Raw genomic sequence first — 102,500 nt, forward strand, 5'->3', positions numbered from 1 at the left:
CCAGGAGGGAAGGAAGAAGGTAAAAGATCTTAAGCAGGGTGGAGGGAGAGGGATAGGGCTTGACTGAGAGCACCTGATGGGGGGGAAGGAGGGAGAGCTTGAGCGGGAGCATTTGATAGGAGGGAGGAAAGAAAGTAGGGGGTGCATTACGCTAAGAGAGAGAGTGACCCACCACTACACAAAAGCAGGCCATTGTATAACCATCTCATCACCAGGACATAGTTTTGCGTCAGTCACTCACTCACCGTATTCTCACTGATGTCCTGCCATGAAAACTTTTTTAAAACGCCTGAATAAATTAAATGACTGCCTCCAAACCCGCAAAACAACAAAAAGAAAGAAAAAGAAATATAAAAAAGAAAAAATCCCCAGGCATCTATCATTTACCTACCTTTGTGAAACTTAATAATTCCGAGGGGCAACTACAATAATGATCAGAAAATGGTTACTGTACTGTCTGAGAAAAATTACATCACTTCTTCAGCAACAGAAGGTTATGTTCTACAACCGCACAGATCAGTTTCCCTTCAGGACCCATAGAACACAGTCTGAACATACAGGTATCGTATAACAAACATGAGTTCGTAAATAACATAGGAGAACATCGGATTTAACGAACTTTCGGATATAACGTCACACTTTTCCCCCAATTTGTTTGTTATATAGAGGTTTTATAGCAGAACTTCCCGCCCATGTGATGTATCTGCAAACAGGCTGCCACAACACAAACACACACACTTACCTTAATTTTGAGTATAGTAGCCATCATCCCGCAGTCAACGCTGACAAATACGAACCGCCTCTGAGTATCGTCAAAGAGGAAGGCGCGGGAGTAGAGTCTCATGTGAATTCCAGCGTTGATCTGGGCAGGGTTTGCGTAGCCCATCTGAAGGAGAGACGGTACTAAATATTATACAGTATTCTTAACTCACTACATTCACTTTAACCCGGCCTAAAACTACGATCCATCCATCTCATGCCGATGCCTGTGTTGATCTGAGCAGGGTTTGCGTGGCCTATCTGAAGGAGAGAATATTAAATGACTGGAGATATTACACTACTTCAATACAATGGAGTCTTTTTCTCGAGTGTAGGTGTTAGATAGGGACGCCTTCACGAGGTGGCACCGACATAATCAGGCAGTGGAGCTGGCTAGTTGTATATATAGATGGATGGATGGATGGATTTATGGATGCATGATGGATGGATGGATCTATGTGTGCTTCCCGTTTTTACTAATTTTTCTTTTTCTTTCATTTCAGTGTACAAGAATCAACATCCACGGGTGTTGAAGTTTCCCCACTGGTGAGTATTTACTGCATAATGACAGCCGTGTTCTGGGTGACACAGGACGTTTTGTGGCACATCTTCCTTGGCGATTTATTCTGATTGTTCCAAATGATCCCGTTTGCTGTATTTAAGGACGCGGAAGTGGAATGAGGAAAATAAATCACTAAGGAAGAGGTGTTACCATTCTCCAAAGCCACTAAGAATACGATTATGACGATGCTGCGTGAATGAATGGTGGTGTATGTATTTATATATGGTACTTTCTTCTTCGTCTTCCCCAAAGAAGGTATGTTTTTGGTTCGTTTCGTTTGTCTGTCTGTCTGTCCATTAGCAACAATATGGAAAACAAGCTATTGAGTGGAACTGCACCAAATTTCGAATTATGACAGAAGATGCATCAGTTATTTACGCGTACGCCGGGATGAAAAGGTGAAAAAGGGCAAGAGGTGCCTCCTTTGACGAGGCATGTTCTGTCGGAGTGATATTGTTTTATGTGTAGATGTTGCATGACGCCTTGAGAGTGCACTTTTAGGAAGCAGTTCTTGAGTCTGCACTGTTATATTTACACTCTAGTAAAAGTAGAATCGACCTATTTAAGCTCTAATGACGCTGGGGTATGCTGCAGTTTTAAGTCTGATATATGGTACAACGTCATGAGTAATTCCAGATGATTCTGGGACAGCGACGTAGCCAGAGGGGTGGCCAAGGTGACAGGGGTGGTTGGGGTAGCAGGGGTGACACTGACCTGCCCTGAAATATACCTGGCCACACCAAATTCTTGAGGGAATATTCCTGGACACACTTAAATACTTCTCCCTTGGCCACCCCATCATTAGGCTTCGTCACCCCTTGGCCACCCCATTTTTAAAACCCTAGGTACTCCCAACCTTTAAGAAATACTAGTGTCCCCTGAATTCAGAGGATATTCTAGTTTTCTCTCTCTGTGTTGCCATTTTCTATGAGGTGTGGCATAAGAAGAACTGTGGAAGACGGCAAAGTTATTCGTTTACGATAATCGAACTTCAGTAGTTAACTTACGCAACAACCAGACGATTTTATTTAGCTAAAGGATATTTTGGCACTGAGAGAGAGTACAAACCCTCTTGATGTATTAAGTGCTAAACAAAGCAATTTCAACGGGAAAGTCATGGAGAAGACTAGTGACGTAGGTATGGGGAGGGGGACCTTTGCCTCTCCACTTGTACACCCACCCACCGCAAAGAACTAACTTAGCCCCAGTGTCCCCTCCTATTGTGACGACCTGGATACGCCACTGGAGAAGGAACACACCCATCCCCTTCAGTTAGGTCAGTCTAGATGTGTATATCCGGACGCCTTACTCCTCTACGGGATGGCCACTAAGGAATCCGGTAAGACAATGACAAAACACTTTAAAACCGTGAATGATTATGGACAGTAACTTTGTTGACCTAAACTGACATCTCGTTTGTGATATAAGCGATGTTTACCTACCATATTGACCCCAGCGGCAGGTCCAGTGACGTCATAGATGCCCACACCGAGGGTATAGAGTGAGGGGTCAGGTCGTGGGTCAGGCACGGCACCCAACACACCACCCAACACCACACCCAACACTACCACACTCCACCTCATCCTGGAAAAAATAAACACACCATAAGAAAACATCAAACCCACAAACACCCAAAGTCATCACACCACTTCATCCTGGGAAAAAAATTGATTAAGAGACTGAGGCACAACCATATAAGTTTCAGTAGTATATTAATGAAAGTATTATATCTATGTTCTCCACCTCTCATATACAGATCCACACATTCATATTCATAGCACACCCAACACATACACCACCACACCCAACACCGCCACACACCCCAAATCCTACGAAAAATGAAAAAAACAAGGTGAATTAAAAGACTGTTATATAAGCACTCATCACACCCACCAACGCACCTACCGCTCCCAACAATACCACAAAAAGCAATCTTATACACAGGGTGAAAATTATGACCAGAAGTGATAAAATAAAGTCTACGGGTCGACAACGCCAGATTTCATACGCGCGCACACACACACACACACACACACACACACACACACACACACACACACACACACACACACACACACACACACACACACACACTTCCTACAACCTTGTCCTCACGTCTCACACATTTTTGGACAATTACCACCTTGATACAAATCTCCCCCACTCCACCTCTTCACTCCAGTTCCTCTCCCCCTTCACCTCCTCTCCCTCACGTCAGCCCTTCTCCCTCACTCCACCTCCTCTCCATCTCTCCACCTCCTCTCCCTCATCCCATCCCTCTTCCACACAGCCCTCCCCCACCCCTCCCAAAATCCTCCCTCACCTTCCTTCCTTATCCCTTCCCCCCATCTTTCACCCCCCCTCTCCTCACAACCCCATCCCCCAACTTCTACACCTACTCCCCATCCCCCATCTACACTTCCTCCCCATCCCCCATCTCCCCAGTGACGGCTGTGGGATTGCTGTGCTTGTTTTTGTGGCTGAATGCAGGTGAACACAGCATTGTGGGATCGTGAAGGTTGAAGCAGTGACGCAAGGAGTTGTATCATTGTGGTAGTGTCCTAGAATGCGTGGAAAATATGGGTCAAACTGTGGGGAATGTTGTGTGTGTGTGTGTGTGTGTGTGTGTGTGTGTGTGTGTGTGTGTGTGTGTGTGTGTGTGTGTGTGTGTGTGTGTGTGTGTGTGTGTGTGTCACTTTCTTACTATTTTTAAGATGACTGGCAACTTCTCTCTTACAGTTTTTTCTTTTTTTAACTGCAAGGTCAAGACGAGAAAAAGTCAGTTGCCGTATCATATTCCTAACCTTGATTTTATGTCATGAATTTAGTCTTTACCTACATTAGTATCCATCCATACATCCATCCATTCAGACCTCCCTCCATCCATGCATCCATCCATTCACACCTCCCTCCACCCATACATCCATCCATTCATATCTCTCTCAATCCCTCCATCCATCTCTTCATCCATCCATCCATTCCTCTATCCATCCTTCCCTTTCCTCCTTCCATCCATCCAATCCTTTGTACCCTTTCAGCTCGGTTTATGGCCAGGTGTTGTCAGACTGAAGGACTGATCTGGCTAGTGACCAAGGAGATTCATTTCTACCTCATATGATAATGGTGGTGGTAATGATGTTGGCGTTCTATTTTATGGCTGCAAAACTGAGGCAAAAGAGAATACGATGAATAAACAATAGACCAGATGTATTGTTAGTGTTCACCGTAGGAGTTTTCATTCATTTAAAAACAAAGTGAATAAACTCGAAGACAAGCTGAGGGACGTTTGTATAACCAGGCAGCTCCACCGCCCGGTCATATGGGTGCCACCAGGTGAAGGCATCCCTCCCCAACACCTCAGCGTCGGTGTGAGTTGGTTAGTGATGAAATAGACGTAGCCACGGCCTTGGGATTGGTCATATCTGGTGTTAATATTTTTCGTGAGTACTCGCTGGCCGTGACCCTCTCTCTGTACTGTTAGTGTCAGCATCTTGCGTACAACTGGCCTACCGCACACCACACCACACTACCGCATCACACCACACCACACCACACTACCAAACCACACCACACTACACTAGCGCACCAAACATCTCACATACTACTGGCCTACTCAACACCGCACCACACAAGCATACCAGACAACACACACACCACCACACCTCACTTTACAATATACTTCACTGCCCTCCAATACACCACACCACACTAACTTAATCTTTACCACACTGAGCCACACACCACACTTCACTTACCGGTACTTTTGTCTCTGCCACACAACTAAGTTCGCATTCCCACACTGTCTCATCACACACTAACAATTCTTCTTCTCTGTCGCGCTCCCCTCCACCTCGCATCACACTCACAATCACACTTGGTTTCACTTCTGTCACACGTCCTTCACTCTTACACCACATTACCAAACTCACTTTCATCTCTGCCACACTCCCTCACGCCACACTAACACAGGCACTCTCATCTCTGCCACAGTATCACACTCACTCTCATCTCTGCCACACTACCACACTCACTCATCTCTGCCACACTCACTCATAAGACACTACGGTACCACACTCACTCTCATCTCTGCCACACTCCCTCACAGCACACTACCGCGCTCACTCTCATCTCTGTCACATTCCCCTATACCTCACAACACACTACCACACTCACTCCCATCCCTGCCACACTCCCTCTACCTCACAGCACACTACCAAACTCACTCTCACCTCTGCCACACTCCCTCATAACACAGTACCACACTCACTCTCATCCTTACCAAACCCCCTCTACGTTACAGCACACTACCACACTCACTCTCATCCGCCACACTCCCTCACACCACACTATCATCCTCTATAATCCACCAAACTACAATCCTCCCTTCCTAACCTAGGCTATTCGTAAGAATTCAGCATTTTTTAAAAGACAGCACAGGATCATTAAAGTACTTCCCGTTAACCTTTACTACCGTAGAATTAAAAAGGCAGGATTTGCGGATATTTTGCGAGGCTTGTAAATTGTGCCCCCTGTTGACCATGACCCGACCTAGCGCCACTAACCCCATTCACGGTCACCTGTCCACCTCGCCACTCCGCAACTGACTCACTCCTGTCCCCACACACTTCCTGGTGGCACTGTCTTGAGTGTTTATGGCTTACACACACTACACCTGGTTTGTTTACATCTGGGAGACCTTGGCCATCCGTGCACGTTGAATATTAAGTCGGTGGGCTGCGTGAATTTTGATGAGCCTTCGTTATGCTGCAGCAATAAGTCTCCTTGGTTACTAGTCAAATTAGCCCTCCAGTCTGGCTACACTTGGTTTGTTTTCATCTGAGGGAGCTGGACCACTTATACAAGCTGAATATAAGTCATGGTTTGCATGAAATTCGACAAGCCTTCGTTCTAGGGAGGAAATGAGTCTCCTTGGTTACTAGTCAAATCGGCCATCCAGTCTGACTACACCAGGCCATCAACTGGGCTGAGAGGAGTTAGGAATCTGTGCCTCTTCCTTAACGCTTTATTTTGCTTATTGCACCTTACTGTCCTCTTCTGTATTACGTAAATCCTTCCAATATCGCCATAGCCTGCGTAAGTACCGTACAAAAGGCTATTAACCACCCATATCCGCAAATAAATCGCTAAGGAAGAGGTGTTAGGGAGCTTCCTTAACCGACGAGAATACGGACCAGTCTTTCACACTAACTTGACCAAGATTTTCGTCACTTAGCTCTTTCTTCTAACTCAGTGACAGAAGAAAATACTATGGCCCTACATGTGTTCTGCTGCGCTTCTTCGTGACTAGCATCATATTCTACTATTAATCTAACGTTACAACTCAGCATTCAAGACGGAGAGAAGGCAATTTTAGGCCAAGTTACAAAAAAAAAATGAGCATAGCAGAGATTCTAAATTAGCCTACGTAAAACTGATTGTTACTTGATTAACAGGAAGATATCATCATGGAAAAAAGCTTAATCAGTAATTCTGTGTCTCGCTGTGCTGCCCTTCACCTCGGCTCTCTCTCTCTCTCTCTCTCTCTCTCTCTCTCTCTCTCTCTCTCTCTCTCTCTCTCACGACTGGTCCCCCACATAGCACTATTATAGTCTCACATTTTGCACACTTCCTCATAGTCCTCATCAGTCTCTCTCTCTCTCTCTCTCTCTCTCTCTCTCTCTCTCTCTCTCTCTCTCACACACACACACACACACACACACACAGTCCCTTTAGTACGCCCCTCATCCATGAAAAAACTGGAACCCAATTTATCTTCTTTCCACCTCCTCCTCCTCCTCCTCCTCCTCCCCTTCTTCTTCCTCCTCCTCCTCTTCCTCCTCCTCCACCTCCTCCATGACGCAGCAAAGCCCACTCTAAGCCGCCAACGTCCCCTTCTTTCACCCTTTTCTTAGCACTCTCATTTTTTTACTCGTTTTCCATTTTCTCTAACTCGCTTTCCATTTTCTCTCTTTCATTTTCTCTAACCCACTCTCCACTTTCTCTAATTCTCTCTCATTTTCTCTAGTTCACTCTCCATTTCCCTCACTCACTTTCCATACTATCCACTCCTTCCTTACACACTCTCACCACACTTTCATTCCTTCTCACTGCTTAATATCGCTTCCCCTTCTTCCCTGTAGTGGTTAGACAAGTGGCCCGCAGTCGAAAAGAACCCGAGATCGAACTTACGCTATGGCAGGGAGAGTTTAATTATTAGAATTGCGTTTAGACAGATTTTACTGATGTTTTTACGTGACTTACTGATATGTCGTAAAAATACACCTGTTCTAAATTTACCCCAAGCATGTATTAAATGTGGACGGTGGGTACTGGTGCTGAAATGGTGACATGTGAGGATGAAGAAACACACACACACACACACACACACACACACACACACACACACACACACACACAAATACCTCCTATATAGCGACACATTTCTCTCTCTCTCTCTCTCTCTCTCTCTCTCTCACACACACACACACACACACACACACACACACACACACACACACACACACACACACACACACACGGTACTCACTGCGCGCCCTCCGTGTACCGTAGCCAAAAGAACAGTGAAGTGGGTACATTTACGTCCTCACTGCCTCACTGCCCTTACGCTGGTGGGTGGGATGGGGAGGGGGTGAGAGGAGGGGGCAGGGAGACAGGGGGATGGATTGGAGAGGAATAGGGGGTGAGTGGGGGAAGAGGGAACATAGTTGAAGAGAGAGAGAGAGAGAGAGAGAGAGAGAGAGAGAGAGAGAGAGAGAAATATGTATGAATATATGTATAAATGTGTGTGTGTGTGTGTGTGTGTGTGTGTGTGTGTGTGTGTGTGTGTGTGTGTGTGTGTGTGTGTGTGTGTGTGTGTGTGTGTGCATAAGATAACCCCTAATGACGGTGGGAAACAAAACACCTTCCCATTCTTATCTTCAAAACAACAACACCCTTCAGTACGAGTGAGCTTTCGTTTTTAAGTATTCCTTCATCCTATACACTATTATATTTATCCTACATTTATTTTTTTATTAGTAAAGGAGTTGATGAAGGATATATTTAATTCCTCATTTTGGCACAGGCTCCTCTCTCGTAAAATACAAAATAATGTCTAATAAGGGCAAGACTGTATTCATTTTACTCTCCCTTGGCCTAAAATTGCCCTCCCTCCATCCTGAATGCTGTGCTCTGCCAATATATTACCACTAGGATATGGCTAGTCACGAAGAAGTGTTATGAGAAGGAATTAGAGCATTAGTTTAATCTTATTCTGCCACTGAGCTATGTGAATTATGCCGCAGGACAGAAATCTGGGCCAAGTTAATGGACTACAGTAAGAGAGTAATATAGTTCTGAAAATGGGGTAACTTTAGCAATTTCTCTTTAGATTTTTACGCGTTTCTGATGCAATTTAAAAGAATTATTAACTCCAACGGTACATTAATATTCCTAGCATCCACCACCTCGCCACCCACCCTCTCCCTCTCTACTATATGGCACTCAGTGTTTACCTTTCCGTCACTCCATCGTTCCATTTTTTCATCCATATCAGGTACTTTTCCCATTTCATATTCCTTGTAAATCACCATTTCAACCCTCTCTCTCTCTCTCTCTCTCTCTCTCTCTCTCTCTCTCTCTCTCTCTCGTATTTGTTTCCGCGCCAGCAATAGGCCTAAATTCCTCAAACTTTCCTTCTTCCCACACTTTCCACCAGCGTCCCCTTCATCTTATGTCGACACAGAGGAGTCCCCCCTTCCATACGCCTTCTCAATACCGTTTTCTTTTTCTCTCTTTTTTTTTTTTTAATTCACCTCTTATTTAACCATTTCATGCCAATTACGTGTTTTTAATGCAATCTTGCTACCCAACTCTCTCTCTCTCTCTCTCTCTGGTAAAAGATTTCCTAACAAGAACTGATCTTTTTTTCTCATGTTCCTGTTTCTAGTTCTCTCCCACCCAGTGCAAGCAGGAAAAGAGGTGGTGGTGGTGGTGATGATGATGATGATGATGATGATGATGATGATGATGATGATGATGATGATGAGACGTGACGATGACGATGATACTGTAGGTTGGGATGATGATGATGATAATGTGGGTTGAGATAATAATAATGATGATGATGATGATGTACGTTAAGATGAGGAGAAGGAGGAGGATTATGACGAAGAAAATGATGATGATAATGATGAAGCTAGGTCAGGATGATGATGATGATGATGATGACGATGATAATGAAGTGTCCTGAGATACGCAAGAGCGCATCACCTGTGTGTTTCCCAGGCAATGGCAAGGTCGATTACAAGTTAACACACAGCCTTCCCCTTTGCTACTGGAGGGAGGGGAAGGGAGGGGGCTATACTGAAAAATAAATCGTTCATATCTAGCAAAAATAAAACATAAAAAACACGCCATGGGATTCAATTTGTAAAGCAGAGGCTGAGTGATGTTTGTTTTCTCCCAGCCAGATTAAAAGCGTCCATAGCAAGCAATAAAAAACAAAAGCCACAATAAAGCAGAAGGAATGTCAAAATAAAACAAAAAACACGTCACAATAAAGCAGAAAACACGTCACAATAAGGCAGAACACACGTCACGATAAAGCAGAAAAACAGCACAATAACGCAGAAAGAATACGTCACATTAAAACAGAAAGAACGTCACAATAAAACAAAAAAACACGGCAAAATAAAGCAGAAAGAACACGTCACAATAAAACAGAAAAAATAAACACGGCACAATAAAACGGAAAAAACACAGGTCATCGGTTTCGAAAGGGTTAATTTGGAGGTCTGTTTCCCCTACCCGGCATCAAATCGTCTGGAGGGAGCAAGAATAATATTACAGAAAAAATCGTAATGGAGAGACTGAGGGGTTGTCATGAATAAAATCTACACACACACACACACACACACACACACACACACACACACACACTACCAAAGGGATTACGTACAAGATGAGAGACGCTTATATCCCCCAATCACAAAAAATCGTAAGGAGACAGACAGCTTGAGATAAAAATATATATAACGGGACTCAAGGGGTTAAGATTGAGGATGGCAGGTGTTAATTCCCAAGGTGTGTTAAGGATGGGATATCAGTGACCGAGGGAAGGTGGTTTATGGTTAGGGAGTCGTTTTGGTGAGGCCTGTTACGATTTCCTGTTTGTACTTTTAGAGCTGTTTACGTTTTAGAGGTCGGACACACACACACACACACACACACACACACACACACACACACACACACACACACACACACACACATAACCACCCCCCCACACACACATGCACCCTCCCAAAACACACACACCCCCACCACCCCCACCTCACACACAAAAACAACCCCCTCCACACACACACGTATGGGAGAGTAGGGAACGTGATGCACTACACACAGGTAAGCGAAGTCACTGAGGCCTATCCATTATCAACATATAAGCTCCCACTCACACCGTTATGCCAACAATACGGTGCTTCAATGTCACCGTTCCTTAAAGTTCACTGGAGTCTAACCCTTCTGGGGCCATCGACGTACTGATCTCCAAATTTAATGGACGGATACAGCGAGAAACAGTAGCTACCTGATATAAGAAACAATATTAGCAGTAACAGTAGTAGCAGTAATAGTAGTAGTAGCAGTAGTAGTTACTGCCCCAGGCTCATCTGAATGTGAAACTAGTTGAAGCTGCCTCTCTCCTGCAGTCTGCCATCCTTCATTCAGGGGATAGGAAGGGAGTTGAGGGACGTTCGTGTAACCGGGCAGGTCCACTGGCCGGTTATATCAGTGTCACCCCGTGAATGCGTCCGTCTGTGGCACCATAACAAACAAAATACCGAAAGTGGTGTGGATACGAACGTGTTAAAATTAAACATTAATAGTGGCGTGGATATGAACGCAGTCAAATGCCGAAAATGGCGCAGATACGAATGTGTTGTTGTGGAGATGTATCAGCAAGGGAGGGGGGGGGGGGTGAAGGGCTGGCTGGACAAGGACACACTATAAATGACCTCTACTTTGTTTAATCGTTGTTATTCGTGCATTTTCCTTTACTGTTTTGACTCATTAGATCTCTTATGCTTTATATTCTTTATGTGGATGCATAAACATTAGTCTTTGATATTATGCTAAGTAAGTATAATAGCCTGTCAAGGCCCAGACGAGGCGCCTTCCAAGGTAAGGCAAGTGCGGAGTCCACACGGAAGTAAAACTTCTTATTTCCCGGCTTGTGCGTAGTATATTTAGGTTTCTGTTTATTTTAGAGGGAATTTAAGCATCAGGGCCCTCAAATCCAGCTAACACAGGGAAACTGATGAAACAGCAGTAGATTGCCTATGTAGCATTATGTAGTACCGGTAGCCAGCTAAATGTGTACTATTGTGTAGTATATGTGTAGTATAAATAGTACGGTATCTGTTCTGTACGCGTGTGGGAATTTAAGCATAATGCCACTGAAACTTGGGTAACTTATGTAAACTGATAAAACAGTACCAGGTATGTGGTGCAGTGGCGTGTGATGGTTCCTATCCGCGTGGGAAAACACATGCTAGTGACAGGGGACGCTGACTGTTATATAATTATTAGACTCTTAGGCGGTATTCTAAATGTTCTGGGGATTCCGTGTACATTCCGTAACACCTCTTCCTTTGCTATTTACTCTCCACATTACAACTCAGTATCCATTTGTATGCTACTTATGCAAAACCATATTACTGAAGGAGTGCTGTTAGTGAGGTGAATGAGGTGTGCAGGGATACCAAAAACATCCTATTGCTGCTGCTGCTGTTGTTGTTGTTGTTGTTGTTGGTGGTGGTGGTGGTGGGGGTGGGGGTGGTGTGGACCTAGACTCACCCCTACCCTTCTGCAGTCCACCATCCTCCTTTCGGGGGATGGGGATGGGGTTGAGGGACGTTTACACAACCAGGCAGTGGATCCACCTTCTTAAACTGATGCCACCACGTGAAGGCATCCCACTCCTGCACCAAAACGTCCCACTGCATTACCTACCAACGCACAAACGGTAGGGGTAACCAACCAAGAGAGAGAAGCAAAATCAAGCAACATAAAATAACATCAAGCCACATCAAGTAACATCAAGCAATATATAGTAACATCAGGCGACATAAAGTAACATGAAGCCACATAAAGTAACATCGAGTAACATCAAACAACATTAAAACAACATCACCTCAATACCACCACATTTTGCATCAGTAAAATACGAAAGAATACTTAGGTGTAATGTGCAGAGTAAGTCGGTATGGAAAGTGTGTTACAACATCTCTTGAGGCACTTTGAATAGACTCCTTAGGTAATGATAAAGGACGACAGACATACAGATAGTTAGACAGACAGGGAGACAGATAGATAAAAAGACATAGATACCGTAGATTGATAGATCGATTCGGATAAAGATAAATAGACACAGCTAGACATTCACAGCCAGACACAGACAGATAGAGAGATATATAATGTCAACTTAAATCAGAAATAACTCACACAATGCCAACCTCATGATTTCTCGATAATTTATAAGATGAGTGTAGTTTTAATGCCATTGTTTGCGGCTTCATGTCCGAATATTTTCCTGTGCAACTCGTGGACGTGTTTTAGTACCCCCTTCCTTACTCATTAACACTCTCCTTCGTTACTAAACTTCATTCATGTTTAACTGAGCAGAATTTCGTCCATTTCCATTTCATATTCACTTGGTGGCAGAATAAGACAATACTACAGCTCGACATTCCTTCCATAGCACTTCTTCGTGACTAGCACCACATTCTAGGGTTAATCTCTTATTACAGCCCAATATTCACGGTGGGCAGACGGCAATTTTACTCAAAGTGCACACAGAGGAGTCAAATCAACCCCTCATTCTCACTACACTTGGTCATATGAAAGGGGTTAAGGAGCTTTGCCAGATTAAAACAAACAGACTAAACAGCATCACTGATTATGAAAGTGGCCATATTTTACCTTTAGGCTTGTTGGGTAGAGGCAAGAAGGGACCGTACGGCAGACTGGACTGAATGGCAAGAATGGCAATGGTGTAACTGACTGTCTGGCTCGCGGGACCTTACACACACCCTCCACACACACACACACACACACACACACACACACACACACACACACACACACACACACACACACTCACTCACTCACTCACTCCCCGCTCACAGGACGGAAATCCTTCTTCCCCTGAACTCTCCCAAACGTATAAGTTATTCCTAGATAAGTGACCAGTGTTTTCTGATGCACATATCCTTCGTATTTATTATCTTCCTTCAGCAACCTCACACACCCACACTCCTCGCACACTACGGGGAAAGAACACACCTTTTCGTTTTCACAGTCGCCTTCCTTCTTCACTCAGGCTGCCCAATCCTCTCAAAAGTATCAGATATTCCTCGATAAGCGACCACTGTAATGTGACTCATACATTCCAGGTTTTACTTATTCTTTTCATTGACAAGCCTCACACATCCACACCCCCAGGGGAAGAGAACACACCTTTTCGTTTTCACAATCATCCCCCAGCTTCATTCAGGCTGTCCAATCCTCAGTTATTCCTAGATATGCGCCCATTGTAATGTGACTCATACATTCCAGTTTCTATTTTTTCTTTTCCCTGACTAGCCTCACACACCCCCACCCCCTACTCACCACACGGGAACTGTTGCAACCTTGAACACTGCAATCCTCACAAACGTAGCAATTATTCCTAGAGAAACGACCACTGTCTTCTGATTCACATATTCTCTGTATTAATTCTTTAGCCTCGTATATACCTGTATTTTTCTCTCGTGTATTTTCCGTTCTTAATCTTATCTTTTGTCAACTTCACCTCACTCACACTCCCTCCTTCCTTTCAACTTTCCAGTCCTCACAAACGTACCATATATTCCCAGGTAAGCGACCCATTTAATCTGATTCATATATTCTCTGTATTAATTCGTACATAAATTTTTAAAAACATGACAGTCAGTTTCTTTGCCTCTTCATGGTGCAAGTCATGGCTGTGATGTCACTTGTTATTTACTTTCATGAATTTCGTCTTTATTTTATAGCACTGTTAAGAGAACCACGCGTTTGTTAATTTATCTGATTTCTTAAGATTATATAAACACTACTTTCCTGTTTTGTATTCTGAACACACACACACACACGCGCACACACACACACACACACACACACACACACACACACACACACACACACGTTCTATACATCCCGTGACATTTCAGAAACCGTATAAAAAATTTTCCCTCCTGTAAGTTATTCAGGATTGCCATACATACAAAACTACGCACATAAAAAATTCAGACACACAAAAATAAATATAAAAATACACAAAAACATCGCATTGTTCCACTTGAGCATTAATGCGTTACCATATCGATATTTTTATTGTTAACTGTACGGAGTGGGATACGAGGCTGCCTAATATATCACCTTTTCTGTTTGTCACTTTTTTCTGCTGGTTGATATTCCTAAGCTGAGAGGCGTGGTATGTTTTTCTGACGACACACTCTTTTTAGTAGTAGTAGTAGTAGTAGTAGTATTGCAGCCGCTACTACTACTACTAGAATTATGTGTGATGCGGAAGGGAGGAAAATGACGAACGTGCCCTAAGTGAGAAGCAGAGGCAGTGAAACAATATGTGAACTTCTGTCCTCAGATATACGTGACAATTCAAGGACAGGAACGTATACCGTCCCGCTGCCATTGTTGTTATGAGTCAGAGATGCGTAATTAGTGACATCCAGCTTGTCCTTTTGTCAGAGCACCGTATCACAGTAAATATCAGGAAACACACACACACACACACACACACACACACACACACACACACACACACACACACACACACACATTGGGCAGTATTCTAGGCGGCAAGGTAGGCTTCGCAGCATCTCTTCCTTTGCCATTTATTTTCCCCACAACATTTTAAGATTCTCGTGTGTCATATCCTTTTCATATTGACATAGCCTAGTCTGTATAAGTTACATACGAATTTAGACAGACAGACAGATAGACCAGACTGGTGCAACACACATACGCCAAAAAATCGCTAATGAGGGGGTGCTATGAAATTTCCAAAGCCACTCAGAATACGATCCATTATCCTGTTCAACAACACATGACGAAGAGAATCCTACACGTGGTAGCGCTGCAAACCCTGGGTGATGCAGCTGCGGTGTCCACCCGTGAATCCAACTTCCTTGTACAGTATTTCCCCGTGACTCGCCGTGGGAAGGCCGCTGGTTCAACCCCTGTGTGGCTCTGGCTACCATCAGAGGGCGCCAGATCCCTACACGGTGTAGCCTATGTACTGTGTAGGAGGGCCACACAAGTAGTTGCTTACGGTACCTATGGTCCACAGGTCTGCTCGGCCAGATGGACCGTGGTTAAGCAACAACAACAACTACAACAACAACAACACGACACTTCCCACTATCACAAAACACGGCGAAGAAATTTTTGAAGCGATAAGCAATACATTCTTGTTGCGTGATAAAGCCAACTCACAACTTTTTTCCGTTCTACAAATACACAGGGTAGGTACAAAATTTATCCTCTTCTACAGAGTAACAAGTCACCTGGAACGCAAAACACTTCCCATCACCACACGCAGTGTGGTGTGAGTAGAAGCGATAGGCAAAGCTTTCTCGCTGCGTGATTTAGCCTAAACTGTGACTATTTTCTGTTGCACAAGAAAAGATATATCACAGTTTGTTTTTGTGGCGTGTTATTGCATATTCGTTGCTTGCACTGCGGGCGAAAAACTGCACTCACTATAGCCTTTTCTGTTCTTTACGTGGCACAGATCAATATTTCTTTCACACACACACACACACACACACACACACACACACACACACACACACACACACACACACACACACACACACGGGCTGTATTCTTCGTGGCACAGGAGACTTGGTAACACCTCTTCCTTACCGATTTATTCTCATAGTACACCCAGTCCGCCTCTTTTACGCTACTGATACCATCTAAACATAGACTGCAGTTTCCATCACTAACACACAGTACAAGATGATACTGAGGTGTAATATTCAGAATAAATCGGAAAGGGACAGGAGTTACGGGGACTTCAAGGCAACATAAAACACGATCCTTTATCCCGTCGTTCCCGGTGCATGTCGCGGTCGTAAATCACCGTTTCCTGTAGCACAATTTTCCGGGCTACCATCAGCTTGCCCTTCACTTCCGTCTCATTCCTCACTTGAATATTTACCAAGGACTTACGATTTGTTTTTGTTTTTTTTCAGCAGCAGGAGGACACATCTATGAATGCTGTTGTGCTTTTATAATACCGTGTTTTGTTGTTTTGTTCTTCGGTCCTGGTGTGATACACATGTTTCACCTGTCTTCACTGATGATCGGTGTTACGGTTTTTGGTACGGTATGATTTCAGAGATGGAAAGATCACGTATGAATAGCGTTGACTGCTGTGATTTAGGACTCTGAGGGGAGTATCACTGTAGAAATGCTGCTGCAAAGGAGTCTGTGATACTGCAGAGCGAGACTTTAGTGTTGCAGAAGGAACATCTGATGTTGCAAAGGGAGCCTATGATGTTGCAGAGGAAGGCTGTGGTGTTGCACAGCGAGGGTACGATGCTGCAGAGGGGAGGATCCTGGCAGAGAGCGGCCTGTGTTATGGGTCATAACCAAAGTGGATCTGGTGATTTCATAACATCTCGTCCTTCACGATCCATGTGGCACACTGCACCTCATTTTCTTGCACTTCACTGATTCAAATCATGGTGACACGCAAAGGCGGAATCCTTCCGAGAACCCAACCTCCACACTCTTCTCCGCTCCTCGCAGTGTCTACTGTAAGAGGCGCTGTCTGCACCAAGGGAACATCGGTTCACCGTACGGGATGACTGCTTACCTGCAGTTGATGGGTCTGTTCGCCCAGACAGACCGGGCTTACTTAACAGCACGGAAAATAACATACAACAGAATGTCAATGAGCACTGGGGCAAAAACAAATCGGTACGGAAGAGGTGCTAGGAAACCTCGCACCTAGAATACTTTCCAGTGAGTAGCGGGGGGCCAGCGTTGCGGAGAGAGAGGCAGGGAGTGGTGAGATCACACGATGATGATGGTGCACTACTCAATGTTTGGACGAGCAAGTGAAGGGAGGGAGAGAGAGCAGTGACGATGGAATCCCCCTTTCCCTACACCATGTCGCGTAAACACTGTATTAATCACTTCACTACAATGATCCAACTATAGTCTTCTCTCTCTCTCTCTCTCTCTCTCTCTCTCTCTCTCTCTCTCTCTCTCTCGTTCACTACCGGTACTTCACTACTTTTAATAACAACTGCATAGTCAGGCTTGATGGCCAGGAAATGGAGTATGTGAGTGTTTCTACATATATACAAGCTATGTGAAGAGTTAGGATGGAGGTTTAAAGGATGAGTGAATAAAAGGGTACACCAGGGAAGAAAGGTTGTTGGTTCACCGACAGTACGGTAGTAGTAAGAAATAAGGAAGTAGGCACAGACGCAAAAAAGTCGTTGCATGACAGTGCTGCCCACTCTAACGTACGGAGGTGAAGCTTAGATCTTGTTGGAGGGACATAAGAGGGCAGTGGAAATGAGTTGTATGAAAGGATAATGTGGCGTTACGTAAAGAGACAGACAGGCAAATGAGGAAGTCCTGAAGCGTTGCGGTGTTGATGTGAATGTACAATACGAGAAAGGAGAAATACTCTGAGATTGTTTGGACATGTGGAGAGGACGGAAATTGAGAGACAAGGTGTATATACAAGTGAGGCTGAAGGGGAGACCGAGGATGAGATGGATTGATGACGTGCATGGTATATGAGGGAGGGGGGTGTAAGTTGGACACGGCAGTGAGATGGCACAGAACAGCGTGACACGAGCCGATTTGTTTGCGACCACCCCTTACGGGATTAAGGCGTTTGGCGATATATATAGATAAGTCTGTCATGACAATCCTCTACAGACAGACTTCTTAAGAGAACTCACTTTATTCCGCGCCTGAGGATGATCTGAAAAGCGTGTTGGCACATTACAGAAGGGGAGAGAATATTTCAAGCCAAGACTGATTCTTAGATCCTCGTTAAGATCTGTTCCCAGCTGCCTTGCAAGTCAGTGTTGTGAGCACAGGCGTACATGCCTTGAAAAAATCTTAAGTCTGCATACATGTCTTGAAAAACATCTTGAGTCTGCATACATGCCTTGAAACTACTGTAATTTTGAATGTGAACGTACGGTCACCTGGGAAAAACTCTGAGACAGGGTTTCTGGTATTACAGATCCTAATTTTTCGCACTGACTCTTCAGATCCCTTGTCTTTTGATTAGTTTTCTTTGGCCAGGACAATTTTGCAGACTTCGCTTATTTTAAAGGATAATTAAAGGACAACTAGGGACAGTGTGTAAAAAATAAGGACAAATAAGAGATTAGCAAACATCATAAACCAAGAACAACATTAAGAAGGGGAGCAGTTAGCCTACAAAGGTTATGCCCTCACTACTTTTACTATTACCGGTGCCACTACTACTACGACTATTACTACTACTCTACTACTATTACAACTGTTTCTGCTGCTGCTGCTGCTGCTTCTACTACTACTAGATATTTAAAGGACCTTTAAAAGACCTTTCACCTCTCTGGGGAATATTTTCTACCCACTAAAACTTATATCAAGTCATTTAAAATCACTGTGTTATGTGATGCATTCTATCAAGAAATAGTTATCAGTCTGGTTGCCGATAAAAAATATATACCGTATATACCGGTATACAAACACAGCAGCTGCAGCATAACTGGCATTTAACTAGGAAGAGGCAACTGGCAACCGCGTCGCATGTAAACAAAGCTGCAGCAGACGCCCCCATCACGACGGCCACCAGTGAGATATTTCCTACAATTAACTCATACAGGATCCAAGACAACACAGTATTAATTTTTCTAGAAAACGTCAGGCTATGTTGCTCAACTCAGTAAGTCATGACAGACTGAGGAGGTTAACACTGTCGCCATTAACTCCCTTCTGATCGGGACAACTCTAGATAAAGCTGATGTTTCAGCATCCTCCACTACTACAGGGCTGGCAAAACCAGCCACATTACTTAAAGGAGAGTGTTGTATGAGGTGACATTGCCCACAGTTCTCCACAAACTGGATGTGATCCAGAACATTGCCCTCGGTATCACCACTGGGACAATGTGTTTCTCTCCTATAACCTTGCATGCTAAAGAGGGCCTGCTTCCTCTCCAAGGACTATGCCATTGCCAGGATTGCCTCATACTATGAAGTGATATCCCTCCCTATGCCTCATCCTCTTCCCTGCTTTCATCAATCCCTGGGTGTTGCCTCCACCTGCCCACACTGGCCCCAGAAGACCCTATTTTCTGTATGATCCTTGTGCCATTTCCAGAACCTCTCCCTACCTGCTCCCTGACCCTTCATCACTCCTGCTTTGCCTTGTGTTTATCTGTCTCCTCCACCCTTCCTCCACTGTACACAAGGTCCTTTCATAACTTCGACAAGATAGCCATACAGTATAGGCTACTTCCAGGGCTGCACCAATGGATATCATGTCAGCTCCCCACCCTCCACCTCAGTGGCCATATAATGCAAAAACATGATTGTGTGCCAGACACAGCAGATCAATCTTCTTCATTCAGATATCTCCAGTAACTACTTGCTATCCACCAAACCTTCTAGTCAGTAGTCACTCTCTCATTCTGCCTGGCATCCCAGCCACCGAGACACTTGTGGTGTATATCATCCTGTCCCTCTTTTAGTCCTTCCTCTGTGGTGACTGGACAGTGCCCTTCCAGTGGGTTCCTGCACATTCCAGGGTAAAAGACAAGACATCACTGATACTGATACAAAGATAGTATACACCTCAGCAGTCCTAGATGCACACACATTAGCATCACACATCAAATGGAACTTTATCTCCCAAACATACCACAATCAGTAGGACTCCTCTCTCAGCCTCCTACTCCCAGACACTGTCAGACAGACTCCTTCCACCACCTTTAGGCCTAATCAACATACAGAGCTACTGACTTCTTCTGACCAAACTCTGCATTGGACACATACTTCAACATTCTCACTTATATGAAGTAAGCCTCTCCTCTGACCCCTACTGTCCTTGGTGCTAGGCTACTGACAAGACTATCACTGACTTCCTTTCACACCAAATGACTATTTGTACCAGGCCTCTGGCTGTGAGAATCACTTCTTTCACTGTTCTGACTTTACTCTCTGGACAAGAATGTGACCCCCCTGAATGGTCAACTAGTTTGCACCTAGTAGGTCTCTTCCTGAGGAGCTTCGGTCCAATGCTGTGAACTAAACATAAGTTCAATGGCAGGATGAAGATGGTTGTGTTACTGTCCTTGCCCTTAATCACCACAAGAACATGAACAAGTATTCTTCAGTTCTATCCACAAACATTAGTACCGGTACTGTTTGAAAATGACTGATAGGCACTGCACAACACAAACCTACTGGGACTGAATCTACCAGAGAAAATCACGATCTTCAATCCCGGCCTGGGCTCGGATCCACAGGACAGATTTAGTTCTGACAGCACTCCCTAGAATGTTACACTTTCCTTACTACTAACATTACTCACTAGTCGATGGTGAGATTTTCAGCACTTCAGTATGATGACAACTTTTTAGACTAGAATGTCTTGTTAATATATGGGAGACCTCTTGTAGTGAAGATAAGCTACCCCTTCATGGCTTATTTTTCCACTTTACTCTAGCTACATAAATTATTTGGTTCAACCCAGAAAAGACCTCATACTGAAAGGGTCAATGAAGGCTGTACCAGTATCTGACCCCTCCAGTTTGAAGTCTGTCCTGATATAATTGAATCATCTTAAGACACCATGAATAACACACCACATAAGTTACCCGATGGATAGGACTGAATGTGTTGTGATGAGGAGGGGAAGAATGAGTGGTTTCGGCATGTGGAGAGGATGGAAGATGACAGCTGGGTGCTCAGGGTGAAAGGCATGAATGCTGAAGGTAGTGGTGCAAAAAGCAGACTGCAGAAGATCTGGGACAAGGTCACAGAGTGTGACCTTAGAGATAGGGGACTGAACAGAGAGGCTGCTAGCGATCAAGAAGCATGGAAAGCCGCCATTAGGTGACCAAGACCAACATACGGAAGCACATTGGAGCCATTATAAACATCACGAATTGAAATGACTAGAAGGAGTTAAGGCAGGCTGATTTTTAGATGTTTGACTCCTTGAACCCGGGTGCTGTACTGTTTCATTAGCTACTCTTTCTATGACCAAATGATATTATTCAACTAAAGGAAAGGCTTCTCGTATTAAAGGGTTTAATGTGGCTATGCCCCTAGCCATTGCACTTGAAAAATATAGGGTGATCTGTAAATAGTGCCCATGTGAAGTTCCTGTGGTATCATATGTGTTGTAGGGATGGCTCATCCTGGCAGTGTGGACATGGGAGCAGAAAATGAATAAATGTTGCAGGGTAGATACTGACAACACTGACTGAGGTGTCCCCACAACACACAAAAATGCACCTGGGAGAGTGAAAAGAAGCATTAGATATGGGCAACATAACCTAAGCTGAATAAAAAAAAAAAAAAAATCCCCAGGACTCAGTGAGTTACCATAATAATGCAGGTTAAAGGAAACTTGTCATAATTCATTTGGTTACAATAAAATGGTAATGGAATTGTACCACAATTACCATTCTCCATGTTTACAGATCATGGCAAGGCTGTGGTTGCGGTTGTTGTTGTTGGTGGGTGCGGTGATGGTGAATGCGGTGCCAGGGAAAGGAGAGGTGTTCACTGCAATGTCAGACATGAGCCGCCTCCTTGCTACAGAGGGTGAGATGATCAGGGCCATTGAGACCTTCATCTCAGCACAGGAGGAGAAGTTGGAGAAGCTCAAAAGGTAGGCATGAAAAACTAACTCCTCTCTGTGTCCCACACATATGCTAGAACTGTATAGCCTACTCTCTTCTGTACAGAACTGGTGAGGTTTTAATTATGCTGAATAATGAGAGATTCCAAAGTGACTATGACACTGTTATAGCTACATACTGTATTCCCATAGCTACCACTTACAACAAAAATGAACAAAGGCAAATTACTGTTCTTAAGTCATTTCTGAGGAATAAATGTCCTCATCAAACTATCTATCTATTGACAGACACCTTAATCCTGTAAGGGGTGGCCACAAACAAACTGCCTCCAAGTTGCCCGGTCCCCTGCCATTTCACTCTCCTGCTCCCAGCTCATATCCCCCTTCTCATATACATCTCCGCTCCATCCCTCCATCTCATCCTTGGCCTCCCCCTCCCTCTCCCCCACTCCATCACAATCACATACACTGTCCTCATTAGTCTCTTGCTTTTCATTCTCTCCACACGGCCAGACCACCTCAATGTATTTCTCGTAACATTTTCTGTCACATCCACATCCACACCACAGTGCTCCTGCACCTCCTCAATTGTCACTCTGTCTCTCCATGTACCATATATAACTCTACATGCTTTAGTCATGCAATGCTGTGTGGAATTAATGAAAGGAGGCTGTCGATACCAATGGAGGGCAAGAACAGGTACCGTACTACACAGTACTAGTGTAGATAATGTATATACACTAATAAAGGCCCTTACTTAAGCTTAATGGGCACTACACTGCAAATTACTGTATTTTTCAAACTATAACAAAAAAAACACATCCCTTTTTTTTTCTTTCTTTCTTTCTTTTTTTTTTTTTTTACATCACTCTCACTCCACACAGTTAACAAATGATGGTGGTAGGGTGAGGGACTGGGAAGGAAGGGCTGGTAGTGCCAGGCAATGTGGTGAAGGCAGAACCAGGTGTAGGAGATCTGAATTATGTGCATGCAGATACCGGTACTGTATTAACCAAATGGACGCCTGGTTTTCTTGTGGTTTAAGGCACTCCATCTGGTGTGGCTCACTAGACCTCCTGTCCAGTAGGCAGTCAGGTTTATTGGTCACAAAATGTCACCTGGGTGAAATGACTGTTTGGTCACTCTTGTCTTAAATGTCAGAAACGAGTAAACTAACCTCAGGCCCCTAAGAGGGAGAAAGACTGGATGACAGATTGATAGATATCTCTACCTATGCTGTCTAACAGAGACTTGTATGAGATGGAGCGAGTTCATGATGCAGCGGCTCAGTCACCTGAAGCCTTCCTAGCCAACCCCATCAATGCCTACCTACTGGTGAAAAGGCTAACTGTGGACTGGGCAGACCTTCAAAATGTTATGACTGACAACACCATAGGTAAAGGTGAGTTACTGCAATAAACACATAACATTATCCTTCCAAATGTGCCATGTTGTGTAAGTCATTACTGGTACTTTTTTTTTTTTTTTTTTTTTTTTTTTTTTTTAGTACCGGTAGTTTAGCTTAGTGCAATGAGTGATAGCAGTGAACACAGTAACACCATCCTTCCCTTCCTAAAGAAACTGGTTGTGTCATATGTTTTTGCCATCTTGAACCAGATGATCCCAGATGATTATTAAGAGTATGAAGTATGGTAATGAAAATGAATACCACTTTCACACAGCCATGCTGAACAACCTAACAAACATGGCTGAGATGCTGCGATGGCCCGATGAAGAAGACCTGAATGGTGCAGCGGTGGCTCTCATGCGACTCCAGGACACATACAACCTAGACACTGCCCAGTTGGCACGTGGACAAATCATGGGCAAGATACATGCATATAGGGAACTTACAGGTACCGCAGGACACCAATGTGTATAGCCTACCATTATTTTTCTGACCTGATGAAAATCCTAACCCCTTTCTGCTAAGCACTGTACAGTACATGGTTATGTGTAGTCTGACCAGAGGGATACTGGTAATTTTATCATGAAGAATTTTTCTTCCAACTTGATGAGATCCCTAACCACTTTCAGCCAAGTTGATGGTTGTGTAGTCAGACTGAAGAGTTACGGTAATTTGACTGTGGCACATTTTTCTAACCTGACAAACATTCCTATCCCCTGTCTGTTTAGCCTAGTTGATGGCCATGCTTAGGCAGATTGGTGGGTCAATTTAACTAGTGACTGACCACAGAGATTCATTCTTGCCTCATAATCAAGGTTCTTCATATTTCATGCAACCTTAGTTAAATATTCAAGTTTTAGGAATGACCCAATACTGCCAGGTATAAACAAACCAACTGTAAAAACTAAGAAGACAGTCCAGTCAGCTAACTAAGATTCATTCATTTTCATGCAATAGGAATTGAATATTTTGCTCTGGTGTTACAGCTGCAGATTGCTTTGAACTGGGTCGTCAGAGCTACAACTCAGGAGACCACTACCACACAATGTTGTGGATGAACGAAGCTCTCAAGCGACATGAGATGGAAATCAACAAGACCGTGGCGTATGGTGACATCCTGGAATACCTGGCTTTCTCAACATACATGCAGGGCAATATCAGACAGGCACTCAAGCTGACTGATGAACTGCTTGTGGAGAGGCCTGATCACCAGAGAGCCCAGGGCAATAAGGCATACTACCTACAGGCACTTAATGAACAGCAAGCTATGAAAATGGGGGATGATGGTGATGACCTAGATGTGGATGCTGTGCAGAAGGTAAGCTTGCCAATTTTCATAGGTATGATCTAACATTGAGCCAATGGTTTCCTGTATCTCAGGAAACCATTTACTATGCTGGGTGGTAATGATAAAACCAAATGACACCTGGTGACTTAGTGGGTTAAGGTGCCCCAACCAGATGGAGCCTGTATGGGTAGCATCTGAGGGGAGATTAGCTCACATAATGCCACTCAGGCAAATGAAGTTCGTCAACAACGCCTTAATTGCTTCATGCCTAGCCCTGGTCCCCGACGCCCAGTTTATACATGGCAAAATGAGGCTGATGATGATGATGATAATATGACATGGGAATGGCACTTGGTACTGTACTATTTTTAAATATTTTTAATTTAATGGCCATCCAGACTAAAAAAAAAAAAAGGACCAGTACGGTACCATATATAAATATTTACTTGCATTAAGTCAAGCACTGTGTTTTCAGGGTTATACAGTGACCGAGAATATCAATGCCAATGATGGGTGGCACAGAGAGCGTCGGTCATATGAACGTCTGTGTCGTGGTGAAGGTGGGATCTCACCTGAGGCCGCCAGTAAACTGCACTGCTATTATCAGGTAAAGTAAGCACTGGGTATTTTATTAGTTCTGTCTGCTGAGAGGTGGTCTTGCTGTCCCTGTGGACACAGGTTCAAAATTTAACTGGAACAGGGGGCACTTTAAAGGATGTGTATTTTAAGACAGACTTTACTGATCTACCACAAGACCCACCATTACGTGTAAAAGCACTCCAACTAATACCAATACACAATCCTGTATAAGACAGCCCTAGCAAGTACTGTAATCAGCAAGGGTGGTGGGTATTAGCATCTAGGGGTGTACCGGTACATTGATTTTCTAACCTTAAATGTTCTGGATGGTGATAGCCTAGCCTCAGGCCCCAACCCCACAAAGAGAGTGGCATGGAATTGGCTTTTTTTATTTACCGGTATCATTTTTTTCTTTGTTTTCCTTTTTGTCATTATTTTTTCTTGCTTTCTGGACCCTACCCTTGCACAGGATGACGATGACAATGACGACAACTATGACAGTGACGATGATGATGATGACAATGACGATGATGTATTTTTGTTTATACATCTAGCTATAATAAAAGAATCAAACTTTGCAGCATGGTCCAAGTGATTTCCTTCGCATTGGACCAGTGAAGACAGAATTGGCACACATCCATCCAACACTATACATCTACCATGATGTGCTCAGTGATCAGGAAATTGCTGTTATCAAAGAACTAGCCACACCAATGGTAAGATTATATAGCTACCTGGTACTGTATAAACCTCATCTCACAATCTCCTCACTTTTCCTTGTTTAGTTTCTATTTTATCTTTTTCTCTGGACTCTTCTTTTTTGGTTCCTCTCAGTTTTCTTGTGGTTCTGTTTATTTTTCTTCCCATTTTCTTTAATGCCTTCCCTCTCGTACTGTGTTTTTTTCCTTCACTGATATTCAGTAGATATACTTTATCTTGCTCTTATATATATTTATCAAGGTGTTAGAATTATTGAATTTCGTTTGTCCTTTTAGAACCCTGACAAGTGGTCTCAAAATGTGTAAATTTACTGCATTTCCAACATATATGATAATGCTTTGTAAAACTAGTTTAGCTAACTTATACTTTCAAGTCACTAGAATCAGTTTGCTTGCATATGTCACTTGTTTATTATTATTCGCCAATCAGATATAAACTGTATTTTCTGATAACCAGATAGTTTTAATTAGCCAGAAAGAATCCCTACCACCCCAGGATTTAAAACATTTGACAATTGGTGCAACACTTGGATCTTTTACGTGACACACGGTAGTGGTAGCCCTGTTTCACTCCCACTCATACTTCAGAATTATCTTACGTTTACCGTTTCTCTAACATATACACACTACCGGTACTTCTCACACATAGCCTACGTACATTATTTTCTTCTTTAGTTTAGGAGAGCAACAGTGCAGAACTACAAGACCGGAGAACTGGAAACCGCTTCATATCGCATCAGCAAATCATCGTGGTTGAAAGCCGAGGATTCTGAGACTGTTGCAAGAGTTAATGAACGAGTTGGATCGATCACAGGTGCAGTAATGTTTACGTATAGTACAGTACAAACTCCCAGATCCAAAAACCCAATACACGAAATCCTCCACTTTTTAATACAGTACATACTGTATATCACATCTGGTCCTTTCCAAACAATAGGGGAGTCGTGATATCAGCTGTCCCCTCACAGTCAGTGCTTAATTGAAGACAACTTTATTTTCTATGGACATGTACCGTATAAAAACACTGTACTATGGGATATAACTACTACAAGCTGCTTCACTGTATTTACTATTAATGGTACTGTATATTTTTTATTATTTTCTCATTATGTAACGGTACTATTGTGATTCTACATTCCAAAATTGATACTACATTTCAAAATTTTCTGTTTTCCCTAAGCCTCTGGACCCAAGCTTTTGGATTTGAGTGGTTGTATGATAATGATATATTTGAGATACACTTTACTGGCTATTTTTTACTGATTAAGGAGAGTGAAAAATGGTTAGCTCGATAAAAAAGTTACTGGTGATGTATAGATGAAGGAGAGAGAGAACAGAGTTTGAAAGATAATGGTGATGATGATATGAGAGAGAATAGAGTTTGAAAGATAATGGTGATGATGATGATGATATAATGTTGAAGATAAATGAACTGAAGTTAGTACCATATGCTAAAAAAATAAGATAGGTCCTACTGATAATTAACCTGATCAAAACTAGTGAAACAGAAGTAGGCAAGTGAGATGCTGCTGCTGCCACTGCTGAGTATGATTATTATGATGATGATGATGATGTGCTGTGTTGTAGGTCTGACTATGGACACAGCAGAGGAGTTACAGGTTGCCAACTATGGGCTCGGAGGACACTACGAGCCTCACTTTGACTTTGCTCGGGTAAGTACTCCACCAGTTATTTCAAAACAGTGTCACAGCTGAATTCCTTATATCTGGTGGCTTATTATTTAGCTCACTCTTGCAATTACCTGATGACTTTATTTAGCTGCAGGAAGATTTTTTTATACTTCTAGTGCTTGAAAAGTCTCTATTGAGGTAAATCCAATCGTCTAGTGGCAGCAAGATTATAGTTTTTTTTTTTTTTTTTGTTAATTTTTGCTTTTACCACTGAGTATTAAATGGCTTACAGAAGACCTTATGGGTAAAACAGTTCAGTATTTTATATTACTATACTCACTACAGTACAATGACATACTTACTAGAACCAGATGTTTTAAAATTATGCGATCCCTAGTGTAGTGAAGCGGTTTAAATACCCAGTAGTGTTACGCTGAGGAAGACACAGATGCTTGTATAGATAAGGAAGATTACCGTATAAAGATACTGGTACAAGTTAGGATATTATGGACCTTTTTTATATTCTTGAGTAGAGTTATTTTAGCATACTCTGATAAGTTATGCTAGAGTAGCATAGTATTAAACCCCTATAACTTGCAAGAGATAATGTGGAACAGAACTTATGTTAATGTTGGCTAGATCTGATCCACAAGTGTTTAAATCTAAGAATGGTTTGGGGATTTACATAATACCACTTTTGGTCACTCCTGCTTTAAATACCAGTATGTGGAATGAATAATGTACTGCTGGACCCATTCACTCCTGATGAGATTTTTTTTTTTTTTTTTTTTTTTTTTTTTTTTTTATGCGAGGAAGAAGGAACCAAAGGCCATGAGCCCGCAGTAACAGTTCCCTCCAAGAGAAAAACAAAATACAATAGAGAGCCAAATTCAAGATCCGATCATTTTGAGATGCCTGGACACACTGCGTTTGAAAGACTGGAGATCATAGGCAGGAGGAAATACAGACAGAGGGAGACAGTTCCAGAGCTGACCTGTTGCATGAATGAAAGAATGGGAGTAACGGTTAACTCTTGCATTAGAGAGTTGGACAGAAAAGGGATGAGAGTTTGCTGCCAGACGGGTGCTACGCGCCCGTCGTAGAGGTGGAGAACCGAATGATATGGTATACATATATAGCATAATAAATACTGGTATAAAATAACCATTACTCGTAATTTACAGGTTACTGAGTCATTTCATTTTCATCTTCATAATACAGTAAGTTTACATTCCATATGTTAACAGATATTCATTACCCACAGCTACACTGTCTCCCGCATAACTATTTCATGTAGCTACAGCCATGGGTCAGTTGTTCCATATATAATGCTCTCCTGTCTGATGGAGGCCTGACTGGAAAGATGATTTTTTTTTTTTTTTTTTACCCAGGTTTGTATCAAAATTAAACTTCAGGAGATAATTTTTGTTAATGAAATCATGTCCAGACGCCAATGTAATACCGGGTATCTATATATTTTTTATGATGCAATTTGTTTTTACCGTTCAACTTCGGAAAGTTATTTGGTGATGCAAAACCCATCATAGCGCATGAAGGGGTTAATATGTTCTCTTTCTCATACATATCTGCCTTGCAAATAGGGGATTACACTGTATTAGTAACCATTTTTTATTATCTAACCCCATCCTCAGGTGGGAAAATAGAGGTTGTGATGATAATGATGATATGAACATTTTTTTTTTTTTTTAATAATCACCCAGTGTTTTCTTCCCACAATGATATTAACACTTGCCATTTCACAGCGAGAAGAGAAAGATGCCTTTAAGTCGTTAGGCACAGGAAACAGAATTGCAACTTTCCTGTTTTATGTGAGTAGGCCTAATCCAGTATTTCTATTCCAGCTTCTGCTCCTTAGTTTCTCCTGGTTTACGCTTGGCAGTTTATGGTACACCGTACTAATGTAGTTTGTCGGAAATATGGAAAAATATATACTGTACAATATAAACTGTGTACGATATATGCCAACTCATTTAATGGTCATATTCTAAAAGGCATTGGAGATTTCAGAACACCTGTTCTTTAGCGATATATTTTGCCCATTACACCTTAGGCTCATCTGTATGTTACTGAAGCTCACTGGGTCAGTGTTAAAATGATACAAAGAACATAGAAAAAGAATGTAATGGTGTAATTTGCAAAGTTGTTCACTAGCGACGAGGCACTATGAAGCCTCTTAAGCTACCTAGAATATGACCCATAATTTCACAGTGCCTTGAATTGTTTAAATGGAACAGATTATAACACTGTATCAAAGTTATACATTGTCTGTGTATGGTATCTACCTATTGCCTGATTCAGTACACATAGTAACTGCAAAAGGGTTGATGTTTATTTGTCAGTAGCATTCAAAATTTATGCTTTCCATATTTCCTGTAAGACTAACACAGCAGTTGTTATAACTATTAATGCATTTTTTGCCTTAACTCTTGTATACAGGCCTTCATTTAGCAAAGTGACTACACAAGATAAACTGCAGAGTGTAGGTATAAACTTACAAATGACAGTGAGTGGCAGAGTTGACTGCGGGTTGTATTACTGGGCCCGTATTCTTGTCGGTTGATTAAGTTCCCTAATCCCTTTTCCTATGAGATTTGTTTGTTACACCATACTGTCCTATTCTCTGTTACATAAATCATTCTAATATTGCCATACTCTGCATAAATGACATACAAAAGGATATTAACCCATCATATTCCAAAATAAAAAGCTGAGGAAAAGGGGTTTGCGAGCTTCCTTAACTCATGTGAATACCTGCCAGTACAGGTGAAAACATGCTTGCTCAAACCATGTGATCAATGAGAGGAAACAAAGCACAGAGATAGCACAGTGTTAATAATGGAGAAGGGTCTGAAAGATGAGAGATACCGGTATGTGTGAGGATTGCATAACCTGGAGGCATTCATGTCACAGCCATCCCCTGTTTGGGGATTCTCAGGATGGAGCAAGGCATTGGACATGATGATGATGACAGTGATGATGACAAGAACAATGATGAGGATGAGGATGACAAGCCTTTGATATCACTCGGTGCTTAATTTCCTCTTGTCAGTCATGTGTTTTAGGCAAGTGCATGTGCACCCGAAGACAAGTAGGTTAAATGACACTATGTGCAAATAACCCTGGCCTATAACAAGGACCTTTAGTAGCCTACATGACAGAATGTGTGCAAATGACCCAGACCGAAAACAAAGACTTTACCATACCTAATGTGACAAATTGTGTGCAGATAACCCCGACACATAACATTTTATGTAGTGTGACAAGTTGTGTGCAAATAACCTTGGCTCATGTCAGCCTTTCTCTAGTGTATGTGACAAATTGTGCACAAATAACCCTGACATATAACATACACCTTTAATAGAATATGTGACTGTGCAAATAACTGCAAAGCAATGGCCGCTGAAGCCATAACACAAGCTAACTGACAGCTCTGACTCGGGACCATGACATTGCATGTTTCAGGAGGAGGAAACTACTCCTCAGCTTGATCTTGGTCCATGGGGCAATCGCATGTCAACATTCTTATTTTATGTGAGTAGACTGTTAAGTCTTTTATTCTGTAACACTGCTTTATAGATCATTTATTGCATGTTTTATCTCAGTATAGTTTATACATGCTTTTCTTTTATTTTCCTTACATCATATTTCATTTGTTCATTCATATTGTTCAGGTAGAGAAATATTAACTGGGCCCAAGCAAAAGAGGTAGAATTGCTGTTGTTACTGTTGATTTGGCCTCAGGTTCATATGGATGTCAACCCAGTGCACTGCAGGCTGAAGTTGCCCTTTACTTGCAGTCCACCATCCTCTTTTCAAGGAACAGGGATGGAGCCTGCACAACTAGGCAGCAGAACTGCCTGGTAACTGTTATATCAGTACCAGATACAGCATGCATTATGATTTGTAATATAATGTATATACCTGTAGGTATTTCTGACTCGTAACCAGTAGTTTTGAACAGTCCCAGTAACTCCTTAAGTATTACAGATTTGTTCTTATAACTTTATAAGTTCACTTTACTCATTTTACTCTAACTTGGCCTAAAATTACTTTCACCCTCTTGAATGCTGCGTTGTAATAATAGATTAACATTAAAGTATGATGCTAGCCATGAGGAAGTGCAATGGAATGGATGTACAGTTGTAGCATCATCTTTTTCTACTACTGAGCTACATAAAATAGACAGCAAAAGAATGAAAATCTGGGTCAAGCTAAGATGATAACAGTACAGTATAATTATATACAGTAGCTATTTTGTACAGGTAATGCTATAGCTACAGGCAGTACAGTAAGCCCTTGCCTTTCGTGAGTTATATTACACAGACACCCACGGGATATGAATTTCCATCAAAAAGGAAAAAAAAAAAATCCTACAGCCATGTTACGGTACGTACTGTTAGGCCTAAAATCCTCTACAGTACCGGTACCCCACAACATGACCAGACATAAGAATCTACTTGATTAACATGTGCGCTGAAATGGTCTGGCATGAATCTTAGAGTTCAACACGAAGAGAGATGATGGCATACTGCACGGGCAATGGTTGTTAAATTGAAGATATGGTGTGTACACATACTGAACAAGAAATTATTTTACAAATTATAACCAAACAGGAAACAAATTTTTTAAAAAAGACAGGGCTACTTTTCTTTTTTTAAACAGAAGTTTGTGCTGCATTGACATTAGGCTGCCAGGATGGTATATATATAGGCCTATATATATATATATACACATGTGTATATATATATATATATATATATATATATATATATATATATATATATATATATATATATATTTATATATATATACTGTAGCTACTGTATTTTAATCACTCTGCACTATTTATTGTGGTGGTGTCAGATGAGTGATGTTGAAGCTGGTGGTGCAACAGTGTTCCCGCACATCAACGTTGCACTGTGGCCCAAAAAGGGAGCCGCAGCGTTTTGGCACAACCTGCACCCCAACGGTGAAGGTGATGTTCAAACCCGCCATGCAGCCTGCCCAGTCCTCGTTGGAACCAAATGGGGTGAGAATTTAGGAGATTGGACAGAGTAAAAGAGAAAATGCATGAGATCAGATAGAAACTAGCAGCAAAAAAAAAGCATGAGACTGGATAGAAAGTAGCTAACTGGAAAAAAGTAAAAGATCCGATAGAAATTAACAAAAAGGTACAGTACAAGATCAGATACGGAGCAATAGGAAAAAAGTACAAGATAGGATAGAAAGTAACAGAAAAAAGGCACGACATCAGATAGAAAGTATAATGAAAAAAGTACAAGACTGAACAGAAAGTAATGGGAAAAAAAAGTACAAGATTGGACAGAATGTAACAGGGAAGAAGTATGAGACTGGGCAGAAAGTAACAGTGAAAAGTAAAACTATGAGACTGGACAGAAAGTAAAAGAAAAGAAGTATGAGATCAGATGGAGAGTAAGAGGAGGGAAGTAGTGGGGGAAAAAAAAGTAAATAATTATGGCAGGTATGAAAAAAAATACAGTACAGGTACTGTTATATTATCTGCTGACATTACTGTGATTCCTGTTACTTTGTATGGTAAATGGTGCTTTTCTCTTAATTCTTTATTTCTGATGCCTTTTTCTGTTTTATTATTTTATTATTACAGTCCTACTTACAACTAGGCATAAGCTCTATCCACTTTATCTCTTCCTTGATCAGAACATTTTTGTACTAGGTATTCTTTTCTTACTAATGCCAGACCATTTTATTCAACCAAGAGTGAGTCATATATGCCTTAGTGTTATTCTTTCACCATAAACCATTTCATGGTCAGGAAAACTCTATTAGCTAATTGACTTCAGCTACCACCAATTATAATTCTTTGTATCCTTCCAGTTATGAAGATACAGAATGGGCAAAATGCTGCTGTAGGTTTATTAGATTTTCTTCTCTTTAAAATGATGTAGTACTAGGCTTCATGAAAAAATGTGTGTGCATGCGTGCGTGCGTGCATAATACCATAATTACGTACTGTATTTTTATTTTACAGTGTCCAACAAGTGGATCCACGAGCAAGGCCAGGAGTTCCGGCGACCCTGTAGTTTAGACCCCAATGCATTATAATAATTAAAGTGGTAATTATGTGTATCTACTAGTGTGAGAGGCTGGAGCTGGCAGGCATACAGAATATAAGCCCTTCAGGCTGATGATGCACTTCTTATTTTATTTTTGTCACCTCCAGATGATTATATTCACCTTAATGATGGATTTTTAAAGCAGAAAGGATCATATAAGCTGTCAATACATGTAGTTCTTTTTTTACTTGTCCTAGCTACCTCCACATGATTTTGTCCACAAAAGGATAGTTTTTCTAACTGGAGGAGTTAAATACAGCCTTCACTAAACCCCAGGCTACCAGGTGAATCTCCTAGCCATATACCAGTACTGAAAAAAAATCTCTGAAAGTGGAATCATTTCAGACTTTTTTCCCCCCCACTTAAGGATGGGGCAAAGTAGGATTCAGAAAGCAAGGAAAAACATAATAGATGGATAACTAAATTACTGTAATAGTATACCATCTGAAGGTGGCAAGAATAAAAATAAGAATGACATCATCGGATTGAAGGGGTTAAGAGAGGTGTGGGAGTGTGATGCAGAAAAACTTGAGTCAGGCACAAAATTGTAGCCCTGAATCCCACATTGCCCTCTCTGGAGTGTAGGGGCCTGAGGTTACACTATCGTAGTCCGCAACATTAATGGGTAAGAGACTGACCTATAGCTACCTGCAGTAGCACGTAACATGGGAGAAAATCCTCTGGCCACTTCTTTAACCTGTTCACCTTAACTAGGCATAAAATCTCCGTCTCTCCATCTTAGTGACATAACATGGGCTTAACTCTAAAATATGATGCTAGTCAAAAAGAAGTGCTATGGAAAGTATGTACAGTACTGTACAGTGGTGCCATAGTATTATCTTATTCTGCAACACTGACAGGAAATAAGATATACAGTACATGTAAACCCTCATTATATCAAACTAATATGGGGGGAAAGGCTGACAATATGACTGACAGTATGATATTGCTGATGTTCACTTGGGTAACTATAATGACTCCAGATTTTATTAATACTACGTAAATCTTGTTCAATAAATGCCCAATGGACTTGAATGTGTTTACAGTTACGTATCAGTTCTGTGTGGGATTTTTTTTTTTTTTATTACCGTATTATATTTTTTAATGCAAGGTAGAAAGAACCAAAGGCTAGAAGCCCATATGACTGTTCCCTCTAAGATGAAGAAACAAAAAAAAAAAGAAAGAAAGAAAGAAAGCCATATTGAAGGTCATTCATTTTGAGATGTCTGGACAATAATTTCAATCAATAACAAACAACAGAAAAGGAAAAAAAATTACTCTCCCTTTTGTTTAGTTTGGTAACTGCATCACCTCAATAAATCAACCTTTTATTCGATACATTGAAAGTTGCTTAGTGGGCTCAGAGAGGTCGTAAGTTCAGGTTAACCAGGTCTGATATAGTGACGGTTTACTGTAAAGGAGTGAAAATCTCCGCCAAGTTAAAGTGAATGAACAACGGGTGGTCCAGTGGGTTAAAGCACTTCAGGTATAGCTAGCCTACATGGCCTTTATGGCTATAAGTCTTGGGGTGGTGTGGGTGTACTGCTCATATAAAGTTGCTCAGGAAGAAAAATGGTCACACTTGCCATAATTTCTGAAGAGTAAGCTAGCCCCTGGCCCTTACAGTCCTGATGGAGCAATAAAGAACTGGATAGTTACAGTATGCCATTATTACATTGCAGAACAGATCAGTACCATGGATTTGGTAGATTTCTGACACTGTGCTGATGAAACATTATAATATGGTAGCATGTGGAAGTAATAATTCTTACTTCATGTAAAAATGTCATTATTGGTTCAGTATTATGGATCTCACTCATCAACGCTTCTGGTTTTTGTTAGGAAAAGATTTTTTGCATTTCTTAGCTCAATGTTTACTGTTTGTTTTATAGAAATGGTAACCAACTCTGTGTAGCAACTGAAAATGTTAAATCTGCCATGTCTAATAGTTAATTCTAACTGCTGTATATTCAGTCTGATAATCCCTGGATACATGAGTTACAGGTATATTTATTTGCTTAGAATATATACAACAGCACTGTGCTATGTACAAGCTGCAGATAGATCCAGGAATTACCATTGTTGTCAAGTACTTTACACTGTGAAGGTTACATATGAGAGCTGGCTTCTCTTGGTGCCTTGAAGATTTGGTAATTTATTTTCTAGGGTGACCTTTAAGTACAGTACCAGTAACTCTATGCTGAGTGAAAAGGCAAATGGTTTCTTGTACCCCACATATCTACTGTGTTGGATATTGGATAGTAATCATGTAATGACGAGGATACCTGGTGGTCCAGGAGGATGAGGTGCTTCAGCTGGATGTGATCTATAAGAGCTTAAATCCGAGGGGTGGTTTGAGTTTACTGCTCACATAATGCCACTTAGGGATTTGCATCAGGTCACTCTCACCCTGGACTAAGTAGCCTAGCCCTGGGCACCTGTACTCCTGATGGAACAATAAAGGACTGGATGAAAGCCAGATAGAATGCAGCCGTCCCTCGAGATATGCATGCTCGAGATACAGTAGCCATCCTTATCCGTAGCTTTGGTATTCACAGCTTCGAGTATTCACAGTCAGCCATCATTATTAATGGCTTTGATATTCGCAGCTTTGAGTGTTCATGGACGACACTCAGCCAACCTTATTCGTGGCTTTGGTTTTCACAATGCTGAGTATTCATGGATTAGCAAACCATCACAAAATACATTAGTTTAACCCCTTCACTCCAATGATGTTCTGTTTTATTCTTGCTCACCTCTGATGATTCTGTTCAGTTTAGGATAGCCATGTAGAACTGGAGGGGGTAGAGACAGCCTTCATTAACTTCTTTTGTACTAATAACCTACACAAGATAAGCAAAATGCCTGGTAGGGCTGCAGGAGGGAGACTGAAAAACACTTGGGATGAGGTCATACAATGTGACCTCAGGGACAAGGGAGTGAATGGAGGGGCTGCTAAAAATCAAACAGCATGGAAAGCTGCCATTAGGCAACCAAGGCGAACGTATGCAAGCATGTTGGGGCCTTAACAAAATGAAACATCATCAAATTGAATAGTTAATATGTAATTTGGGATGATTTAACAACCTGTAGCTATTACCAAGCAGCTCAAAATACAAGGACATTTTAAATAAGTAGAATTTAGTGTCAGATGATCTTTTTGGAACTGCAAATGGCTTTTAGGCAATCACACAGTTACATTATGAGTGCAGGGGCTTTTTTTTTTTTTTTTTCTGTGAGTGGGTGGGGTGGACAAAAAATGCAGTGTTCATGGATTTCTCAAAATCATGTCCCCAAACCTTTGTGAATATGGAAGGCCAAATGCCTTTTCCTGATACACATTCTATTCAACTGTGATCCACATTCAAACATGGTGCTATCCCCATGTAGCCTACACAGACTGAGCTTGGCAGAAAAATTCTAAGACGTAGTGGGTGTCATGGTAGTTGTGGTGTTCAAGGTGATGGTAGTTTATGCTGTGGTAGTGACAGAAGTGGTTGTAGTGGTAGTGATGGTAACTGTAACAGTCACAGCTGTAGAAGTGGTAGTGATGGTAGTTACCATACAGTAGTGATAGTGATGATAGGTGTACCAGTCATAGTGACAGTTGCTGTCACTACAGTATTTGCTTTAACACTATTTAGTGTAATGTAATTGTACTTGTCTTTCATCTGGTTTAGGGTGTGGTGCCTCTCTGTATTAAGGTAGGCTATGTCTTTAGAAAGCACAGAATGCATATCAGTAGGCAAGCTGGGACTGTATATGGTTTTTTGTGGGAAAGTGGGGGTCAGGTTCATGATTAACATATAGGCCTAAGCTTCGTTATCCGTGATAAAGATGAGAAAGACACGGTTTGTAGATATAGGGCATGCCAGGTTAACCAATTCACACTGGTGGTGTACTTTTCATTATATTCTTGCTGATACTAGACTATTAGGCTATTCAAAACTTTTTAACAGGGGAGGTTAGACATGACTTCATTCCCACTTCAGTACTGTGGCACACTCTTAAGCACAATGGAATTATCCGAATACAACAAGAACTAAACAGAAAAAGCCATTGGACTGAAAAGATTAATGTATTACCTGCGTATATCGGGGGACTACTGTAGATAAACAGCATATGACCTTACACACACAAATACAGCTATGGTAGAGTAGTTGTTATACCCTGTGCATGTAGAATACAGTAGGCTATGTAACTTATAGTGTAGGCCTATTTGGATGTCTGCAATTGTGGTCAGTGTTACATATGGAGGGTGGGCTGTATATTGCACCCTCTTGACTTGCCTGGAGGTTTTTGGAATGGCTCAGTTTGCTGGTGTGGTGAGTGCAGACATTATTAATCAACCATGCAAGCAGTGGATGTATAAAAGCGGACACTACAAAGCAGGAAAAGGGCCATGAAAGCAGGAAAATGATGCAGGGGAGGTACTGACAACATACTATAAAGCATGAAAAGGATCAGACACTGTCAAGCATATGGGATGGAGAAAATGATGCAAGATAGACACTAAAAAAGCAGACAATTTAAAACAAGATAAGGGTTATGGAAAGAAGAAAATGATGCCTGTTAGCCATTAAAACCTTACTGCTGATTAAGCCATATCTGTAAGTCATGAGAATTCTCCAGCTACATCAAAGGGTGTGTAATATATGATCCATCCCATATATACAGTTTCCAAGTTTCATTATGGCTTTTTCTAAATGGCAAATCCACATGGATATAACATTATTAAAACTATTACAGTATGTGTGTTCTTTCACTTCCCAAACTAGGCAATCATTGATCATGCAGTCCTTGTTTGTAAGATGGGATATGAAATAGTTTTTGTTGTTGGGGTCCCAGGCTCATCCGAAATGTGAACCTGGTTGACTTGAGGTTTAAGCTGCCCTTCCCCTACAGTCCACTATCCTCCTTTCAGGGGATAGGGAATTAGCTGAGGGACATTTGTAAAACCTGACAGTGGAACCACCTGGTGTGGCATCACATAAAGTCTTCAGCACCATGTACAAAAATACAGTACAGTACCGTACTATAGCTTTTCACATACAAATGGTTCTATAACCTGGGAAAGCTGACAAACCGGGTTTACTAGATATATAAGACCAGTGCCGCATACACTCTGCTATGGCTCACCTCCCCACCTACCTATTTTCCCCCCTCCATACAAAGTGTGTTAGGGATGTAACGCTGTATGGCAGTAAGACCTACGCAGTAAAGGAAGAGGATACCATATTCATAGGCTCAAATGTGCAAAAATGACAATGCTTAGATGGATGTGTAATGCGTCCTTGAATACAAGGCCTGGGGGGGCTAAGGCTGTGAATGAAGAGCTGAGAGGATGGAACTTGAATGCACTGGGGTTGTGACAAGGAGAGGTAGACTGAGATGGTTTGGGCATGCTGAGAGAATGAGGATGACAGTTGGGTGCAGAAGGTGAGAAATGTGAACATTGGAGTAGGACTGCGAGGCAGAACAAAAAAAAAAGATCTGGGATGAGGCCAAAGAGTGTGATCTCTGGGATAACACACTGAGTAGGGAGGCTGCCTGAGATAAAGCAATGGGGAGAGCCGCCATTAGGTGACCAAGGCTGACACATGCAGGTACATTGGAACCTTTATCTACAATACGATCTGTTCTTCCCTCAAGGAACGATTTGCCACTACAGACTTTTGTCTCTTCATGGAGCTGTTTTAATGCCATGTACCTACTTTCTCCTTAGGATCTATTATCCCTCATGAACCTGTCTTTTCCCTCCAAGGACCTATTTTCAATCTTGGACACTTTCTTAATGGACCAACTTTTCCCATGGAGAAACACCAAATCCCAGTATGAACCTACATTCTCTCACACCTAGCCTATTTCTCCCATGGAACTATATGCATCCAATAAATGTATACTTCCACTTGGGCCCATTTCCCCATGAACTTATTTGCCAACATGGACTTATTTAAATCACGACACTACAGCATTTACTTCAAGGACCTAATCCCCAATGGATTATTTTCCCACATCCACCCACCCAACCACCAATTTGCCAAGCCTACCCACAGTAACCCATTCACCCATTAATTTCAGTCTGTAACACACACACACACACACACACACACACACACACACACACACACAATAATTACCTAAAAAATACAGGAATATCAGAATTTCCTCTCTCTCTCTCTCTCTCTCTCTCTCTCTCTCTCTCTCTGTCACACACACACACACACACACACACACAGATTTAGTGGCACTGAAAAGCACATTTTAACAATCGGGATAGCCTACTTTGACTTCTTAACGTGTACTTGCTCTTGTCCTGTAGTGCTATCCATCCTGCCAAATGTTGCACCGTTTACTACTACAGACAATAAATGTACAAAATATACCTTACTAACTCCTCATATTCAGCACCTATAACATCTAATCATACAAACCAAAAACACTGGTTAAAAAAGGAAAAGAACACGGCAAAAAAAGAGAGGCTGTAATGTAAATGCAGATCATAATGTCTACCAAAAACTACTGCGGTGTACTTACCATCAGTTGGGTGCTTCTTGGCCTTCCTTGACGCCTTGGGGACTCCTTGGAGCTTCATCAGACAGGTGGGAAACGAATCACTGCTGTTCCAGAGCATCTGAGGAGGCTCGCCATCTTCTCCATGTCTCCTCCATTGCTGTGTTAATCTTGGACAGGGAGCTGGGGTCGCACGTCCTCTTTATGATCAACTCTCTATCCGGCTGAGGTTAAGGGAACGGCACAGATATGACTGGTCGGCTTCAATGACGTTATTCATACGTCCCTTAACTCCTTATCCCCCACAAAGGTGATGGTGGGTTGCAAGAGGTAGTGAACTTCAGCCTGTCGTCCAATGGGTTCATTTTTCTGATGAACCTGGGGCCACATGAACAATCACAAACTGGCTGTGTGGCATGGGGCTCCGTCCTGCATAAAAACTCAGAGAGAAACCCTATCTATAGCCAGACGCCACAAACAATCGCCTGCATATCGCCTGCACATAGCCTACCAGTAAGCATTTTCCCCACTTGTCCCCTTAAAAATAGATTCATCACTCCACAGCACACTAGAAGAATTACCCTTACTTCACACACTACATATCACTGCAAAATTGACTCAGTGTTTCCCTGGATAGCGCTTGACGCTGGCTTTTCACTCCTACAGCTCCGATACCCAAGCCGCAACCTCCCGCTGGCTTTCACGGCCATGTTTCCAGACACTTGGCTATTTTCTGTCACTCCCGTGCTTTTACTGCTGGTTTAGCACTCATATTTCCCTCTATCCCTGTATGAGTCCGTGCGGAGGCCTTAAACAAATAGGCGTCTCTGCTTGGGTATTTTCACACCACCGGCATTTTGAAATATCTTCGCAAAGTTGGGCACTGAACGTGCACACAACAATTTTCGTTTCTGATGCCCAGCTTGATGTTGTCCAGTGGCGTGGGCAATTATATCAGGTGTAAGAGCCTTTCTCTTAAGCACGATAAGTCCACAATGCTCCAGAAAGCTATACAAACTACGGGAGAAGGAGCACCGCAGAGAACGCAATATCCCACCTCCTTGTCCATGCCGTTGCTGATTGGTTCGACGCGTCCAGCGTCCTCACCATCTTCAGCGTGCCCAAGTCATGTGACCATCAGGCTGCAAAACGCGGCCCGGTAAAATTAAAATCTTTTTTCACTGCAGCCTTTCTCCATTTCATTGCATTTATTCGTGACTACGTTTGTCCTTTTGCAGCTAACTTGCCGTAGCTCAGTGGCAGTATGAGTGTATGGCTCAGCTTCCTTTTCATAGCATTTGTTCGTGACTGGCGTCATATTCTAGTGTTAATCACTTGATACTGCATTGCGTTCAAGGTGGAGAGATGTAAGTTTTGCGCCTGTATTTCTCTGATCTTAACGTGGCCCATTCTTTTTTTTTTTTCCTTTGGCAGTTAATTTCACGTAGTACAGTGACAGAATAAGACAATACTACTGCTCTCTATCCTTTTTGTAGCACTGCTTCCTGACAGGCACCATGTTCTAAAGTTAATCTATTGTTACATCTGAACGCTGATAATAGAAACGGTAATTTCAGGTCAAGCTGGAATAAAAAGAGTATAGCAATTGTAGGTAACAGTATTTCGCTTCAGTGTGGATGGATATAACTAAGGGTATGTCTTCCTTCCAGTTTGAAAAGTTCCCTAAGCTAAGTAGTAGTAGTTGTAGTTGTAGATGTTATATTAGCAGTTGTGGTGATGGTAGTAGTAGTAGTAGTAGTAGTTGTTGTTGTAGCAGTGGTGGTGGTGGTGGTGGTAGCAGTGGTTGTAGTAGCAGTAGCAGCTCCAAGTTCATCTGGATGTGAGCCCGGTGAACTACAGGCTCAAACTGTCCTTCTCTTACAGATCACCATCCTCCTTTTGGGGGATAGGGAGGGAGTTGAGGGACGTTTGTATAACTGGGCAGTGGAGCCGCCCAGTTACATTGGTGCCATCACGTGAAGGCGTCAGAATGATATATAACAACAGTTTCACATACCAGTATGTTATTACACCCGCGCACACGAAGAGAGAATGGGGTAATGTGTGGTATGACAGGTTTGGTGTGGCAGGTGTGGTGTGACAGGTGTGGTGTGACAGGTATAGTGGGAGAGGTGTGGTGTGGCAGGTATAGTGGGAGAGTGTGGTATGACAGGTGTGGTGTGGCAGGTATAGTGTGATAGGTGTGGTGTGGCAGGTATAGTGGGAGAGGTGTGGTGTGGCAGGTATAGTGGGAGAGTGTGGTATGACAGGTGTGGTGTGGCAGGTATAGTGTGACAGGTGTGGTGTGGCAGGTATAGTGTGACAGGTGTGGTGTGGCAGGTATAGTGTGACAGGTGTGGTGTGGCAGGTATAGTGGGAGAGTGTGGTATGACAGGTGTGGTGTGGCAGGTATAGTGTGACAGGTGTGGTGTGGCAGGTATAGTGTGACAGGTGTGGTGTGGCAGGTATAGTGGGAGAGGTGTGGTGTGGCAGGTATAGTGGGAGAGTGTGGTATGACAGGTGTGGTGTGACAGGTATAGTGTGACAGGTGTGGTGTGGCAGGTATAGTGTGACAGGTGTGGTGTGACAGGTATAGTGTGACAGGTGTGGTGTGACAGGTATAGTGGGAGAGTGTGGTGTGACAGGTATAGTGTGACAGGTGTGGTGTGACAGGTATAGTGTGACAGGTGTGGTATGGCAGGTATAGTGTGACAGGTGTGGTGTGGCAGGTATAGTGTGACAGGTGTGGTGTGACAGGTATAGTGTGACAGGTGTGGTGTGGCAGGTATAGTGTGACAGGTGTGGTGTGACAGGTATAGTGTGACAGGTGTGGTGTGGCAGGTATAGTGTGACAGGTGTGGTGTGGCAGGTATAGTGTGACAGGTGTGGTGTGACAGGTATAGTGTGACAGGTGTGGTGTGGCAGGTATAGTGTGACAGGTGTGGTGTGGCAGGTATAGTGGGAGAGGTGTGGTGTGGCAGGTATAGTGGGAGAGTGTGGTATGACAGGTGTGGTGTGGCAGGTATAGTGGGAGAGGTGTGGTGTGGCAGGTATAGTGGGAGAGTGTGGTATGACAGGTGTGGTGTGACAGGTATGATATGACAGATATGGCTTGACAGATCTGGGCTGACAGGTGTGGTGTGACAAGTGTGGTTGGACAGGTGCGATGCGACAAGCGTGGTATGACAGGTGTGGTCGGACAGATGTGTTGTGGCAGATGTGGTGGGACAGGTGTGGTGGGACAACAGGCGTGTTGTGACAGGTGTGTTGTGACAGGTGTGGTGGGACAACAGGTGTGTTGTGAGAGGTGTGGTGGGACAACAGGTGTGTTGTGACAGGTGTGGTGGGACAACAGGTGTGTTGTGACAGGTGTGGTGGGACAACAGGCGTGTTGTGACAGGTGTGGTGGGACAACAGGTGTGGTGGGACAACAGGCGTGTTGTGACAGGTGTGGTGGGACAACAGGCGTGTTGTTACAGGTGTGGTGGGACAACAGGTGTGGTGTGACAGGTGTGGTGACAGGTGTGGTGTGACAGGTGTAGTGGGAACGATATTAAGTCTGTTATTATTGGTGTTATAATCATCACTGCGTTATTCGTTATTGTTTTTATTATCTTGTGATATTTTTGTCATTTCTCCTGTGACCACGAATCGGTTAGTTGTTTTGTTAAATAATGTTATAAGGCAGTGTTGTTATTGACATTTATTTTGTTATTGTCGTTATTATTGTGTTACTTGTTATTTTTGTTATATTGGGGAGTTATTTTTATCATTTCTTCTACGGTCCCAAGTCAGTTAGTTGCTTCCATAAATAATGCCATCAAGTTGGCTGCTATTACTGTGTCATTCATCGCCTTCATTCAGTTCGCTGCCCCTACGTCATCGTGACGTCATACACGCCCACATCGTTGTCATGGCAGCGGCTGAGATCAATAGTGCCAGAGTTTGTCAGTATTGTCCCATTTTCCTTATATTTTCGATACGCCATCATAATCATCATCATTATCTGTGAAATTATAGTGTGAGAGAGACACATTATATAGTTTTCCCCTCTTTTACTTAATTTACAGATGATTTCTCGAAAACTGCGCGTGCGTGTTTGCATATTGTCTTCCTTTCCCGTATATAATAAATCTCCTTTGTTATATCCATCATTATCTCTGAAAGCTTGTTGAAAGGTGAAGTAGATTATATAGTTTACCAATATACTTTTCCCATCATGCAGATGATATTTGAAAACTGCGCGTGCGTGAGTGAATGTGTGTGTGAGTGTGGTGGAGTGTTGGGTCGTGCAATAACTAGCCTCTGCTCTCCACAAGCTGTCAGGTATGCTACTGTAGTCCTCTCCAGCCTTTCTAACTCCAGTTCTAACTCCGTACACATCAGAGCCGAATTTCAAGCCCTCAGAACCACATTACAGTGGCAAAACGTGAGAGGAAGTGAGAGTAAAAAGGAAGAGGTGGGAGGGTGCGTTTTTTTGCAACTGTTCTAGGGGGACTGTTAACTCCAATGATATTATTTCTACTTCATACGGATTTTTAGGTTTAATTACTAACTAGATTCAATAAGTGTGGCTCTGAATAAAGACGCATTACATTGAGATACCTGTTTGATTTTGTGTTATCGTGTTTGCTAAAGGTAATCTCTGTCTCCCCAGCATCTTTCCCTCTAGTACCATATGCTAATGACTCCGAGCCATATTTTTTTCATTCCTTTCAGATCTGTGGGATTAATTAGTGACTATATTAATCAACATTAGCTCTAAATAAAGCCGATTTGAACTGTAACACCCCTTTTGTCTCTGCGTTACCATGTTTGCTATCTCTTCTCGCCTCTTCCCGCTCTTCCATATGTTAGTGCAGCCGTCCTCGCTCTCGCCCTAGTGCCTCTTATCAACATTCCTCTCTTTGGCTACATATATTTAAGATTTCAATTTCCCTGTGTGCAGTTGACGAAATACGGGAGTTTATTGCACAGATGTTGCAATAATTTTCATTACCTGTGTCATTTTATCGACCTGTATGTAAATCTATGACATATTTAGGTATCTTTTTGGTCTGCATATCTCTCGTCTGATGTATGGATTAAGATTTGAATTTTTGTGTGTTATGGGTGTAGATACGGGAGTTTATTGAATCGATGAAGTATTGATATTCTTAAATGGTCCTTTTATTGGCCATCTTTACACAGAAATAATGTTCACGTAACTCTTGAGGTTATTTAAGATTTCAGTATTTATCTCCAAGACTTCACTCGTGTCATTGTTTTACCTATACCTCAATGAATGGATCCCCCCCCCCCTCTCTCTCTCTCTCTCTCTCTCTCTCTCTCTCTCTCTCTCTCAAATAAATGTATGAAAAGTGTAAATATTCATGTTTTCCCTTCACACAGAGCTAAAAATGATGACATGGGCAGCTGTGGTGGTGGTGGTGGCGGTGGTTGGAAGGGGTATGTCTTCATTAATTCCAGCGGTAAGTATTATTAGTTTTTAATGTTTTTATGTGAGGCAGACACCATAGATACTACCATGAACCTTACACACACACACACACACACACACACACACACACACACACACACACACCTGCATTATGAAGGAGAACTGACTCATACATGAATTTCTTCTTATACACACACACACACACACACACACACACACACACACACACACACACACACACACACACACACACACACACACACACACACACACACACACACACACACACACACACACACACTCACAGCAGTGCTGAAAACACTTGTGTGATGTTTGAAATACATAAGTTCCCAAAAAAAAGTGTGTGTGTGTGTGTGTGTGTGTGTGTGTGTGTGTGTGTGTACGTATCCATGTATGTATTCCTTTCCTGACCCATCCCAAACTTGCACACAGAACGACACCAACCAATTTGAATGGAAGCACCACAACAATGACGACCTGGAGGCTGAACTTCGCCGTGTGGTCGATAGGTGTGGTGAGGTAGCCCGCCTGTACGCCCTTAGTGAGCCCTCCGTCAGGAATGTGCCTCTCTGGGTGCTGGAGATGTCTGATAACCCGGGACAACATGAAATGCGTAAGTCAACCGTGCCTTCGTTGACGAGGGAATTCTCTTTAGTGGGTGGTAATTTAAGATTTTATTTCTTTCTTTTTCTTTTTTCGTTTTTCTTTTTTTTCTACTGTGGTGACTCAATACGAATTATGTATTTTGAGTGACGGAATCTTGAACACTGTTTTTATTCGACGAAAGGAAGTATCCCCCGAGCCTGGAGCAATGGGCCGCTACATCTCTCACCATCACGCTACCCTGGTGCAGACTCGAAATGTCAACCCTACGGTCGTGATGAGCGAGCACTACCACTGAGCTATTCTGGCCCCCTTTTATTCGACAGCAACTGAGAGATTAAGATTCTTTTTTAAATAACACAATATCTTAGAAATTATTTGCATTTTAATTAACTGTTCTGCATATTATCTTCTTCGTAACTGAGAGTAACTGAAATTCATCCCTTTTAATACAGTACCTTATGATCACAATACATAATTATGCCACGATACGTAATACCCTATTCTGTGATCTTATCCTCTGCAGTGGAGCCGGAATTTAAATACGTAGCGAACATGCACGGGAACGAGGTAGTAGGGCGGGAGCTGCTGCTGGGCCTTGCTGATCATCTGTGTGAGGGATGGCGTAAGGGTGACCAAGACATCCACAACCTATTGACATCCACCAGAATACACCTCCTGCCATCCATGAACCCTGATGGATGGCAACTGGCTACTGATACCGTAAGTGGAGTCTCTGTCTGTCTCTTCATGTATTTATCTATCTGCCTTTCTCCCTCTGTCTATCTATGTATCTATCTGTTTATCGTACAACCTCCCACCACCTCCCAGGATACACTCAGAACGTTTGACCTCGTACCCTTGAAAATATAGCAACAAAAACACAGAGGTTGAAAGTCCTACGAAGTCTCCCATGCCACCAAGACCCCTGCCCTTCATCCTACCCCATTTCTCCTCAGGGTGGACGCGCATACCTGACGGGCCGTATGAACAACAACAGCGTGGACCTGAACCGGGACTTCCCTGACCTGGACCGCATCATGTACAGCAACGAGGCCAGGCACGTACAACACAACAACCACCTCATGGAACAGCTCAGGCAGTTTAATCACCAGGTAAGAGGGGTTTAATTAGTCACCAGGTAGTTTAGTCACCAAGTAAGAGGGGTTTAATTAGTCACCAGATAGTTCAGTCACCAGGTAAGAGGGGTTTAATTAGTCACCAGGTAGTTGAGTCACCAGGTATACTAATTTAACCAGGTTTAATTATTTAGTTTACCTGTAGCACCTGTATGATTCTCTCCCTTATATCAGATGTTACACGTCACCAGCTCAACACCTCTCTCTGCGTAACACATGCCTGGATGCTATCTATTCCTTTAGGTCACGTCCACACCAAATGCTTGCTGGCGCGGACGGGTGCTAACGGAAGTTTGGCATCACTATAATCCATACAAGTGGACCCACTGGAAGCGTGCGGGTGCGGACGGTACCACTAAAAGTTATAGTGATTGATAACTCCCTCCCTCACACGCATACATTTGGTCTGGACGGGTCCTTAGACAGTGAAAGAGGAAACATATAAGAATTTCGTTCCTTTCTACAGCCCCAGCCAGAGACGTTGGCAATAATGAAGTGGATAATGAACACCCCCTTCGTGTTGTCTGCCAACTTCCACGGTGGGGACCTCGTTGCCAACTACCCCTACGACTCATCTCGCTCCGGCGCCTATCACGAGTATGCACACAGCCCAGACGACGAGACGTTCAGGTAAACTGGGTGGCTGGAAGTGTCTGGAGTGTCAAAATAAACCAATTAACAAATAATCTACGTGGAAATAGTTCAAGAAAGCTTCAAAATAAAATCATAAATAAATTACCTACGTTCATGTAAAATTTCATTCGTTTATTCAGTTATCTGTTTATTAATTGACTTGGTGCTGGAGAGGGACGCTTCATGTGGTGGCACTGGTATAGGAGGTACACAAACGTCCCTCTACTCCTTCCTGATCCCCTTGAAGCGAGGAGGATAGCTTGCAGGTGGAGGACAACTCTAGCCTGCAGTCCACTGAGTTCACGTTCACATGAGCCTCGGATTGCAGTTACTACTAATCTCTATATTTTTTCTTCCATTCATTCACATTGCAAGTACTACATATTTAAGAACTCTTTATCTCCCAGACATCTTGCAAGGGTATACGCCAGCAACCACCCACGTATGTCTGACCCCACTCGACCTCCCTGTGTTCCTGGAGACTACTCCTTTGGCCACGACGGCGGGGTGACCAACGGAGCGGCCTGGTATAGTGTGGAGGGAGGTGGGTTGCGTCAAATTAACTTAGGTTTGTTTTAAGTTAGCAAATGTGCCTCAATACCAAAACATTAATGAAGGATTCTGAGGTTTCCCCGCGATAAATGAGCAGTGTTATCTTTAAATACGTGACCAAACATCCATCTTTTCGAGCCAGGGTTTCCCTGCTAGATATGACTACGTTTCCTCCCTTTATGTGCTCATATTTGCAACGGTATTTTGGGGGACAGAAGGCATAACACAGGTATTGGAACGTGTGTACGCCTTTCCCTTTCTAGATTTTAGAATACTGTTATCTGCTACTTAGAAATTAACAAAACAAATCGGTACTCTAACTTCCCTTCTCTCATTCGTTCCTTCATCTATGCAAAATTTCAAATATCTTTCGTTTTAACACCCAGTAGGTAACGCTGGTGAGCTCTGACAAATATTTACTCACTTTCTCTTTTTCTCTCTGTCTCTCTCACACTCTATCTCACTTTCTGTCGCCCCCAGGCATGCAGGACTTCAATTACCTGTCTTCTAATGCCCTGGAGGTGACGCTGGAGGTGGGCTGTGACAAATACCCTCCTGCGTCTGCTCTGCCTAAGGAGTGGAAAGACAACAAGGAGGCCATGATGGAGTATTTGTGGCAGGTGAGGAAGTGTGTGCGTGTGTGTGTGTGTGTGTGTGTGTGTGTGTGTGTGTGTGTGTGTGTGTGTGTGTGTATCAATCTATCTAAACCATCATACAGTGAACATTTATTCATTTGCCCTCAAAATTATTGATATAAATGAGTGTGATTGTCTGAAGGTGGCTTTCCCTGTATGTATGTATGTATGTATGTACGTACGGTATGTATGTACGTATATATGTATTATAACTCGTAGTCTTCCTTAAGTATACTAGCCTTGCAGTATTATACGTCCACTACTATTTTCTGCATTAATCAGGACCTTAATCTTACCTGTATAACGAATGGTGTCTGGTGTTAAGGTGCATACAGGTGTTTTATATTACAGGTGCCTACAGGTGTTTTAATTTACAGGTGCATACAGGTGTTTTATTTTACAGGTGCATACAGGTGTTTTATTTTACAGGTGCATACAGGTGTTTTATTTTACAGGTGCATACAGATGTTTTATTTTACAGGTGCATACAGGTGTTTTATTTTACAGGTGCCTATAGGTGTTTTATTTTACAGGTGCATACAGGTGTTTTATTTTACAGGTGCCTACAGGTGTTTTATTTTACAGGTGCATACAGGTGTTTTATTTTACAGGTGCATACAGATGTTTTATTTTACAGGTGCATACAGATGTTTTATTTTACAGGTGCCTATAGGTGTTTTATTTTACAGGTGCCTATAGGTGTTTTATTTTACAGGTGCCTATAGGTGTTTTATTTTACAGGTGCCTATAGGTGTTTTATTTTACAGGTGCATACAGGTGTTTTATTTTACAGGTGCATACAGATGTTTTATTTTACAGGTGCCTACAGGTGTTTTATTTTACAGGTGCCTACAGGTGTTTTATTTTACAGGTGCCTACAGGTGCTTTAATTTACAGGTGCATACAGGTGTGAAGGGCGTGGTGCGGGACTCTCTCACAGGACAGGGCATCCCGGGGGCCACCATCCACGTCAAGAATGTCACCCGCATCAACGATACCCATGTTAGAGACGACCACCTCAACCATGACGTCACTTCAGGTGGGTATACGTCACTGCCTCAACCATGACGTCACTTCCGGTTAGTATACGTCACTTCCGGTTAGAATACGTCACTGCTTCAATCACAACGTCACTTCAGGTTAGCATACGTCACAGTAGAGCGTTTTTTCCAACGTGACTAAGATCTCTAACCATTTTCAGGCAACCAAGACGTAGAGTTCAAATTTATACGAAATCCAGTTCCGTCAGATGATAGCAGGCTCAGTCCTAGCAGGCCACAATGCTTCCAGGTAGAGGTGTGCTGTTCTAGTGGGTTTAGGCGCTCTGACCTCTTGATGATGATGATGATGATGATGATGATGACGATGATAAATAATAATAGTAGCAGTAGTAGTAGTTGTAGTAGCAGTAATAGTAGTAGTATACTAGTAGTAGCAGTAATAGTAGTAGTAATAGAAGTAGTAATAGCAGTAATAGTAGTAATAATAGCAGTAATAGTAGTAGTAGTAGCAGTAGTAGTAGTAGTAGTGAGAGTAGTAGTAGTAGTAGTAGCAGTAATAGTAGTAGTAGTAGCAGTAATGGTAGTAGTGGTAGTAGCAGTAGTAGTAGTAACGACGACGATGATAATGATGAGGATGATCATGACGACGACGATAGTGATGATGCTATTGTTGCAGTTCGCGATGGTGACTACTGGAGGCTACTGACGCCGGGGGACTACGAGATAACGACTACAGCAGAGGGCTACCTACCTCTCACACACACCGTCACCGTCACCAACCCCAGCCACTCAGAAGCCATTAGGAGAGACTTTGATCTTGCCCAAGCGCCCACACCAGCAGAACTACAGCAGAAAGCCATGGTGAGAGAGAGAGAGAGAGAGAGAGAGAGAGAGAGAGAGAGAGAGAGAGAGAGAGGGAGGGAGGGAGGGAAGAGGAGGGAGGTAGAGAGGAGGGAAGGGGAAGGGAGAGAGGGATTTAGGACGGTAAAAATTAAGGAAGAAGAAAAAAGTGAGTAGAGAAAAAGAGAAGGAAGAGAGAGAGAGAGAGAGAGAGAGAGAGAGAGAGAGAGAGAGAGAGAGAGAGAGAGAGAGAGAAAGGAGAAATAAAAAAAACAAATCTTAGTTAATGAGAAAGTCAAGTGTGTGTGTGTGTGTGTGTGTGTGTGTGTGTGTGTGTGTGTGTGTGTGTGTGTGTGTGTGTGACTAATAAAACAGGCCTTTATCTACTCACTATCTTTTTTATCTACTAATTACCCCACCATCTTAAAACTTAATTGCTCCGAGATTCTTTCTTAATTAAAAAGGGTATAATTAGTCTGTCTAATTACTGATGATGCTCGCTACTGTGTGTGTGTGTGTGTGTGTGTGTGTGTGTGTGTGTGTGTGTGTGTGAGAGAGAGAGAGAGAGGATGGAGGGATGGAGGGAGGGAGGGAGAGGGAGATGATGAAGAAGGAAGCAAAACTGAATAAAAACGAAGCAGAGGTGAAAAAGAGAGGGGGAGAGAGAGAGAAAAGCAGGGAGGTAGGGAAGAGGGAACGGAGGAAAGGAGAGAGAGGAGGGAGGGAGGGAAAATAGAGGGAAGGGAGGGAGAGAGGGAGGGAGGGAGGTGACAGGGAGTTCTCGACGTGTGTGGTCCAGGGGCAGCAACGTGGGTGGCCTGACTCCTCCCACCTGCTCGGACCACACACATCGGCTCTTACATTAGTCTAGTAGGGGAGGTCGGGCCATAGAACTACCCTCAAACACCCTAACTTTCCCCTAACTAATCCTTCTAACATCACCATCACTCCTTTAAGAATTTCTAGTCCTTACCATAACCTCAGAAACGGCGGGGGAGGAAGGTAAGTTTGAGTTGATGGATGGATGGTACAAGTGTCCTCCCCCTTCCGTTTGTGCCGAAAATGGACTCGCCCGTCATGTTCCCCAATGACGTCACATGTCAACAAAGATTCATTCATGGCGGACCGAGTGTTGCAGGGAGCCACAGGGATGCTCGCGTTGTGCTAATGTGTGCCCGGGTGAGATGTGACGAGCGAAAGGCAGTGGAGATTATCCCTGAGATTGAATTATCACGATTGTGGCCTCTTAGTACCTCCCCTTTAGCGATTAACTCTTGCACATTGGTCTTTAATATTCCTGAGTTATGTCCTCTTCACTTGCGATTTATTTTTGCACAATACGCTTCATTATTCTGGCGATTGTTAACCTTTTCCTCAGCGATTTATTTTTGCACGTTATGCCTTGATATTCTCGTAGTGGTTGTGGCTTCGCAGCATCTCTCCTTCAGCGATTTATTTTGGCACATAACGCCTTAATATTCTCGAGTTCTGGTTGTTCAAGCCTCGTTAACACCTCTTCTTTCGCGATTTATTTTGCATACTACACCTTAACATTCTCGTGAACGTTGTAATATTGACTCATTTTACGTAGGTCCGTATTCTCGTCAGTTGAGGAAGCTCCCTAACACCATTTCCTAAGCGATTCATTTTGCTTATTACGCCCTACTGCCCTATCCTCTGTTACATAAGTCTAACATCACCATACTCTGCACAAGCAATTATGGGCTCGTAGCATATTCCCCGCAGCTATTTAATTTGTCTCTTACACATCAACATTTTCTCTAATTCATCGTTTTATTATCGACAGTTTGCATCAATAACACACGAAAGGATATTGAGGGATAACAGAATAAATCGCTAAGATAAAGGTGTTACGACATCAAACCACTTAGAATACGACCCAAAAAGTGCGCCAAAATAATCATACACGGTGACATTATTCTTTTACGTAATATTTGGATGTGGAGATCTACGCTGTTCACTTTATATATACTCCTTTCACTCTAACTTGGCCTAATAGTGCCATCTTGTGAATGCTGAGCTGTAAGAACATATTAGCGCCAGACTATGATGCTCGTCACGAAGAAGTGCTATAGAAAGGATGTAGAGCAGCAGCAACGTCTGGCTGCCACTGAGCTACATGAAATAAGTTGCAGATGGATGAAATTCTGGACCAACTGAGAGTGAGAAGAGTATAGGCGTAAAATTGCCATCTCCATCTTGAATACTGGGCAATAAGAAGAAGTTGACACTGGAACTGCCCCTAGTCACGAAGAAGTGCTGTGGAAAAGATGTGAGCCGTAGATTAACGCAAGAATGTGGTGCAAGTCATGAGGAAGTGCTGTGGAAAGGATGAAGAGCTGTAGATTAACACTAGAATGTGCTGCTAGTCATGAAGAAGTGCCGTGGAAAGGATGCAGAACCGTAGTACATGAATTACGTGAAATAAGCTGCAAAAAGACGCAAATCTGGATCATGTTAAGATGGAAGAACTATGGCGATATTTCCTTCATATTCAACGGTCCTACGAATAAATTTTTCATGCACACACACACACACACACACACACACACACACACACACACACACACTCAAAAATCACAAGTTCAGCCGATATTTGGGACACGGTAGCATATTCGAAAATGCTGCTAGTTTGGTTCCTTCTTCCTGGCATTAAAAAATAAAAAGAAAACATCGTGAGGTTAGAAATCAGATTGAAAATATAACTACTAATAAAGATATATATGCATAAATAAATAAACAGTTAAATAAAGTGCTGAATATACTGGTAGAACTATATAATTTATTTTTATCGCCGAATTACTGCGAGAAAGATAAATATCACGGGCGAGTCCATTTACATCTCTGGTGGGGGAGGGGGGTTTGGCATCTGGCACTCTTCCCCCATATACTTGACTATTATCAGCCTCTGCACGCCAATGACGCAATTCATATATTATTCTTGCTATCACCAGACGATTTTATTCAGCTTTGGAGAGGCTTTTCGAACTGGAGGGGTTAGATACAGCCTTAATTAATCCCTTCGCTACAAGAGGTCTCCCCCGAAAGCTGAATGAAATCGTCCAGAGGTAGCCAGAGTAATAGCAATGAAACGCGTCGTCGGAGTGAAGAGCTTAGTTCCTTCGTGGCTACAGATGTATATGGATATTTTATGCAGCCTAACACAATGACAATGGGATTGTGTGTGTGTGTGTGTGTGTGTGTGTGTGTAGGTTGTGTTTGCGTGTGGTGTGTGTATGTGCGTGTGTGTGTGTGTGTGTGTGTGTGTGTGTGTGTGTGTGTCTAGGTTGTGTTTGCGTGTGGTGTGTGTATGTGCGTGTGTGTGTGTGTGTGTGTGTGTTTGCGTGTGTGTGTGAAGTAGTCTAGCTCCGGCCCCCTACACTCTATGTTTGTGTGAAGTAGTCTAGCCCCGGCCCCCTACGCTTTGTGTGTGAAAAGTCTAGCCCCGGCCCCCTACGCTCTGTGTGTGTGTGTGTGTGTGTGTGTGTGTGTGTGTGTGTGTGTGTGTGTGAAATAGTCTAGCCCCGGCCCCCTACGCTCTTGTTGGGCAATAAACGAATGGGTAAATAAACGCTGGAGTATGTGGCAACACTCTATGTAACGCTGGAATATGTGTATGTATCGTTGGTGAACAAATAAGCGTGGCTGAAATCCAATGAATGATATTCAAAATAGTAAACACAAGCACGTGGTTAAAATTCAAATGGATGATATTTAAATTCGTAAACAAAACATCGCGGTTGACACCCAGATGAATGACAATTAAAATAGTAAACAGAAGCACGTGTTTAAATCTCAAAAGAATGAAATTTAACTTTGTAAACAAAAGCACGTGGTCCAAACTCAGATGGATGAAATTTAAAATAGTAAACAGAAGCACGTGATTCAGACACAGACGAATGACATTTAAGGGAGCGTCGTGACCGATTTAAAAGACTTTTGAATGAGATTAAATCGTAAGTTTGAATTACTTTAAAAGCTTGCTGGGTAAGTTAAAAGACGTTTGAATGAGTACTATGCTATTTAATATTGTATATAAACAAAACACACGTGGTTTGGAGTGACGCGTATGGATGAAAGTTAAAACGTGCAGGTTTCGCAGCACTTCCTCCTTAGCGATTTATTTTGTGCGTGGGAGGGAGGAAGGGAGAGAGGGAGGGAGAGGGAGAGGAAGGGATGGAGGGACAGAAGGGAAAAGGGGATTGGTAGAGGAAAGGGGAGGGAGGGGAGGTAGAGGGGAACGGGAGAGGGTGGGATAGATAGTGATAGGGGGATGAAGAGAGAAAGGAGTGATGATGATAGGGGAATGGGAAGGAAGAATGAGACGAAAGAAAAGGGAGAGGAGGAGAGGGGGAGAGGAGAAGGGAGAAAAAGGGAGGGAAGGAGAAGGGGAGAGGAGGGGGGAGAAATGGGGAGGGGAGGGAAGTAGTGAAGGGAAGAGGTGGGAGAGGAGGGTAGGGGAGTGAAGGAGAGGGGAAGTAAATTAGTCTAGTCAACAGATAGTCAAGATTTCCCCTCGGAACCTGCATCTCTCTCTCTCTCTCTCTCTCTCTCTCTCTCTCTCTCTCTCTCTCCCTTTCCTTTTTCTTACCCTTTTCCTTCCCTCCTCTCTCCTTCCTTTTTGTTCCCAGTCTATTTCTCTCTCCCTCCCCATTTTCTCTTCCCTCCACTCTACCCCCTTACCTCCCTTCCCCCTCCATTTTCCTCCTACCCCCCTGTCTCTCCCCATTCTCTCTCCTTCCCTCCACCCATCCCTCACCCCCCTCCCTCCATCCCTCCTTTCTCTCCCTGTTCCCTCCCTTCTTTCCCTGTTCCCTCCCTTCTCTTCGTGTCCTCCCTCCCCTCCCCCTACCCCGTGTGTGTGTGTGTGTGTGTGTGTGTGTGTGTGTGTGTGTGTGTGTGTGTGTGTGTGGTTGCTTCGTGGTGGTCTTTAACTACTGGGGTGGTCCATATGGGTGGTCGTAGTGATGGTAGTACAGTAGTAGTGGGTGGTCGTAGAAGTGACCTGGGTGGTCGCATTTGTGGTGTGGGTGGTCGTAGAAGCAGTTGTATGAATGATGGTTAGGTAGCGATGGTGTGGGTGGTAGTGTGGTAGATGGTAGTTATAAAGGCAGTGTTGGTGTATGTAGTAATGGTGGCTGTGTCTTATATGCATAGCCCCAGAGTTTTAAATAAATCTCGGTAGATCAAAGATGCGAGGCTCATAAGAAGCCACGAACACAAGCAAAACAAAACAAAACATTCCACTTTTACGAAAACAACCTTTGATTATTAACTAGAAACTATTATTGTCTTCGAATTTTTGGAATAACCTTATCGTGTGTCATTATATGTTTTCATGCATCAAAAGTCAAATTCAAAGGCCTAAATCAGTTCTTCCTGTCTTGTACTGTGATAAGCGTTCCCATCAGCATAACATGACTCCGAAAGACAGTAGCATATAACTCTTTGATCTGAGCCATTAATACCAGCACTATCAACTCTCTTTTATCAAAAAACGATGAAAATTTTGGTGACTGGCAGTGAAAGACTCAGGCATCCAATAATGTGCCTTATATGAATGGTAATACATTTTATAAGTACAGTACTCCAGTTTCTTCTATCAAACGTTACGATGACGAGTAAGAGGCTGGAGTAGATATTTGCTAGATTCGATCACTTATATATGTGTGGTCCTCAGAGAGCTGGTCTCTATGTATCACCTAAATATGCTTTAAGTGAAGTTCTAATATTTCTACTTATGATTAAATGTTCACGTTTTCTCATGCGTTTGGTAACTTAACGTGGAGGAGAGCTGCAGAGGCGACGTACCGACAGTGTAGCTTGACGCGTGTGGTTGTGCGTTGCTTAAATATTACTTGCTAAGAAATTGCGGTTTACCATCATTTGATTAGACAACTGGTCATCATACGTGCTTCATTGAGTCCGGTGGTCGTCAGGTGAACCAGGTGAGGTATATATATATTTTTTAACCTTTGTTCACAGAATTATGAACTTTTGAACACACCCCTGTTTTACTTGAGAAATATTTCACCTATTTCATTCACACTTTTAACCTAGAGGAGAATAACTGTCCTTTCACATTTCATTTCCCGTACCTTAGTGGCGGAATAAGACAGTACTACCGCACTTCGTTACTAGCACCATATTCAAATGTTAATTCCTTGGCTCGTATTCTCGTCGGCCAAGGAAGCACCCAAACACCTCTTCCTTAGCAACTTATTTTTGGATGTGGCTGGTTATTATCCTTTTGTACAGTATTTATGCAGGGTATGGCGATGTTGGAAGGGTTTATGAAATACTGAGGAGGACAGTAAGGTGTAATAAACAGAATTAATCGCTCAGGAAAAGATGTTTGGGAGAATACGGGCCTTTCTTATGGCTCCGCATTCACGATGGAAGGATGCCGAATTTACGCCAGTTTGATGTGAAAGGAGTATATGCAGAAATTGCCAGAAATCCTACACTCTCATCGTCATCCTTCCAGCACATTAAAATCTTCATCTACGACAGAATATTAATGGAAATTTATGAATAACATGAAGAGGACGGAAATTGGTCTCCCCCCCTGTGTGTGTGTGTGTGTGTGTGTGTGTGTGTGTGTGTGTGTGTGTGTAGGACGGAAATGGGTCTCTCCCCCCTGTGTGTGTGTGTGTGTGTGTGTGTGTGTGTGTGTGAAAGCCTTGAGTATGAGAGCTACGTGTTTGGCTGTGACGTGTGTTTGCCAATATCGATATACAGTGTTGTGTTTTGTGTGTGTTCTTGTGTATGCTAATTTCTTTTTCCTCTCTCTCTCTCTCTCTCTCTCTCAGCCTGGTAGTTGGGGATGGAAGTAGTCAGTGTCATAGTGGTAATGGATTAATTCCGGGGATGAGGGGGAGGTTTGTGGAGAGGGGGGATAGTGTTTTTGGTGGGTGTGGTCTGCAGGGGGCGATGAAAAGGTGATATTTCTGGCGCTGGATGGTCTGGGGGTCTAAGCTATGGAGGAAGGTCTGATGGGAGGTCTAAGGGAGGTATAGGTCTGGCTGGTCTTTGGGTCTAGATGGGAAGGATGGGTCTATGTGTGGTTGGCGTGGTGTTGGGTGGTCTGGGGGGGTCTAAGCTATGGAGGGTAGGTCTGATGGGTGGTCTGTAAGGGGGGCCTTGAGAAAGGGGGGATCTGTAGGGGTCTGTGGTAGAAGGTGGTGGTCTATATGGGGGGTAGGCGTTGTGCTGGGTGGTCTGAGGGGTCTTGTGTGTGTGTGTGTGTGTGTGCGTGTGTGTGTGTGTGCGTGTGTGTGTGTGCGTGTGGTGTATGGGTGGTGAGGGGGAATCAAAGGGGGAGGGGCAGATCTGATGGTGTGTGGTCTATGGGGGCTGGGGAGGGAGGGGTGGGTAGGCCTGATGGTGGTGGGTCTACAGGGGTGGTCTGGGCTATGGGAGAGGGGTAGGTCTGGAGGTGGGTGGTCTGTGGTGTGGTCTATGGGGTGGACTTCGGAACGACTACCGATTTTACTCACGATAGGGAAGTTTGTCCATAAGTTTATTCAAGATGGAAATAACTTGGAAATGAACAGTACTCTCTTCACCATAACTTGGCCCAGATTTTCCTCAATTTGTGTCTCTCACGTAGGTCAGTAGCAGAAAAAGATAATGCCACGGCCTTACATCCTTTTTTCATAGTACTTCGTGATTAGCATCGTGTCAAGGCTAATCTATTGGCTCTTGTAGGCCAAGTTTGAATGAAAGAAGTATAGGTGTTTATATATATATGTAGCCCGTATGAACCCTTTAGATTTCAAGTGTCTCCTTTAAACAGGAAATAAAGTTCATTAAAAATTAAGTACGGTATGAGAGAGAGAGAGAGAGAGAGAGAGAGAGAATTAAACATAGTGCCGCAATTTTGTCGTTAAGAATAAATGTCACTTAAGATACTCCCGTGATGAATGAGCGGGGTGGGATGGGTGGGTGGGGGGGGTAGGCCTGTAAGTGGGTGGTCCAAGTATCGTTGTGGGCGGGCTGGGAGGCATGTGGGTGGGCGCCGTGGGTGGTGGGGCATATTAAGAGAATTTCGGTGACTGGGTGGGTGGTAGGAGACTGTGGTAGGTGACAGAGTAGGGTAGGGTGGAGGGGCAGAGGGGTGGGCAGTAGGGATGAACACACACACACACACACTAACCAGCTTTGATGTGGGATGGAGTGACAACTAAGATACCAAATTAGAGATTACCTCTCTCTCTCCCTCTCTCTCTCTCTCTCTCTCTCTCTCTCTCTCTCTCACACACACACACACACACACACACAAACCAGCTTTCATGTGGGATGGAGTGACAAGTGACAACTATGATACCAAATTAGACATTACCTCTCTCTCTCTCTCTCTCTCTCTGCAAAAAACTGCATAAGAAGAAAGGTGATAAAGACGTAAGGAAATTCAGATTCCCAAACAGAGCAATTGATCAATGGAATGCACTACCGAATGAAATAGTGTGTGCCAAAACAATTCATAAATTTAAGGATAAGTACGATAAATACTGTTTAAGACACGGGACAGTACGAGCTTGACTCATTCCTGTAAAGATACAATTAGGTAAGAACAATTAGGTAAGAACACACACACACACATGGATCTTTGCCAGGTTGAAATAAACACCATATAGGATGCAGGAAAAGTTAACTGAGCTTGAAGCCGTTAGGAACCATTACCAAATTAAAACAAATGTACTATAATTTTAACTTATTGCAGGAAGAGGCTGGTGTGGGGGCGGCAGGAGGGGTTGCAACAAGAGGCGGTGACATGACGGACGATTACCAGTACCCGCAGAATGATGACGTCTCGCCCATTGATAGTATTCCCCTGGAGGAGGCCCTGCTGGGGAGACTCAGGGGCCTGGGCAGGTTTAGGTACTAGGCTTGGTGTATCTCAGAGCCAATGATGCAGTACAGTAAGTCCTTGTAAGTTGACCATTTTTGACATTTGCTTTTTCATTATCTATCCATCTATTGCCAGATGCCATAATCCCGTAAGGGGTGGCCATTTGACTCGTAGTTATTTGTTTTTTTCATTATTATTATTATTATTATTGCCAGTACAGTATTATTGCTAAGGTCCATATTATATTATAGAAAAGTGGCCTACCTTTTATTCATCGTTTTTGCTAAGACTTTTACGTTTTTTATTACATTTACTATTATTGTCACAGTACTCTATAGAAAAATTGCCCTTCTTTTGTTTTTTTTTTTACTTATTATGTCTGCAGTAAAATACAGAAAAATTGCCCAATACAGTATTTTCTATGACATTCATTTTTGTTATCATGCCGGCAGTGATAGGCAGAAAAAATGCCCATTACTTTTTTACTGCTATATTTTAATCTGACTTGCTAGCTATTCCCAGTTTATAGTATACCAGTTGCAATGAAAACTTACTGTAGTGCAGTATAATTTGACTTTTTTTGGATTATAACCTGAGGCTGCAAATAACCAGCTATCCATCTTCTTATGCCTGAGTTTGATTTTATTAAGCCCAAGAAACCAAGTGCACATCAAGTGATAAAAATTTTCGTGATTAATGTTCTGGCCCAGAATAAAGTACTTCGTGTGCACTCTAGCTTAGGGCAGTTTGTTCTATTCAATTTACTTCAATTGTTGGAACTTATAAGACTTTTTATTCTGAATTCATAGAAAGACACTGCAACCATAGGATTGTGTCCTCTTTAATTAAGGCACAGATTATCTGAAAAATTCCATTGGCAAATTTAAATCTGATTTGACTAGTCCTCAGTTTACATTATGAATTGCAGGGAAATAATTAAGAGATTATGGAAGACATCTATGACTTGCATCGAGGACTTTCAGTACTGTATCCCTGTACCTTCCCTCAAAGATTTTTCCCCTCTCTCTTCAGTATGTATATATTATCCAGTCTCTTTCATATTGTTACAGTAGTTCTCCCCTCATCCTGAGAGCTTGTGTTGACGTATCTGGATTTTCCTTTTTAAGTCTCTGACCTACAGTTTTCTACTCATGAGGATATATATTAGTCTGGTGGTAATATAATGCCCCTGTAGTTTGTTCATGACATCATTTTTATCCACTCTGTTCAGCATATTATTTTCATCCCTAGATCCTGTTTTGATCCATCCAGACTTTCTTTTGAACTCTGCATCAAAGTTTTCAACTCCCAGGGCTGTGTTAAGTCACATGGTAGCACTGTATGGTGTGCCAGTAGTTTTTTCCCTGTCTTCCTTGCCCAAACTTCAAAGTTTATCTGTATTATTTCATCAGTGCCTCTCCTTAATATCGTGCAACTCTGTATTATCATTGTCAGGTTACTCCCTGCTTCTTACCTCATATCCATCTCTGGTTTCCCTTGATTAGCTAATGAGGTTATTCTCAGCCTTCCATAACACTTATTTCAGTATTCCCCTAATCCTGCATGTAGATAAGCCCTCCCCCTGTCTTCACAACATTGTAACATTCCTACCTCATTGTTCCTGTTTCATTTCCATCTCTAATTTCCTTCCATCATCTATTTAGGGTAACCTTTGTGAGCAGTGCTCCTCCTTCTCTGTGTGGTGCAGTTTCCCTTACCTTCATTTTCACATTTCTCCCTGCTTCCTGCCTCATTTCCATCTCTAGTTTCCTTCACATAGTGAAGCTCTTGATTTTCCCTCACTCCCGGTCCACTCTCCCTGCTCCTGCTGAAGGCACCTACTCAACTCCCTCCTGCTCACCCAGTATCTGACTGTTATCAGGCAGTCAGCTCCAGCTCACAGTATTCTACAAGATGTTAGAAACATATATGTGCAGTAGAAAACACTACATGTTACACTGCCACACCTCAGCCACACTCCATAGCTATACCTCACACAAAGACACCCCACTGCCACATGTTCCACTTCCTACTGCACAGAGACTATTTTAGCATTGTACTTTTAGGACCTGATGTAGCTCACTACACAAATCCTCAGGTCATAGCCAGTTTCCTCATAATAAGACAGAATTAACAGGTATGTAATTTCATAAATGTTTAATAATACTGTGTATCATGTTCCCATTGCATACTGAAACTGCAAAAATATTATCATGCAAAGTAAAAAAAAGATGTACTGTATGTAAGAAAAGAGAGTTGGCCAACAGTGGTGTAAGATAACCATGATGTCCTTGGAACACCTTAATGAAAAACATAAGACCTGAGGAAATGTTAACAGCATTTTTATTTGTTATTCTCAAGGTTGGGGAAGATGGTCAAAAACGTATATCTGAAGTTGTATCATCATGTTCAGAGACACTGCTAACATCAGCGTACACTATGTTGTGTTGTTTAATAGCATTCCTTCCTTCAAATCAAGTACATAGCCAGGGGGATGGCTGGGGTGGCATCAACTACCCCCAGAATGTGCACAGTTACTCCAAATTTCCAGAATACCTTGTACCCTCATGAAGAGGTCATCTTGGGATGCCCCTTAATTAGGCTTGCCACCCCATGTTTTTTTAAATTCTAGCTATGTCCCTTTTAATTCTGGGTGTGTCCCTAATTCACAGCCCCTTCTTTACATAGTTATCATCAACTTGAACTTATATATGTGATATGTACTTCTTATCTTTCTGTCGCTCCAGTTTTCTACATCAGTAGTGTACTGTACTATCTTTGTTCTTGTCCCTCCAAGTGTCATGTCAGCTTTGTTCCAGTCAGATAAGTAGTTTCTGTAATTTTATGTGATAAGTATAGCATTTGAGAATGAAAAGACTTAAGATGGAGTTGGTAACAAGACATAATAAACTTTCATGTAAATTGATACTTTAGATTTTATGCAGAAAACTTTTAATTGTGGTGATAATATGGTAACTGTCTAGTAATGTAGCTACTGTAAGTCAGTTATACACTCAGTTCATGGCTACATATTATTTATATACAACTATGTAAGCATTCCTCTGTAAAAACTTGTATCAGCAATGTATAAATAAGGACCACGATACACTGACAAACTTACGACCAATGCTGTGTCATAACTGCAATCTATTTTTCCAGGAAGAATAATGACAATGCAGCATACAGTATTGCCATGTTTCTCGTTCATCCTGCAAATATTGCTCACAAAGGAAACTAAAATCTAATGTAATTTTGCTTTGCAGGAGGGATGTGGAAAGGGAAAACATGATCTGCCTCTGTTTCTAGTTCTTGCTGCAATAATAAATCTAAGTTATGATAGAGAATTGATCATAAATATGTTCAGGAATTCCACTGAAGGTTCACAAACATAAAACGGCACAAATGACTTAAACGCACATCTATCGTGTTCCAACCATGACCAGCAGATATTTGTACTGTACATAATATTTTGAATCACACATGATTAACCCAACCCTTCAATCCAATGACATATTTTTTTAGGCTTGCTATCTCCAGACCATTTTTTTTTTTTTTTTTTTTTTTTTTTTTTTTTTTTTTACTGGAGAGGTAAAATAAATCATCAAATACACTTCACTGCAAGAGGTCTCCCCCAAGGTGAATAAAACTGTCTGGAGGTAGCACGAATAAACTTAAATAAGCCGTCAGATCCGGTAGGTAAATTCTGAGATACAATGGTTACGTTTTCTGTGCTTTCCATCAAGAATATTATTACCTGGCACTAAATCATATAACTACACAATACAGTAATTTAGATATGTTTTAAAGGGAAATATACACCATTAGGGATATAATCAATGCAGGATATATTCATCACAGAAAAAATATCATGTATATCTTTTCCTGTTCAAAAATAATAATTGAGATTTCTGATGGGAAGCTCAGTTTTCAATTATGCCAGCAGAAGCTGAGAGTAAATACTGGTAGTTCATCAGGAATACTGGAAACTTCCTGGATAAACATATATATAGTGTATTTAACTTGAGCTCGGTTTACGTTTGTGGAGCAGGTATCACTAACTCATACAGTACATGTTTTGAACCATGAAATACTGTTAAACTAGTACACCATCATCTCACAGGTTTTTGAAATGTTAACTTGCCTCATCCTTAGGTGGGAAAAGAGGTTGGAATGATGACAATGCTTTTAAGCTATTCTTACCAAAGTTCAGTTAGAAAAAGAAATCTTCCTAAAATTTATAAAAAGGTCTTCAGTGTTTTACCTTCTTATTGCCTGATACTGGAGCCTGTTAGTGGTGGGCGGGGCAACAGAAACTTGAGGCACTTTTGTCCCTACTCAGTAACAACTTCATAATTAACACTCATACTTTAGTGACTTCATAACAACACAATTTTACCGTAACTGACATATTTGGTAGCTGTGTTTTGCAGGAATCTTTAGTCTGTGGCTGGAACTCTTCTGCTCTTGGACAATAATTATCAGTCACAGTTAGCATATCGTCTTGATAGTTATTACCTACAGTACAGTCAACAGAAGAAGGATTATTTACCATATACTGTATAGTAGTCATACCATCCATACCTCACCTGACCCTGTATTACCCCATCAGAAGTATACAGGCCCATTGGTTCTATATAATTGAGCCTTAATGATATTTCAGTACTGTATTCCTCTGTATATTTTGGTTGATCACAGTTTAGGTTAACTGATAATATAATTTTACCTTATATAATTGTAACTTAATGTGGCTGAATAGAATAGACTAAATGTTTATTGAAATAGTGAATACTGGGCAGCCTCTCAAAATTCTTCTCCCTGGGCTGAATATCATGAAGTAAGGACACTTTTTTTGTTGACTGTATATAGCATCTCTTCCCCATCCCCCATAGTCACCCTCTCCTCCACACACCAGCCCTCCCTCAGTATGTAGTATAATTAAAATATAACCCAAAGTACAGTAGTATACATATTGTATATCTTTTAAAACTATATGTTACAGATGGATATATTCTGTATCTTTTTGCCTTACAGTTTCATGAAAAAAGTGAGGTGATTATATAACCTGTAACACACAAACACAAGAACACAACCAGACCAAGTACAGCACATAATTATATTTTCTTTAAGCATACTGTACAAAACAAACAGGCATAAGGCAAGAGGAAGTAAGGTGGAGAGACCTTCCTTCCTCTACTAAAAAGACTGAAAACCTAAGCGTGTAAAACTTGTCCTGTGTAATAGACACGAACATATGTCTACTTATACCAGCAAGAGTATTATAATGCAACAAATATAACCTTTTTTACAGCATAACAGCAAAATACCCATCTATTCAAGGTATTTAATTATTACAACACCTGACCCCTTTGATATGATGATGTCATTTTAAATTTTTCTTGTTATACAGTATTCAGATGTTTTTAGTCCATTCAGGGAGAACTTCTAGCTATGAAGGGGTAAAATAGGGTTTATATTCAACCCTTCCAGCTCAAAAAGTCTCTCCTGATCTGAGTAAAACCATCTGAAAGTTAATAGAATGAAGAAAAAGAAGTCACTGGACAGAAAGGGTTAAGTACCTTATATAGAAATAGTACGATGACAGAAATGAAGATCAGCACAGCACAGTGAGAATTACAACACAGGCCTGTTAAGTTTTCTGAGATACTGGGGTATATGGATTATTATATATATATTATATATAAATACGTATATATATGAATACTGTATGTAAAATTAATGCAATATATTCAAGCCACAGCAAGGCTGAGTTTATGTAAGATAGAATATATATGAATAAATCGGCTATAAAATTATCGTTATATAATAAATGTACAAAATTCTAAAGCCAGATACTTTCATTGACCTAATATGAATGTTTAACTTCCACTCTTATCGTATTCATCTTGGTAAGAACTTAGTAAATGAAGTGATTGATTATGCAGGTATTTCCTAATTAGCTTGTGGCTCATTAGCGAACTGAAGATGACAGATGATGGTGGTAGATCATACACCTTGCTACGACAATGGACAGTCCTTCAACATCACCTCAACAAATAATCTCAGGCAGCACCTGACTGAATCACAGTTTCCTGCAGTTCCCAGGGTTTATGTTTGCAAGGGCCTGGGGTTGCAGCTACTACCACTGCCCACCCTGACATGACTCGAGTATGACAGCAGTGTGGACTAACGTATATTAGCATTTACTGTACGTTTAAATTTTAGAGACTACTGACTATGATCATGTATATGTAAGCTGTTTCACTTGATGTTAGATTCCCATATGTTGCAATCTTGAGCCGTTTCCCTGTTCAGTCCTCTATCTCAGAGTTTTCCATGCAGGACCTCACCCCACATCTTCCACAGTCTGCTTTTATATATTCTTTCCACACCATAACCTTGCATGGTCATTCCTGTGGTTAAACATTTGAGGTGTAGGAGTTCATGGTTAGGTTACCATAGTCATGAAGAGACCAGAGTGGAAGAAGGTATTTTGACAAGAGCAGCCCTCCCTGACTCTCCCGACATCATACATTGCAGATACTTTCCACAGAGGAGGTAATGATTACAGCTGTTTCTGTATTACCCCCTTCATCCTCGTGAAAGCAGGGCTACCATCATGGAGTACAATCATCGGGCATTTTGCATTCACAGTCATCAAGGATGTCAGTTAATTTCACACAATCTATGCTCCAACAGTTTTTTGACTGAGTGTCCCTACTCTTGCCCAAATTCGGAAAGGGAAGAAAGCAAGAAGAGAAGTATCAAATGGTGTATAAATAAATAAAAGCAAGGAAAATAGGCAAGGAGAGGAAAGCGAGAGGTAAAACAAAGAAATGAGAAAAGAAAGAAACAGATGGAAGGAAAGAAATTAAGTAAAATAGTGTAACAGGATGACAAAAGAAGACAAAGGGAGAAAATACAGTAGAGGAAGCATAGCATTCTGTTTCTCTCTACGTACTGCACTGTACCAAGAAATTTTTTCTATCTATCTATTGTCAGACGCCTTAATCCCGTAAGGGGTGGCCACAAACAAATCGCCTCCATGTCACCCTATACCCCGCCATTTCACTGCCCTGGTCCCAGCTCACACATCCCCCTCTCTCATATATAGAAATTTTTTAAGGTGGCTATTTCTTTGTAAAACATGCCAGGAGAAGAAACTATCAATTTATAAAAAAAAAAAATTCTTTAATTGTAGATAAACTGTACATGTTTTTTTTTTTGGTATAATATACACAGTGCACAATCAGTTTTCCTTTTATTCTCTAACCTCCTAAACTCGTCCATCCAGTTGGATGTAACAGCAAAACTATTAAAAAAAAAAAAATCTTTAGAAATACTGCACTTTAAGTGTTGTAAAGGTATAAAAATCATGATAATCTCTCAATCTAAAGTTAAAATGTTTACAAAAGTACTGTACATAAATGATATAATGCTAGCTACCAAAATATCTAACTAGATTATGTGTATTTAAAAAGATGTATCATGATTCAGTTAGGGACATAATGTAATATATTGATTTAAAATATAGTGTACAATATTTTCTTAGTAAAAAGTCTCTTTGGGAATGCTCAAATCTTTCACATTAACTGGAGTGTGATATGGCCATACAGTGAGTTGCACTGTCTGAATTCTGCAAATGCCCTGGACAGGATAGGTAGCTTACTGGCACAACAATCATCCCTCGCTATTTGCAGTTTTGCTATTTCCAGTTTCCATTATTTGTGGGTTAAAAATCCATCTGAAAATAGTTCTACGGTGTATTCTGGGATTATTTAACATGTGTTGTTAAATCATCTGAAAATACACTTTAAACAAGTATATTATAACACCTGGTGATGTTTGGGGCACTACAGTAAAAAAAAATTTTTTGGCAATCATATACAGTGGTTAAGTTACAACTAAAAACGTCTTTTTAGAGAGATTTTAATTATCAGTGAAAATTTACAATTGTGGGGCTCTGAGTTCCCTAACCTACATGGATGGTGAGAGATGCCTGTACACTCCAACAGATCTTTTAAATTACTATACAGTACAGGTACTGCCCTACACAGTACAACAATCTACCTAAGCGCGCTCTTTATGTATACATGAAATATGGTTCACTAATGTGCTTTTCTGGGTGGCTCGGTATGGGCAGTGTGGACACGCATATGGTTTCTCTCCTGTGTGAGTGCGAATATGCGACTTCAAGTTCCCCTTCTGAGAAAATGCTGCTGGGCAGTATGGACATGCAAACGGCTTCTCACCTGTGATAAAAAAGTTTATTCTTAATACTTAATGATCATGGGGCCACGATAACAAATTTTCACTCAATTTTTCTGATCCTGGAACCACAACAACAACAAGAAATTCTACTCTCAGTTTTCATGATCTTCAGGCCACAGCAACAACAATAAAAACAATATTTACTAACAAGTTTCATGATCCTGGGGTCACAAGAACAACAAGAATATAACAGGTCTTCTAAAAATCTAATATCAGTATGGACAGTGTGAACATGCAAATAGTTACTCACCTGTATGAATGCGTATGTGTTTGGACAGGCCTATTTTGTGCGAGGTTGAGTATTTACAATATGGACAATGGTGGATTTTGCCACCACGTCCCCGCCCACCCGGCCTCCAGATGCTTCTAACTGGCACTACCTGTGGGAAAAAAGATTCTTGGGCATAAGCTCATCTATACATGAGCCCAGTGGACTGCAGGCTGAAGCCACCCTTCTGCTATCCACAAGTTTCATTTCAGGGGAGAAGCTGAGGGACATTTGTGTAACTGAGCAGCAAAGCTACCTGGTTATAGCAGTGCCACCATGCGAATGCTTCCCTTGATAGGGTTGGTGAAGAGGATATATGCAGTCGAGCCTGCAGATGGTGGAAGGCATGGCAGTCAAAGAAGGAGGATGGATATGATATAACAAAAAGAAGTGTGTAAGAAAGTGAGGTATGGAAGCTGATGACTATAGGTAACTGATGTGTGATTTTAAGTTTAAATTATGTGTTCCAGCTACTGTTAATACTACAGCACCAAGATGGGACATTATATTTTAAATAAAAAAACATGTTAATTCAGAATTACCTCACAAGAAATTAGCAAACGCTACCATTCATTTTGAAACCATCACTTGGATAAGATAACCACCTGGGTTAGGATACTATTTTTGCCATTGTAGTTTCAAAGGAAGGACGGTAATTTTAAGTGCTGCTCTATCAGTTAGCTGTAGCTGTTCCATGTAAGTTATTTGTGTCTTGGGCTGATCCCAGTGTAAACAGACTGCTGTTACTGGGATTCAGTTTGTTGTAATTAGTTTCAGTATTCTTCCATAAGCCCAGATGCATGCCATCTTTGCTGTTGCCACCATGTTTTAGTTCATAAACTTCCTTTAATTACAGAAATGCAGAGGGCTGGCAGTAATAAAGCTGCCATCACACAATGCATGAGAGATAGTGGGCAGTAAAGTAACTCACCACAAGAACAAGGACTACTGGGCTACAGAGAATGGAAATACTAGTCTAAGGTGAGTCTGACACAGAAAACAGAAACAAAAGCTAGTACAAGATGCCCCAAGGCTGCAAATAATCAAGATGCATAACATCAAACAGTAGCAAGCAATATTCAGTGCTGTATTAAATTATGAATATGCACAATACCAATAATTAGCAACTTTATGTGTACTGTAGTATCCTGTTAATAAATGTTAATAATTTCACCACAGTCGAAAAAGAACATTACATCCTTTTTTCTCTCCAGCCTAGTTCATGTTCATCAATTATCAAGTGGGGCATTTATCCCCATATTCCCTTCCTAACTGTAATTCTAGTTAGAAATACAAATAACCCCCATGTGTAGGTTGAATACTCACCAGTATTTATATTTGCCAAACACCCATTTTGAGTCTTACTTTTCACACAGCTCATAGCCTTAATGACTGCAATGTGGGATTTCTCCTTAGCTGAATAAAACCACTTGGCACTAAACAACATACCATACAATACAGTACAAGGTGATCCATTAATATCATTCCACTAGAAGCTCACCTAATATTATTGTATGTATTATGAGGACGGCTCAATCTGCTGGTTTGGACATGGGTATGGCACTGGGAGTAGGAAATGAATAACTGATGCAAGGTAGACTTTGATAATGCTGACTGAACTGTACCCACAAAACGAAAAATTGCCAGAGTGGAAGAGAAGCATCTATGGACCACTCTATATAATGGTTATCTTACTGGAGGGGCTAATGAAGACTATCCTTAACCTCCCTCAGCATGAGAAGTCCTTACTAAACTGGTAAAAATTATATTACTACCAGAATTTTTAAAAACATAATGAAAAAAGAAAGGAAAATCAATCATGTATTTCTTCTTTGTGGTAGTTTCTTGAGATGCCATCAGTCACAGTTTGTATTCTGCATAGTCACTGCAACATCACCGAGATTATTATAGGACTGATGGTTGTATTCCATGTGGCTTTGGATATAATGTACCACCTCTTCCTTGGTAATAAAATTTGCACATTACACCTCAATTTCCTCTTTACTGTTACTGAAACTGTGCCAAACCTTCCCATACTTCCATGCACCTCATTGTGGGAAGGAACCGAGTTTGACTCTGGTGAGATGCTGTCTACCAAAGGGGGCACCATATTCCTACATGGTGTATATGCTACACTGTGCCTGTGGTGGATGAGTCTGCTTAGCCAGACCATGGTTAAGCAACAACAGGAACATCAATGTCAATAATAAAGTGCAATAAAAACAAGAGAAGGTTGAGGTGAAATATGCAAAATAAACTGTAAAGGTGCTATGAAGCCTTGTTTGCCACTTTGAATACAGAGTTGCAAGCACAGTAAGCTCCCTTTATTCCAAACACTCAGTATCCAACCAAACACAAGAATAGTCTACCCATCTATTGCCAGATGCCTTAATTATGTAAGGGGAGTTCATCAACAAACTGCCTCCATTTCACTCTATCCTCTACCATTTGGCTGCCCTCTCTCCAACTAACACCCCTCCACCTCATAAATCTCTCCATACTCTTCCATCCCATCCTGGGTCTCCCCCTCCATCTCACTCACATACACTCTTCTAGTCAAGCTCTCATTCTCCATCCTCTCCACAAGGCAAAACCACATCAAAGTATTTCTCTTAACACTTTGAATCATTCACATCAGCACCACAACTACATTAATAAGGTTTAATAATAAAACTCTAGTGAAAAACTGTTATATTTTCCAAGTAACAGAAGGAAACAGGTATGCAACTGTATAAAACAAACATACTTGGATCAATAAAAAAATAAATCTAGGAGATTCTCATGCCTCCTAACTGGAGACAAGCATTCATAATGAAGCACATGTCACTCAGATCTATACTGTATATATATATTATCATTTGTTGTTTTGAGTGAATAATGGAATATCTTTAATCTATTCTTTCCTATTTGAACATTACAGTACAGTACAGCGAAGGCTCATGTCTGATTTTAGGACATCCTTAGCCTGTCTTTGTCCATTTGAACATTCAAGTATTGTGCAATGGAGGGGTATGTCACATTCAGTGTCCAGGCTATTAGCTACTGTGTCTTGATGTCACAGAATGATGAACTGTGCCTGTCTTATGTAACTCCAGCTAATAGCACCAAATGGCCCTGATATAGGAATGATTATCCAGCCCTGTTCATGATCTCAGTGGGTCAGGTAATAACTTTTTTTTTTTTTTTTACTCAAACATTGAAACTAGTACATAATTATATGTACTGTATAAGGATCCTCACACTGTGTTACCTGGTAATCAAACAATTATGACAAAAAACAATGCTCTGAGAATAAGGACTATACAAAGACCATAAATATAGGTCACTTGCACTGAGAAACATGAGTACCCAGTACTTATAACCATGGACCACATTAACATAAAAGGCACACAATTCATCACTTCAGCACAGGAATTTTTCCATCCTTGAAACTCTTATGTTACACCACCTCCCACCATGAAGAAACAAAAACAAACTTCCCAATACAGCACAGAGAGACTGAACATCATCCTTTCTCTTCTGTCCTACACTACATTTACTGATAACAAAGAAATTGCCACCAAAGCCTTCTGAAACCATCAGCCAAACAGCATCCTTGACAAACCACTTACCAGGCATTCATCTCATCCCAGAGGGACATGAATGCACACAGTCAGATAATGGTGTTATTATCCCCCTTCTCTGCTTCAATGCCAACACACACTACAGCTTACAGCTCGCAAACAATCCACTATATTCTCACTGTAACGCATCCCCGCACACCACAACACACTCACCTTATGCACCTCCCTCTCACACCACACACAATCCTTGAATATAACCTACACAAGATATCTCTAGGGATGCCTGATTTCCTGCAGTCCACAGGGTCCATACCCAGATCCTAAACAACAACTTCTGTACAATGTCCTTATTTGATTACAGTTAAGCCGAACATTTAGGCTGTATTATCTATCTATCTATTGCCAGACGCCTCAATCCCGTTTGGGGTGGCCACAAACAAATCGCCTCCAAGTCGCCCTGTCCCCCGCCATTTCACTGCCCTGCTCCCAACTCACACCCCCATCTCTCATATACCTCTCCACCCCATCCCTCCATGAAATGAAACATATTGTACTGAAACACTAAAAATTCTATCCAATTCACTAGGAACTTCAAAAATGCTGGACAACAGAAGAAACATAAAATGGCTTAAGCTGAAACAGAAATAAGACAAAATTGCTTAAGATAAGATTATGATCCTGTTCTCCTAATTAATCTTCAAACTCTCAAAGGGAATCTGTGATATCAATAGTCTGTCAGTCCATTTGATATTTCTCACAAAATCAAGTCTCTCTGACCATTTCCAAAATTCATGTAACTGAGAAAACTGGAAACTGAGATAGACAGACAGACAGATGAATGGAGGGTAAACAGTTATACACATTCAGAACTCTTTAATCAGACACGAGGACCTGTTCTGTACCTGTACTATACTTAATACTGTCTATACACATTTGATATGCTCTGTTCTTGAAGGGATTAGCAGATTAAGCATAACAGATTGTCTTATCAACGGAAGTGGTGGGCAGTATATAAATCAACAAATACTCGTACAGCACCACATTTATCTACATACATGACTGTTGCTGTTTAGAGTTTTGGGTAAATCATTTAACTGTTCATCGTTTTAGATATATCATTTAACTGTTTATAGTTTTAGATATGTCTTAGGGTCATATTAAAAGTGGTTTGGGGGATTCCTCAACATCTCTTCCGTGGTGATTTATTTTGCATATTACACCTCAATCTTCTTAGTTGGTCTGTTTTCATTTGATGAAGACCCCTGACCCCTCTCAGCTCGGTTGATGGCCAAGTGTAGTCAGATGGGAAGATGTATCCCGCTAGTAACCATGGAGATTCAATCCTACCTAATAACTAAAACTCAATGAAGTTTATGCAACCACAACTTAGTATTCACCTTAATAGCCTGGTTCTGTCAAATGAAAACAAACCAAGGGTAGTAAGTTACTGGTAATTTGTTGATATTAAAAACAATATAAATATCATGCAAGACAATGTTAAGGTGTAATAGGCAACATAAATAACTGACATAACAATGGTATGATGTCTCCTATGCCACCTACAATATGTCTGTTTGCCCATCAGTCAAAAGGCATCATTTTCATTATATTCCTGCTAACATAACACAATTTTCTTCAGCTTACAAAAGATTTAAGGCGGGGGTTAGCTAAAGTCTTCATTAACCCCATTAAAAAAAAAAAATAAAAAAAATAAATAAATAACTCACCTGGCCTGAGCAAAACAGAGAGGGGGTGGCAATAATGAAATGAAAATGACACCATTGGACTGAGGTGTTTAAAAGGAGACTGACAATGTTTTAATTACTTTCATGCCATTTTTCATATTTTTTAAAAACAAAGTAATCATGCTATTTCGCAAGAGGTTTATTTAATATTTCTTCATGCTATTGTGATACAGTGTGTGGCCCATATCAGAATGGCCATGCTGTTCTACTGTCATGTCATCTCTTTTCTTACTACCTGGACCTATCTTCATATCTGTGATGATGATAATGACCTTTCATTACTAACTTTACTTTTTTCTGGGAGGGGGGATTTCTTCAGTAATTTTTAAAGTAGTCCAGATTTCCTGCCCCACTTCTTGACATGTTTGTGGTGGATGGTGATATGGACCACCAGAATCTGCTTTTGTATGGATGTAAAGGGGCACTGGAAGGCAACTAAATGGCTTTTCAAAAATAACTTCTTTTGCTACATATCACAAAGTTTTTGTTAACACTGTGAAGGTCTATATTCTGAAGTTCTTAATATGCTATTTCTGTAAATTTTTTTAAATATTCTGAAGCAGTAGAGCGGTCTCTCATTTACTTGACATGTTTGTGGTGAGACGAGATATGGGCCACCAGACTCTGCTTGCGTATGGCTCTATAGGGACACTGGAGGCAAGCAAACGGCTTTTCGCCTGTGTGAGTCAGTATGTGCCTCGTCAAACACTGCTTGCGGGAGAATTTAGCCTGGCAATAGGGGCAAGGGTAGGGTCGTTCCCCAGTATGAATTCTGAGGTGCTTTGTGAGGTTGACTTTCTTCCAGGTTGTGTATTTACAGTATGGACAAGGGTGGATCTTCAGGGCCACCTCCCGGCCTTCGGGTTTTGCCTCTACCTCCTGCACCTCCATCTGTGGGTGATGGCGGCCTTAAGTCATCTTTTCTAACATTTAAATTACAAATATATATATATACAGGAATGCATTTAATGAAATTTTTAGAAGGTGCAATCACACCTTAATCATCTTCGTGATAATTACAGTACAGTACATTACAATTACAAATACTGTATTTACATTCTTTAAATCATTACATTTTTCAGAAACATATCATTTGCTAACAAAATGTTTAAAACATTTTCATTTGATGATGTCTTTTAATTTTATTCTTGCTATCTCAAGACAATTATGCTGTATTTAACTCAGGATGGAGTTTTTCAAACTGGAGAGGTTAGCTGTTGCCTTCAATTAGCGCCACAGCAAGAAGGGGTGGCTGAATGCCACTGGCCATCCCTCAAATATGCCAGGGCATCCCTAAAATCTGAGGGAATATTCCCCCAAACCCCTAGAGCTTTCCTTGGTTCATCCCATTTTAAAAATCCTGGCTGTTTTTGCCTACATTAACTCCTACACTACCCAGGTGCTCTCCTAAGCAGGATAAAATAATCTAGTACCAGCCAAAATAAAATATAAAACACATAATCATATAACCAAATTATGGCGCCTGGTGGTTTAGTGGGTAATTAAGGCACTCCAATTGGAATGGGCCAGTGCAGGTTTATATCCAAGGGATGGTTGGGGTTTATAGTTCATGTAATGCCACTCAGGGATGAGTGAGGCTGGTCACTCTCATCTTAAATGTCAGGACCAACTTGCATAGCCCTGTTGCTCCTACGGTCCCTATGGGGCATCACAGGAGTAGATGATGATGATGCTCAAGCTAGGGAGATTAATATGAGCTACCATCATCTGAGGTGAATCACACAGTGGTACCAAAATGACCAGTCAGTTCTGCTGCCTGGTTATACAAACAACCCTCAATTCCCTCCCTATTCCCCCAAAGGAGGATGGTGGATTGCAGGAGGAAAACCAGCCTGCGGTCCACCAGGTCCACATGCAGATGACCCTGGGATTGTCACTACTACTACTACTATCCTACCCCACTGGGCCAAGAGGTCTCCCCTGAGCTTAATAAAATTGTCTGGAGAGAAAAGAAACATAATGAAAAAGACATCACCGTGCTAAATGGGTTATTAGCTGATCCTTTAACAACCTTTCAAATCTGCCGTTGTGAAGGCCAACCATAACTTAAAGGTAAATACCACCACCCACTGCACAATTTCAAACTACGAGCATTACCGTAGCTAAGTGGAATTTATGAATGACATCCAGTTTGTCATTAAGAATTATCTGTACTAAAAAATGATTGACTACTGTACATATTCCTGAAGACAATGACCCGCAAAGTCATACATACAGTATAATTTGTAGTACATGTACAGACAGGAACAGTTAAGCCACTCAATACACTGGCATAAGTTTTCTTTTGTTTCTTATCTATATTAGAGAATGGTTCTCATGCAGTTAGTGTGTACAGTATATATATATTTTATATGGCAATGTAATACTGCAAAGCATGCAGCATGCACTTGCATCTTCTACTGACTACAGAACATGTACATCCTGGTAACTGTATTCAATTACTGTACTATGCTACTGTACTTATACACCAGACAGAAAGAGGAATAATACAGTACATATAGTACTGTTTGTATAGCTGAAACAATTATTACTCCTGCTGTTTCTTATTTCTGTACATAAAGAAAATATGCACAGGCAACTTGAAAAAAAAAAAAATGCTGTATTTCTATCTATCTATCTATTGCCAGACGCCTCAATCCCGTTTGGGGTGGCCACAAACAAACCGCCTCCAAGTCGCCCTGTCCCCCGCCATCTCACTACCCTGCTCCCAACTCACACCCCCCTCTCTCATATACCTCTCCACCCCATCCCTCCATCTCATCCTCGGTCTCCCCCTCCCTCTTCCACCCTCCACCTCACTCACATACACTCTCTTCGTCAGTCTTTCACCCTCCATCCTCTCCACATGGCCAAACCACCTCAGTGTGTTCCTCACAACGCTTCCTATCACATCCACATCAACACCACAACGCTCCTTTATATCCTCATTCGTCAGCCTGTCTCTCCACGTGACTCCACAAGCTCCTCTTAAATAACTCATTTCCACTGCTCTCACTCTTGACTTGTGTCCTTCCAACAACGTCCAAGCTTCACTTCCGTACGTTAGAGTTGGTATCACAATACTGTCATGTAGTAACTTTTTTACTTCCATGCTCACTTCCCTGTTTCTTATCACTGCTTTCAAGGAACCAGCAACCTTTCTTCCCTGCTGTACCCTTTCAAGCACTTCACCCTCCAAACCTCCATCCTTACTCATCACACTACCCAAATACTTAAACGTACTCACATTTTCCAATTCCTCACCATCCAACCTCGCTATACATTCACTGACTTCACCTCTCTCAAAGACCATCACTTTACTCTTCCCTACATTCACCTTTAGGTTCCGTTTCTTACACACTCTCTCAAACTCATCCACCAAGCCTTGCAGCTCCCCTTCATCTTCACTCAACAACACAGTATCATCTGCAAACAACAGTACAGGGAGTTTCCAAACACTATCCTCTCTCACCAGGGCCACTCCAACATCCACTACCCTACCTTGTACCTCTTTTATTACCCCATCCATGTACAGATTGAACAACCATGGAGACATGACACATCCCTGTTTCAAACCAACTTTCAAAGAGAAAAATTCACTTAGTTCACCATCCACACGCACTGCAGCCTTAGCACCATCATACATACTCTTCACAGCATTCAACAACTTCCCATCTACTCCATATATTCTTAACACTTTCCACAATCCTTGTCTATCCACCCTGTCATATGCTTTCTCCAAATCCATGAAAGCCGCATACAACTTCTTTCCCTTCTCTAGAAACTTTTCCACTAAAGATCTAAGAATGAATATCTGATCTACACAACCTCTTCCCTTCCTAAAGCCTCCCTGTTCTTCTCCAACTAATTTCTCTGTTCTTTCTCTAACTCTGTCTATAAGTATCCTACCATACACTTTTCCTATTATACTAAGAAGACAAATGCCCCTATGATTACCACACACTTCTTTTTCCCCTTTTCCTTTGTACAAGGGAATAATTATACCTGACTTCCAATCCTCCGGGACTCTACCTTCCTCCCAGGCCAATCTGCACATCTTCCACATCCATTCTACTACTATCTCTCCCCCATGCTTCAGCATCTCACCACACACTCCATCAATTCCTGGGGCTTTCCCGATTTAACTTTCTTCATTGCTTCCACAACCTCTATCCTACTGATTTCTACCTGTCTTCTCACCTCCCTCCTTCTCCCAGCCATTCCCCAGCCACTTATACTCGCATTACTTCCATCCTCTACGTTCAACAATTCCTTAAAGTGTTCTCTCCATCTGCTCACTTTTTTCTCCCTTCTCCACTAGTAATCTACCATGTTTATCTTTCACTCCCCTGCTAACTTCACTTCCACCCTGTCTTACTCTTTTCACTTCTCTCCAGAACATTTTCTTACAGTCCCTCCACTTTACACTCAAATTCCTTCCAAATTCCTCATCCACTCTCTTCTTACTCTCTCTTACTAATCTCTTCACCTCTCTCTTCCTTTCCACATATAACTCTCTCTTCTGCCTCTCAACTTCTTCCACGTCCCTATTTCTCATCCATTCATTGTATGCTTTCTTCTTTTGTGCCACAGCCTGTTTCACCTCTTCAGTCCACCACGCTGTTCCTTGCACCCCCCTCCGTCTTCTCTTCCTTCCACACACCACATCACATGCTGCACATATTTCTTCTGTAAATATCTTACACACACCTTCCACGTCTCCCATCTGCTCCAATTCATATTTGCCCAATCGTTCCTCCACTTCTCTCTTATACTCTGCCTTTTTCTCATCCTCTTGTAACCTTTCCACTATCCTTGCAACTACTCCTTCCTCTCGTCTTTCCCTTCTTCTATTCCTCCATCTTACTTGCATCCTAATTCTGGCCACCACCAAGTAGTGGTCAGAAAGGCCACTCCCCAACCTCTATAAACTCTTGCATCCAATATACATCTTCGCATCCTTTCATCCACACACACATAATCAATCATTGCCTTCCTTTCATTCAGTTCACCACCCACCCTTCTCATCACTCGCCATGTATACCTGTGGATCATTTTTATGCCTGAAGAGGTATTGGCTATTACCAACCCCCTCCCAGCACAGATGTCCACTAACGCACTCCCATTCTCATCTATCTCAGCAGGCACACCCCACTCACCAACTATTCCATCCACCTTCACATTACCAACTTTACCATTCATATCACCGATCAAAAACACTCTCTCATTCCTTCCAAACTTTTCCATGCACACTTCCACATTTGTCCAGAACTCTTCTCTCACTCTTCTAGCACGATCTTGCGTTGGCGCATACACACACACAATCGCCCACATTTGTATTCCAACTTTCAACTTTACCCACACAATCCTTGACCCAACTGATCCATACTGTCTTATGCTCTTCTTCCATCTTTTACTCACAACTATACACACTCCTTCCTTTGCCCTCTCATTCTCATCTACTCCTGCACATATACCCCATCCATACTCCCATTCTCTCACACTTTCTCCTCTCCATTTTGTTTCAGTTATTCCACATACATCCACTTTCGCATCCTCAAGCACCTGGACAATCTCTCTCTCTTTCACCTCATCATTCGCTCCTCTTACATTCCATGTACACATTACCAAGTCCTTTGTCCGGTCCTGGGTCGTCAACGTTTGGTCAGTCCTTGTCCGAGGCTTCTTGTTTGTTTTTTTAGTTAGTTGTTTTCCGGGGAGGGGCACTAACCCTCCGCCAACCCTTTTAGTCGCCTTTTACGACAAGCAGGGATACTGGGGGAGTATTCTTGAAAACCCCCCTACCCCCAGGGGGTATTTCAAAGGTTAAAAAGTAATCATCTGCTTATCTGTAAGACCCTGAAAAAGTTCTACTGACCTAGTATGGTACAAGCATCATTTAAGCCTAATAGTAATTGCAGTAGATCTTATGAATAAAAAAACAATTCATGTTTTACTTTAGTATTGTTCATCATCATCATCCAGACCTCCTTTACCACCCCAGGGCAGGGTGAGGAGTAGCAAAGTCCAGACAGCCCAAGTTTGCCCAATTCAAGTTGCTTTTGTATTCCAAGGATAAGTTAATACAGTGATGGCTACAAGATGATTTTGGATTTCCCAATAGCTCTGGATATTTTTAAAACCTCTTACTTTGTGGTTTAATCTTCAAATTACACATCAATATTCTCTTGTGTGTTACTGATGTAAATTAAAATGGTACTATGAAGCATCCTGTGGCACGAAGAACACTGAGTAGCTACTGTATGGCCCTTATTGTATAACTGACAAACTGCACCACACATTAGAAAATCTGCATCACAGCCAAGTACCTATGTAATTCTTCAATAACTACCATTCAACGCTACAGTCCACTTATCCCTTTTGTTTTAATCTTAACGCAACCATATAATTTCATACAGCTTCAGAGGGACCCCTCAGACTGAAGTGGTTAATGCAAGCTACTGCAACCCTCCAGTTCTAAATACCGTACTTCTCTTTTGCTAAACAAATTCATCTGGAGATAGCAAGAATAAGATCATCATCACTAGTGCAGGAGTTTACACAAAATACTTTAGAGTTATAACTTGGGGCTGTATTCTAAGTGGCATAGGCTAGGCAATTTCACAGTGCATTTTTCCTCCATGAAATATGGTACTTTATAATGCTTGATACTTCTTTTTAACTTCTCGTAGTGCCGTAGAGGGTTGCCTTTATGTGGTGGGACTGATATAGCCTGGTGGCAGACCTGACTGGTTATACAAATGTCTAGCTTCCTCCCTATCCTGAAATGGAGGAAATGGAGGACAGTGAACTGCAGATGGTGACTTCAGCCTGCAGTCTGCCAGGTTCATGCTCCGATGAGACTGGAGCAACAATAATAACAGCAAGAACATCCATCTGTATGTTACTTAGGCATAATATTCAGATACTTGAATAAAAGTGTAGCAAGCATATAAATTGATAAGAAAACTGTGCTACAAATCCTACTATGCCACTTAACACACAGCCTTTTTATCAGTGACTAACATACAGTAATATTATAGCCTTACTTACCTGCTTGTGAGGCTCTTGTGGAATGCTATGTGGAAAAACTGGAGCCTTCGTGCCATGACTTCCCTTGGCCATGGGTATGCTGGCCATGTGATCACTGCCAAACCACTGAAAAATTACACCAGTTACTTTACCAGGTTAAAGTATGAGGGATGGTTAGGATTTACCGACTTTCTCTAGCCTGTGCTAGTTACAAAGAAGTGCTACTGAATGTGTAGTATGATCTTATTGTATCACTGAGACATGGAAAACAAGCTCCAAAAGGATAAAAATTTATCTCTAGTTATCTATTGCCAGATGTCTGAATCCCATACAGGGTGGCCACAGATGAATCACCTCCATGTCATCCTGTCTTCTACCTTGTGAATGATCTACAGTAATTGGTGCACACTTACTTGCTGCATGTCTGAGGGTCCTGGTAGAGTGGCAGTAAGTTCCTGCTGGTATGTGTCATGTGGTGCAGGGTGAGGAACGTAGTCGGTGTGCTGGCCATTATGACTTGTCTGGCCCAGTCTTGCCAGTATGTCCTCACTCTCACTTGCTTGCCCCAGTTCGCTTTCCTTCTCTTTCCCAGTGACCTCATATCCTTCCTCGCAGGCCTGCGTCTCACTCTCTCTACTTGTATCCATTTTCTCTTCTTTAATCTCAAGTTCACAATCTGTATGGGTATCCTGAAATTCATATGCCTCTTTAGAAAAACACTTCTAAGTTCACACTCTGTATCCCGAAATGTACAGAGTGTCTCTGGGAAATACAGCTCCAAGATAACATGTCTATAGGGTCAGTATCAAGACAAAACTTCATTGGTTGATACATGTATGATTCAAAACAGTAAATCTTTGTTATATGCTGGTGAAGTGCTCCAAAATATAATTTTTCTGTACACCTGGTATTGAAAGTTGAGGGAAACAGGCAAATCAAGCTTTATATGTAACAGTGGAAGTTTAATAGGTATTTTCTACAACTTAATGTGAATTTCTGTGTCTAACTACAACCAGACGCCTTAGTCCCAGAGGAGGTAACCACTCAAACAAATCACCTCCATATCACCAAGTTCTCCACCACCATGCTGGCCTCCTTCCAACTCACACCACCTTCATTCATATACCTCTCAACTCCATCCCTTCACCTCATTCTTGGTCCTGGACTTAATGGCAAACAACTATATGAAGAAAGGTAATAAATACAATGATAAGATTTTCTGTACCCTACCCACCTGCACTGGGTCTTCCACTGGCTGAGTCATTTCTTCTTCTTCTTTACTTGGCACAGAATCAGAGTTTTCCTCCGCTAAGTTTCTTGCTGGCTCTACTTGGTCTTGGGGGCTGGCTGGTGCTGCTTGCGAATTCTGTACCTCATATGCCTCAGTGTTCCTATCTCTTCTCGTCCTCTTGGGCAGTGGACTAGTGCTGGTTTCCTGAGTCTGCGTTCCTTTCCTCCTGGGACTCGTGCTGCTTTCGGCATTACTGGTCCACTGCCTTTTACTTGTCTTTTTCTCATGCCTTGGTGAATAATTCTGCCTAGAAGAGGGTTCATCCGGTACAGCCAAACCCTTGATCTGTAGGAGCTCGGCAACTTTCAAGAGGTGTGGAAGGTTTATCTGATCCACATTTACAGCTCCATCATACATGTAGCTTAGAATGGCCTCAAGATCAGCAGATCTTATGTTCAGCACTATGACTGGGTGCTTGCAGGGTGTATTTTCAAACATCTTTTCAAAATACTCGCTACATGTTGACAGGACTAATTTGTGTACAGGGTAAAACTTTCCTTCACATGTGATTGTTGCATCAGCATACCTCTCCTGGAAAGAAATTAATAAATAATGACACCTTTCTTTACCATATATAAAGTTAATATGAAAAAAAAAAAATCAATATAATGACTGGCTCTTTTACTGCATTACAGAGGCTGGTAGATCCTATATCTAATGGTGTATATGCCCGTAAAGCTAGCTAAAGAAAATATACTCTGTATTCTTTTATTAACTATACTCTTCTCACCTAAACTCGGCCCAGATTTTCATCCGTTTTCAGGTATTCATGCTCATCAGCGGCATAAAAAGACAGTACCACAGCCCAGCATCTTTTTTACTGCACTGTTTCGTGACTGGCATTTTAATGTCAATCTACTGATGTAACTCATCATTCAAGAAGGTGAGATGACACTTTTAGGCCAAGTTAGTGTAAAAGGAGTACAGAAACAATATACCATAATCACCTTTTCTTTCAGCGATGCCAAAGCCGTGCAGAACGTAGTACTGTGGTTGTTCCAGGAGAGTGACAACATTCCTTCCGCCATCTTGACCCCTGGCTTCACCGCTGCTCTACTCGTACACGTAAGAATATGATTGTCTGCTTGTCCTTAAGATATAACTAGCCATGTGCAGACCCCTATGCCTCCATCATGGCTCAGGTTTCCTCAGCTACAACTGCAATAAAAATGTTACCATATTATTAAACACACACACAAAAAAAACAAGAATCATCATCATCATCCAGACCTCCTTTCCCACCCCAGGCCAGGGTGAGGAGTAGGAACATCCAGAAAGTCCAAGTCTGTCCAGTCCAATGGGCCACACTTCCATTCACTCATCATTCAAGCCCCTGGAATCCTGGCTCTATCTGATACACCAAAAAACTTTCATCACATTCTGTAGCTTCACATAAACATAGATATCAACAAGAAATAACCATAAAATAAGGAAAAAATTAAGACTTGCTAAATATACCTACATTTACTTTCCTGATGTTACCTCACTCTAAATATGTAGATGGGAATATATTTTACCTTACTGTGTACTTTATACAGTATTAATGTTCATCTCAAAATTAAAAACCTATTCAAATTCGACAAAGATGCATATCCCCTCCTGCTTAATTGCTGGCAGGGTACAGTCAGATTGGATGTTTGATTTGACGAGTAACTAAGAAAATCCATTCCTAAGGTCCAGTGAAATATATGTATCAAACTTGAGTGACCCCATTCTGACAAAAACCAACAGACTAAATGGTGAGGTGGATAGGATGGACGAGCATGCTGGTCTATACCATGATATAATATTTAGATTGTGATTGGTCCTGTTCCATCGTGTGAAAACAGGCTAACGAGGCTGAGGTGAATAGGATGGGTAAGCATGACTACCGTGGATGTCGACAGGCTGCAACGTAATATAGAAAACTGCCACTGATATCACTGAAACCGCCAGAAATGTCAAGAGGCTTCACTGATTACTACAAATCAAACTGTTATTTCAAGGAAAACGAGAAATACATTTAAAAACATCCAAAGCTCAAACATGTGAACGTGGACCAACATGGCTCCTCTTAGAAAAGCATCTTATTAGTTTTTCCTGATAACTTTAAGGTTTGTTTTGGAGTGACAGCACATAAATCACCCAAAATATCGTAGGCAGATTCAAATTTAGGATGAAAAGTAAATAATATACAAATAAATGGCAAAGGAAGTGCTTTGTTTACCTCATCCTCAGCGTCGAGTAATGACCATTTCGGAGCTTGCTACATTCGGTATCTGCTACAGTCTTTAGGCCAAAATCACTCGAGTTTTCAATAACACTATCACAACAAATATTATTCATTCCTGGATACTGATAAATATTGTAATCAGAACACTGAGAAGAAAAGTAACCGAAGTTGTAATTTATTGCTTTATTCTCACTGTGCTCTACAAGCTCAGAGATTATTCTTCTGTAAATCCACCGTACCACACGAAATCTGTTATTATAAACCTTTTTTCTGTTTAACCATTTTTCAAGAAATTGCACGTCGGACCGTATGAACGTGATGTACAGGAATAAAACGAGAGGTATGTTACCAGGTAGGGCCTCTACCTGGATTAACTTCAGCGCCAGTCACCACAGTCAGGTAAGAGGACCAAGTCTAACTAAATTAAGACGGACGCAGGGTAAAATTTAACTTGAAGCGAAACAGCGGGAGGAGAGCCGGATTAACGAGGAGGGGGGAGGCTACTGGGCTCTGTCAGTATTAGCCTTAGAGGGCCATCTCTAAGCGGGAGATGTATATTACTGAGTGGGGTGTGAGTGGAGGGAGGGCAGTTTGATGGCTGAAGGCAGGGGGAACCAAAGAAAAGTTCGAGGGACGAGGTGGAGAGGTAGGCTATATAAGCGAGGATGGTGCGAGTTGGAGGGAGGGTAATTTTGATGGTGGAAGACAGGGGGAACCAGAGATAAGGTGGAGAGGTATATTACTGAAGGGATATGAGTCGGAGGGAGGGCAGCGTGATGACAACGAACAAGGCGAAACGGAGGCTATCTGTGACCATTTCTTAAGATGCCTGGCTGTGTGCGTTTACCGTAACCTGACAAAGGTTCCCAACCACTTTCAAATCAGTTGATGGCCAGGTTTAGTCAGAAACTGGAGGGTTGATTTGACTAGTAACCAAGGAGACTCGTTCCTACTTCATAGCCAGGGGCCACTGAATTTCATGCAACCATGGCTTAGTGTGGCCTAGGTCCCTCAGGAAAATAATAAATAAATAAATAAAAATGTAATTGCTGATGCCTGGTGTCAATGTTCAGGTGGTCCAACCACACGTGGTCCATAAGGGTTTATATGCAAGGAGTGGCTGGGTTTTAGCGCTAGCATCATGCCACTCAAGGGTTACTGACTGGTCACTCTCTCCTTAAATGTTAGGAGTGAATAGCCTAGCCCCAGGCCTCTTCGCCCCTGACTGGACACTTTTTGGCCAATAATACCGTATTAATGGCCTAAATCGAAAATCTGAGGAAGCTGTCTCGAGATGCTGGATCAAGGCATGCAGTGTCGTAGCCAGAGGAGTAGCCAGGGTGGCACCGGCCACCACTGGAGTTGGCCTGGCCATCCCAGTGCCACTCCAAATTTCCTGGGAAATACCCTCGGACCCTCCAAAAGAACTCTCCTTGGGCTGCCCCATAATTAGACGTGGCCACCCCATTAAAGAAATCCTGGCCACGCCTCTCTGTAGGTACGCGAAGTAGGATACGTGTATAGTAAGCTGCACATGAGTCGATCTAAAAGTATAGTCGTGAGCCCATGACAAGGAGTGTTGGTAAGAAAAACACGAACAGAAGCACCAGGAAGAAGCTGGAAAAAATCAAAGCATTTCCGTTTAGCAAATGCAAAACAAGCGGAACAAATAAATGGAACGTTTACCAAAAGATCTCCGGCATCGTGTCCCTAGTCAGTAACAGCCTTCGTCCCATCACACCAGGCTTAACATTATTTCTCTCGTTGCCATAAGGATATTCTACCATGACCAATGATAACGTCAGCAAACTTGAGGGGGAGTGTTTATAAAGCATCCCAAACAGTTTTCGAGATAAACAAGGCTCCATTACAGATAACGATAATTGCAGATAGTCTCTCTCTCTCTCTCTCTCTCTCTCTCTCTCTCTCTCTCTCTCTCTCTCTCACACACACACACACACACACACACACACACACACAACAACAACAACAACAAATCTCATAACAATCTTCCTTGCTGCCACAATTCCTCCATTATGCCCTTCCCCCTCTCTCCTCCCTCTCCCCCTCCCCCATTCTCTCTCTCTCTCTCTCTCTCTCTCTCTCTTTCTCTTTACAGGACGAAGCAAAATGCCCAAGTTCGCCAAGACAAGGAGACTTAAAAAGCTGATTTAATTTTCTCCCCCCTCCTCTCTCTCTCTCTCTCTCTCTCTCTCTCTAATATTTCACGTCTCGTAAATTCTCGCATTTGACAAAGATTCATTGTTTACCACCTTACGAGAAAATACGCCCCTTCCTCCCTCCCTCCCTCTCTCTCTCTCTCTCTCTCTCTCTCTCTCTTTCTCTCTCTCTCGCTTCCCTGACCGCCGAAAATTGAATTCGAAATGGAAAGTCATCAGAATTTTTAGTCAATCTGTCTCAGTTTGAAGTTAAGGACTTTTTGGGGGGGAGGATTATTTAAAATTCTTACACATGAATGCAAGATATATTTATAGTTATTTTTGCTTCTATATACAAAATAGATAGATAAATAGATAGATAGGTAGATAGGTAGTCTTTCAAGGAGGTGTGATCAGCTTCTGTGGGATCATAGTGGCATTTAACTCATTGATGAATACTATACCAGAGTATGTAAACAAACATTGGCGTAAGGATGGGCAGTATCAACATCAGTATGTGGCATCATAACTCTCCCTTTACGATTTATTTGGCACATTACGCCTTTTGTATTCACCTATACGTCACAGGGGAAGACTGTCGATTGTAGAAATATATATAAACAATATAAACAGACACATGAAAGTGTAGTAAACATAATAAATCGCTAAGCAAAGCGTCAGTGTGGCCTGGACACGTATTCTAGTTGGTTTAAATGTCACCCTGCACCTCTTAGCGATATATTTTGTTTCGTACATTTTGGTGGTCTTATTTTTCGTTGTTCATGTTACCGTACCTTATTACCAACGCAGACTGCATAAAGAGAGTAAAAATAGAATATCAACGTTTAATATGAATAAATAAACACAAAAATTACAGGTTGAGGCTGTCCCCGGATGCCAGACTGTCCGTCCAGACTCCAGTCAGTAGTCCTCTGGCAGCTGAGGAGGGTGGTTGTTGCCGCTCCCTCTCTCGTTCTCTGCTTGCCTCTTGCTACTCTCTAACTCGTGTGTTGTCTGTGATCAATTGGATTATATCCCTAACACTTTCAAAGCTGTTCTAAGATAATCCCTAGCCTTGGAGGTGGGAGTGAAGTACGTAAAATTTGCAAAAAACGGAAACTAGCATCACAAAGCAATAAACGTCAAAGACTTAAGTTGGCAAGCGATGTATTTATGTGACAAACTGAAGTGCGTGATCAATAAGTAACCCCAGCCAAGTGTCACACCACGTCATTGCCAAAGTAAGCCTATTTTTTAACCCATTTACTCCAATTTACATTTTTTCTTAATTATACTGAGCAAATTATGCTGTTAGATGAATTTTAGAAGTAATTTGCGAAGTAATTATTGTTTTTTATCCTATTTTGCGTAGGTAAGTTCATCATTTACGCATTTCCTGAAACATACATTTTTGAAGTGACAAATAGGGATTTTGAAGGTGATTTTGGAAATAACAGTTGCTTAATTTTTTACTTCTCTGATTTGGCTAGATGAACTGTAGAATAATATTACCATTATATCTTTATTGTATCTTTATCCATTACCGTATTATCTGATCCCTTTATTCATTATGTATTTCGTTTTATTATCATTTTATCATTGTATTGATATCTATTTCGCTTTAATGTATCTGTTTATCTCTTATCTTGGTGTTTATCGCCATTATTAATCGACATAGGAGGAGTGCTCAATCGGTAGAGAGGTGGCCTCAGTGGGTGTTAGCGCCCAAGTGATGATTTGTAGAGGTGTATGGTATGTAGGAAGACTGGAAGACTAATGGGCCTTGGGAGCAGGCGGTGAAGCCTATGTGCAGAGTTGGACACATAGGATATATATATTCTCTTTTACCCTTATATTTATCGCCGTTTCATCACCCTGTTATCTCATTTATCGCTCTTTATTACCCTACACTCTCATTCTTATCTTTTATGGCTACCGGTATCTTATGTTTTATTGCCTTATTTGTCCTCGAATTTATCGCCATCTTTTTATGGACTCATTTCTTATCAGTTATCCCTGTCTTCTCATTATTATTATTTTTTCCTGACTAAAGCCCTGTTATCTCTTATCCTTAATGTTTATCGATATCTTTGACCTTTTTTACTTTATTTTATCGATGAAGACGGGATGAGGGATGAGGTGGAGCGGGAAAGGGAGGCTGAGGATGAGGTTGAGGAGAGGGAGACCAAGGATGAGGTGGAGAGGTTAAGGATGAGGTGGTGGAGAGGGGGACCGAGGATAAGGCGGATAGAAGGGCTGGAGATGAGGTGCAGGGTGAGAGAGGCTTATGAGGGGGAGGGGGAGGGAGACCGAGGATGAGGAGGAACTGGATGGAGATGAACATGAACGAGGATGCTGTGAGCTGAAGGAAGGGCAGGCTGATGACGGCGTGTGTGTGTGTGTGTGTGTGTGTGTGTGTGTGTGTGTGTGTGTGTGTGTAAACCCCCTCTCATAATCCTAAATACACCTCTAGTTATTTAATTACTGGTTAACCGAGCATGTTAGGTCGATTTGCATATTTGAAAAGGTAAATTAGTTGTATAGAAAATAGGATAACGGGTTAATTAGTGTAAATTTAACAGGTATTTGGGTGGTAAGGGAATGAGCATATGATTGGGCGAGTCTTTGATATTAAAGTTTTGTGTTATTAATGCATATAAATGAGGCTGTAAAATAAGTATATGTGTGGTGTGTTGGGGCGGAATTCTTGTGAGGTTAGGAAGCTTACTAACACCTCTTCCTATGCGATTTATTTTTGTACCTACCACGTTACTAACACCTCTTCCTAAGCGATTTATTTTTGTACCTGCTCCGTTACTAACACCTCTTCCTAAGCGATTCATTTTTGTACCTGCTCCGTTACTAACACCTCTTCCTAAGCGATTTATTTTTTTCCTACCCTGTTACTAACACATGTTCCATACCGGTTTATTTCTGTATCTGCTCCGTATAGCTGATGTGTATAGCTGGTTGTATAGCTGATGTGTATAGCTGGCCGTATAGCTGATGTGTATAGCTGGTTGTATAGCTGGCCGTGTAGCTGATGTGTATAGCTGGTCGTATAGCTGATGTGTATAGCTGGTCGTGTAGCTGATGTGTATAGCTGGTCGTATAGCTGATGTGTATAGCTGGCCGTATAGCTGATGTGTATAGCTGGGCCGTATAACTGATGTGTATAGCTGGGCCGTATAACTGATGTGTATAGCTGGTCGTATAGCTGATGTGTATAGCTGGCCGTATAGCTGATGTGTATAGCTGGTCGTATAGCTGATGTGTATAGCTGGTCGTATAGCTGATGTGTATAGCTGGGCCGTATAGCTGATCTGTATAGCTGGCCGTATAGCTGATGTGCATAGCTGGCCGTGTAGCTGATGTGTATAGCTGGTCGTGTAGCTGATGTGTATAGCTGGTCGTGTAGCTGATGTGTATAGCTGGTCGTGTAGCTGATGTGTATAGCTGGTCGTGTAGCTGATGTGTATAGCTGGGTCGTATAGCTGATGTGTATAGCTGGCCGTATAGCTGATGTGTATAGCTGGTCGTATAGCTGATGTGTATAGCTGGGCCGTATAGCTGATGTGTATAACTGGTCGTATAGCTGATGTGTATAGCTGGGCCGTATAGCTGATGTGTATAGCTGGGCCGTATAGCTGATGTGTATAGCTGGGCCGTATAGCTGATGTGTATAGCTGGGCCGTATAGCTGATGTGTATAGCTGGGCCGTATAGCTGACGTGTATAGCGGGCCGTATAGCTGACGTGTATAGCTGGTCGTATAGCTGACGTGTATAGCTGGGCCGTATAGCTGATGTGTATAGCTGGGTCGTATAGCTGATGTGTATAGCTGGTCGTATAGCTGATGTGTATAGCTGGGCCGTATACCTGATGTGTATAGCTGGCCGTATAGCTGATGTGTATAGCTGGCTGTATAGCTGATGTGTATTGATGTGGGTGGTAAAAAACGGCAGCCTGTGGTGCATTAGTTTCGAGGTGTAATGAATTCCATGCATTGTTCAGGCACATTTGTCTTCCCTCTGGTGTTTATAAATTAATAGACTGGCATGCTAGAGCCTCACCACCACCATCATCGCTGTCACCATCACTATCATCATCGCCATCATCATCACCATCTTTCTTCTCCTCCTCTTTCCCCTCCTCTTCCTCATAGTCCACCACCACCACCATCATCACTGTCACCATCATTATCATCGTCATCATCATCACCATCCGTCTCCTCGTCCTCTCTCCTCCTCGTCATTATCATCCACCATCACCGTCATCAGCATCACCATCATCATCATCATCATCTTCCTCCTCTTCCTCCCCCTACTTCTCCTCCTCCTCCTCCTCGTCATCATCATCATCATCATCATCATCATCATTATCATCATCTTCCTCCTCTTCCTCTGCTTCTTCCTCCTCCTCCTCCTCCTCCTCCTCCTCCTCCTCCTCATCATCATCATCATCATCATCATCATCATCATCATCATCATCATCATCATCATCATCCTAGGGCGTAGCGTCAGAGCACAGGGGATAGTGAATGCCATATTTCTCCCTATTGGAGTTCTTAGCCAGTAGTATTGGTCGTGTAGGCTATAATTCACAAGGGAGGAGGGGAGAAGTTCAGGTGTTTTGGTAGCGTGGATTTGACTATAGTACGTTTATTCTTACTTGGCGAAGACCCCTTGTAGCATAGTTGATGGCAAGGTGTAGTCGGAGTGTAGGGTTGATTTGACTAGTAACCAAGGAGACTCATTTCTATCACATAACTAAGGCTCACTGAATCGCGTTTACTCTAATCTGATAAAAATCCCTTACCTTTTATCACAGTTTTTGCCCATGTGTAGTCAGATTGGAGGGTTGATTTGACTAGTAACCAAGGAGACTCATTTCTGTCACATAACTAAGGCTTACTGACCGACTCTAACCTGACAGAGATCCCTAACCCCTTTCAGCTAAGTTGATGGCCAGGTTCAGTCAGACTGGAGGTTGAATTTGATTAGCAACCAAGGAGACTACCCCATAACTAAGTCTATCAAAATTCACGCAAACAGGAGGTGGTAATCAAATTCTGAGTGGGCCAGTTCCGTCAGATGAAAATAAAAGACCATAACACGACGTACTATATATCGACAGATGGGGGTATGACTCAGGTGTAATGTTTATATTTAATTCACGAGGCAGGTGGGGGAAGTCCAGTACGTAGTTCAGGTAGTGTGTGTAGTGTGTCCCGAACGCACCTTGGCCGTATATACATCGTCCATAATCCAATACCAGCTCGAAACCTGGCTATACAGTATTTGGGTGATATTGGAGTTTACGCTGCTACACTACTGCTACTACTATTACACTGCTACTACTACAACTAGGCTAATACTACTTCCCCTCCTCTGTCATTTATCCCCTTCCACCTTACCCCTCCCCTACCTTCCCCTCCTCTATCATGTGTCCCCCTCCACCTTACCCCTCCCCTACCTTTCCCTACTTCATCATTATATTCCCCTCCACCTCACCCCAACCTCTCCATGTAGCTATTCAGTGTTTATTACTATAGCGACCTGGTGTGGCCGATGGTGTGTCTTGTTATTAATGTACACACACTCCTTATCTTTCCTTCCCTCCCCTTCTCCCCTCCCTCTGTCCCCTCACCACCTTCCCCTCACCCGCTTCCCCTCTGTTACCCAGTCATGCTGTCCCCCTACCCATGTCCGCACTACCGTTAAAAGTTTATTCCCCTACCCTCCCTCACAGTCCCTCTCCCACACTCAACCCTAATAACGTGGTCTATATATAAAGCATCGCCTTCTCGTGTATTCCGAGGACGGCTGAGTTTGCTAGTGTGGGGAGTGGAGGTATTGATAGTGAAATCTGAAGTCAAGTACGCAATCAGTAGTCGCGTAAAAACAGACCCTGAATCATGAACAGGGTGATGGGCAGTAAAACGTGATGCAGGGTAGACATTGATAACTGAGCCTTCCTAGCAAAACACAAGGTCCTGTTTGTCTCATCCAATCCTTGCCCTCAACTCCTCCCTACTGTCTCATAGCCAGTTCATCCCTGTTCTCAACTCTTTTCAGGCCTGTGAGATATATAGATAGACAGATAGATAGTTAGATAGATAGACAGATTGTTAGATAGGTTGACAGATAGATGATAGAATTAAGGGAAATACTGGTACTCGTGTGTGTGTGTGTGTGTGTGTGTGTGTGTGTGTGTGTGTGTGTGTGTGTGAGAGAGAGAGAGAGAGAGAGAGAGAGAATGAAGTGTGAAAGTTAAATGGGTGATCAGTGTAGTAAGAACCACTTCAAAAACACACACTCTTCCCCCCTCTCTCCCCCTGCCCTTCACCCCACCACCTCACCCCTTCCCCTTTCATCCCCTACCCCCCAGCCACTTCACTGACACCTCCCTCCCCCTCTTCCCCCCTCCTGCCCCCTCCCCCCTCACCATCTTCAGGAGTTCTAAGGGCTTCGAGGACACTTCAAGGCCCTTACTGACCCTCTCTCTCTCTCTCTCTCTCTCTCTCTCTTTTTCTTCCCGTTTGCAGGTGGGAGAAGGTGGATGCTGATGTTGGTGATGGTTATGATAATGATTATGGTGGTGAGGTTGATGATGTTGATGATGGTGACGTTGATGATGATGATGATGATAATGATGATGATGATGATGTCAGGAATTATATACTGTACTCCAGAAATACAAAAACTTAAGGTACTTGTGAATTTCGGGTATAGTTTAGCCTTTGTTTTAAAATTTGAATTGCTAATTTAATTAAACAAGATTAACCCCAAACCCCTGACTGATGATTTTATTTTTTTATTTTATTATTATTATTATTATTATTATTATTATTATTTTGAAGGGAGCCAAACTTCAGACGATCTTTCCAATTATGTAAGGGTTAGGTCCTAATTCTTCCCTCCTCCCTTCCTCTCCCTTCCTTTCCCTTCCCTCCCCTACCCTCCCTTCCTCTCCCTTCCCCTCCCTTCCCCTTCCTTCCTCTCCCTTCCCCTCCCCTCCCCTTCCTTCCTCTCCCTTCCCCTCCCCTCCCCTCCTGTCTCTTACCTCCTCTCCCCTCCCCTCTCAAATACCTGTAATATATCTCGTCTTTGTAGCAGACTTAAGAATGGAGAATGAAGGGGGGAAGTGGGGGATGAAGGAGAAAGGAGGGAATGAAGGAAGCGAGCGAGTAAAGGAAGGAAAGGAAGGAGGGAGGGAGGAGTTATTGAGGGAAGTAAGGAAGGAAGGGAGAATGAAGACAAGGAAGGAGGAAATTGAGAAAGAGAGGATGACAATAGGTAAGGATGAGAAAGAAGATGGAGAGGGTGAGGGAAGGAAGGCATGAAGGTAGGCAGGGGAACAGGTCTAGGGAAGGAGGTCAGAGAATTAAGAATAGGCAGGAAGGAAGGAAGGAAGGCAGACAGACAGGAAGGCAGTAAGACATAAAGCAGACAGGCAATCAGGTAGGACAGACGCAAGCAGGAGCAGCAGAGGCAGGAAGGGGAAGATGTGAGATAGTGGACCACAAATTAGGCTGAGGAAATGAGGCTCAGTTATTACCTCTCTTAACTTGTGCGTCTCTCTCTCTCTCTCTCTCTCTCATTCCCGTCCATCTTTTTTTACGCCTCTTCATTTCCCCTCCCTTCTCCTCGCCCTCCCTCCTCTCCCTTCCCCTCCCTTTCCTCTCCATCTCCCCTTCCCCTATTCCTCCCCCACCTTCACCCCCTTCGTCCCCCTCATTTTCACTCCTACCTTCAGTTCCCCTTATTTTCTCCCCTCCTGTCCCCACCTGGCCCCCTCTCCATCCCACCTCCTCTCCTCTTCCCTTCCTTCTCCCTTCTTCTCCCTTCCCCTCCCCTCCTTTCCCCCTCCTCTCCCCCCCTCCCCCTGAGAGAGGGAGAGAGTGAGGGGAACACAGAAAATATACTCTTGTCTGCATTGGTAATCTTGCTAGCTGTGGCTGTGAGAGAGAGAGAGAGAGAGAGAGAGAGAATGGGCCCAATCTTACACACAGGCATGAATAACCAACATTTTGTACACACACACGCACACACACACACACACACACACACACACACACAGAGAGAGAGAGAGAGAGAGAGAGAGAGAGAGAGAGAGAGAGAGAGAATTGGCCTAATCTTACACACAGGCGTGAATAACCAACATCTTGTACACACACACACACACACACACACACACACACACACACACACACACAGAGAGAGAGAGAGAGAGAGAGAGAGAGAATTGGCTGAATCTTACACACAGGCGTGAATAACCAACATTTTGTACACACACACACACACACACACACACACACACACACACACACACACACACACACACGAAAACTTTTGAAACCGTCACCCTTGATATAAGTTCCTCAATGATTAGTGTAATGTCAAAACTTTACGTGTCTTGTGTCAGAAAATATCGCTCGTCACATTTCATCGTCCAGTGTCACAATCTTTCGTTCCGTACCCGCTATGGTATAATTTTTCGTCTCCTCAAAATTAGGTTATAGGCTAATTTTTCGTCTCGTCAAAATTCTTAGTTCATTACGCATTCTCTCTCTCTCTCTCTCTCTCTCTCTCTCTCTCTCCAATTTTTCGTCTTGTCAAAATTGTTATTATTTTTCGTCTCATAAATTTTTTTAGTTCATTACGCTCTCTCTCTCTCTCTCTCTCTCTCTCTCTCTCTCTCTCTCTCTCAGCGCCAGGTAGCAATCTCGCTAACGTGGTTTCTTCGTTATTACCGTAGCGTAAACACAACAGTATCCCCTTTCCAAGACTCTTTAATTTCCCGTTTTTTGTACACAGTGAATTTCGTGGTTATGTTGGACTTAATTAAAATTAAAACTAAAAATTATATTACCGGTATAAATATAAATTAAGTATGGAAATAATAAAAAAAAAATGTGGTGGTAGTAGTAGTAGTAGTAGTAGCAGTAGTAGTCGTGGTGGTGGTAGTAGTAGCAGTAGTAGTAGTTGTTGTTTTGGCCTTAGATTTGCCTGGACCTGATCTCTTTGGACTACATATTTAAGTCACCCCCTTCCCTTGCTTCCGGGTTAATCTTTAGTATTTTATAAATGTCACTGCTCTCACTACGCTGCCAGTATAAGGCGTTTCAGTATTTCTTTCACGTAGGGCACTGGCGTAACAAGACATCGCATCGGTTGTATATCCTCTCCATAGCACCTTTTTTTCGTGGCCAGCTCTATATTCTCGTATTAATCTGTTTTCTAACTCGGCAGTCAAGATGGAGAGATGGCAAATTTAGGTAAAGATAGTGTAAAATCAGTCTAGCTTCAACAGGATATCTAGTTCCAGTATTCTAGTTGCAGTATTGTATCTAGTTGTAAAGCTGTATCTGGTTGCAAGGTGATATTTGGTTGCATGGTTATATCTGGCTGCAAAATGGTACCTAGTTGCAGCTTTGTATGCAGGGGGGGTGTTGCATTTATTTTCTGTGCATTGGTGGGGTTGTGGTGTTGATCCTATTTACCCTGAGGGCCTTAATTAACCGCCTGGCTGCCTGTAATTGACGGGGAAGTGTTGAGTGTTGTGCTTTTGTGTTGGTGTACATGACCTTTTAATAGTCAGACCCCTGTGATTCATTGGACTTAAAATTCTCTGATTTTTATAGCTCACTTACCCAGATGATTTTACTCAACTATGAATAACATTTGATTAGTGAGGGGGTTAATGAAGGCAGTACCCATAACCCCCGCCAAGCAACTTGTCTTTTAAGCCCCGCCCCTCTTCACCCACTGCCCTTAGAGTGGGTGAGGAGGGGCGGGATCACGACTTCAGAAGGGGAAAGGGGACACGAATTTAGAAGAGGGCGGGGTCAAGACTTCAGAGGAGGGCGGGGTCAAGACTTCAGAAGGGTAGGGGGACACGACTTCAGAAGAGGGCTGGGACAAGACTTCAGAAGGGGAGGGGGACACGACTTCAGAAGAGGGCGGGGACAAGACTTCAGAAGGGTAGGGGGACACGACTTCAGAAGAGGGCGGGGACAAGACTTCAGAAGGGGAGGGGGACACTACTTCGGAAGGGGAGGGGGACACGAGTTTAGAAGAGGGCGGGGACAAGACTTCAGAAGGGGATGGGGACACGATTTTAGAAGAGGGCGGGGACAAGACCTCAGAAGGGGGTGGTGCTTAAGAGACAGATTGCATGGCGGCGAGTATAGCTAAAAACTCCCTCAGCTTAGAAAAGTGTCTGGAAACGTAAAAAAAAAAACTCATGTGTTGCAGGAGTAAAAAGAAAAAATACGTCGTCGGAGTAAAGTGGTTGTTGGATGATATTCAGTATAGAAATCCCAGGGAGTGGAAGGTTTAAAAAGAAATTCAGACCGCCATAACCGTCGCCAGCAAACGAGAATAACGGAAAATGGCAATCGTTGGGAGACAGTTGCCACAGTATCCATGCGTTTCTCTCTCTCTCTCTCTCTCTCTCTCTCTCTCTCTCTCTCTCTCTCTCTCAACACGGGAGCATGGGGGAGCATTTTGTTGCACCGATATGAGGCTGTAGCATGGCCACTGTTGTGTGTGTGTGTGTGTGTGTGTGTGTGTGTGTGTGTGTGTGTGTGTGTGTGTGTGTTTTAGGTACAAACGTAGCCAATGTAATGTAATGTGACCTTTATGGTAGGCTACCCACGCCTTTACTTGTGTATGTGTGTGTGTGTGTGTTACGCACTTCACTGCACGCAAGGTGTGTGTGTGTGTGTGTGTGTGTGTGTTACACACACACACACACACACACACACACCTTGCGTGCAGTGAAGTGCGTAATTAGGGGTAAGGGTGAAGGGGTGAGGGAGTGTCCTAGAGTCACCCCTTTCACCAGGTACACGTGTTTAATTAACCTGCTCTGTCGGACTGTCTCACCCCTCACCCTCACCAGCACTCTTACCCTCACCCCCACCCTCACCCCTACCCCTCACCCCTCACCATCACCATCACTCTACCCCTCACCCTCACCCCCACCCCCACCCTCACCCCCACCCTCACCCGTACTCTTACTTAGCCCTTCCTCCTCCTCACCCTTTCTGTTGCCCTTACCCATTCCTACAACTCCCACCCTCACTCTTACCCCTTTTATTTTCACCCTCACCCTTACCCCACATTTTCACATTGATGATGATGATGATGATAGTGATTGATGATGATGAGGGATGATGATTAATGACTGAGGATGGTGGTGATAATGATTGGTGATTGATGATGATGATGATGATAATGATTGATGATGATGATGATGAGGGATGATGATTAATGACTGAGGATGGTGGTGATAATGATTGGTGATTGATGATGATGATGATGATAATGATTGATGATGATGAGGAGGAGGGATGATGATTAATGACTGAGGATGGTGGTGATAATGATTGATGATGATGATGATGATGGTAAGCACAAGAAAGACATAAACAAATAAAAGGATAGCTATATATTCATGTTTATATATGTGTGTGGATTTCCTTTTATATCTTATCCTTTCATTTTTTTCCCTTTTCATCGTTTATTCTCTTGCGCCTCACCTTTCTGTTTTTCTCATGTTTTTTTTTTCTTGTTTTTTCTGTAGTATATTGACTTCCCTCCATCTTTTCTTCTTTCTTTTGACTTGTTTCTTTCGTCCCTCCTTTGTATTTTCTTGCACTGTCTCTTTTCCCCCTTCAATTTCCCTCCAACTTCGAAATACCACCCCGTCGAAAAGTTGTTAGGAGCCGAAACATCGACGCGTGGGAGCCGAGTCGTAGGCAGCCGAATTGGTAGGGAGCAGAGTTTTGTGGAGCTGATTTGAGCCGAGTTATTAGGGAGCCGGAGTCGTTGGGAGCCAAGGTCCTGGGAGCTGAGATGAGCTTCATGTAGGGAGCTGAGCCGAGTTTTTAGGAGACGAGGCTAGGACGTGTGGAAGCCGAGTTTGTTGGGTGAGCCGAAGTGGTGGTAATGGTGAGGGACAAAAAATGTGAATGTTGTTTTAAAGTTTATTGTGGAAGGGTGTGGTGGGGAGAGAGAGAGAGAGAGAGAGAGAGAGAGAGAGAGAGAGAGAGAGAGAGAGAGAGAGAGGTGGGGTGATGGGGAAGCGAGTTGGAAAGGGGGATGTGACGAAGGGAAGGATTAGGGAAAGGGAGGTTGTTGTGGTGGTGGTGGTGGTGTGGTATTTCAGGGTTTGTGTTGAGTGTTGTGGTGTAAGTAGGTGGTATTGGTGTGGTGTGCTGTGTAGTGTATAGTATTGGTGTGATATGGTGCAGTGTGTGGTGTGTAGTACTGGTGTGGTACTGGAGGGTGTGGTGTTGAGAAGGTGTTGTGGTGTACTGTGTGGTATGGGTGTGGTGTGGTGTGAGTGTATAGTGTGGAGTGTGATGATGAGAGGGTGTGCTGTAGTGTGTCAGAGTGGTGTGACTGGTATGAACTATGGTGTTGTGGTGTAGCGTGTGGTGCAGAGTGATAATAATGTACTGAATGGTGTTATAGCATTGTAAACATGTATGGTATGGTGTGGTATTATGGTATAGGGGAATAATACCAGTTCCATTACAGCTCTCCCCCACCTCCTTATCCCCCCTCCGACCCCCATAACCTTCCTTCTCTCCCATCCATCACCATTCCCCTCCCATTATATCCATTTAGGACCCATTCGTCATTGCCTTTTCCTCCTCCCCTTCCATTTAGACTTTTCCCCTCTCATTTTCCTCAGTGATTTCCTTAATATTCTCTCTCTCTCTCTCTCTCTCTCCAAAGCAATTTTCTCCTCTGTTCCTTCTTTTCATGTTATAGGTTTCCCTCTTATGTTTCGTTCTCTCTCTCTCTCTCTCTCTCTCTCTCTCTCTCTCTCTCTCTCTCCCCAGGTAAAATTTCACCAGGTAAGGTTAATTACAAGACAGGTAAAGCTTAATTAGCCGGGCCTACAGGTAACCTTGGATCCTTCCCTCCCATTCTCTTTCCCTTTCCTCCCTTCCCTTCCCTTCCCTCTCCCTCCCCTCCCTTCCCTTCCCTGCCCCGTCCCTTCCGTTCCCTTCCCTTCTCCTCCCTTCCCTCCCCATCCCCTCCCTTCCCTTCCCTTCCCTTCATTTCCCATCTCCTCATATTCTTTCCTTTCCATATCTAGCCTTTCCATGCCTTCCCTTCCCTCCCCATCCCTTCCCTTCCCTTCCCTTCCCTCCCTGTCCCTTCCTTTTCCTTCCATTCCATTCCTTTTGCCTCCCTTCCTTTCCATTCCCTCCATTTCCTTGTTTCATGTCCCATCACAATTTTCCTTCCTTTTGCTGCATGATTCCTCTTCCTTTTGGCTCTCTCGTATCATTTATCTTCCCTTCTGTTATTGCTCTTGTAATCTTTCTGTTTTATTCTTCTTTGACTTGAGATGATCTGAAGTGAGATACGGTGAGATGAGTGAAGTGTGGAGTGTTAAGTTTTAGTTCCATATCCACAGCACAGCACAACACAACACAACACAGCACAACACAGCACAACACAACACAACACAACACAACACCACACAGCACAACACCACACAACACAACACCACACAGCACAACACCACACAACACAACACCACACAGCACAACACCACACAGCACAACACAGCGCAACACAACACAACACAACACAACACAACACAACACAGCACAACACAACACAACACCACACAGCACAACACCGTACAGCACAACACCGTACAACACAACACCTAGCGACCTCAGTAACGCCACTCTATCATGCACTGAGGTGAAATAAGGTGAGGTGGTATGAGGTGAGCGAAGTGATAAGGCGTAGTAACGTAAAAATAGCACAAGGCAACAGAACACCTAGCATCTTCCATAACACTGCTCTATCATGCACTGAGGTGAGGATAGGAGAGGTGAGGAGAGATGAGGAGAGGATAGAGTGGAAATGACGAGAGGGTGAGTGAAGTGTTAAGACGTAACGGCGTAACCATAACACAGCACATCACCTAGCGACAGCAATAACACTACTCCACTATGCATTGACCTATCGACCAGGTGAGAGGGGGGGGAGAAGGGAAAGGGAGGAAAGGGAAGGGAAGGGAAGGAGGAGGGAGGGGAGGGAAGGGGAGGGGGAAGGAGGGGTAGGGGAAGGACTGGGAGAGGAGGGATATTGAGAAAGAAGGGGATAGGGGAAGGACTGGGAGAGGAGGGATATTGAGAAAGAAGGGGATAGGGGAAGGTGAGAGAGGTAGGGAATTGAAGAAGAGAGGAGAAGGAGGGGTATTGAGAGAGAGAGAGAGAGAGATTTAGGTATATCCGAAAATACAGGTGCATATATATATTTGTGAGACGTACTGAGGGTATTTAAAGAGTTAATTAGAGGGTTTACCTGGGAATTTGGAGAGGGGAGGCGTTCTGTTCTCTCTCTCTCTCTCTCTCTCTCAGGGGAAACGAGACGGGAGGAGAGGAGAAGAGAGGTTAGGGGTGGAGGGAAAGGGAGGGGGGATGGGTGAGGGGAGCTAAGAGGGAGGAGAGATGAGAGGGAGAGAAGAGGTGAAAGAATAGCTGAGGTAAGGGGAGGTTGGGAGAGGGAGGAGGAGAGAGAATGGGGGGAGAGGGGAAGGGAGGGGAGGAGGAAGAGAGGTGACGGAAGGAGAGGAGAGGAGGGGGAGTAGGGAGTGGAAAGGAGAGAGAAACGATGGAGGGACGAGGGGAGGTAGAGGAGAGGGGAAGGAAAGAGGGGATGTGAGGGAGGGGGGAGAGAAGGGAGGGGAGGGGAGGGGAAAAGAGTGGAAAACAGACGGGTCATCAAGGGTGGGGAGAGAGCTGTCATACCCCCCTCGTCAGTGTGTGTGTGTGTGTGTGTGTGTGTGTGTGTGTGTGTGTGTGTGTGTGTGTGTGTCATGAAGCCCTCGTTAGTGTGATTATGTTTGTTTGTGAATGTGTGCTGGTGTGTGTGTGTGTGTGTGTGTGTGTGTGTGTGTGTGTGTATGCGTATGTGCGTGTGTACGTGACATACTGCCCTCGTTATTCCGTTCTTTCTGTGGTGTGTGTGTGTGTGTGTGTGTGTGTGTGTGTGTGTGTGTGTGTGTGTGTGTGCTCTCATATACGCAGTCAGTCAGTCATGTGTCCTCATTTGTTCCCTTCACACACACACACACACACACACACACACACACACACACACACACACACACACACACACACACACACACACACACACACACACACACACTGTATCTATCAATCTATTTTTATTTTTATATCTTTACGTACATCTATTTACTTCATGGCACACGCACGCACTCATCTCTCTCTCTCTCTCTCTCTCTCTCTTTCTCGTCTCTCCCCCTCTCTCTCTCTCTCTCCCTCTTCCTCTCTTTTTCCATTCCAGCCTTCCCCCTTTTCTTATCTCTCCCCTCCCCTCCCCTCCCCTCCCCTCCCCTCCCCTCCCCCTCCCCTCCCCTCCCCTCCTCCCCTCCTCTCCCCTCTCCCCTACCTTAAAGTCGCGCCTCTCTCCCCGCTCACACCAACAAGGCATTAATTTATTAAGGATTGGCGCAACGAAGGGGAGAGGGAGGGGAGGGGAGAGGAGAGGAGGGGAGGGGAGGGGAGAGGAGAGGAGGGGAGGGGAGGGGAGGACAGGAAAGGAGAGGTATGGGGATATAGGTGTATGAGGGAGGGGAGGGGAGGAGAGGAAAGGAGAGGTATGGGGATATAGGTGTATGAGGGAGGGGGAGAGAGTTGAAG

General features: G+C 42.5%; 4 protein-coding genes across 4 annotated transcripts in view; 2 read left to right on the forward strand and 2 right to left on the reverse strand.

Moving 5' to 3' along the window:
- The window catches only part of CDase (neutral ceramidase), a 37,958-nt gene extending 35,114 nt beyond the window's left edge, over positions 1-2,844 (reverse strand). Inside the window, exons 1-2 of the mRNA XM_080266446.1 lie at positions 2,764-2,844; positions 743-886 (exon numbers count right to left, since the gene is read on the reverse strand). Of these exons, the coding sequence (XP_080122572.1) occupies positions 743-886; positions 2,764-2,766 (147 nt within the window). The 5' untranslated portion in view covers positions 2,767-2,844. The remainder of the gene's footprint in view (positions 1-742; positions 887-2,763) is intronic.
- A 16,338-nt stretch (positions 2,845-19,182) lies between these two features.
- PH4alphaEFB (prolyl 4-hydroxylase subunit alpha-1) lies at positions 19,183-34,869 on the forward strand. The gene is made up of 12 exons (XM_080266367.1): positions 19,183-19,243; positions 22,101-22,291; positions 23,509-23,663; positions 23,944-24,117; positions 24,656-24,987; positions 25,433-25,564; positions 26,118-26,252; positions 26,931-27,069; positions 27,843-27,928; positions 29,650-29,715; positions 32,771-32,936; positions 33,918-34,869. The coding sequence occupies exons 2-12, from the start codon at positions 22,104-22,106 to the stop codon at positions 33,989-33,991; spliced, it is 1,647 nt and encodes a 548-aa protein (XP_080122493.1). The 5' UTR covers positions 19,183-19,243; positions 22,101-22,103; the 3' UTR covers positions 33,992-34,869.
- A 5,076-nt stretch (positions 34,870-39,945) lies between these two features.
- On the forward strand, positions 39,946-60,290 carry LOC145391828 (carboxypeptidase E-like). Its single transcript, XM_080266316.1, has 14 exons — positions 39,946-40,057; positions 41,520-41,674; positions 43,635-43,777; positions 43,871-44,037; positions 45,907-45,986; positions 46,409-46,589; positions 47,106-47,302; positions 47,539-47,694; positions 48,185-48,348; positions 48,759-48,895; positions 49,384-49,523; positions 50,436-50,577; positions 51,216-51,400; positions 60,126-60,290. Exons 1-14 carry the CDS (start codon positions 39,946-39,948, stop codon positions 60,288-60,290), a joined length of 2,124 nt encoding a protein of 707 aa, XP_080122442.1.
- A 14,387-nt stretch (positions 60,291-74,677) lies between these two features.
- Positions 74,678-82,859, reverse strand: LOC145391829 (uncharacterized). The gene is made up of 4 exons (XM_080266317.1): positions 82,365-82,859; positions 81,544-81,819; positions 81,152-81,256; positions 74,678-74,989 (listed from the first exon to the last, which is right to left on the reverse strand). Exons 1-4 carry the CDS (start codon positions 82,857-82,859, stop codon positions 74,678-74,680), a joined length of 1,188 nt encoding a protein of 395 aa, XP_080122443.1.
- Positions 82,860-102,500: the final 19,641 nt, after the last annotated feature.

Source organism: Coenobita brevimanus, chromosome 20, assembly GCF_032717465.1.
Source record: "Coenobita brevimanus isolate Jiangsu-jjx chromosome 20, ASM3271746v2, whole genome shotgun sequence".
Classification (NCBI taxonomy): domain Eukaryota; kingdom Metazoa; phylum Arthropoda; class Malacostraca; order Decapoda; family Coenobitidae; genus Coenobita; species Coenobita brevimanus.

Bases quoted from the DNA above. Each gene is read 5' to 3' on its own strand.
- PH4alphaEFB (XM_080266367.1), top strand. From the start codon at position 22,104: ATGGCAAGGCTGTGGTTGCGGTTGTTGTTGTTGGTGGGTGCGGTGATG. The intron at 24,118-24,655 runs GTACCGCAGGAC...CTGGTGTTACAG, and splicing joins TGCATATAGGGAACTTACAG to CTGCAGATTGCTTTGAACTG. The intron at 25,565-26,117 runs GTAAAGTAAGCA...CAAACTTTGCAG, and splicing joins AACTGCACTGCTATTATCAG to CATGGTCCAAGTGATTTCCT.
- LOC145391828 (XM_080266316.1), top strand. From the start codon at position 39,946: ATGGACTTATTTAAATCACGACACTACAGCATTTACTTCAAGGACCTA. The intron at 44,038-45,906 runs GTGTGGTGTGAC...CCCTTCACACAG, and splicing joins TGTGACAGGTGTGGTGACAG to AGCTAAAAATGATGACATGG. The intron at 51,401-60,125 runs GTGAGAGAGAGA...AACTTATTGCAG, and splicing joins AACTACAGCAGAAAGCCATG to GAAGAGGCTGGTGTGGGGGC.
- LOC145391829 (XM_080266317.1), bottom strand. From the start codon at position 82,859: ATGTTTGAAAATACACCCTGCAAGCACCCAGTCATAGTGCTGAACATA. The intron at 81,820-82,364 runs GTGGGTAGGGTA...TATGAATTTCAG, and splicing joins CAGTGGAAGACCCAGTGCAG to GATACCCATACAGATTGTGA. The intron at 81,257-81,543 runs GTAAGTGTGCAC...GTAATTTTTCAG, and splicing joins GACCCTCAGACATGCAGCAA to TGGTTTGGCAGTGATCACAT.